Raw genomic sequence first — 144179 nt, forward strand, 5'->3', positions numbered from 1 at the left:
ATACTTTCTATTGTAAAAACACAACATTGTAACTGTTATATAATTATTTTAGTAGAAAATTAGGTAATTAAAATTTTTACATTTTACTGGTGATAGGGCTTTGTGCAAGCTCGTCTGAGTTCCCAAGGTTGGTGGCGCATCAGCGATGTAAGCTATAGTCATTTTTTACAATGTCTATCCTATAAAATATTAAAAACATGACGGTATTTTTACAGGATCGATACCGTTGAAATGTTTTCTCCAGAACCGTAATTTTTTGAACGTATTCAGTGAAAATGCGAATGTTACATCTAATGCTCGCTTTAATACTCTGAAGGAGGACGCAATTACTTTGGACAAGGATGGTTGGTTCTTAGATACAACAAATTTAGAGTATCAAGGACTAGACGACGCAATTTTAGAAGAGTTTGGGTAGGTAAAAACTGTAAATTATTTTTTATTTATGCGTACTAATGATTCATTGTAGTTGACATTTGTTGATATATTAATCTTTAGTAATAGTCTTGTTTTCAAATTTTGAAAGTCCAGTGCGTTTTGTCATATAGTAAATGTGTCTTTAAATTACATTTTACTAGCTGACCGTCCCGACTTCGTACAAGTAAAATATGTATTTTATCCCGTTCATTATTTTATCAACGAGATTCGTCGACATGCGTCAATCGATCTATTACCCATATAGAACACTGCTAAGGGCGTAAAAGAATTTATATTGTATAGTGCATAAAGCATAATAAAACGTGTCCTGCGTATTTTTAATAAGTTTATTTAATTATCTAAAATTGCTGTCCTTGTTTATTCTTTTCTTGTAACGATTAATATTAACAGTAGTCACAGTGAGTTGTTTATAAAAGGTAGGTATATGCCATTTTCGATTTTTGTAGACATTTAAGACAAAGTCTTATAAAGATAGAAAGTTTGTGTATTTTTTATAATTTTGGCGGTCACTCCATAGTAGCCTAGACCAAAAATTTTCTCTCCGACTACGTTAAAATATTGAGCTATATCTAAAAAGATAAGCAAAATATTAATATGATATATAGCATATATGTAATATGACAGTAGCATATAGAATTTATAGTTTCTAAATGGAATCGAAATAAACAAAATAAACATTGACATAAGTAACATATGAAATGACATATATTTAACAATAGAAGCGACTTTTAAATGCAGTCCTTAACCTAACCTAAACATTTTATATTTGATAAAAATTAACGATCCAAAAATTAATACATAATTATGTAGATACTTAAGCAATTATAACAACATTCAAATGTAATCTAAAAAAATAATTTTGTATGAACCTATTCTGATAATTTTAGCTTTCGATTAAATTGAAGCAAAATGAGATGTGTGTGATGAGTTAGGTAGTACGTAAGGAAAATAATTATTTAATAATCGGAGTGACATTCAAATACAGTTTTAACAATCTATATTTATAGACTCAAACTAACAAAGTATGGTCGTATGTTAATATGTATGTATAACAAAAAATATGAACATGGATAACACTAAAATTGAAAATTTAAGATGATTGTCAACTAAACGTAGTTTCTAGTACCCGCCGCTCCCCGTAACTGATACCTTGCGCTGATATCCCCGCCACCACACCGCTGACCACCATAACCAGTATTTTTGTTGCGCGGAACTATTTATTTTGCGAATTAAATACTAAGATATTAATTTTGATTATATAACGTAATGGACAAATATTTGTTAAATTAAATACTTAATAATAATTATATATATTAAAATAGAGTAAATCACTCAATTATCTACAAAAATTGTTCACGTTTGCTATGTGCACATCACACAAAATCAAGCTTGCCTTTACGCAACATAGGATATAATATGGTTCACAAAAAACAACATATAATTTAATATCGAATAAGTTATTGTTGTTTTTTTTCCAAAACTGCTTAAAAACGAAAATTCGATTTGGTTACACTTTTAAGAAGGTAACAATTAATTATGTGATTATATTCCAGATTTAATTTAGTCACTAACGTTGCGCAAGTATCTCTTCGTACAGATATGGTGATCACGCATCCCTACAAGACGAGTGGATCATTATTTTCATTACCAATTGCTGGTGAAGGTTCCTTTCAAGTAAACCTCAGTAAGTTTTAGAAACCAAAAAAGTTTTTTTATATAAATTTTATTTTCTTTTGAAATTGTATTCAATGTGTGCAAGTACCACTTGTATTTTTATATATTTATATACGAAACAGCGTATTGGAGAAGTGTAATAAGCTCCAACCTTTAAGCACCTTTTTTTAAGAAGGCATTTGCCCAGCAATAGAACCATAACATGCTATCACTTTTCAAAACTGTACTTACCATCAAAATTAATAATTTTATTGAAGGGAATATCAGGCGCTATTTTTCTTTTTTATTTATTGACTGTTTTATTTAAATTTCAGAGAATATTCAAATTGGTTTGCTAATTCCGTTTGATATTAAAGAAGCGGATGGAAAAAAAAATATAGAATTGAAGGGATTTGATTACTGGTATGATGTAAGAGAAAAGGCTGAATTTAATTTATCGAATCTTTACTATGGAAATAAGGAATTAAGTAAGTCTTCTTATCGCTATTGTTAATTGATATTTTCTGGTGGTGGGAGATTGAGTTACCTACTTAATGTATGTAGAATATATATAATATATTGTAGAATGGGGTGTGAGCGACAAAGATACCACAGTTATGTAGATTATACATATATATATAATCTACATAACTGTGGTTACTTCTAACTATCAGATAACCTATATGCCAATCTGCCTCTCTATTTTAAATTGAATAATTAAAAAAATACATAGAATTGTGTAAATTTAAATATTATTTTTTTGTTTCAGGTGACTCGATGCATCTTCTTATTAATCAGAATTGGAAATATTTAACGGTGCAATTTGGAAAGATTTTTATAGATCCGATCGCCGATAGTATTTATAAAAAGTTAAGAAACTACATGCAGTCGATGCCTTTGATAGATTACAATACTTGTTAGGTTAAATAAAGTATTCTTAAAAATAAATCATGTTTAAAGCTGTTTAAAAGATTGAAAAAACAATTTTAAATTGTATAAAATTTATATTATCATAAATTTCAAAATGTCTTTTAAATATGAAAGTTTGATACTCTCTATTTTTATTTAATGGAAATTAATAAAAAGGAATATGTTTGAATAATTAATATATTCATCCATATTTGTAAATATTATTCCAGTTTTGTTTTCTATTTCATTTTTAATACCATTTTAGCCATAGCCAGCATAAAATAGCAATATTGAAAATCTAACGATTATGTGTATTCATAAAATATGTTGAAGGCATTTATTCTTTGTTTTAAGAATTAGATCTAAATCACAATAAATTCACTTTTTGTTTGGTATTAAAAATAAGTTAACCAATTTCCAAAATAAATAAAGATACCGTATTTTTATACAATCCAAATGATTATCAACAAAACCTGTTGAAGCTGAGAAGTGAGCTCCTCACATAATCAAATCATAGATTTACACATTCTAAGCTATTTACTAATAGCTCTGCTCTTTAATATTATGGTCTACAAACAGTGAATATTATAATCTTTATTTATAATACAACATTGTTCCATCATCAATGGTCCTCCTGGCTGGCCTAGGCCAGTCTGGGTACGGGCCTCGGGGTTGCCCCCCCTACCCGGGATGGTCCTCCCCGACGGTTCATCCGTCGTGTCATTTCGTTTAGGCCCATAGGGCCAGGGTCGTTGTGACCCAGCGGCTGTCTTTCTTTAAACATACATTACATTAAACATTATTCCAGTGAACTTTATTCACTTTGTTGTTATTCGCCGCTAGATGGCGTGCAGTACAACGTCTTCCACTTTTAGCTAGAGAAGTATATTTCGACCGTTTTTTTTTGTATTTAACTTGAAGGTAATACCCACCCGGAAAGTATACTTAAACCCAATGTACGTAATATATACTATGCATAGTAAATTAAACTAAAGCAGGTACACATATTTGCGTCAGAATATTAAAACATTTTTTGTGGTTAATACTTAGTACCTGATATACTCAAATTTTATGAATTTTAATCATTTTATTTATATCACAGTAATAGTTTTATAAACTACTGTTGTATTTTACGGTAACATATATATATATATATATATATTTATTTATTTAGTGTACAGGAAACAAACAGTGAAATAATTACAATAAAATAAAAAATATAAAACAATTCTTAAACCAAAACAGTTTCCATTTATAAATTAATCATAAGTAATTACAAAACAAGACATTTTTTATATTTAATAGGTGCATGAAAATATATAATTCATTTATATAATTTAATTTAATATAAATTTAATTTTTAAATCAAGAAAACATAATTTAATAATAAATAATCAAATTATAATTAATTAATTAAAAATGCATGAGTAAATTAAGGCTCTTCAGAGTATAATATTTCTTTTACTTGCAGTTTGAATTTTTTAAGGGAGAGATGAAATATATCACATTCAACAAATGTTTTATTGTACTGTTTAGATAATCTATTAATAAATGCATTTGCTGCATATTTAATCTTTGTCAATGGAAAATCAAAAATAGATTTGTTGCGACTACCAGGGCGAGGACACTTGATATTTATTTTAGAAAGGAGATAAGGGGAGTCAAATATGTTGTGGATCAATTTATATAAAAACACCATATCACGTTCAAGTCGTCTCTGTTCAGTTGTCGGTATCTTTTCTATTTGATTCAAATTATTTATAGACGAAAATTTTAAATATTTTAAAAACTTTTCCTGAATATTTTCGATGAATTCTATATATTTACTATACTGTGGATTCCAGACAGTGCAAGCGTATTCTAGAATAGGTCTCACAAATGATTTATATAAAAGAGCAAAAGTTGAAACACGCTTAAACTCTCTGGAAATCCTTAGCATAAATCCTAGCATACGAAACGCTTTAGAAGTTATGGAATTTATGTGTTCATCGAAAAGAAGTTTAGAATCGAGTGTTATTTCAAGATCTTTGACCACTGATACACGTTTTATATCATCTTCCTTAAATCGGTAGTTGTAAATGATCACTTTTCTTTTTCTGGTATATGTTATACAATTACATTTCTTTATATTCAAAAACAGCGAATTGGTAGTACAATAATCGCTAAGTAAGTTCAAATCTTTTTGCAGACTAATACAATCATCAACACTCTTAATAATTTTATAAGTTTTTGTATCATCAGCATATAATAGAAATTTAGAAGATGCAAATACCGAAACAACAATATTAAAAAACAGTGGTTCAAGATGTGAGCCTTGAGGGACTCCAGATGGAACGGGTAGAAAAGATGAGCAACATCCTTTCACAGTCACGGCTTGACTTCTATTCAATAAATATGACTTGATCCATCTAAGGAGGTCACCATGTACACCGATGAACTCCATTTTTGATTAAGATAGAATGAGAGATTTTGTCAAACGCTTTGGAGTAATCGGTGTACACAACGTCTACCTGATATCTTTTGTCCATTGCAGTCAAAACATAGTCAGTGAATTCACACAAATTAGTTTCAGTTGATTTCTTGTTAATAAATCCATGCTGCTGGTCAATAATTATGGGACGTATGCTTGGAAAGATTTTGTCATAAATTATACGTTCAAAAAGTTTTGGGATTGAACTTAATTTCGAAATAGGACGATAATTTTTGATATCATGTCTATCTCCATTTTTAAAAATAGGCACAACATAAGACTGTTTCCAAATTGAAGGCATAGTACATGTATGAAGGGAAATACAAAACAATAAATGTAAAGGAATAGATATAGTCATATAGCATTTACTTAGAAAAAGAGGTGGTATACCGTCGGGTCCGCTACCTTTTTTAATATTTAAGGTTTTCAAATACTTACGAACATCAGCAAGTGAAATATCAACAGATGACAAATTAATTGTATTAGCATATCCACTATTATTTTGATTGTTACAGGAAAAATTGTTAAGATGTGTACTATGTTCAAAGGATGTATAGAAATATTCATTAAATATGTAGATTGCTTATTTGCTGACCGTCACTTGTTGAGATATCGTTATAATATAGCCGCTCAGGTATGTCATTTGTATTCTGTTTGGTCTTGACAAATGTCCAAAAACACTTAGAGTTTCTCAAAATATTATTTTCCGCAAAATCAAGATAGTTATCGTAGCATGTCTTTTCAACCCTTTTTTGTCTATCACGAAGTAATTTAAAAGTACTGTAATCACTGTAATTATCATACATTTTCCATTTTTTGTGATATTTTAGTTTTTCTTTAATAATTTTAATAAGTGCAGGAGAATACCACGCTGGATACTTACTAAGATCAACAACCACTTTTGAAGGAATATTCTTTGTAATTATATCATTGATTATGTAATAGAATTTCTCAACGGATGTGTCAATATCATAGTAATCAGAAATAACCGACCAATCATTGTTAGCCAATAATTCATTAATTATTTTATAGTCAGCTTTATGAAAAAGTTTAATAATACGAGGAGGGCTAAGAAAGCTACTAATGTTAATATCTATTAACATAATATCCAACGTGGGATGGTGTAAATTTTCCTCTACTAAAGGTGTTTCACAGCGCATAACCCTACAATTTGAGTTACTGAAGACAAGGTCTAATTGGCGATTATTGATGTTTGAGACTAAGTTATATTGGGAAAAGTTATTTAAGGACATGAAGGAAGACATTGCATTGACCATTGAGTTTCCAATATTCTCACAGAGCTCAGCGGATGTGGACGAAGGAGACCAAATAGCACTGGGAACATTAAAATCACCAACTATTAAAAATATATCTTTCGGATTCAATATCACTAATTCAGAGATACGTTCATAAAAGTTCAACTGATCTTGAAATTGTGAACCCGACTGAGGAAAATAACAACAAAAAAATCTACAATTAACGGGCTTACCTTTTGACCTTAAAGCTACGCATAATGAAAAAACGTCACAGGAAACAATATCGTTTGACGGCAAAAAGACAGGGTCTTTAACAACGAGTCCGTTACGCACCGCAATCAGGACACCGCCTCCCATTTTATCGTTACGTTCATTGTAGTTACGATCACATCTATAGACCGAGTAGCGACTATCAAAAATTTCTGAATCAAAAATTCCAGGTAATAACCACGTTTCAGTTAGACAAATTATGTCATGTTCACAATTTAATATATTCGAAAAAAACTCAGAAGTTTTTGTTCTAAGACCTCGCACGTTTTGGTACAAAATCGCTATTTTGGATACCATTGCGAAATAAGTAATTTATAAATCATATAAGACTTAAGAATTATACTAAATACATTTAAACTGACCATTTCATCTAAATTAATTATAATAATTCTCCTTTCTAAAATTATACAAATAGAATAAACCTTAAACAGATTTAGCAGTTTCATCTCTCTCTCAAAGCCTAATAAAATTACAATCAAATAGAAAAGCCAACATAATTTTAGTAAATTTATAAAGAAGCCACCAAACGTACTTATATATAATATGTTGGATAAATTAATTGCGCGTATTACAATTTTTTTAAATCACATTCGTTAAGTATATGAATAACAGGGCTAGTGTCAGTTTTTCTAGCCATAATAGAACAGTTTTTTACCCAAATATACGTATATTTTTTATCGCGAGCTATTTCTTTTGTTTTACGAAGAAGCGCCTTATTAGCACTTGTTAGATGATCGTTAAAGTAAACACGATTAGTATTTCCCACGTAGCCAAGGTCGCAAGCCCTGATATTCGTCTTTGCTCGTAATCTAGCAAGGAAATCATCCTTCTTCCATCTAGACAAAAATCGAATAATTACGGGTCTTGGTTTTTTAGAATCATTGTTTTTAGGGGCCACGCGGGTTATAAAATCGATGTCCGAATGACTGTAAGCTGAGTGATCCACCAGTTCCGATAACTTATTCATTGTTGTCATTAAATTTTCGTTTTTGGATTCGGGAAGGCCAATAATCTCAACATTAGAACGCCTGGACCATTGTTCCTTATTATTAATTTTATTTTGGAGGTTTATCATAGATAATTGGCAGTTTTTTACATCGGAATATAATGCATCACACTTTTTTATCCCATTCTCGGCTGTTTCTAGTCTCTTAAGAGTCGCATCATGAGTATCACTTAAAAATTTCACAGAGTTTTGGAGTGACAAAATTTCCTTTTTAACATCCTCAAGGACATTTTGAAATCCAGAAAAAGCCTCTTTAAACTCAGATTTAATAATATTTCGAATTTCATCTCTTGATATTTGTAGCGCAGTGAGATTTACCTTATGTGTATTTTTTTCAGAAGACGTACTCTTATCAGTTTTTTGCTTGGACCGCTTTGTGACATTGCGAATTGGGGTATCAGATTTGTTGTCCCGAGAATTATTTGAGGTACACGATGAACAGCGCCAGGAGAGTCTAAGATCATCGTCCGGTTTTAGTTCTTGATCTTTTAGCTGTAGCATACAAGCTACATGGAATTCCCTATCGCAAGATGTACATACAATAGGATCTTCAGCATCATTTATTGATTTGCTACAGCAGGCGAACTCCATATTATTACTTCGTAACCAAAAAAAAAAGTAACGATGCGCACAAGTGAGATTTGAACCTGTATCGACTGCGTATGCGGTGCGTTCGAAACCTCTGTTCCAACAACTGTTTAAGTTGACCGGGCAAAAATAGTTATCAGTTTTGTACGTTGTTTATGTGTGGTCGATGACTTATCGGTTGCGGTATGTTTTTTCAATATGAAGCTCATTAACGTCTTGACGCACGAAGTAGATCACGATGCACTTGTCCAACGTTAAACATATGTAAATCACTTTTATATTTGCAAAGTTATTGTTGAAAACTATTATATTTTGGCACTGAAATTGTTATAAGTTTACTTATTCTTTTAAACGAAGATATACTACGTATTTAGATCGTAATTTTCGAGAGAACTGTTAGCAAAATCACTGATTTTTACAATAATATTAAAGCACCAATAGTTAATACGTCTTGTCGCTATGTAACAAACAGCGCAACTATATGTATAACTATATATATATATATGAATAATAATAAATATATAAATAACATTGTAGCGTCCGTTTGTTTTAAATAATATACGAAGAAGTAAAGATAAACAAATCTTAGATTTACGTAACCGAAGCGATTCGTTAATAACTCTGCTATATTATGAACTACGAACAGTACATGATTAATATGTATATAATATTTTGATTGATTGAAGTTCGCTGCGACCTTAGTCCAAGGGATTACATCGAGGCTGTTATAAAAACAGCTTCACGGAAACTCGGAGTTCTGAACAAGGTGCGGCGCTTTTTCACGCCACAACAACTGTGCCTGCTGTACAAAACACAGGTACGGTCTTGCGTGGAATATTGCTCGCACCTTTGGGATGGCTCCGCTAAGTACCTACTTGAGGCCTTGGACCGGTTGCAGCGACGTGCCGTACGCATTATTGGCGACGTAAAGGTCACAAACACCCTTGAACCTTTACAATTGCGTCGTGAGATAGCAGCACTGAGCGCTTTCTATCGACTGTATCACGGCGAGTGCTCTGAGGAATTATTCTCTCTAATTCCTGCTTCCCCCTTCCTTCTTAAGTCCACGCGAGCTGGTTCTCGATGTCACCGCCTAACTGTGACATCAATTCCATCGCGAACAAAGAAATTTGGCAACTCCTTTCTTTGTCGCACTTCCAAAAAATGGAATTCCTTACCAGCTCACGTGTTCCCCTCCTCTTACAACTCGGGTTCCTTCAAACGAGGCGTGAAGAGGCATCTTGCGGGCCGGCAAGGCGGCTAGTGCAGAACGTTTTTCCCGTCTGTACTGACCGTCGTCGCGTTTGGACTCTACTACCACTTACCATCAGGTGGAGTAGAGTCATTTGCCCTCCCGGCGAATATAAAAAAAAAATCAGCAGCACGGAATTTGGAAGATTTCGAGGCACGGGAGTGTACCCCACTCCCGTGCCTCGAAATCACGTAAAGTGGTTCCGCGCCTGAACTCTTTCCGATCGTGTCGGATATGCCTTCTTATCGAATTGTGAGATTAAGGTAATAGAGATTGCAACTATGTATGAATAATAATAAATATATAGTCCGTTTGTTTTAAATAATATACGAAGAAGTAAAGATAAACAAATCTAAGATAACCGAAGCGATTCGTTAATAACTCTGCTATATTATGAACTACGAACAGTACATGATTAATATATAATAGTATAGTAACAGCCTGTGAATGTCCCACTGCAGGGCTAAGACCTCCTCTCCTTTTATGAGGAGAAGGTTTGGAGCTGCTCTAATGCGGGTAGGTGGAATACACATATGGCAGAATTTCAGTGAAGTTAGACACATACAGGTTTCCTCCCCTAACCGCATGTCAAGCGTGATCTGAAAATCTCTGTGAACACTTTAATTTTTATACATATTGACTTTGTAAATCGATTATATAAAATAAAGTCAGGTTTTTTTACATTGCTAGCAAGAAATCCTTTTATATTTTATATTATAAATTAAAGAGGAGTCGTGATTGATGTATTTTGACGAGCTACTCATATATGAACTTTATATACTAACTAACTCTAACGTTGCTTAGCGGCTGTTTAGTTAAACACTGATTTCGCTCTTTCTGTCATTATTGATTTGACATTCGAAGTAAAGTGAGAAGAGAGAGGAAAGAGAGAAATATAAATAAGGCCGTAAGTTATACGATACCAAGTTATCATTTCAATATGCCATTTCATTTGTATTTTTTTCTTTTTTGTATCTTTAATCTAATGCAATTTTCTCATGTTTCTTTCTAAATATGGACTTTAAGGAATTGTTGTTATGAAATGTTATATTTTTCGCATCATTATTTATCAATCACATAAAATATAAGTTTTAAGGTAAATTGATACTGATTATATTATCCTGACCAATCTCAAAGGATAAAGTATAGTATGGGGGTGGGGCTGTACCCAGAAACCCCCCTAGAAATCGACATACACGATCGGAAAGAGTTCAGGCGTGGAACCACTTTACGTGATTTCGAGGCACGGGAGTGTACCCAGCTTCCAAATTCCGGGCTGCTGCTTTTTTTTTTTTCTTTTTTTTTTTTTTTTTTATATTCGCCGGGAGGGCAAATGACTCTACTCCACCTGATGGTAAGTGGTAGTAGAGTTCAAACGCGACGACGGCCAGTACAGACGGGAAAAACGTTCTGCACTAGCCGCCTTCGCCTTGCCGGCCCGCAAGATGCCTCTTCACGCCTCGTTTGAAGGAACCCGAGTTGTAAGAGGAGGGGAACACGTGAGCTGGTAAGGAATTCCATTTTTTGGAAGTGCGACAAAGAAAGGAGTTGCCAAATTTCTTTGTTCGCGATGGAATTGATGTCACAGTTAGGCGGTGACATCGAGAACCAGCTCGCGTGGACTTAAGAAGGAAGGGGGAAGCAGGAATTAGAGAGAATAATTCCTCAGAGCACTCGCCGTGATACAGTCGATAGAAAGCGCTCAGTGCTGCTATCTCACGACGCAATTGTAAAGGTTCAAGGGTGTTTGTGACCTTTACGTCGCCAATAATGCGTACGGCACGTCGCTGCAACCGGTCCAAGGCCTCAAGTAGGTACTTAGCGGAGCCATCCCAAAGGTGCGAGCAATATTCCACGCAAGACCGTACCTGTGTTTTGTACAGCAGGCACAGTTGTTGTGGCGTGAAAAAGCGCCGCACCTTGTTCAGAACTCCGAGTTTCCGTGAAGCTGTTTTTATAACAGCCTCGATGTAATCCCTTGGACTAAGGTCGCAGCGAACGTCAATCCCCAGCATGGCGATGGGAAAATGTTGACTTTTTCGCCGTGAGAGCGAATACCTGTGTTTTCTTGGCATTTAACTCAACAAGATTATCAGAGCTCCATTTGGCGATGAGCTCTAACGTCCTATCGAGTTCAATGACAAGATCCTTCCGCCTCTCCTCAATTTCCGCTCGACCAGCCACTGCGCGTCCGTGGTATCCACCATGCACTGTAATAGTACACTGCATGGTGGATACCACGGACGCGAAACATACATTGCTATGCAGACGATAGCGTCTGCATAGCAATGTATGTTCCCAAGAGAGAGCATATCATTTATATGCAAAAGAAAGGGTGTGGGAGATAGCACAGATCCCTGGGGGACCCCTTCACTACATAGAATTGTGAAGCGCAACCATCTACTTAAACACGAAGGCTACGCTTGTGTAGGAAGCTGGCAATCCAGGTGCATAGCTGAGCCGGCAGACCATATGCCGGCAGCTTGGAGAGAAGACTTCTGTGCCAGACCCTGTCGAAAGCCTTGGAGATATCGAGGCTGACAACCAACGATTCTCCATGCTTGTCGATAGCTTCACCACAGAGGTGCGTTACGTACGCTAGAAGATCACCTGTGGACCGTTTTGGTCGAAACCCATATTGACGATCATTAATTAAAGAATGATCTTCTAGGTAATGGATCAGTTGGTTGTTTAAAATCCGTTCCATCACCTTACAAAGTACTGAGGTGATAGCTATTGGCCGATAATTTGCCGGGTCAGACCGATCCCTTTTTTTGGGAACCACTTGCACATTAGCTCTTCTCCAAGCCTCCGGCACACTTCCCGAAGAGAGAGAAAGTAGGAACAGGCGCGTTAACACAGGAGACAGCTCCGCTGCGCACTTCTTCAGCACTATGGCTGGTATTCCATCGGGACCGCTAGCTTTCCGTACATCAAGTGATTGCAGCTCCGCACGCACATCACGTTGCCTGATTTTAATGTCAGGCATCGTATGGCCACATGCAGGTATTGTAGGTGGCAGTGCACTACAATCATCGATGACGGAATTGTCGGCAAAGAGTTTAGCCAGGAGATCAGCTTGCTCTTGCGGACTGTGAGCTAGCGATCCGTCCGGATTTCTGAGCGGTGGCAGCGAAGGTTGGCAGAAATTGTTTTGCACAGACTTGGTCAGACGCCAGAAGCTACGGGAGCCCCTAGGATGCGAAACAAGGTCATGACCAATCTGTACAATGCGCTGGGCATCCGCTCTCGTGTACGCCTTTCTACAGGACTTGGAATTTTTATTATAGTTTGCTTTCAGTGAGTCAATGTTAGATGCCCCGCTAATGCAGCCGTTGATCCACTTGCGATATGCCGCCTGCTTAGATGATACAGCATCGGCACATTCACGAGTGAACCAACGGTTACGCGTACTCCTACTGACGAGATCTGAGCTAGGAATGTAGTATTCCATTCCCAACATGATCTCGCCAGCAACAGCAGCGGCACTAGCTGTCGGGTCATTCCCACTGAAGCAACGTTCCTTCCAAGGGACCGACGCATAGTAATCGCGCATACCGTCCCAATCCGCCGACTTATAGTGCCAAACACGACGTTTGCATACCGCTAGTGGTGGCAGCTTGGCCTGTGGCACTCTGGTAGATATAAGGCTGTGATCCGAAGAGCCAAGAGGAGCCTGAACCACAACCTGATATTCCACCATATGCTGAGAATTTTATGATAGAAAATCCTAATATTTTTTATCGGCCTGACTGAACCCTAGACCTCGGGATTTTACAATTATAACGAAACCCTCGAATAATTTATAACACTGCCTGTTGTATAAAAAAAATATGAATTATTTATAAATGAAGAATAGTAATTTTTATTATATCTGCACGTATAAAAAGCAAGTAAGTTACTATGGATGTTATTATGTACTTTGATACGTAGAGAAGTAAGTCATGTATACTTCACAATTTATTATTTTATTAGTGGCCATTCAGACTTCGTTTACGTTGGCAAATGGTACGTTATTTTTATATTTTTGTTGTTTATTCACGTTTTTATGTATCTATATATATTCCATATTTTATTTGCGTATAATAAAAGTGACAATGAGGGATTAATAGTGTTAAGAAGAGTGCTAATTTTCTATGCTGGTAGGCAAAGACTAAAAAAATATACGTGACTTGTGTAAGACGTATACAAGTAAAAGAACAATATGAAAGCACGATACGTACTTAGATACCATCCGCTCAACAGTTTCTTGTGACGATGTAAGGAATTCTGAATATTTTTTACAGCGCTAATATCTATAAGAGATAGTGACCACTTTACATCTGGTGGTGAATAGAAATAATGCAAGCAAATTATGACGAATAAAGTGTCTGACTGAGCGTATTATAAAAAAGAAATAATTCTCATAATGTCTTTATGAAAAAAACAGCTAGTTCATGTAACTAAAGGTTTACTTGAGGACAAGGTCTTCAAGTTTAACATACGTAAAAACATCAGTACTTGCTATACGGTGTTATATAGAGTTCGTATTTTAGCGTGAAGACTGTAAATTAATTGAAATACAATATAATTTGATTTGTATTTAGTGGTGTATGCCCGGGTGTAGCCTGGGTACAAGTAAACCGTATGCAAATAATATTTGTGATATTACAAATTGTTCCAACTACTCAGCCATCTTGGTTGATTTGAAGAGAAGGCTTGGAATCTATCAATGCGGGTAGGTGGATGCCTTGTGTATTATGTCACGTTATTTTCCTACACCGCTGAGTACGACATGAAATACTATAAATATAATATAAATAACACGATTTTAGTACGTTAAAACTCAGTGTAGCCTGTATTTGAATCTTCGGATAAGATTCACATGTTTTAAACACTTGGCTATTTATGGAGTCGGCTTCTATCATGAAATATTTACAAAGTGATTTGTAATACATCACCCTCCATGGTCAAAATATATTTAATATTTGATATAAATTATAATTAACAATATTCTTAGTAAAATAAACATTAGGCGGTTATTTAAATTTATTCATATATTTATTTTTTCTTTCAAATTAAAATTGTTTTTTGCTTGAAAAATTTAAATAGGAAAAACGAAAAAAATACATATATAAAAAAATTGTTTTTCTTCCTATTATATGTTCACGCATTGAACATTGGGTCGATTTTTTTATAAGTATAGTTTTTGTCAGTCTTACGTTTCTAATTATCAGCGTACAACTGGAGGTGCACAATATAAAATATATATTCTTACAGACCAGAAGCGAAAATATGATTTTAAAAGAGAATACTCAAATAACTATCTGTCTTATTTTTTTTATGTTGTACACAGTGCGGACGAGCAAATGGGCCACCTGATGTTATGTGGGTACCACTGCCCATAGACATTTGCGAGGTAAGAAAAAATAACCATTCCTTAGATCGCCAATGCCCCACCACCAAACTTAGGAACTAAGATGCTATGTCCCTTGTGCCTGTAGTTACGCTGTCTCGCTTACCCTTTAAACCGGAACGCAACAATTCTAAGTATTGCTGCTTAGCGGCAGAATATCTAATCAGATCAGTTGTTTTAGTTGGTATTATTATTATTTTTGTATATTTTTAATTACCTGATGGTAGGGCTTTGTGCAAGCCCGTCTGGGTAGTTCCCACCCACTCATAACATATTTTACGGCCAAGCAGCAATATTTTTGTGTTTCTTAGAATTGTTGCGTTCCGGTTTAAAGGATGAGTGGCCCAGTGCAACGAGAGGCACAACATCTTAGTTACCAAGGTTGGTGGTGAATTGACGATGTAAGGGTTAGTTAATATTTCTTGCAGCGGTGGTGGCCACTTATCGTCAGGTGGCCTATTAGCCTAATCTATTTGAAATTAAAAAGAGTTATAAGGTAGTAAATTCAGACAAAAACACAGCTTCACATAGTATATTTGTATGTAGCGTAAATATAGCATAATTTATGATATACCATATTATAACAAAAAAGTAATTAAACATGATATTATGCTTTGTAATCTTGATTAATTTACATATAAATATAGTTAAAGGCATTATACATATTAAGTAGTAGAGACATTATACATATTAACTAAATTTTAAGTCAGTTTTAATTGTTTTAATATTTAGTTAGCGTCCAAACGTATTATAGTAAAGCTCCTTAGTTTACTCAGACGATCAAACTTCAATCAAACTGTAACTTATATAAATCACGCTTGTCCAAACGTGTAAGATTTTGGCCACGATCATCAACCTAACCCAAAAAAAATACAAACATTTCTATTATGCTTATTTAGTTGTACGTTAATTTTTATCTTGTTACTTGCAAGTTTTCTAAATATATATGATGCTTATATATGATTAAAATAGTATAAGTTAGCCAGTAGTTGAATAATTTAGTTTAAAGGGTACCAAATACCAGAATATGTGATTAATTAACTGGCAGTAAATTTCCTTGACAAATAAAATGAAACTAATATATTGACATATTTTTCTTTTCAGTTCCATTAAAATGTTTCCTTCAAAAGTATCCGTTTCTTAATCTATATACCAAATTTTCTGTTCCTGATTCTATGTATGATTCTTTCAAAATAAGCTCTCTACAACTTGATCCTATCAAGGTGGATTTCTTACAACTAGAACACGAAGGGCTACTACTTGAAACCAAGGACTTGGAATACATAGGACTAAATGATGCAATTGTGGACGAATTTGGGTAAGTTCGCAAATACAATAATTTCCTAATTGTAAGAAGTGTCCCTTTTCAGTTCAGATGTGAAATTTTAAAGCAAAATGTAATTTCACATGCATGCCTTTACTTGTAATTGAAATCGAAGAGTTCAAAATGTTATTATTAATTTTTGAAACATTATTTCGCGGAGGCGTCGAAAGCCACGTTGCCCACCGAGAATTATTTATAATAATAGCAAATATAATTGTTTAGTGGTAACTTCGAAAATTGATGTTAATAAAATAAACTGCTACCTACAATACTTGTACTCTAACTTTTTTTAAATAAAATTAAATATAAATAAATCGTATATACCGATCACAACGAAGCCAAAGAAAGCACTTTTTCTATGACTATTAAATATATATGTAACGGTTCCCGTTTCTTCTTTTTGTGAATTGTAGTCAATGTCGTTATTGTAAACCACAATATGACTGACGATGAGATTAGATCAATACATATATAAATTTGAAAATAAAATAAAATAAGCGACACCTTTTTTACAGCAAGCAACTCATATAAAACTTTTTTTTAACAGTCTTAATTTGAAATCCAATGTAACACGGCTAAAGTTTCACTTCGACCTTTCGGGAACAGGGCAATACAATATTTCAGGAACTTAGTTTTCAATGCCAATCAGTGGAGATGGAAAAATAGGTCTGAATTTTAGTAAGTATACTTAGTTATATCTTATCCGTATCTTATTTGACTGTCCTATGTCTTATCTTAAAAAAAATCTCTTTCTGGTCGTGACGGCTTTGTGTTACAAAGAGCATTTGTGTTTGCGCACACACCTGTGCACTGTACATGATTATTATGTTTTTCACATATATATATATTTAATCTTTCTTCGTTACTTGATATACTCAAGTGATCCATGCTTAAGATGTAATTAAATGATATACAATTTTAATAATATAACTTGTAGATAATGTACTAATATTTTAAATAAGATCATATATATATTTTATTATAATTATAATGAAAGATACTTAAAAAATACAATTCGATTTGAAGTCCATCTATAAAAGAGATTTAGTATAGGCTATAGACCTATTGGTATAAACTAAATATAACCCATGATGTAATTTATTTTTATTTTAGAAAATGTCAAAGTTGATATGAGTATGCCGTTTCATATAATATTAGACAGTAACGGAAACCAGGTGATTGATCTCAAGGAATTTTATTACTGGCATGATATATCAGACGATGCTGAATTCAGCCTTTCTAACCTCTATAATGGAAATAAGGAGAAAAGTAAGTAAAGCACCACGACCACCACCAACTTATAGCACAATTCAGTCCATTTGGGTAGGTTCAATTTAGTTATCAGTTTTTCTATCATTAAACGTCAATTACTTGTTATTACTATGATCTAATTTTAACAGTGAGACAGTGTAATTATACGCAAGAAACTTAGATTCCATTGTTGAAGGCGTATTGACGACGAAAGAATAAATATTTCTTAACTCGTGTCTATGAGCGACGGTGACCATTCACTATTAAGCGACCCAATTGCTCGTCTATCTGTTTTAAATACAGGCACAATATTGAAATTAAGATGTATCAGGGATTTAAGGGGAGCCGATAACAACCTAGGCTCTCTACCGTCAACCTCACCTGCTCGTGGTACATCCTGCTAATCAACGAACGAGGCTCTGGCGACCGAAATCGTGGCGGTATAACCACACAAATGCTGGAATCCGAAAATGCAAATCCTGATAGCGGGCAGCAGCGCTATTAGTGAAAGATTTCCAGCCACTGCGGTCACCAACCCGCCTGCCAAGCGTGGGACTAAGGCAAAAACCCCCCTATGAGCGACGACAAAAATTCACGGCCCCCAATTCCCGGTAATCACACTATTCCTGGCCACGGTACCGGCCATGGTAACGGTGCGATGGGGGGTGCTAAGAATCCCCGGGCTACGGCAGGGTACCACAAACGGCGACTGTTTCTGGCCACGTATGGACGCTCTCTGCGGCTGGACGAACATCTGACAGAATTGGAAGTAGAGTTAAGTCGTATTAACTGGGATATAGTAGGTCTATCAGAAGTCCGAAGACTGGGCGAGGACACGATGACACTAGATGCCGGTCACTTACTTTACTTCCGAGAAGGACAGCAACCATCCCAAGGTGGCGTCGGCTTTTTGATCCACAAGTCACTCAGATGCAATGTCGTGGAGGTTGGCAGTGTGTCGGCGAGGGTGGCATACCTTGTCTTAAAGATAACCGAGAGGTATGCCTTGAAGGTTATACAAGTGTAAGCCCTAACGTCTAAGTACTCTGACGAAGAGGTCGAAGCCATGTACGAAGACATAGTGAAAGCTATGTCTCGTACCAATACCTTCTACACAATTGTTATGGGTGACTTCAATGCCAAAGTGGGAGTACAAGAAGATGGTGAATCGAGGGTAGGAAAATTCGGCTATGGGCGCAGAAATCATCGGGGACAAATGCTGGTAAACTTCCTCGAGGCTCAGCGATTATTTCTGATGAATTCATTTTTCCAGAAAAAAAAAACTACCTTCTCTTCTGAAAAACTACCGCCCCATTTCACTTTTAAGCCATGTTTACAAATTGTTTTCGAGGGTAATCACGAATCGTCTTGCCCGAAAATTCGATGACTTCCAACCCGTGGAACAGGCTGGGTTTCGAAAAGGCTTCAGTACCGTAGACCACATACACACACTAAGGCAAATAATACAGAAGACCGAGGAATATAATCAGCCTCTATGCCTAGCGTTTGTGGACTACGAAAAAGCCTTCGATACCATCGAGACCTGGGCTGTTCTGGAATCCATGCAGAGATGCCTAATTGACTGTCGGTATGTCCAGGTGGTGAAGTGTTTGTACGAAGCCGCAACCATGACCGTCCAAGTACAAGATCAGAGCACAAGACCAATCCAATTGCATCACGGGGTAAGACAGGGAGATGTAATATCACCGAAACTCTTTACCAATGCATTGGAGGACGTCTTCAAGACGCTCGATTGGAACGGACCCGGCATTAATATAAATGGCCAACACATTACACATCTGCGATTTGCCGACGACATTGTCATCATGGCGGAGACTCTGCAGGATTTGAAAGAGATGCTAAACAGCCTGAGCGATTCTTCAAGACAAGTAGGTCTCGGGATGAACATTGAAAAGACCAAAATTAGGCAAACCGTCATGTATCCCCGAGACCAGTGGTCGTAAATGGCTCTCCACTTGAAGTTGTGCAGGAATATATCTACCTGGGCCAAACTATACAACTTGGCCGGCACAACTTTGAGAAGGAGGCTAAAAGAAGAATATGTTTGGGCTGGACGGCATTCGGGAGGTTACGTCATATTTTTGAATCGTCGATCCCACAGTCGCTTAAGAACAGGGTCTTCAATCAGTGCGTCCTACCTGTAATGACTTGCGGTGCCGAAACGTGGATACTTACCGTAAGACTGGTCCACCAATTTAGGGTCGCTCAGCGAGCAATGGAACGCGCGATGCTTGGGGTTTCTCTGGCAGATAGAATCCGAAATGAGGACATTCGCCAGAGAACTAAAGTCACCGACATCGCGCTTAGAATTAGCTCGCTGAAGTGGAAGTGGGCTGGTCATGTCTCCAGGCGCATTGATGGCCGATGGAGCCGACACGTGTTGGAGTGGAGACCACGCTTAGGCAAACGTAGTGTAGGACGCCCTGTGACAAGATGGGCCGACGATTTAAAAAAGGTTGCAGGTTCGGGATGGATGCGGACTGCCCAAGATCGGGATGGTTGGCGTTCTATGGGGGAGGCTTTCGTCCAGCAGTGGACGGCAAAAGGTTGAAAAAAAAAATGTATCAGTGGAAAATTTAATACGCAATAATATTTTCTAGTACATGCTTGCGTCATAAGAAAAAATATAGTCGAATTAAAAAGGTAAAAAGGCCTTTTACAACAAGGGGATTTTTGATAAAGGTTCATTCCTATTAAATGTATAGTGCCCAAATACTATAGTTGATAGCGCTCTTTTTCATTGATAATAAATAACACCTGCGACTTATTTAACAATGGAATAGGGGAAATTTATTCAATCCATTTATAAATTGAATTTATTTGGTAAAAAATAATTTAAGAATATCTTTTATTTGTTCAAAATAACATCTTAATATTTTTTTAATTAATAAAACGTTGAGTCGGAAAAGAAAGTTTTTCAAGAATTACTACGATATTTGTTACTACTCAAATTAAACATTTTTAATATTCAGAAAAAAATGCGTTTAAATATCAAGTAATAAATACAAAGGGGACGGTATACATAGTACTGGGCTATATTAACTATCATTTTAGTATTAAACTTGTTATGCATTGATATTTCTATATATTACTCAATAAAATTACATAATTTTAATAAAAAAAAAATTATTGCAGGTGACGTCATGCATTACCTTATTAATCAGAATTGGAGATCCTTTACGCATCAATTTGGAAAGCCTTACATGGATAAAATTTTTACTCACGCTTATAATGTTATTAGAAACCAACTACTATTGATGCCTTTAAGAAATTTTGGTACATGTTAATAACGATGCTAACACAACACACAAAATAACACAGGGATAAAATCTTTATTATTATATTATAAGAATAATAATAATATTTATATATAATTATCAGTATATAATAAATCATATATTTGTAACCTAAATTAAAATTTAACATAAAAAAATTGTTTTACAAAGGAAAGCTTATTAGACATTTCTTAACCCAATAACAACATTTCTGTCGCAGGTTGAAGTAGTAAAACTTTATTGCGTCAAAAGCGTTTCACTGAAACGTTACAGTTATGCAAATTTGAACTCAATATCTAAATTTATTATTGTTGGGATTTGATACCTAAATTGAAATAAAGAAATACGTACATTTAAAAAAAAAACTAAATTATTTTATATTAATAAATGTAGAATGTATTGTAAAACAAATTACCCTATTATTATGATAATACAAAAAAAAAAATTAAATAGGACTTATTACCATAAAAAATGTTATAGGCGAAAAAAAATCTAAATTTTATTTCATACGAAAACCCAGGTTAATTTAAAATTTGTTTGAATAGAGAAACTACTGAGTTCTTAGAAATTTCTTCACAGTGAAACTTAGATAGCTAATAGCTTTATAATAAAATTATATATTGAATGACGATTTGAAACACTTGTTAAATTCTTTTCGAATAATATATATGATCCCAATTTATATTTATATTTTAAACAGTTTTAGATTTACTTTAAAATATGTAATTATTTAATAAAAAAATTTAAAAAAATATTCCTGTTTTTATTTATATTATTTTTATTACGAATTACTTTAGTAGAGACTATTTCTGGATTGACAGATGAAATTAAAGATACATTATCTTCACACCCTTGAACCTTTACAATTGCGTCGTGAGATAGCAGCACTGAGCGCTTTCTATCGACTGTATCACGGCGAGTGCTCTGAGGAATTATTCTCTCTAATTCCTGCTTCCCCCTTCCTTCTTAAGTCCACGCGAGCTGGTTCTCGATGTCACCGCCTAACTGTGATATCAATTCCATCGCGAACAAAGAAATTTGGCAACTCCTTTCTTTGTCGCACTTCCAAAAAATGGAATTCCTTACCAGCTCACGTGTTCCCCTCCTCTTACAACCCGGGTTCCTTCAAACGAGGCGTGAAGGGGCATCTTGCGGGCCGGCAATGCGAAGGCGGCTAGTGCAGAACGTTTTTCCCGTCTGTACTGGCCGTCGTCGCGTTTGGACTCTACTACCACTTACCATCAGGTGGAGTAGAGTCATTTGCCCTCCCGGCGAATATAAAAAAAAAAAAAAATCCGAGACAATAAAATACGCTAAGCCTAGACTTTAGTTTGATCGAAAAAGTTTAACGTAATTTAAATAATCTTGATTGTTTTGTTATTCGATTTTTTATTTTGTTTACAAAAATAGACTTTTATTTTTTGTTTATGTCAAAGTAACTTTAGAATGATATACTTCTATTATTATAATACAATTGGTTATGCTTATGAAATTATGTACATTAGACATATAACTGCCTTGTTGATTTAGTAGCTAGATATAAGGCCGCAGATCCCGAGGTCGTGGGTACAAGCCTAGGGTCGGGCCATTTAAAAGTTATTGAGTGGGTTAGTCTGGAAGTTGAAAGTCTGTACAATCCCGTGCCTCGGAATGCACGTAAATCCATTGATCCTGCGCCTGAATTATTTCTGATTGTGTCGGTTTGCCGTCCCATCGGAGGGAATGGATTGCACGTGTGTGCGCAACACTATAAAATATCCTGCGTAGTTGGGTTTTTCTTAAGACCGGCTGCCGTGCCCGAAGTTATCAGATTTATGAATAAGATATAAACTGAAATTTGTGATGCTACCTTATAAGTTTGATCGTGCTCACTCAGTAGCAGTCCGGTGTTCGGATATTTTCTATATCTACACTTAAAAGTAAAATTATTGTTTATTGGAAAGGCAATAATGCAATGAATTCTAAATACTAAATCTATTCTCAAAATAGTCTAACAACGTTCCAAAAAACTTCACATGACTATATTTATACTGTTTATATCCAAAGTACTCATGTTTGTTTACTCGTTTCAAAGTATTAACGAAGTATTAAATATATTAGACTAATTTCTGGTATATAATAAGTTATTTTCAATATTACTAAAACTTTTTTCTTCAGGAAGATCACGTTGAAATTAAAAAGTATCTAGATTTACTTTGACAAACTGCTTACATAAAATATTAACTCAAGTAGACATTTAACTTTCCTTTTTCCTGCATAAACTTTAGAGTATTCCATTAACATCCAATTAAAGGAAAAGAAAAATGTTTAAAATAAATGCTTAAGAAGAATTTACATTTATACATCGGACGCCCTTTAATTAAGATATAAGCCAGATTTTTAACTCTTTCTTTTGTTTTATTCCAATTACACTAATTAAGAATTGAACGATGCCTCCTAGTTATTTATTTTAATACATTAAAATAACAATTTTCTCTTCGATTAAAAAAATATGGCTCAGATAAGGCGTTTGAAAAGAGAAAAATTGCAATTTTTTTACACTCGATTGGTGGAAAAGGTGTCGAAATATTCAATTAATTCAACATTGAAAAAAAAAGAAATCCCTTTAGAAGACCTCATTAATAAATTTAACAACTATGGACATACAGACATACATTTTTCATAAAAAAAAACAACGCGGACACGAAGATTACAAATCTAGAAAATCGCATCGTCAGCTTGAAATGTGATTTCGTTGAATTAAAAGAGTCCGTGATATAATTATAGGAAATATGTACTCGAGTAGCTCGTAAGTACATACGTCAAAGATTATAACAACGGTCAACGCGCAACAAAATACAGAGCACATAAATAAAAGCACTGAGTCGTCGTCGTCATTGTCATCTTTGAATGTATATAAAGTGATGTAGGAGGAGTAAAAGGGTGAAACAACACACAGTATAGAATAGAGAGGATGTACATTTGCTAGCAAAGACGGATGGGTAACCAATTTAAACGAGAACGAAATTGTGAAACATGGTCACATTTACCTAATCCATATATAAATTAAATAAAAGTATTTTGAAGTCTCTCAGTTTTATTGAATTGGTCTTCGGTTAACGCTACAAAGCTTGCATCAGCATAATCAAGAATAGAAAGAAGTAGATCTGTGCGAGCATTATTTAAAAGAAAAAGTTGAAGACAACGCAAATACCTCAGAGCTGCAAATACTTTCCTGTTGATGTCATTCATATGGTGAGTCCAGCTAAAAATTTTAAAACAAAAAAAACTATCAAATTTTTAACATGATCACAATAAGGAAAGAAAATATTTTCAAACATTATGGATGGCAAGGAAGACCAGTCGACTTTTGATATTTGTTTCCGGCTGCCAACAATGATGGCTTGAAATTTGCTAGGGTTGACATTAAGACCTAAAGATTCACTCCACTCAAGAAAGATATTGTGGTTGTTATTCATCCTTGCGATAGCTATTTAGATATTCATAAAGTATATTTAAAAAAATCAATATTTTTTAAAATAAAGTATAATTTGACATTATTCTAATTTAATTTAATTTAGTTACTTCCAATTGACTGTATATATATATATATAAACACTTGCGGGATGTGTTTTGGAGTATTTTGACCAGCGTGTCGGTTTTCTCATCAATGCTGCTTACGGTTTCCAACGCGGTGAATTGATTTTGAAGTTCCATTTGGAACTTTTCGGAGCCTTGAGCAGCTTGGAGCATGGTAGGTCGGAGAGTAGACCTCATCATTCTCGATCTTTCGGCTTTGAAGTCGATATTTAGAGTGCCTCGAACCAAGCGGTGATCACTTCCGGTATTAAGCTTGTTGATCACTGAATCAATAAAGGTGTAGTAAGATACTTTGTGTAACCAAATAAAATTAATTAATTAAACAAAAATTTAACAAAAACAAAACATAAATTAAATCACCAATATATAAATACATAATTTATATATAAATATATATCTTTTTTAACCATGTATTAAAAGGAAAGTAAGAATATGACTACAACTGCAAATTTATAACAAACTAAAAAATTGTATATTAAGATAGGTTTGTACAATCATATATAAATTAATACATTATATTTTTACCTTATTTATTTTATATCGAATTACCAACAAAAGCTATAATAATACAACAACCAATATATAATTGAGGCTAAGCAAGATAATTGCACTTTTAATTATAGTTAATTATAACATGCTTTTTATTAATATTGTATTAACTAAGTGACTAACATATTACATTAATTACATTTTTTAATCAGTGGAGACCGCGAATCGGCAAGCGCAGCGTAGGGCGCCCTCCAGCCAGGTGGACCGACGACCTTAAGAAGGTGGCGGGCACCAACTGGATGCGGAAGGCGGAGGACAGGGAGCTTTGGCGCACCTTGGGAGAGGCCTATGTTTAGCAGTGGACACTGATTGGCTGTTGATTTGACATTTTATTTGTCAAAACTGTGTGCTGCTTCTGTTAACTATTATTAGGTTTGCATAATTTGATGGAAAACAGTAATTGGCTCTATTGTCTGTATATTGTATTTTTAATGTCAACATTTTTGTATCATGCTGTTGTTTTCCTTAAATAAATAAATAAACACTAAACCTACCAGAATGGTCAAATGACCGCTTTTTAAACTTTAATCAAAACTAAATAACTGCTTTTTTATATTATATACTTTTCTTTATTATATAAGCCCTTAAGCAGCTTATTAAATTGCATGTCAAGTTCAATAGACAACATTTGTTTTTAATTGCCTTATTTTTTGTTTCATTAAAACAACATAAGTATAATTCTTTTTTATGTAAGTCAATTTTTTTGGATTTGTTTTTTATTTAAATGTTAAATTATTTGTTTGAAAAAGATAGGATAATAAACTGAGTAGCCTTGGCAAATTCTGTGATTTTATTTAGTACTAGTCATTACCCCTGGCTTCGCTCGCGCTTAAATATAAAGAAAGGATAAATAATTGTTAGGAAGTATGTGATTTTAAATGAAGAACCATGGAATGTCATTCTGGTTAGAAAAAAATAAGGTAAAGGGTTTTTTTTATTTTTAGATTGATGATTACTCTCTTAATAATTATCAGTGAACTTACTGTAAATCCCAGAAGTTTCACTTAATATGTTTTATAGTGACTTAAATGGATTAAAAAAAATATTTTATACAAATCTTCCGATCTACGATATTATATGGTTATGTTGCTTAAACATCCCAGCATCTATCCACGCTGTTGGATCTGGCACGCTGAAAACTTTATTTATAGTTAATAATTGAAGCACCTCTTTGTAAATGGTGGTAGGGCTTTGTGCAAGCCCGTCTCGGTATGTACCACCCACTCATCAGATATTCTACAGCTAAACAGCAATGCTTAGGATAACTCCGTTCTGGTTGGAAGGATGAGTAAGCCAGTGTAACTACAGGTACAAAGGACATAACATCTTCGTTCCCAAGAGGAGGAATGGTTAATATTTCTAACATAGCCAATGTATGAAGACAGTGGTGATCATTTAACATCAGGTGGCCCATTTGTCCGTCCGGCTACCTATAACATAAATAATAATAATAATAAATTTTATTTACACTCAAAAACATGAACACAATTGTAGTTGGCAGCTTTATCTAAATCTAGGGTTTTTACATAAGCAACATAGGTGGTGGACTTCTGACTCCGAAACTAATGTAAATTGTAATATTAGTCAGCGATTCTGATATTACAATTTATATGCATATGTACATCTTATTTATATCAAAAAACTACGTTTGCGGTATTTCCTTTTGGGGCTAAAATTAGTTACTCGCAGAGCTCACTCTGGAGTATGCAACATAAAAGCTGTTCATGTGATTATTTCATTCTCATTAAAATTAGTGCCGGCCATGTTCAACGACAGGCAATGGGACTTTTAATTGTCATGGGGAAGCACACCTTAAGAGGGAACTATATACTTTCAAATTCAAATTATATATTCTCATGGATGGTATTCTTGGAACTAAAACTACCTCTCATCGAGCACGTCCTAAAATTAATCTGTAGGAATTACGGCAAAGTAAGGAATAAGTATGTTAGGGGATCGTTCAAGGTAGCACCAGTTGTTGAAAAACTGAAGGAATGTCGACTGCGCTGGTACGACCATATCCTGAGACGTGACGATGACCATCCCATCAAGAAAGCCTTAAATATCCCGGACCGACCGCGGGAAAGAGGGCGATCGCCCGCAACCTAGTGATCAAACATGCAAAAAAGGCCCATAAAGAGAATCTGAGTACACAGACAAGCCAGAACAGAGCTCTCTGGCACAGACGTACAAGGAGACCCGACCCCCGCTGAACTGGGTACAGGACTTGGACAAAGAATAAGGGGAAATGACTCTATTCCACCTGATGGTAAGTGGTAGTAGAGTCCAAACACGACGGCGGCCAGTACAGTCGAAAAGAATGTTCTGCACTCACCGTCCCCGCCTTGCCAGCCTGCAAGATGCCTCTTCACGCCTCGTTTGAAGGAACCCGGGTTGTAAGAGGAGGGGAACACGTGAGCTGGTAAGGAATTCCATTTTTTGGAAGTGCGACAAAAGAAAGGAGTTGCCAAATTTCTTTGTTCGCGATGGAATTGATGTCACAGTTAGGCGGTGATATCGAGAGCCAGCACGCGTAGACTTATGAAGGAAGGGGGAAGAAGGAATTAGAGAAAATAACTCCTCAGAGCACTCGCCGTGATACAGTCGATAGAAAGCGCTCAGCGCTGCTATCTCTTGATGCAATTGTAAATGCTCTAGGGTGTTTGTGACGTTTTCTTTATACAAACATCACTAACATAGTGAAGTTCGTTTAAAAAAAAGGATTAATTGTATATTTTTATTATATATATTATATATTATTTTATTGTGATATAAATACAACAAAAATACGTATGTTTTTATAACTTTTGACAGACTCAACCGATTGCGATGAAATAAAGACTAAACGAAACCTTGAAATACTTCTTATAATTCAGTTGTAATTTTTAGAAGTTTCAAAGATTAGCCAGGACAATCATACAGGTATGGCCCTTGTAACATGTCCGATAGCGGTAGCGAAAAACTGTTCGATGGCGGTCGTCTACTGGTTGTGTGGAGCTCGGCCAGGGTGTACGTGTTGGAGCAGCGTCCTTTGCCCTCTGACCATCTAGGACTGAACGACGGGGAGATTTGTTTCCGGTGCGGCGTCGATGAACAAAAATCGGTGGGCTGCACCGGGAAGCTGCGCTGTGCAGACAGTTCCAGGCCGAGAAAGAAGCTGCAATGTCCACATGAGCGCAGATCTCAGATTCTTTCAGACGAATATAAACCACTGCGTTGGGGCTCGGGATCTACTGCTTTAGTGGGAGATTGACCTGGCTGTGGCCTGCGATCCTTATAACGTATCCTCCCTGTCGTCAAAGTCCCCTACCACACTGGGCAGGGGACTTTGACGACACTGTGGAGGTCCTCATTCGGAATGGAACAGATCCTCCCCTCTCATTGAGGGGTTCGGGCTACGTAGTGGTGGGGTGGGGAGAGTACGTAGTTGTGGGAACGTACTTCTCCCCTAACCGCAGCCTGGCAGAGTTCGAGACATATCTCGGATCGGGCAGAGCTGCGATGGTCAGGCAGTCGGCGAAACCTACTCAGGTTCTCGGTGACTTAAACGCGAAGTCACGCGCCTCGCCATACTGACTAGCAGACAAAAATTAAAAAAAGAGTGTTTTGTAAATCGCAAATAGCCCTATTAACTTTAAAAGAGGTAGTTATTTTGAATCACAGACAGACACTTCAATTATATTTATATGTGTAGATTTGATAATAGAATACCTAAATAACATTCAAACTTTAATAAAATTTAAATAAATTATGGTCGATTTTCGACCACGGGGTGATTACTAGTATATACTTAATAAAACAAGAAATATTCCGAGCAACAAATACTCCCTAGGTGTAAAAACCAATCGAACCAGAACAAAAAGAAGTTTTCTATTTAATATCTAAATACATTAATTTCAGACAAATCGTTAGAGTCGTTTTCGAATAACACAAAATAATAAGTAATAATACAAGAATTATTCATTGAATAATAAAACATATCAATATCTACGCGAGTGCTAAGATGTCTGATGATGACGACAACGATTATTATATTTAAAATATATTATATCAATTGATTGATTGATATATCAGAGATAATAAATTTAAGCGGGTATACGACGTCACTTATTACAATAGCAACACCACACAACGTGATGTATGTCATATAAGTTGGTCGGTTGTCAGACGTCAAGTGTGAAAAATATAAGACGGGTGCCTATATTACTATGTAGCCAACTAATGGAAATATAGAATATAAAGGTGTATCAACCTTTTGGCTTTTGGGCTTTTGGACTCTTGCTCTCAGGACAGCGCCAGCGCCGGACGTGCGCACTGAGTGATTTAATGAAATCAACATATTGGACGACAATGGCGGCCATTAAAATGGCAATCTATTTGAATCCGCGACGAACATAGTGTTTCATCATGTCGGTTTTCACATTTTACGATCGTTAGTTTTAATAAAATTTTCAACATTCGGTCCTATAGAGATATCTGAGCAAATACTACTAAATAATATAGAAAGGATGAAAATTAATATATATTGTTCATAGTTCACATCTCAATAGCAGTTATCAGTCTCGGTGTATAACTTTATTGAAAACATTATTTTGAAATAGATTCTATAAATCAATCGAAATAAAACTTTCAATGCATCATAACAGTTTGGAAACCAGCTCGAACGTTGAGATATGCAAAGCTGTCAGCCAGTATAATATATTATTTTTGAGGAAAAATAAGTTACTTTGTTTCCATTGAACGAATTTTAAAAGATACTTTATTCGAGTATAATATTATTAAATTATTATGATACTTTTTCTAATGAAATATTATCTTTGTTAAATTACAAAAAAAAAACCTTTTGATTTAAAAAACATAGGAAAAATAGAAAGTTTTACGTGTTTGAAAAATTCAAACAACCAACTCTTATTGTTATACCTATAATTATTCAAATATTATTGTATATACGACTGTCTCATTGGTCTAGTGGCTAGATATTAGGCCACAGACGCCGAGGTCCTGGGTTCAAATGAAGTCGGGCCATTAAAAAGTATTGTGTTTTTCTGTCGAAAATTCTCAGTAGCAGCCCGGAGTCTGGAAGTTGGAAGTGTGTAAACTCCCGTCTCCCGGAAAGCACGTAAAGCCGCTGGTCCTTCGCCTGAACTCATTCCGTTCGTCTCGGATTGCCGTGTTATCGGATTATGGATGGAGTGAGGGAATAGAGTGCATCTGTGCTTGCGCACATACTTGTGCACTATAATATGTGCTGCGCAGGTGGCTTATCTCTCTTGAGATTGGCTACCGTGACAAAACTCAGTCGAGTACATTATTTTTTATTATTGTTATTCAAACATTAGTCAATTTTCGACACCTTTTCGCGAGAAAATTGCCCATTTTGCAAATCGTATAGTTCGAAAGGCCCATGTTTCATTCAAATAAAATTATAAACAATTGTCGATATTAATGTGTTGTAGTACTTTTTGTGAAAGAGTATATTATTATACAGTACCAGAATAAAAAATTAAAATGTTTTTCAAAAGAGAATTATAACTATAAAAGGCATGCATTATTAGAATATATAAGAGTTTATAATATATTAACACTATCATAGAAATATTTCTAAAAATGGGAAAATCAATATAAAATTATAATTTACTCACATATTGTGTATTTTGTTAGAGATTGGCTTGTCTCTATATTTAACCGCCACATAATTATACCACATAATTTGCTATTCAATATTTGTGTTTAGTATGTATAAAATAAATAGATTGTTTTAATATAAAATGTATTTAGAAAATGGTATTATGACCAATGAAAATTGAAATGGAAAAAAAAGTAAAAATTATCAAAAGAAATAGAATCTCATCAAGACAAACATATGCTATTTAAACATTTTTTATTAATTTATGCACAAAACAAATACTTCGTAGCTAAGTATTAATTTATTAGCATTTAGTTTTTTTAAATAAAAATCAGGTAAAGTGATTTTGTTGTTTGTTAACGGATGAATACTTAAATAATTATCTCATAAAGGTAAATTGGAAGCTGAAAATAAACTCAGGATTTTTTTATAATGAAAATAAATATCTTTGGCCATGTTTATTAATTATGTTTTAAAAAATAATAAATCTAAGTTATTTTTTAAAATCAATAACATAAATAAGACAAACAATATTGTTATAACAAAAATAATAACAAGAGTGGCTAAGCAGATCTAGTTTTAACCCTACACTAAATATTCACGGTCTCTCATACCGCCATGGTATTATTAATCTCAATATTTAACAATGCACACATTTCTTTTAATTATCAAAAATGTCATTTCTGTGCTGATTGTACAATTGACCCATGGTGAGTGATTTCTTATCACAATAACTTTTATCGTATTGAAGTTAAATTATTGTTTTTTTTTTTCAAGTTTAAAAAGTTAGAAAAAACTAATAATTTTGATGATGAGAAAAAGTACTTCGAATTTTCAAATCGACAGACTAAAAATAGATTTTAAGAAAATAAGCATTTCTTATTTACCCTAGGAATTGGAATATTCTGTTTTTTGACTAATTGTCTTGACTAATTCTAGAGTTAGTTAAATTAATCGAAGACGCTCCAATTATTCAATGTACTATTTTACTCATAATTAAAATAAAGTTTCTTATAAGGATTTAAAAAATTCTCAAAAAATAATGGAAGGATTTAGAACACATACGTACGTTGTAGCTAATCCTTGCCTACCTTAATTATAAAAGGATTAAATATTCATATTTTTATTATTTAAATATTGGCTCGTGATTTCATCTAGTTAGTAAGGATCTTAATAATGTTTTTCGTAATAACCGTGTTCTTTTAGAGCGTCAGAGATCACATGTTCAACAAACTATAGAGGAGTCAAATAAAACTATGTTTATCTTTAATACGTTTTTATCATAATATTTTTTTTTATGTGTTTGGTTAATAAATGCTAAATTAAATTAATTGACTAAAATTGCAAACAGCTTAGTCCGACCTTAGTCCAAGGGATTACATCGAGGCTGTTATAAAAACAGCTTCACGGAAACTCGGAGTTCTGAACAAGGTGCGGCGATTTTTCACGCCACAACAACTGTGCCTGTTATACAAAACACAGGTACGGTCTTGCGTTGAATATTGCTCGCACCTTTGGGATGGCTCCGCTAAGTACCTACTGGAGGCCTTGGACCGGTTGCAACGACGTGCAGTACGCATTATTGGCGACGTAAAGGTCACAAACACCCTTGAACCTTTACAATTGCGTCGCGAGATAGCAGCACTGAGCGCTTTCTATCGACTGTACCACGGCGAGTGCTCTGAGGAATTATTCTCTCTAAGTCCTGCTTCCCCCCTCCTTCTTAAGTCCACGCGAGCTGGTTCTCGATGTCACCGCCTAACTGTGACATCAATTCCATCGCGCACAAAGAAATTTGGCAACTCTTTTCTTTGTCGCACTACCAAAAAATGGAATTTCTTACCAGCTCACGTGTTCCCCTCCTCTTACAACCCGGGTTCTTTCAAACGAGGCGTGAAGAGGCATCTTGCGGGCCGGCAAGGTGGGGACGGCTAGTACAGAACATTCTTCCCGACTGTACTGGCCGTCGTCGAGTTTGGACTCTACTACCACTTACCATCAGGTGGAGTAGAGTCATTTGCTATCCCGGCGCATATAAAAAAAAAAACAATTTCAGTAGTGAGATCCCGGTCCCATTTCCTTCAACACCTCTTACGAGTAGTTGAAGGATGTCGCTCCTTTCCATCTTTATATATTTAACTTATTTAGAAAGATATAAAAGGGGGGGAGGCTGAATTGACCCCACACCCGCCATCAGCTATAGGCTCCGACCGCGCATCGGTGAACCTTCCTCGATCATGGGAAATAATTTTATAGTGCGCCCACAATTAGTTAATAATATATGAAATGGAACTAAAGTTCTTTAGGTATCACAGCAGTAGCTGAGGTGTATAAAAGACTAAAAGTCTTATCAATAAATCAATAAACTAGACAGTAGTCCAGTAGGAAGCACAGTCATAACTGCGGTGTTTATAAAGTAGCCGTAGCCACAACAATAATAAAAATAAGGAACAAAGTCTAAAGTTCGAACAGTCAAAGCTGTAGAAAAGCCGAAGCTAAAGGGACGAGCCCTAGGTTGTAATAATATAGATAAATCACTGGTTCTCATTCCAGCTTAAGTGCACGACCCCCAGGCGGCATAATGCAAGCATAACGCTTTACGTTTATATCCACTGACGTGGAGCGCTATTATAATAATAATATGTTTTAATTCCAACCGTTGTGGAATAATATACAATAATATAAATATTGCATCAATTGCGTAAATCACGTAGATGTGACTCAAGTGGACTTAAATATAATTTGTCATATGCTCTACCTCAATAGGCTCATGTGCTTATTTCCGTATTGTTTATAAAATATAAATATATCTTATTATTTTGTAACCTATAAACGCGGTTCCTTACTTAAAAGTAAGACTTATATCTAAGACTTATAACTAAACTGAACGCATCCCTATCCTATTTATATACCTTTTATAAGCTTTACTTAAATCTATAACTCCATAGTAAATATAAAACTTAACGTCAGTCTACAGCAAGCAACGCACCTATTGGTCGATTACCTAAACCAGAACAAAACCCAGATCATTATTTGCACATTGTAAACTACACAAATGAGATATATGCAGGCTGCACTTTCTATCGCTAGTATGTTGACTCATGTAGAAAAATATAACTAAATGACCCTACTGCCTCCTCAACGTACTGCAACATTCGGTCATGATTCCGGTACTACCGATCAACGAGAGACATCATTAACGACATAATAACGCTAGCCGGCAATAGCGCAATACCACATAGTACATTCACTACTCCACCCGGCAAGATAGACTGGGGGACCTTACCATATCACCGAAGACGTTATATATTAACCTCAAACCCCAAAACCATCTCGCGTAAGCAGCCTCATCGGTAACAGAAGGAGGGAACCTACCGTTTCGCCGAAGACGTTATACGGTAACATCAAACTTCACAACTGCATCTCCTAAGCAAATACAAGAAGACATCGCCATTAACGACACATCGACACTAATGCAGCGACCGAGATCAAGCCACATAGCCCCCCGCCCCATGTCGAATTATCAAATATCCGCTAGAGTATATTCAGTACAGTACTCGCACTACGCAGTAACATTTTTCTGAATAACATTAGTACTCGGTAATGTAAAAGCACTTCTTAAGATCATTTCTTATGTACTTAGTACAATAATTGTTATTTAACAATAATAATAATCTTTAAACATATTAATCGTCACCCGGATTTAGAGTGATCGTACCAACAAAATGGAGGCTCCATTTTATCTGGTTGCTGCTAAAAGTATTTATAAGAGTTTTTAAACGACCGCTTTACGAACTTGCGTCCGTCGATCGACACAGTTTTAGATATTGTTACAGGAACTTGCTTCACTGACGATTCACAAGAATCTGCAACATGTAAGATAAGGTTAATAAGCAATATGCTTATTTATTACGCCCGCCGTTATTATTGAAGGAGCACTTTAATCATTCTATATATGTTTATGTTATTCGTATATATATTTTTTTAATTTATATATTTAATAGTCATCGATATGACTTTTGATCATCAGTATGTATTGCCCACAATACATATGTTTTTATAATTAGTAATTTTTATTTACAAGGCTACCACCCAACCGTAATTATATTGTATTAATTCTTATTATATGGTTATCAAGGAAAACCCTGGCCATAAATTATATTGTTTTTATAAATTATATTTTTATATATAATATATATTATGTCTCATTGAGAACATTCATTCACACGACGGCCCCACATACCGTCTTTTATAATAATCATTTATATAAATTTAGTGCATAACGCACATTTCATGTATATATTCATTTTGACATGCAACATTATTATTTTATTATTCTTATATTATTTTAAGGATTAACAACCAGAGCTAGCAGCCTCGCGGTGTCACACGCCCAGCTGCACCGCCCGGTGTCATTCTTCAATATGTAACTGATAAAGATCTAGCGCGCGGCCGCTAAAAATTACTAATTATAAAAACATATGTATTGTGGGCAATACATACTGATGATCAAAAGTCATATCGATGACTATTAAATATATAAATTAAAAAAAAATATATACGAATAACATAAACATATATAGAATGATTAAAGTGCTCCTTCAATAATAACGGCGGTCGTAATAAATAAGCATATTGCTTATTAACCTTATCTTACATGTTGCAGATTCTTGTGAATCGTCAGTGAAGCAAGTTCCTGTAACAATATCTAAAACTGTGTCGATCGACGGACGCAAGTTCGTAAAGCGGTCGTTTAAAAACTCTTATAAATACTTTTAGCAGCAACCAGATAAAATGGAGCCTCCATTTTGTTGGTACGATCACTCTAAATCCGGGTGACGATTAATATGTTTAAAGATTATTATTATTGTTAAATAACAATTATTGTACTAAGTACATAAGAAATGATCTTAAGAAGTGCTTTTACATTACCGAGTACTAATGTTATTCAGAAAAATGTTACTGCGTAGTGCGAGTACTGTACTGAATATACTCTAGCGGATATTTGATAATTCGACATGGGGCGGGGGGCTATGTGGCTTGATCTCGGTCGCTGCATTAGTGTCGATGTGTCGTTAATGGCGATGTCTTCTTGTATTTGCTTAGGAGATGCAGTTGTGAAGTTTGATGTTACCGTATAACGTCTTCGGCGAAACGGTAGGTTCCCTCCTTCTGTTACCGATGAGGCTGCTTACGCGAGATGGTTTTGGGGTTTGAGGTTAATATATAACGTCTTCGGTGATATGGTAAGGTCCCCCAGTCTATCTTGCCGGGTGGAGTAGTGAATGTACTATGTGGTATTGCGCTATTGCCGGCTAGCGTTATTATGTCGTTAATGATGTCTCTCGTTGATCGGTAGTACCGGAATCATGACTGAATGTTGCAGTACGTTGAGGAGGCAGTAGGGTCATTTAGTTATATTTTTCTACATGAGTCAACATACTAGCGATAGAAAGTGCAGCCTGCATATATCTCATTTGTGTAGTTTACAATGTGCAAATAATGATCTGGGTTTTGTTCTGGTTTAGGTAATCGACCAATAGGTGCGTTGCTTGCTGTAGACTGACGTTAAGTTTTATATTTACTATGGAGTTATAGATTTAAGTAAAGCTTATAAAAGGTATATAAATAGGATAGGGATGCGTTCAGTTTAGTTATAAGTCTTAGATATAAGTCTTACTTTTAAGTAAGGAACCGCGTTTATAGGTTACAAAATTTTACTTCTCCGACAATCTCAGGCCTAGAGGTAACGACCCCACCATTTTCAGTTTTAAGTTTTGTCAGACGCGGCCTCCCAAACTTTTGAGCGAACACTTTCAATCCCCGATTTTGCTCAATCGCAGCCTTGATGGCACGGGTATTGGAGCGTCGGAGATCGCGTCGCGTCAGCGTTTTTATTATTCGATTTAAGGCCTTATCTGACAAAAACGATGGTAGTTCTCGTCGTTTTCTCATGACTTTCACTCTCTGCTCGAGTGTCTCAGCAGAGAGTTTTGGTGCGTTGTCTCTTCTCTGTGGCGGAAAACACTTGCGGGATGTGTTTTGCAGTATTTTGACCAGCGTGTCGGTTCTCTCATCAATGCTGCTTATGGTTTCCAACGCGGTGAATTGATTTCGAAGTTCCATTTGGAACTTTTCGGAGCCTTGAGCAGCTTGGAGCATGGTAGGTCGGAGAGTAGACCTCATCATTTTCGATCTTTCGGCTTTTAAGTTGATATTTAGAGTGCCTCGAACCAAGCGGTGATCACTTCCGGTATTAAACCTGTTGATCACTGAAACATTTCTAAATATGTGCCTTTTATTCGAAATGATAAAGTCTATCTCGTTCCTTGTCACGTTATCGGGGCTTCGCCAGGTCCACCTCCTCTGAGGCTTCTTTTGAAAGAAAGAATTTATCAAAAAAAGCCCCTGCGCTTCGAGAAAGTTTACCAGCATTTGCCCCCTGTGATTTCTGCAGCCCAAGCCGTAAGGTCCGACTTTCGATTCACCGCTATCTTGTACTCCCACTTTAGCATTAAAGTCTCCATAACAACATAACAACATTGTAGTGGGCCTTCGAGGTGTCGTTGAGGGCCTTTGCGATGTCCTCGTACATCGCTTCGACCACATCATCAGAGTATGTCGAAGTTGGCGCATATACCTGTACGACCTTCAGGGAGTACCTGTCGGAAAGTTTTAGGACAAGGTACGCTACCCGGTTCGACACACTACTGATTTCCACAATGCTGCTAATGAGATTCTTTTTGACTAGAAAACCGACACCACCCTGGGAGAGGTTATCACCTTCGCGGAAGTAGAGTAAGTTACCGGACTCTAGAGTTATCGTGTCCTCCCCCTGTCTTCGGACTTCAGATAACCCCAGTATATGCCAGTTTATATGACTTAACTCTACTTCTAATTCGGCGAGGTGATGGTCCAGCCTCATCGAGCGTCCATTATACGTTGCCATGTGCAGTCGTTTTATACGGTAGTCTGCCGTGAACCGGTGATTCTTAGCACCCCCTGCCCTGCCGATACCACAACCGCTACCTTGGTCGGGCCTAGCGGGCTTGCCGGTAACTGGGGGCCTTTTTTTGGGCGCATCTGCCATTAAGGGAGGGGTTTGCCCATACTCGCCGCGCTGGGCAGGCGTGTTGGCGAGCGCAGTAGGGGGGTAAGATGTTTATGGGAAGGGGGACGCTGCTGCCCATCCCCCCTTTTCCCCGTCCCTCAGTCGCCTCTTACGACACCCACGGGATGAGATTGGGGGAGTACTATTCTAAGCCGGTACTCCACGGCATAATATTAATACATACATATACTCGTAACTCAGATTACGTGGCACACGTAAAACTCAGAAAAGTCGGAATAATTTTTTTAGACATCTTTAACAATCATTGTTATAGCCAGCCAATTTACACAAAACGATAATGAATTTTACACCTAAACCATCCTCAAGAATGATTTCGTCCATTTGTGATCTCATTATGAAAACCAGTTTATGAGTTATTTCCAATTCAGATATACAGCGGCGGGGTGACTTTATTTTATAATATTATGTAGTTTAAAAACCAAAAATTTAGTTATAATAATGATTGGTTAATATCAAGCAATAATATGTTATTATCTGACGGTTTGCCTTTTCCATCAATTATTAAGAAGCCCCTTTGATTAACTTCTTACCATTATCGGACACCAGCTGTCGATAATTATCTAAATGAGGTAACATTCATTTATCTCGTATCTCTGTATTTTATATCACCTAATACACGAGGGTATAATAGGATACATATACAATTATATTATGTAATGTTGCACGTTATGTAATAGAGACGGAATATTTGATGGAATCCCCACCAGATTTGGAATGGGCTTGTTATTTTTAAGGTCTACTACTGAACATGGTGGCAGTTACCACCATAAATATTCCTAGAAGAACACATGTTAGTATTCCAGTAAGAGTTTTTGCTGCAAAAGGTAACGTACTCATATTAAAATACATCTTTGAAATATCTTTTTAAAAAACCTTTATTATTAAATAATACTACTAATCGTAGGTAATTAATTCATCAAAAATTGATGTTATTGCCTTCCAATGTCTAATGTAACGTTTTCTTTGTTTTAATTGAAGAAAGTGAAATATAGTATTAGGCCACAAATTTTCTACTTATGAGTGAATGTGTCCTCTCTACATACATAAAAGTGTTGGACCTCATTATACCAAGCTGACCCAGCGCAAGCTCGTTACATGCTGTTACGAGTACATGTGACAGAATCTCATCCATTGCATGTAGGTTTCCTCACGATAATTTACTTTACGAGCACGAGATGATAAACGCAAATTAAGCATATGAAAGCTAATTGGTCCTTATCTAGATTAGAAACCACGAACCTTCGGTCATGATTCTATCTATTGGGCCATCTCTTTTAATAATAATTAATAATGCGAATAGAAAAACGTAATTATTAATTTAAAATTCTGATTAGATTTAGCAATACATTTAAATTGTTGTCAACGAGAGACCGGGAATCAAATATTTAAAAACTGTTCACTTATTTAATTAATATCACAATTTAAATGAAACAAAGTTAGCAATTCGATTATGTTAAATCGGTAAATCGAAAATGCAACAATGAAAATTTATTAACAAACTAACCAAAAGGAAACGATGGTTATAAATTCATAAACCATTAACGACTTTAATCTTCATTGTTGATCTTTTGAATTTAAGCGTTAAAAGCTTTAATGTGGCATTTTCCATTTTATCCCGATTACATTAAAGATTATATTGCTGTGAATTTTTGTATTATTAAGAGTGTTTTATGTTTATTGCTGTTCTGATATATATAATATTATTATAAATTGATTAATGCGATTAATAACAAATATTGCAAATATTTATATTATTGAAGAAAAATGAAATAATAAGAGCAGATTTATGTTGAGCAGTGGATCTTAAAAGATGACAATAGAATAGAAAAGTTTGATATAAAATTTAACTTGTGCTGCAAATATTATAATCATCAGCAAGAAAAGATTATAACCCATTCATTTATAATCTCATTAAGCCCATGCTTGGTTTCCTTTGGGGCTCTTATCTTATACAGGATGATTTGCATAAAATAATTATTAATTACGACTTATGAGGGCGTGACTTGTCTCGTATGGTTAATGAAGGACGCTTTCGGGTAAGGCACAGGAAGTATGTTACAATAAATCGCGTGATTATGGATATAATAATTTGAAATGATTTTTTGGGGTGTGTTACTATCGATATGTATAGGGTAATATATACTCATTTTTGTTCTTTTTGACGGTAAAATAAATCGGAATTTTTAAGCGATAGTTTTTGAGTAAGTAAACAAAAATTTTTATTATTTGAGTAAGTACATAAACATTCCAGTCCTCCCGGGTATGGGGGTGTTGTGTTATGCAGACGACACCCTCATTACCGCGACAGGGTGGGACTTTCGGGAGGTGGTCCGCTTGGCCGAAGTTGGAACAACTTTGACAGTGGGTCGATTGGAAATGCTGGGCCTGAGGGTCTCCACATCCAAAACGGAGGCTCTCCTCTTCCACGGCCCACGGAGAGGCCCCTTTCAAAGGGCGAGTATCACCGTCCGTGGGACGGTGATCAAGGTGCAGTCCCAGATGAAGTATCTGGGTCTGATGCTGCACGAACGATGGAGCTTCAGGCAACACTTCATGCAACTCGGCCCGAAGCTCGTCAACCTACCCAACGTGGGAGGACCGGGATCACTATGTCGGCGCCTCTATGCTGGGGTAGTGAGGTCGATGGCACTGTACGGTGCCCCGATATGGGTTGACGCGCTCACTGCTCATAACCGGGCTATCCTGCGGAGGCCGCAGAGGATCATAGCGGTGAGGGTGATAGGAAGGTATCGTACGGTGTAGCAGGCCTGGCGATAGTGGAGGCAGTACGCCCAACTTGAGTCGCTGGGTAAAAAGAAAAAGAAGGCACGCTCTCGTTTAGGTTGACGCAGGTACTTACCGGACGTCACGGTAGCATGCGAAAGCGATTCGTTGAGACGGAAAGGGTACCGCTGGTTTTTTAATGGGTATTCCGATGTTCGGGACACCGGTGAGTCCCACATACCACCCCCACTGTTCATTTTTGAGGTCCTATTAAAACCGTACAAATTGCTATCACAAAATAATAAGAATATTGTAATCGAGAGGTATTAGGTAGGTATTATAAAGTAAAGTATTATAAACGTGAACAAGAAACGAAAGTATGTTATGTTCAAATTAGGAAACAAATTGAGCCTTATGATGGTAAGTGATATAAAAACAACAAAGTTGTGTTCACCCACTTATCAGATATTTTCCCCAAACAGCAGTACTTTGTATTGTTGTGTTCCAATTTTAGGGATAATTGAGCCAGTGTAACTACAGCCACAAGGGACATAACATCTTAGTTCCAAAGGTTGGTGACGCGTTAGTGGGGATATATTTATGATAGTATAAACAATATATGACCATAGATAATCACTTAACATGAGTTAGCTTAACCGCTGTTATTTTAGTTAATTAAATTAAGCAAAAATATCAGATACAATATTAATTTATCTGGCGTCTCCGTTACGTAATTAATTTCCGACAAAATTTTGGGTAGCTAAATTTCGAACTCTTTCAACTTTGCCCATTATTTATACGAGCAGCACGTATCAAATAATTCCTCTGTGGTCATTAAATTAAATTGTAGGTAAAAATAAATGCTTTATCCTCTGTTATAGTGAATGCTACTAAATGTCTAACGGCTCTTGTGGCAGGTACATTTATGGTTCTGTAAGCGATTTTTGTTTAAAGTTTTTGTAGTAATACATATGAATGCAGTTTTATGATTAAATAATTTTGCTGGACACACAAGGTTGGTGGCGTATTGGCGATGTATACATTGGTTACTTATTTATTTATTATTATTTATTATTATTTGGATAACCAACAAAAGAAAACATTATTACATTCATTTCATTATCAAACTATTAACAATAACTTAAATGTCCTTTTAATTATAGGCTATCATATCATGCAAAATATAATAATTGTAGTATATCAAGATTTAAATTAAAAAACAATAATAATAAATTCAATAAAACATTACATAATAATCAATAGCATTGACATAACTAATAACATTATTACAGAAAATACAATTTAACATTTCAATATAACACAAAGTTTTAAAATATCACAAAATTAAATTTAAAAAAATATTTTATTTTATTATAGTTATTTAAAAAAAAATGCATTATGTGTAATACTAAAATTAATCAAGAAGAAAATATATATTATATGTACATATATGAATATTCATAAATGTCTATAAAAAATATCATTAATTAATTCATGACAAACAGATCCAAGTTTAATTTAAATTATAATTTCAATAGTGCATGCATTATTAATGTGTTATTTTAAAAAGGCCAAAATTTTTTGCCTAAATTGTACCAACTTGTCGTGGCATTTTTTTTTTTTTTTTATAGAATAGGAAGGTGGACGAGCATATGGGCCACCTGATGGTAAGTGGTCACCAAACGCTCTTAGACATTGGCATTGTAAGAAATGTCAACCATCGCTTATAGCCAATGCGCCACCAACCTTGGGAACTAAGATTTTATGTCCCTTGTGCCTGTAATTACACTGGCTCACTCACCCTTCAAACCGGAACACAACAATATCAAGTATTGCTGTTTTGCGGTAGAATATCTGATGAGTGGGTGGTACCTACCCAGACGAGCTTGCACAAAGCCCTACCACCAGTCATATGCATATGTCTAAATCATTTATTTCTTTAGAAGTGTTATTATATAACGTCGCCGTTCTGGGTATTGGTGAGTTTTTACCTAAATGAGTCCTATACGTTGCAACTTGAAATAGTTTAGAAGGATAATGAGGAACTCTTGATGGGATTCGAAATAAAAATCTATTCAAGAGATCTGGACAATCAATTTTGTTGTTTAAAAGTTTGTAAAGAAACATCAATGATAAGATTTTTCTTCTGTTTTCAAGACTGCAAACGCTAAAGTAGTTTAACCTCTCATTATAATCTTTAAGGTTTAGTTTAAATCTAAATGATATTTGCCGCAAGAAACGCTTTTGAATATTTTCAATCCTTGTGATATGAATTTTTTTATAAGGTGACCAGATGTTATTACAGTATTCTAGTTTACTACGCACAAGACTGTTAAAGACCATAAAAACGGTTTCAGTTTTCTTGAAGTGTTTAGTGCAGCGCATAACAAAACCAAGAGATCCGTTTGCTAATTCTAAACTTCGATCGATGTGGGGGATAAAACTAAGACGACTATCCATGATGACACCGAGGTCTCTAATACTATTAGTTTCAAACAATTCACTTCCATCTATATAATATTTGGATGGAAAAATATTATTTTTACGCGTAAATTTTATATGGACACATTTCTCAATGTTAAGATACATTTTGTTCCTACTACACCATTCAGTCAATCTGTTAAGGTCCTCCTGCAGAAGATTCTGATCCCTCACGTCCTTAATAACACGCATCAATTTTAAGTCATCTGCGAATAAACTCATGTTACAATGGTTAACAGTACTAACAATGCCAATATCTATGGGCGTTGGTGATCATTTACCATCCCATGGCCCATATACTCGTCCACTTACCTATTCTATAAAAATATTATAATTCTGCAGGTGATAAATAATAATTATTGAGAAGGTGTTACGTATATGAGTAACTTAAAAGTAACTGAATGTTAAGTCTAAAAGCGTAAAGTATTAATATGTTGATTGATTGATTTAACGAAACTTAATTAACCCAATTTTAAGGAAATGTTGATTACTGAACCATTATAAGTCGAACTTAACAACATAAGTATATAAATTACATCTCGTATGTTATGACTTGGCAAGCTTTCAACTCCGATCGGTCTCCCTTTCGAACAGCCTCAATGTGATTGTTTGATTCCAACTTTATTTTTATGGGACCCATAAAATGAAAGTGCAATAATTTGGGTCATTTATTTTATTTTTTAAAAAACTACTATTTATCTATTTTGTAAAAATACGAGGCGCTGTGATTGTACCTCATTTTTTAATTCCCTGGTTTATATTATAGCCTCTTTGAATTAGCTATTACCCTTTTAAATCTAAAATTTCGTACGTGTAAACAAATATCCGGCGTAAGGTTTATTATTGATACTTTTTAAATCTGTACCAAAAATTGTTGATTCAAACCCGGGCAAGCTAGTTTTATTTTTATTAGTTTTATTTTATTTTTTATTACATTTGGTGCTCGGTGGTGAAGGAAAAATTCTTGAGGAAATCTATCATAGTATATATCGGGTGATTTTTTCTACATGGTGTAATATACTCTAACCTTCTATCCAAGAGAATCAATTTGGCTTAGTGATTAGAAGGTTCGCGGAAAGACCTATGTTCGCGGGTTCGGCTTGAGCACCGATTAATTTTGATGTACTTAATTTGTGTTTATAATTCATCTTGTGCTCGACGGTAAGGGAAAATATCGTGAGGACACTTGTATGTAACCCAACCGCATTGGAGCAGCGAGGTAGAATAAGCTCGAAGCCTTGTACTCAAGAAGAGAGGAGGTCTTAGCCCAGCAGCGCGACATTAACAGGCTGTTTACTTTATTTCACTTCTCCTCAAGAGAAAATGTTTACTTTTTCTTAATACCTGACGTTTAATTCGCATACGCATGTTAAGTTATCCTATAAGTGAGGTATGCAATTTTTATAATTAAGTTATTTAAGATTGTACTCCAGAATAAGAAACAAAATTATATACAGCATTGGCTTCCTATTTAATAAAATAAATAAATAAAGACCAACCAAGTTAGTTAAGTTTCAGAACTAGTTAAATGGCTAATATAGTAGCAATTTTAAAGTATAATTTATCTTTTATAAGTTAAGTTTAAACAAATGATCCTAAACATAGTAGAAAATTATTCCAATTCTCTCCAATTGCGAAATTCATTATTCATATTACTTTAAGAGTATGTCGACGTTATTTGGAATTTGTAATTTTTATACAACTAAATGTAAAGTAAAAAGCAGGTTGAGGTTTTAAACGTGATTTCCAGTTAGTACTTGTTTTATCTTGGCACGAATTAATCCCCTGGAAGCGTAAAATGTTTCACCAACTTGCAACTTCAATTCTATTTCAGTTCTGTTACAGCAGTTGCCGTGAAAGGACGTGCGCGATGAACTAAATTCAATCCCCTTTTCATACTAGTACGCTAAACGCTATAAACATTTTCTTTGATTAAGTTTCGAATTCAATTCATATAGTGTTCTTGGACTGTGCTGTTTCTGTAAAATTTTTTTTGTAAATTTGTTATAATAGTATCATAACTTTTTATCTTTAGGATTTTGAGTGAATTGTGCTAAATTGCGATGACTGTTGACAGAATTGACAGATCAGGGTAAGTGGTAATACTTGTTTTGATTGAATTGATTCATTTCAAAATTTTCAATCTTTTCGATTATACCGTGTTTATTATATTTCAATCCACAATGTTTGTTGATAAATTTGCTTTTAAGAGAATTTAATTTTTTTATTATTTTTTCTTGAAGTCACAAAGTGATTCAATTATAATAATCATCTTTAAGGTAAATTAAATTATACAAGCTGCTCTTCTAATTTAGATAAATTAATATGAAAATTTGACTATCTTGGCTTTACTTGGTTTAAAGCCGTACCCTTTGTCAACGCTCTTCACTTTTGTTTATACTAAAATTACACAAACGATGTATATAGGCGTGAAAAGGGTTACTGCGTTTTGATGACGAATTAATTTTGAAAAAAAATGCTACCTTTGTACTAATACAGCAAAAACTAGATATTTTGAATTTTTCTTTTAAACACATATTTTTTTCAATAATTTAGCCTAAAGCTTTACGTTATGAATTTGATTTATTTTTTAAACCTAAATAGAACAATTGGTTGGATCATTGAGGAAAAATGAAATATGTCTAAGGATGGTATAATTTTTTCGAATTTAGGTGATACGTGACGTTAGTAGATATCGATTTGTGAGGTCTCCCAGATTTAGTGTCTTATTATTTACAGATTAAAAAATACTTACTCCTAAAACCTACTAGTATATAAAGTATCAGTATCGAAGTTAAAGTAGTGTCAAGGGAGTATAGTGTTAAAAGTAATATGTAGTTTTAATTTTTAATCCAACAATTAACGGGTGATTAAAAATAATAGAAAATTAAAAAATAATTTAAACAAATAATTACTGACTGAATTTACTGGTGGTAGAGCTTCGTGCAAGCTCGTCTGGGTAAGTACCATCCACTCGTCAGATATTCTACCGCGAAACAGTAATACTTGGTATTGTTGTGTTCCGGTTTGAAGGGTGAGTGAGCCAGTGTAATTACAGGCACAAGGGACATAACATCTTAGTTCCCAAGGTTGGTGGCGCATTGATGATGTAAGCGATGGTTAACATTTCTTACAATGCCAATGTCTATGGGCGTTGGTATTTACTTACGTACTTACTATCAGGTGGCCCATATGCTCGTTCGCCTTCCTATTCTATAAAAAAGACTCAAATTGTGGCTTATGAAAATATTCAAAAATACGAACGAAACAGAAATTATAGTTATAATTGTTTTAAGTGATATTTTTTTATCTATTACAAAGGGAAATTCATTACTTTTAATAAAATAAAATACTCTAAATATCAGCCAATTTTCAGCTTCGTTACTTCCACAATTCCGTATTATATTTCTCCTGTAGCCGTATAATTGGTTTAACTTTTCTTCAGCTCATGGCACTTTAGTTGAAAGGTTCAGTAAAGTGATTTATTTCCGAAATAATAAAGTAAATAAAGCCTTTGAAGAAATGGCTAGACATCGATACAATAATAAACAAATAACAAGATAAAACAAATTACATTTACACCTTGAGTTATAGAATGTTCACTCAAAGACTTAATTGCCACCAATATTGCTTTCTCAGACAAGTTGCTTTGCCATTTTCTGATACAAAAAGTTTTGAGTTTTTAATGATCGTACACTTTGTTTTGGGATATTTTCTCAATAAGCACTATATGGAAATTCAATTGAGTGGGTGGTATATATCTAGACAGGCTTGTAAAAATCACTAAGATAAAATGACTATTTTTATTATAAATATCAAAGTCAAATTTCTTTTTAATGTGCTATTTATAAATTTAATATTTAACATTATTTTTTATTGTAGATTTCAAACCGAAATGGCGTAATGCACATGATACTATAATCGAAGATCACGGTTTCGAAATCTGAGCAAGTCTGTAATTCCTCACCACCAGACATAAATACCAGTATACTTCTGAAATTCTGAAATATGTATGTCCACCGACCCTCAAAGGAGTAGCGTTGTGAAGTAAGCTCAACGCCTTCTCCATGAGTGGAGAGTTTAAATTGCCCATCGATTATATATTTGATTACTTATTTATAAAATTTTCAATTTTCAAAATATTTTTAAAAAATATTTTGAAAATTGACATTGAAACCCAACATTATAAATAAATGTTTCTATTTACTTTCTGTTCATTATGTTAGCCAATCCATCTTAAAAGAAATAAGTATTTACGAAGCTTTATTTTTACATTTTCTAATCATGCCCAAGCCATTTAACGAAAGAATTATTCTGTTATCGTAAACTGATTACCATATTTAGTACTATTAGTTTTCCGTGACTCCATCCGCTTCAACTTTATTTTTCCTGTAAATCTCGTAATTTATATGCTTTTCCTTATTCAGGTCTGACGCTCTATGTCAAATATCAATGAGATCGGATGGTGGCTTAGTCGTTATAAGGCAACAAAAACAGGGCTACCTCCACATTTAAACTCATAATATTAGTTTGAAGTTTAATTATTTATGGTAGTTTTATGGAATTTATCACATTGTTTTTGTACATGGTACTATAAATTATAAATTAATGTAAGATGAAGGGAAGTTGTCCGAAATACTCACAGCATCCACTTTGTAAGCCTGACATGCGTTAGAGAACATGCCTGCTATATTTTAAGCTACGATAATGTACCGACTCAACATGCTTTGGTATAGAGATACTAACAAATTAAAATTATATCGAAGTATGTACATATGTATATGTTATATAAAATATGCAAGTTGCAAAAAACAGTCGTAAGTATTTTTGAATGAAATAAACAAAGAAATAGATCAAAAAATTGTTGGCTAAAGATTAGTCATAAATTTGATTAAGACTATCGATCGAAATGCTTATCAGGAGAACTTTGAAAATAAACTGGAAATATTTGTAATATGATGATGTAATAATTTTCAAACGAACGCCTTTTTGTATGCAGCTTATAAACTGCAAATATATTTTTAATAAAAACTGGGATAACTTTAGAACCGAGGATATTATTAGGTTAAGGTTATCTTTTTGGGTGCTGACCAAGTCTCGGTTTATTTTGATCGAACCTCCTTAGCGTAAACATTGTGAAGAAATTCACTGGAAACAAGTTATTATTAATAAACTATTTATGTTTTTAGCAGAGCCATAAAATATAAATACGAAAATAAAACTCAATAAGAAAAAATATACAAGTCTGTAAAAGAAAAATGCATGTTTTATTGGTCTTGCGACCGATTGTTTAGTCAAATATACTTGACTTTGTCTGACTAGGAGTCGTGATTGTAATACACAAGTGAATATTGTTATATAGGTAAATTATTACATATTGAAAATATACTATAATATATAAAGTCATGTTTACCCAATTGATTTCGAATAATATGTATTCGTAAAGATGGAAATATGAAAGGAAATAAGACGTTGAATGTAAGTCGAAACAATATTATTCGAGAGAAACGATATTCGATAAACAACACTTTCCACTTTTCATAGTGTGAAGAATTGAGTTTATTTTTATTTGTGAATTAGAATATAAATTGGTATTTAGTGATATTGGAAATTAGATCGCGAAAGCGATATTCAGTATCAACAGTGAAAGCCTTTGTTGAAACAAGGAACGTAGAAGTAGTAGTTTTATTACTTAGTGTATTACATAATTGAGTATTATACAAGCATAAATGACTACCACTTCAGTGTAGTGACTAGCTTTAAAGGCAACTTAATTTGAAGTCCTAGATTTAAAGCCCGGGCTGGCCCGACCCAGTATCCGATGGAAGTGTTTATACTCCCGTGCCCAGGAAAGCCGTTGGTCTTACGCCTGATGTCTTGTAGTGCTATAAAAAATTATTAAAAAAGCGGATCAAATATGATGTTAAAATAAAGAAAACGATGTAAACAAATTTGTTTCATAAATGTATGCAAACAAAAATATTTTATGAATGTTAAACAAAATCGACTATTATACTCCTAGGAACGTTTTAAAGTGAGTACCAGAATAATAAGCAGTGATGTGTTGAGTTATTTCATACAATAATGTCCTCTACATACGACCTCGTCGCAGTTTTATTATACGTATAAAGTATACGTAGGTATATTATTAATGTAATTAAACTTTATAAATATAGATAGGCTTCAGAAATAGACTGTTAGAACTCATATAAATGTTTTAATCTTTATAACTGCCGATAATAGGGGATTGCGCAAGCCTGACTTGATATGTACTATTTAAACATTGACTATATTTATATTAAGTCAACAACATATGATGTTGTTGTGTTTTATTAAAAATGACGTGTCAATGTTTAAATGCATTGTTGCCAAGTTCCTTTCATTTTTAAGAGAATTGATTCGGAGTCAATTCCACCACACAGCTCCTGTCCTGTGGATGCACATATGTACATCTTATTCAGGATTTTTTCCATTTATGCTTATCAGGATATATATTTACGCTGGAAAAACGCATTACGCGTTTCCCCCACGGGAACAGTGGGGGGGTATGTGGGGCTCGCCGATGTTCGAGGCGCCGAGTGCGACCCGAACAACGGAATACCCACTAAAAAACCAGCGGTACCCTTTCCGTCATAACGAGGAGCGCCACGGAATCGCTTACGCATGCAACCGCTACCGCGACGATCACGATATATATAATGATTTTAATATTCGGTTAAAATGCCTTCTATTATTTGAACCATCTGTTCTTTATACTGCTTTAACGGCAGTTTTCGTATCTACACATACTAGAGGTATAATCTCATGGAAGTTACTACTTTGTATGTATATATGAAATAGTATGTAGTTTATAATTATACATAGATAATTTTATACTCTATAAATATTATATATATATATATATATATATATATATATATATATAATATTTGTAGGTGTATTATCGGGATGTAGGTATGTGTAGTTTTTCACCAAAGGTTAACTGTGAGATATCGCTATAAGCGATAAGACCGCCTTCGCGCACCAATTGTTGTTTGATTTGTTGCTCTCTGTTACTCTTATGTTATCTGTTATTTATATGTTGTGCAATCAAGTATTAAATGATAATAATAATATTTTAACAATTGAAGGCCTGTATTAATTTTTATTCATTGTTTGGACATTGTAATCTTAGTCATTTCATGATTGTCTTTTTAATTTGTACAAGTAGCATTATTTATTATACTTATATACTTTTAAGAAATTTTTGTATGAACTGGAATACTATTTATTCTTCATAAATTATAGTACCCATTATTTTTGGAGATATATTATCTTGACAAATAAAATGTTCATCGTAACGCTCTAGATAATCACCAGGGAATTTTATTTGGGATTTGAGCAAGTTTAACGTCCTTAATATCTCTTGAACAAGAACAATAAAAAAGTAATATTTTGGAAGAATTTCTGTACTCAGTGTTTTACTGAACAAAGTGGTTCTCGGGGTTATTTCAGAGAGTAAAATGGAGTTGGATGATTTGATTTTCTTTCCGCTTACGAGTATGGAATTCGGTTAAGGTGCGACATGGAATAATAATGTGATACAGATATAATTTATAATATATAAAAAAAATACGAGAATTCATTTTAAATAATGATAAATTTCTATCTTTCCTTTTTTATTCAAGTTGGCTATTATAATCACTTGTTAAATTTTTCAATTATGTGACAAGATTAAATTGAATTTGAAACTAACAAGAAAATCGTAATTGATATATTTCTCAAATGAAATAAAGGGTCAAACACCTTCTTTGCATTCATTAAAAAATAATGAATAATACTTAAAGAAAAGTCAAAGTTGTATTACTTTAAGAACATAACGATATGAGGAATGGAATATTTAACTAAAAATATATTTTATGCTTGAAAAATGTTCTTCTATATTTCATCTCACCAGTAATAACTCTGATTTTATATTCATACATTCACAAAACAAATAAAATAATATCAACGGTGGCTTGTGATGATTTCAAGTTTGCTAAGAAAATCTCTCTTTGCATAAAAAGCAAGAAAATTGCGACAGAACTGTTATTAGGATTGAAATCATTAAACGTAATACTTTACTAATAACATTGTAGGTATAGTGGTTGTTAAGTTACACAAAGCTTTGTCCCCTTTTCCGAACGTCAAATTACTGATGTGAGAAAGAAACTTATAATTATTCACCCTGCTTTGAAAATCATGAAAAACAGTTCGTGCTTCGCCTGAAATCTTTCCGGTTCTGTCGGATTTGCCGTCCAATCGAATTATGAGAGTGAGAATAGAGATTGCGCTTATGTTTGCGCACACTTTTGTACACAGTAATATATCCTGTGTGACTTTAGAACAGCTGATGGTCGATCAGTAACATCTTCAAACAATTCCGAGCGAATGCGCTATATAGGATAATATTATCATGGACACCGTTGTCAGGATCTAAAGTTTGTTTTGTATGCATATTTGATATTCTTAACGGTGAAACGTTTTATTACTTGTCTAAAGACTAAAAACTTGAGCTCTACGTGTTTGTGGTTTTATCAAGACTAGCTGCTCCGCGCGTTTAAGCGTTACTGCTAGCCCTTCTTTGGTCGTAGCGTTATATAATCTATAAACATTTTTTTCAATATATGGACTATTTAATACAAATAATATTTTTCAATTTGGATTAGATCTTGAGATTATCGTATTCAAACTAATAATAACCATTAGATTAATATATAAGCAAGGCGATTTCAGGTGTAAAAATTTTCGATGTCCACATAAAATAGATGTAATATTTTTGTATATTCCCGTAAAGTAACGCGATGAACTACGAGGGGCTCGTAACCCACGGCGCCGTCCGGCTCTGAAGCCTGGATCATTCCATAAAGAAAATTTATAGCATGCGGCAACTAGACCCATACATTCAAGTGTCTGTCCTCTGGTCTAACACGCGCTATGCTTTTTATTGGAAAATAAATTATGAATGGACGCTTATATACTTTTTTTTTGAATGAATTGAAAACACATAACTATTACTTTGAGCTAAGGAAAACCTTGAATGATATTATTGTACATGAGTATCTGTCAACCCGCATTAAAGTTGCGTGGTGGAATGAGCTCCAAACCTTCTCTTTAAAAGTAGAAGAACCCTTACGTCAGAGTGACGTAACAAGAAGTAATTTTACTTATTTTTATTGTAAACTAACCCCAAATATAATAATGACAAGCGAATAATAAATTAATGTACTACGCTGAAAAAGTAATACTTTTACTTATTACAATATTTTTTATTATCATACAAAAAAGACAATGTGACTTGAAATATCTAAAGCAAACCTTTGACGGTTTATGAAAAAGTATCCAAATATTTCGTATCTCTAAGCTAAATATTTTTCTAGTATATGATTTACGGCCTATTATGTTTCCGTTTTGTGTAAGCTTCTATTTGAACAATATTATGCTGACAAATAAATGCTTGTAATCTATATGAAAAATATTTTTGTTTTCGTTAGAGTTGTGTACTTTTGTACTTAACATATAAAATAATATTGGCATATGTCTAAATATTAGTTCCAATCTCCAAATCCAGGTTGGATTCACCTTTGAAGGTACATTGGTTTATACTAGGTGATTTAGTACAATAATAGTTATAGTACAAGTATAAAGAAACTAAAATACAGACAAGCGTTATGTTATCATAGTTTTCCCTTATCATGTCAAAATATGAAAATAATACTAGCGTTGCCTTTTTGAAAAAGAGAGTTACTCGGTAATATTGTACTCATTTTACAATAAAACCAACGAATATCTATTGCTGGTCAGATAGTTTGATTGTTTTCACATTTTAAATAGACCAAGCCTAATTAAGTCCTTACAAAAATAAATAGTTTAAGCGCGATGTAATGTATTTTACATTCTAGCGCCATCTATTAATAATAATAATAACGTCCTCCAGACCGATTTCGGCCACGGCGGCCAATCTCAAGAGAGTTTAGCCAACTGCGCAGGAGATATTATAGTGCACAAGTGTGTGTGCAAACACAGGTGCACTCGCTCTTCCCTCACTCTCATAATCCGATAGGACGGCAATCAGATACGACCGGAAAGAGTTCAGGCGCAGGACTAACGGCTTTACGTGCTTTCCGAGGCACGGGGTTTATACACTTCCAACTTCCAAACCCCGGGGATGCTATATTGATGGGAATTTTCTGACAGAAAAACCCAGTAACTTTTTATTGGCCCGACCTGGGAGTTGAACCCAGGACCTCCGGATCTGCGGCCTTACATCAAGCCACTAGACCAACGAGGCAGTCAACTAATATTCTATTAATAAAAAGTAAACTTAAAATTATATTTGGCATAACATTCAAAACACTTTTTTTATAGAATAGGAAGGCGGACGAGCATATGGGTCACCTAATGGTAAGTGGTCACCTACGCCCATATACATTGGCATTGTAAGAAATGTTAATCATCGCTTACATCGCCAATGCGCCACCAATCTTGGGAATTAAGATGTTATGTCTCTTGTGCCTGTAATTACACTGGCTCACTCACCCTTCAAACCGGAACACAACAATATAAAGTACTGCTGTTTTGCGGTAGGATATCTGATGAGTGGGTGGTACCTACCCAGATGAGCTTGCACAAAGCTCTACCACCAGTAAGCACTCCGTATAATAATGAACTATTGAGGCATTATTACTGCTTTACTATTTGGTCGACAGCATCATATCATCTGTCATGTTTAACGTTCCCTTGTATATGTAACGAGAACATGAGATTGACTCTTGTCACGTCATTAGTCTTGAAGATGATGCACATCTACTTATATTATATACTAAAACCATATCCAAAACGCCCTGCATATTCTGATATAACTTTTATGTGTATTGGTTTAGTAGTCAGTTAGGCATTATAAAAAACAAAAGTCTCCTCATTTATGTAGTATAGATACTTTATATTATTTTATATTCACTTGCTTCAGAGAAACTAATCGATCAAAATATTATTAACAAAAAGATCTAATAAGTTAAATTTTCATGCATTAAATTCAAATGCCAAACGGCAATATTTCGTATTATTGTGTACTCAAGGATACAATGTAATCTTATTACTGACAGCCCATTTGGCAATATCAGAAATATCCTTCTGTAAGAAAAAAAATTAAATGTCAAGCATCGACCTCATGCTGTTCGTAATATGTTAAAACAATTTTGTTTGTATGCGTTATATAATACGTATAAGTATGGTTGTCAACTGTACTACTTATTACTGACCAAGTTGTAGGTGCAATTTTCAGTTTATACAAAGTATCGATATGGCCCACAAGTTCTTATTGTTAGGTCGTATTTACTTCTCTACCTTTCGACGTTTTTAATAAAAGCTTTATATTGCTTTTTAATCTGTTTTTCGAAAATAAATGACAAGCAAAATTGAGTTTTAAAACAGGAGTGCCTACGCGTCGGTAGTCTTGCAAATTACAGCGATTTAGCCGACAAGGTAAATGCCGACAATTAGGCCGAGCTGCGGCACGTCGGCGGGGTCGACGCGGCCAACGAGGTTAGTTAATATAGCTAGAATATTAAATTTTTATCTTTACGTTTTATAATCTATAATGAATTTGTTTTTTAAGAAAGATGTCGGCAAAACCTGTTTATTTTTATAACGAAACTTCTTTTTTTACTATTATAAATATATTTTTTGTTTTGAAAAATAAAATTGGTCTTTTATTTAAATTAGTACTGTATGGCGTATAAGTGTGGTAACTACATTGATTATTTGGAAAAAATAAATGAATATAATCGAAACATGAATGTAATGCATGTAAACATTGGCATCACCAGCAATTCATTTAATATATTTTAATTCATGATGTTAATAAATAATGTTCCAGTTTATCGTTATAAATTGGCATTACGAATACGTTTGTTCTCGAAATTAAACAGTTAGTATTAGTTCAAATTATATCATTCTAAGATAAGCATAAAGGTTGATCACAATACCCTCGATCGTATCAAGAAAAGTTCACCGCAATTCCACTCACTAGCGCCAATGCTTTCTTTTTTTACTTTTTAGTTGTATTGCTAACTTCGAAATCAAAGCGGCAACAGTATACTCAATATGTATCTCAAAGTGTCAATTACCATTTGATTATTATTAAAAAAAATACTAACTTTGGATATTAATACACCTTTTTTATGTAAAATCCATTGGCGCGCCTTGGAGATAAAACCGATTCTAATTCAGTGTAAACGGCATGACGCTCTCATATGCCGTCACGCCCTTCTCCGCCGCTCTCTTCTCACTTGTGCATACGTGGCATGTTATAACAATATGAAAAATATTTGTTTTTCTATTAATGAAACCGTTTTTATTTGTATATTCTTTTTAATTTACTGATTTCTCTTATTTATACGCTAGAAGTTCTGTGACTTCAACTTTTTTTAAATGTCTGATGCATGAAAAAAGTTGGCTAGAGTTCGCAACCTTTGGATTGATAATTTATTCGAAATGAAAGTTTAATTAATTTTATAATTATAAATACTCCGATACAATGTGTTCAATAGCGATCTATGTCATTTTCAGAAAGGTAGGCATTCTCTGGGGACTTCTTATTTATGTATTGATAATTCTATTGCTACAGAGTTTTGATAGTTTCAAGGGATAATTAACAGAGACAGAAAGTCTTCATGTTTGGGTCAAGTTCTTGTAATGAAATTGTCTGCTATATGTTAAAGGAGTTAAACTTTGCCCTGACTCTAAATGAGATCTGTAACGCTTTGTAGAACTTATGGCTTATGAGAATCCAGATGTCAGATTCCTGGGCTTGAATCCCGGGGGTCGGGTCAATAAAAAAATATTTAGTTTATCAGTCAAGATAGTTTCAATAGGGTTCGCCAATCTCGTGAATTGGAAGGAATTGGACGTGAATTTTGGAAGTTAAGAATGTTTAAATTCCCGTTCCTCCGTAGAGGTACTATAGTTTTCTTCTCTGATAATTTTGTTGTACCTATTAACGAGCTTTAAGTAATCAGTTCTAACCGTTATTTCAAAACATTTTGGAAATAACCTTAAGAAAGTAAAACATGTTTGAAACATTCAAATTAATATTTTTTACATCGCTAATGTCTATATTTGTTATTTATTTATTTACTTGTCCAATACTCTAAACTTAGGATTTACTAGTTCGATTTAAAAAAAACTACGTACAACACATTTATTGAATGAGTTTATAGACTTTATAACATCAATCTACAACCAGTAACATTTACCAGGCTGAGCAGTACCGTTTAATGTGGGTGAAACTATTCGGAACAGCTAGTTCGTTTATATTTGTAAGATAAGATTGTATGTCACATGACTGTAAATTTTATATGATTCTGAATATATTCAGTTGGTTTAATGACGCATTGACCCTGAAAAGGTTGAGTATTAAGACAAAACTTCACGCCTTCCGTCCACTTGTTCTATTTTTAGCGGCTCTTGTTAAGGGAGATCGTCTCGATTGCTTTGTATCTGCAAAGAAAAAAAGCTGTACCTCGGGATTTTCTTTACTTTTCTCTTCAGAACTTTGCTATTTATTTTTAATCTATCTACAGTTTCAATTTCATGAAAAGTTGATTTATTAAAATACCTAGTATATTAAAACACAATAGTTAATATTTCTTTTTAAATTCTAATTGTAAAAGTTTCAGTTATTTTTGAGATACCATCATGTATGTTTGGCTATAAATCTTTTTTATTTCTTTAAAATAACATCGAAAATATAAAAACTAATATTTAGAGATTATTTCCAGGGGACAGTACGATTGCCGTAAAAAAGTTCAGTTCTTAAATCGTGATTTGTTACGTGTTACGCGACAGGGGAAAACCAGTGTACGACAAATTGAATGACTTGCTTATCCCCTTGTCACAGCAACTGGATCGGTTGTTTGTTAAATTTAGCTGAACTAATTACTTGATCTTAATTGTAGAATTAAAAAGATAAATATATATTTTTAAATTATAAGTTAAATTGTAAAATAATGTGTACGTGTTTTAATATTTATTTTATTATATTAATTTACTGTAAATTGCTTTGTTAAGTAATTTTATGTGGTAAGTATATAAGTAGTTGCTTTTTATAAGAAGATATTATGTTTTTCAGGAAGAATTTGTGTTTAATTTATATAAACAATTACTTTATTTCATTAGCTCGGGGCTTAACTTATTTTTTTTAAAGCTATGTATTTAATTTAAATAATATAATATTTTTCCATACTCATACCACTATTATATTTTGTGTATATGCATATACTAATAAAATGTAACTATTCGATATAGAAGTAGTAGTAGTAACAGCCTAAATATCCCTATATATTGCTGGGCTAAAGCCTCCTCCTATTTTTGAGGAGAAGTTTTGGAGATTATTCCACCACACATGTGGCAGAATTTTAGTGAAATTACTGTTTCCTCACGATGTTTATGTTCACCGTCAAGCACGAGATGAATTATAAATACAAATTAAGCACATGAAAATTCCGTGGTGCTCGCCCGGGTTTGAACCCACGATTATTGGTTAAGATTTATGCGTTCTAATCACTTGGCCATCTCGGCCTATTTAATATAGAAACATGGATGAAACCGTTAATTGATATAAAATACCCTGCATAACGCAAACGGCTTTATTTTTTATACTAATCGCTCAATCTTCGTATCGCTTCGTATAGCTAGAGAGAAGGAGATGCAGTAGTAGATAATGGCGTGTCACACAGATTTGCTATTTGTTTTGTGTAATTACTGGGTAATAAGAGTAGTAAAAGTATCGCTGTTGGGTGGTGGAATAATTGATAAGGGGCAGGTACCCACTCAGACAGGCTTGCAGAAGTTACCATTAGTACTAATATATAAGTGTTTGTTCATAATTTTAAGAAGTAATGATCCATATCCCAAATAGAATATTATTTAATGTATTTTACTGTAATAAACAGCCAATTAGCTTACGAAGCCTTAGTTTTAAGAGCTAGTAACAAGATTATCTAAGTCAAGACACCATTACTAATTTATTACACAATTAAGGAATTACCAGAATAACCATAGTGACATTAAAATGAAAAACATATACAGCTATGTATCTATAAATGTTGCTTAGGAAGTGATTAATCAAACACTGCTGTGTTTTCTTCTTTCGAATGTAAAATCAATGAAGACGGGAAGAGATACATCGGTGTTTACCTAAACGCTTATTAACGTAGGGCCACTAATATTTTTATTCTTTTGACTTATATTTTTCTTTAGAGGGATGACGAGGATGAAAATCTCAATTTTACCATATAATTGAAATTACACTTTTTTTTTAAATAGAATTCAAGAACCTTTAGTTGTGCTGTTGTTGAACTTGATGAGGGAATTGTAACCAAACTTCTATTAATTGTCTATTATATTTTATTTACATATCCATAGCAAATGAGATAGAAAATAATATTATATTATAACGACCTTGAGTAGATAAAAGCTAATTACTATGAGAGCCGCTCATAATATAAGATTATAGATAAATCACATTAATGGCACGATGAGTGAGTCTTGATTTACTAAAAAATCGAAGTTGGCAGCTTATGAGTATCTTTATGGTTAAACTATCAAAGCACTATTTTCCAAACACTCAATGTAATGACATCTTTACTCCTCGGCAGGGCTTTGTGCAAGTTCGTCTGGGTAGATACCACCCGATGAGTGGGTGGTATATACCGCTGCAACAATAGGTACTTATTATTGTTGTGAGCCACTGTAACTCAGTAGTGATAGTAGACGGTGGTGATCACTTACCATTGATGATGATTTGCCAGTCTACCTAGCTAATGCAATTAAAAAATAACCTAAACAAACTTGTAGGGAGCTTTATAAAATAACAGAAAGATTTTAATAGCGGAAAAATTTTACTGCGAAGAAATCAACAAACCGTCAATTAATACAAGAATACGTCATAGACGATACGTAAAAACACTACCGTGATAAAAAGAAGACTTACCAAAGATAAATGAAAGAGACAGCATTAAAGAAATAATCGTAACTAAATATACGTCTAGAGAAATATAAAAAACTAAAGACTTTTATAAAGGGAAAGAATATAAAGATTTATGGAAAGATAAAAAAGATATTAATAAGGCAGTCGTATATAACGCATCGGAATATAAAGACGTAAAGGAAACCACGAAGGTGACTAGTGTTATTTAACGTCTCAATTTACTTATATAAGAAGACTCAAGGATCAAGGGTCATAATTATATGATATAATTTTTTTATTAAAAATAAGTATCTTTTTATTAATATCTACATTAATTATCTTTAATTCTTTCGAATGTTGTTTCACTAATTAATTGTAATAGGATGGAAAACCCAAAAATACATCATTATGTATTATTTTATTCATTTCATCCCAAATTAATGAGAGTATCTTTTACTTATAAAAGCCGTGGTCAGAATTTATGATTTAAAAACATTGTTTATCGTATAACGTGAAATGTTATGTTAACGTAAAATTTTATACGTTATGTTGAATATTTATAATATCCAGCGTGGTTTCGAGTCTTCAGGGTGGCTTCCATTAGTACGTCCTTACCTAATGGACCGTGACATTTTCCGTTTATATGTAAGGGTTCTTTCGACCTCAGTGAATTACAAATGGTCATAATATTCATATGTAAAAATCTTAGATTTTAAGCTGTATAAAATCATTATAAGGAGATTTTTTAAATACTTATTATTATTGTATAAGTTCATCATATTTCTCGCGCTTGGTACTGATTCCAAATAGTCTTAAAGTTGTGATTAAACCCTGCCTACCTTAATTATAAAAGAATTAAATATTCATATTTTTATTATTTAAATAGTACATTGGCTCGTGATTTCGCCTAGTTAGTTAGGATCTTAATAATGTTGTTTTCGTAATTACCGTGTTATTTTAGAGATAACATGTTCAACAAACTAAAGAGAAGTCAAATAAAACTATGTTTATCTTTTAATACGTTTTTATTATAATTTTTATTTTTATTTATTAATATAAGCAAAATTTTAATTGATTTAAATTAATTGACTGAAATTGTAAACAATTTTAGTAATGAGATCCCGGTCCCATTTCCTTTAACATCTCTTACGAGTAGTTGAAGGATGTCGCTCCTTCCCATCTTTATATATTTAACTGATTTAGAAAAATATAAAAGGGGTAGGAGGCTGAATTGGCTCCACACCCACCGTCAGCTATAGGCTCCGACCGCGCATCGGTGAACTTTCCTCGATCATGGGACATACAATTTTGTTAGTTAGTGCGCCCACAAGTAGTTAATAATATATGGAATGGAACTTAAGTCCATTAGGTACCACAGCCGTAGCTGAGGTGTTTAAAAGACTGAAAGTCTTATCAATAAATCAATAAACTAGACAGTAGTCAAGTAGGAAGCACAGTCCTAACTGTGGTGTTTATAAAGTAGCCGTAGCCACAACAAAAATAAGGAACAAAGTCCAAAGTTCGAACAGTCAAAGCTGTAGAAAAGTCCAAGCTATAGGGACCAGACCTAGGTTTTAATAATATAAATGAAACACTGGTTCTCATACCAGCTTAAGTGCACAACCGCCAGATGGCCTTATGCAAGAATAACCCTTTAAGTTTATATCCACTGACATTGAGCGCCGTTATAATAATAATATGTTTTAATTCTAACCATTGTGGAATAATATATAATAATATAAATATTGCATCAATTGCGTAAATCACATAGATGCCACTCAAGTGGACTTAAATATAATTTGTCATATGCTCTACCTCAATAGGCTCATGTGCTTATTTCCGTATTGTTTATAAAATATAAATATATCTTATTATTTTGTAACCTATAAACGCGGTTCCTTACTTAAAAGTAAGACTTATATCTAAGACTTATAACTAAACTGAACGCATCCCTATCCTATTTATATACCTTTTATAAGCTTTACTTAAATCTATAACTCCATAGTAAATATAAAACTTAACGTCAGTCTACAGCAAGCAACGCACCTATTGGTCGATTACCTAAACCAGAACAAAACCCAGATCATTATTTGCACATTGTAAACTACACAAATGAGATATATGCAGGCTGCACTTTCTATCGCTAGTATGTTGACGCATGTAGAGAAACATAACTACTACTATGACATGCTACAATATCACTTGTGATATCCCTAAACTAAGCTATGGGGGCGTCCCTAATAAGGACGTGTAGTTTACTACAAACGACACTTCTCGCATAAAACGATTAGTGCGTCATGCCAGTCTGGATGAAATCCATTGATTGATATTGTCCTTCACTGCATGAACGTATCAGTATAGCAGTATTACTGCCTCCTCAACGTACTGCAACATTCGGTCATGATTCCGGTACTACCGATCAACGAGAGACATCATTAAAGACATAATAACGTTAACCAGCAATAGCGCAATACCACATAGTACATTACCCAGCAAACCGGAAAGATAGAGTGGGGGACCTTACCATATCGCCGTAGACGTTATATATAGTATTTAAATCAATTTAAAATTTATTCTATCATTATGGCTGATTTTAAGTGTACTGAAACCCGAGTTCGTAGAATAAAGTTACTCAAAGTCATCCTTCCTGCTAAGCGTATGTACAATGACCCATAGTAATAAAATACCTAAGTCACTGCTACTGATAGAACTAAGCCACTAGCAAAAGCGCTCTCAAGAAGGGAAGAAAAGATATATATGCTTATAACTCGATTTTAATCCATTTTAAGCATAAGCGGGTATAAGGTCCTTCGGAATTGCTCACGCATTCTACCGTGACGGAAATCGGCCAAAAACATTAATGCAATTTGAAATAATTGACACAAATGAAATTTACTTCGTGGCTTTGTGCAAGCACCGATGTATGGGAGGTGCTTGGTATTCACCAGCAGATGGTTCGTAATTCAAATTTTATTAAAACTTATAACTAAAGACTAAATAGCCTTAAAATGAAAACTAAAAAGTAATAATAAATAAAATAAAAAATAAAAATATACTTAAGAAGTCTAATTGCAACCTAAAACCCGTTATATTTAATATTATCAATGTAATAATTTGACGAGCCGGTTGGCGTGGTTGGTAGATACTTGCCTTTTCACGCCGAAGGTTGTGGGTTCGATTCCCACCCAGGACAGACATTTGTGTGCATGAACATGTCTGTTTGTCCTGAGTCTGGGTGTAATTATCTATATATGTATGTATTTACAAAAGAAAAGTAGTATTTGTAGTATATCAGTTGTCTGGTTTCCATAGCACAAGCTTTGTACAAGCTTAATTTGGGGTCAGATGGCCGTGTGTGAAAAATGTCCTAGGATATTATTATTATTATCCTAGGATATTATAATAATGAAACTATATGATAGCTTTGGTTTTGGTAACTCGCAAATAGCCATGTTAACTTTGCAAGCGACAGTTTTTTTTAAATCACAGACATACATTTAAATTATGTTTATTTATATAAACTTATTGTTTGTTTTCGTTCGTTATTGATACAAGTCAGACAGAGAATCAACATTAATTATGACAACAATGTTTAAGTAATTTTATAATTATAATAACATATTCTTAATTTGAATTTATTGACAATTACAGTTTAATTATTTTTTTATTTTTTATATTTAATATTTAACTCCTTATAATTTTTTGTCTTATATCGTTAGAAGCTTGAATGATGATTATTAAGTTACGTAAATGAAGTGCTGGATAAAATAAAAACCAAGAACATACGAAACAGTTTGTCTATTAATTGAAAATGAAAACTATGTATTCTCGATTGCTTAGAAACAAATAAATATATTTTATTTTACATAGTTTTATGTAAAATTCGTCTGACCCTGCCTTAATCCACTGTTCTTTTAACCTCGACACGGCCAAGCTACTCTGGGACAAAAGAAAACACTGTCAGTAGAATCTTTTATAAAGTAATGAGCTTTGTGGTTCAGTGGTCTTTATAATCGACTTCAAAGAGCAAAGAGGCTAATATCTTTTTTATATTTTTGCGTATTTATAAAATGTATTTAGATTAACTTATAGTTTTAAAACAACATTTAATTTATCTATTTTTATAGGATATAAAAGAAAAATAAAAGAAATGCTGCTAGCATTCTTGCCACCATTCCACGCGGTTGATTATTATATAAGGCTTCAATGTGAATAATTCTTTAATTATTTGTTATATATTTTACCTCTATGTTTAAAATAAGACGCCTTCCTCTTTCAAATCTTAAAACAATTTTGCCAGAAAAAGATAAATCTGTGTTTGTGTGTAAGGCAGTCAATGTGTCATGCTTAAATATCGTGGTAATTGATAATATTTTAATTTATTTCTAAGCAGAGTGTAATGTCCTGTTTCATGTTTCACATGACATATTACCAAGATTTTTGTATTATTTGAAAGGAAAAGAATACTAGTCAAGGCTTCTTCTCATTTCGAGGTAAGTAATACGGTTTGAGCGCGTTGCGGGTTTCTTCGCAATATTATGTTTATATCTTTGGTTAATTTAATGACGGTTGTGCAAAAAAATGATAGTATATATGATATCAATCAATTAATAATATCTTTATCCAAAAATAATAAAATATTACGACACAATATACCAAGATACCTTGAGAACTTTTGTACATAAATTTACTATATATATATAAGCAAATACGTAAAAATAAACAAGTTATTTTATAAGTAAACATAGAACATTCACCTATAAAAGTAACTTAATATGCATGCTTTATTCTCTTTAAATTGGTCTCCTCTGTTCTGTTCGAAATTTGCAAACCGAATTGGATTCAGTCGATTCCATACGGCAAACAGTTTCACCTTTTACTGTATTGCTAGTTTTGCCTCTCTAATTCCTTCACTTTGTTAGCATCGTAATCCCTCGAAGAGAAAAGAATTTTATCGACAGAGGTAAAACTTTGGTACATATCTTTTTGAGCCGAGATAAGCCAGTGGTTATAACACGTAAATTTTTACTTAAGATAACATCAGTGTTTGAATAAATAATATAGTAATAATAAATATGAGAGAAAGAATTGATGGTACCACATATAGTTATATTTCTGAACATTGTTGTTTGTTTAATCAAGAAATTGCAAATCATTCGACAATTTATAATGATTTAGAAAATTACAAAGCTTAAAATACTTCACAACAAAGAAAATTAATTTAATCCAAAGATGTCAACTCAACTAAGTGATTAATGATGACGCCACGCCATTATTAACGAAACAATAAAGTGATCTCAATTTTCTTATAAAATTTGACTATTTTGAATACAAAGTTCCAGTTGACTGAAACAAGATAGCTGATTGATCTGCTGTTTTGTAATCTGATGTTGGCATAGCTAGAAGAAAGAGCGAGATAGAAAGAACTAATCGGGATTTATTATACAACATTCAATACAGGCATAAAAAATAAAATTAATTTCCCTTTACGTTATATTTGCACACTTACACTTGAGTATGGGGATATATATTATAAACCTTTTTATGTGGAAATATGAGTACTCTCCTAACTTTCCTCCACCTGGCTACAATTATCTTCTCAATAGAACCATGAAATAATTCTATTTCAATTCGAAACTATTCGCAAAATATTATTATTACATTTCATAATGGGTTATGCAATATTTACTATAATAAATGTTAAGAATACTTAAAGTATACACGCATCAAAATAGTGTATCACCATAAGCGGGTTTTAACCTTACACAGGTGAGGTGCGAAGAGAGTTCTTACGGAGTAGCACAGCAGTAGGGCTATTCTGTAAGACCAAACTCAACCCTCATTGCTTAAATCGGTCGTGAAATGTCAGTAAGTGTTAATGTCGTCCAGACCGATTTCGACCACGGCGGCCAATCTCAGATCTCAGATATTATAGTGCACAAATGTATGCGCAAGCACATGTGCACTCTCTATTTCCTAACTCTTATAATCTGATGTGACGGCAATCTGACACGAGTGGAAAGAGTATAAGCGCAGGACCAACGGCTTTACTCCGAGGCACGGGTGTGTACACACACTTCCAACTTTCAATCTCCGGGATGCTACTGAGAATTTTCGAGAGAAAAACTGAATAACTTTGTATAGGCCCGACCTGGGATTTGAACCCAAGACTTTCGCATTACATGTAGCCACTAGACCAACGAGTCAAGAAGTGATATGTGACATTGACCATAATAATTATAAAATTTCAAGAATACACTCATCAATATATTATATCATACAATAACAGTATATCACCATAAGTTGATTGTCGCCATTTCACGGGTGAGTAATGTAGCGAGTTCTTACAGAATAGCCCTGCTGATCACAACATGATACATCAATTTGTGTAACAGTTACTGTTATATAAATTTAAAATAGCAAATAGCTTTCTTTTTTCTCCCTTAACCTTCAAAAATTAAGGCAAAGGGAGAAAAAAGAAAATCCCTATGGGAATTCAATAAAAATACTCCATTTAATTTGAATTCCGTATGAGCATTCTATTCAACTTCGAAATTCAGCAGAGACAGCTTTAAAATAGGTCAGCCTATTGAATATCTGAAATATCGGTGGGCAAGGGACTGTATCTACGTGCCTTTTTACAGTGGTCGGGATCCTTTTCTATCAAATCCGATTGTCCATTATGTCCTTTATAAGAACACTTTAACAAAATAGTCAAGAAGGTAAAACGTGTTTTGCATTTGTTGAATAAAAGCATGTTTATGATACTATGAATATTATTTAGAAAGTATTCAAATTATCGTATTTTTAATCTGAACCATTGCTATATCCTTCTAATATTATTACGTTTGTGAGGATGGATGGATTTTTGTTACTCTTTCAAGCAAACACTTAACGGAAATTTGGAACAGAGGTAGCTCATACCCTGACTTAACACATCGGCTAACTAATATCTCCCCTCTTATACGCGGGCGTGTCCCGAGTGTCAGTTACTTAAAATATAATTATTTTTAATTGATTTGTATTATACTAAATTAACACAATTCCACTGTTTTTTCAATCATATATCTGAAATGATAAAATGTGTTGCTGATTACAAAGGCAACGCATTAATGCAAAGTTTTCTTTAGAGGTGGAATTGTACCCACTTAGACATATTCGAGTCGAGCCATGGCGACAAAACACAATATTTTGTGAAAGTAAGTAACATCCACTTACAATCTTATTCTACCGCTAAATATCAACCATTTTTCTGGTCTGGTTTATAAAGCGAGTGAGCCAGTATAATTACTTGTAAATTAATATAACTTCTTTAATCCCATGGAATGCTGCGCATTGGCAGAATGAGAATTGATTTTATCTTTGATAGATAAGAATGAAGAAAGTAATGTACTCTATAAAAAAAATAAAAAAAATAAAACAAATAACAATAACTTTAGCTCAATGAACTAGTTGATTTTATAGTAGAAACATTGTATATGTGTCACGCGTAAATGACTCTATCACAGGGATGTACGTATCGGTGGCGATCGTGTTTATATAAAACTATAAATTGTCGGTCGTTTGTAAAAAAACCCGTCATTGCATGCAACGAAAATTTATTGAACAGAAAATCTTTATAGTGGAAATTTATTGAAAAAGTGGAAATCAGAGGGAAGCATTATCGAAATGACGTTTATCCCGGGGTTCTCATTATCATTAATAAATATCAATAAATATATCATAGCCGTTCTATTTAAGAAATTTAAAAAAAGACGAAAATAGCATTTAAAAAGAAATTTAATTTAAGCCATGTACTAAAATGTTAATAAAATTCTATTTTCAACAGTACCAAAGTTTGTATAAAATTTCATCACCCTAAATTTGACCAAATTTCAAATTTCCTTTCGGCTGAGTCGAACTGGTTTAAAATCAATTGCAAGATATAACCTACAAATATAACTGACAGGTTAAGCTATGAAAAATCTTCTAAAAGCAATTAATTTGTGCTTTTGTGCACTGCATAATAAATAATAATACAATATATTTTTATAGAAAAATACATGTATTTAATGGTATTTTTTTTTTAAATTAGGTATATATTTAATAATATAGGGTAAAATGTAACTAGACCTCAAATGGCTAGCGCTACAATATTAATTTTAAGTTTAAGTTAATATGGGTTGTTTTTATAGTACTTCCTAACTAATACTAACCAATATTATATATGATAAAGTGAATTTTTTTTTTTTTTATAGAATAGGAAGGTGGACGAGCATTTGGGCCACCTGATGTTAAGTGGACACCAAACGCCCTTAGACATTGGCATTGTAAGAAATGTCAACCATTGCTTATAGCCGATGCGCCACCAACCTTGGGAACTAAGATTTTATGTCCCTTGTGCCTGTAATTACACTGGCTCACTCACCCTTCAAACCGAAACATAACAATATCAAGTATTGCTGTTTTGCGGTAGAATATCTGATGAGTGGGTGGTACCTACCCAGACGAGCTTGCACAAAGCCCTACCACCAGGTAAAATGTTTATTTGTAGAAAGGTTTTTATGTCTTAACAATATAACTAATCATTGTGTATTTGTTTTCGTGTGCTACATCCTAGACCGTGTGGATAAAAAAAAAGTTGTGTTGTAGGACAAAGGGTACCTAATACCTGCTCTCCCATCCCTCATACGCAGGCGAAGCCGTAGGGTCACACTAATAAATAGTAATATTATAAAGATGAATCTGTGTGAGTGGAAGTGTGAGGAATCCTTAAGTTAATAATAGAATTCAAATCAATCAATCAACAGCCAATCGTTGTCCACTGCTGAACATAGGCCTCTCCCAAGGTGCGCCAAAGCTCCCTGTCCTCCGCCTTCCGCATCTATAATAGTATTATTATTATTGAAATATTAAATAAAACTAATTTTAACTTATCTAGTAAAATATCGAAATTTTAAGCAAGCATATATACAATAAGAGCTTGTTATATTTTGTTATAACTCAATTTATATATATGTCTCATGCTCATGCATACAAATATAGAGGACTTATTTACATTTGGGTCGCATATGTACTTCACCGATTTATTCATAAGCATTAATATTCACTTTGTTGTCCTCTCCGAAGGATAAGTCTGGTATAATATGTATGAAAAACGCAATATTGACACGTGACTATTAATTACGCATTATTGTTTCTATTATCTTTCTGTAAGGAGGTTACATACGAGCACGTTATTCGTGAAATATCAAACTTTTTGTTTTATAAAAATATTATCTATTTTAAATTAAGAACATCATACACAAAAGATTTAAATGTTATTTCTACAAATACATATTTACCTATCAGCGTGGTCTAAATTAAATGTGCATTCGATTTTAGAATGTTTTTAATTATAGATAGTAAATAATTTTAAATTTTAAAAGAAAATTAAAAAAGAGGTCCATTACTATGATTTATTTTTATTAGCTATTGCTATAATTTTTGCTCTGAATTAAAAATAGTTTTAAATTTTTTGAATGTTGAATTAGAGTAATTTCAGCTTTGTGTCGTTTAATTGTTATTAAAATAAAAAAGTCTGTATCCAACCAAAATTAAAAATATGATAAAAACCTTCTTCTACGTGTCATATCGATAAATACTTAAGTAATATGTAATTCGGATGATAATATATTGTGACTAGTTTTATTTGACGAATCTCAAGCATTTCCTAACAACTGATAAAACGATTTTTTTATTAGTACATGTGTCTCGTTTTGTATTGAGCATGTTGTATTAAGCTGTTGATTTAGTTAATGATAAACTTATGATGTCGGTAGTTAGCCTCGGCTGCTCAGTATAGTATATCATGTAAAGTATATAATGTTAATCATGTGCGTGTCTGGTTCAATAAAGAAACATATAAGATTAGGAAATCAACTTCTAAAGAATTCAAAAGAAAACTGTTTCGTTAAATGAAATACAATTAATCGCAGATTTATTTCAAAAACATACGAGTTTTTAGGGTTTCACATATCTAATGAAAAAAGAAAGATCCTCTAAGGGTTCTGACTGTCCCTTAAAAGAATTGAAATTCAGTAATTATACAGATTTACATAATCTTATCTAATCACCGATATAACGCAGGAATTCTATATTTTTTTTAGTTTTTAAGTGCACGAATCTTATGATTGACCAATTTAATTTTATCATATACGTGCTATCTGTGATGCAATCTTTCTCCTCTTAAAACATTTTTGGATTATTATTTCTTCAGACTAAAACTATTTATATTTTTTCCTGAATAAAATTAATGTCGCGTTAATACACAGATAACAAATAAAAACAAGTATTCATTTTTATTTGATTGTGTTATAGCGTTTCTTTATTTTATTTTTATTATAATTGGGAAACATACAGTACACACCACATACATTATACAACAATTAACTCGTTCACACACGAATCAAGTTTCCACTTAAAACTAATTCATGTATGACAGTAAGCAAGCAATTTTTTATCATCAAAATGATAAAAAAAGGATAATTCGTTTTGGTTTTAAAATCAGTTTTTATGTATACACATTTAAGTTATCCTTATAATACTGATTTTCATTTTTTTTTTTTTTATAAAATGAGTAAGTGGGTGGTAAAACGTGTTACGTGATGGTAAGTGATCACTGTGTGATCACTAAAGTGGCACTGTAAGAAATATTCACCGTGCCTTACATAAACAATTCGCTACCAACCTTTTGAATTAAAATTTCATTTTCCTTGTGCCTGTAGTTACACTGGATTACATGCCACCTTCAAACTGGAGACATAATTAAGTATTGTTAATAGGCCGTATTGATGTCTGCCAGACAGGCTTGTACAAAGCTCTTTGAACTCGGAATCATTGGTTAAGATTCTCGTCTTCTAACTGCTGGGCCATCATGGCTTACATACATGCCTCATACGTAAATATAATACTGTATTTATAATTAAATTGTGTATTCAGTGTTTGTATTTGTCATTATTTGCCCTGACCCCTGTTCAGTACACTTAACTGGGCCCTTGAATACGTTTTATTCAAATTATGCAGAGAAATTATACAGCAGAGGTAAGAGCAATTATTTAAATTTTATATTTTTAGGGTCGAAACAAGCGACGTTGTAGCGTTTATTAAGTTTTTCTATTTACAAATGATTTTTTTATAATTTTACGGTATACGAGTATGTGATTTTAAAGTTGAAGAACGTAACGGTTATTTAAACTAACGATAAATAATAATTGAATTGTATTTAATAAGCTCGCCGATATAATTCAATCTAAGGGGATTAATAACTATTAATTTGAATCTACATTTTTAACCGTTGATAATTTTAATATTAATTTTGTAAAATGTTGATTTACATTTTATGACTCAACAAAAAACAAACAATAAAAAAGTAAAAGAATCGAATTTTATTTAAGCATTTCGCACAAATAATTATAGTTATTCTTTATTATAGTAAACATTTACATTACAAACTGAACTCAATCGTATCTGTATCTATACATATATTATAAAGCTGATGAATTTGTTTGCTCGGCTTAATATCAGGATATAACGGTTTAATTTGAAAAAAAAAGTTACTTGCTAGATCATTCATTAAGAAAGATAGATTATATAATAACACGCTAAGAAACGCGGGCTAGTAGCTATGTTTATATAACAAAGCTCGGGAGTCCGTGCGCGATACAGCTTAATACGCTAATCTCGTGAACTATCTGTTTGATTTCAATAGTTCTTTTTGCGTTATTTAGTCCGTTTATAGAGGAACTTTATATGCTTATAACTTCACACTATGACTTTAAGGGATGGACCAATAACTATAAAAGTCAACTAATATCTGTATGAAATAATATGTTTATATTTCAAAAGTAATGTGAATGTTTATAATAATAAGATAGCTGTTCACGTTTGACATGCAATGTGTTTTTAATAAGTCAATAAATAGCTTTGAGTATATAAAAGGTATTCAAATTGCAGCTATTTCATTTGGAACTAATTTCTGAAGTTTACATATGAACGGCAGCTCTTCAAGGCGACTATTGTTCCTGTGACCTGAATCCCGCATTTCGCCTTTAAATTCGATTCTTTCAATCAAATGGTCTACGTCTGCACTTAAAAATAGTTGAGGCTAATTACTAAATCTTTTGATTTAAAAATGCCTCTTTTTTCAGTTCTGCATTCTGTAAAAACTCACTTTACTCGAGAAATATTTAAAAACGACTTACGGTGTTACACTATTTTGACATAATTATTATCCATATATATATAAGCGATTTACCACTCATTACGAGATCTAAACTATTTGCCAGATTGACTTGAAATATCTAACAGATACTCCTTCCCCGATAGAAGCTAACTCCAAAACGGATTTATCACATATTATCACTCTCAGTGTACGAGAACTCATACCAAACATTGTGTTTCGTGTCGTGTCGTCTAGTAACAGTTGTCTTAGTAACCGCTGCCATAGTATTTAATAAGATTTCATGATGTTTATATTGAAAAACTAGCTGTTACCCGCGGGTTCGCTCGCGCTCGCGCGTAATCTGTACCTTTTTCAATATTATAAAGAGGTAAAAAAAATTTTTATGTTTGTTTGTAGTGAATAAATTCAAAAACTGCTATACTGATTTTAAAAATTATATATTTGTATATATAATTAAAAAATAAAAAGCATAGTACAACAGGCCCTGCATATTTTTTGTTTTTAATTTATTGGTATGAAGTTCTTTTATGCGGCTTACAGTAAAGTGAGCTGGCAGAAAAAGTCATGTAACAAAAAAAGCGTTATGCCCTTCAAGCGACTTTTCCTCTCTTTCTTCTTTCTTAAAGAAGAAAGTTTGTGCATATAAACACTGTACTGTATGGGCGAATAGATCGATTTATGAATGTTTATACCTTATTGATTAAAAAATGCAAATATTTTTTTTTATTTTACCCATACGAAATCGGGAAGGGCAGATAGTAGTCAATATCGTAAATTATTTTGTGACATTTCGAATTTGTTCTTAAAATCAATTGTATCAATTAAATTTGGCTTAGGTACGTTTGCAGTTAAATTAGATTATTTCAAAATTATTCTTTTTCAGTTTAGTCTATAGCTGCACTTCACTCGGTTTAGGTCTGGTTACAATCTGGTGATATTCAACAAGCGATTCATGTTGTATACGGAATGTAGAATTGTCTACGAGGCGTAGTTATTCAAAAACGTTTCGTCAGTCTTAAAGTCACATGTATTATGTATGTGAAATATATAACACTCACAACGACTATAAAAAACTAACATTTATATAATATTATTTAATTCTTACTTTGAAGCAATTTTTAATCTGGAGACTACGAAATTGATTGTTAACTGATTAAGCCAAATTTTCGTAATATAACTTTGAATGTTATGTTAACTTTGAATGTATGCCGTGTTTTCTTACTATATTTTTTTACTATATTTGATACATTAATTTATTATTCATTTGATACATTAATTTTATAGATGACTTTGATATGCCTCACAATCGTACATTGAAACTTTAGGTGTTCATAGATGTTAATTTGGCACATTCGACCACATACAATTAGGGACGCTCTTATATAGCCATTTGGGAGGTTTAATGGGACACATTTCATGAGCCGTGTGAAGGACCCTTTTATTAATTACTTCACACATCTATGTAATTGAAGGTATTTTAATGAATTTTATTATACTCATGAGTACACTGCTTGGGTAAATAAACTGATCAGTAAATCATTTACATAAAGGGCTCACGGCTGGGCGAAGACCTACTCTTGTTTTGACGGGATGGTTGCTGATATTTTTATAGATAGTTTGAAAAATAAATAAATCTCTTATAGTTTATAGTTTTTAATCTTTTATAGTTTTAAAAGCCTTCGCTTGGCAAACGCCTATACTAACAATGTACTCTCCACTTGGTGGTAGGACTTAATGCAACCCGTCTGGGTAGGGACCTCTCATCACATACCGCCAAACAGCAATACTTAGTATCGTTGTATTCCTTTTGGAAAGGTGGCTGAAGCTGTATAACTGTAGGCATGAAGAACATGTCATCGTAGTTCTCAAGGTCGGGGGCGCATTGACGATGTAATAAGGCATGGTTAATGTTTCTTATAGTGCCATTGTCATTGGGCGGTGGTGACCAAATACCATCAGGTAGCCCATTTGATAGCCTTGCAAACAATTTTTAATAAAAAAAGTTCACATATTAGCCATGTCTCAAAATATATGCAAAATATTAACATACTGTGCAGTATGTGTGCATTCTGTGCGCAATGGCTGCATTGTAATACTAAAAAACTAAAATAATATATAATTTCGATATCAATCAAATTATAAATAATTAAAAAGCAAACATTGATTCAAACAAATAAAAAATACTTCTTTATAATATTATGTATTAGTATGAAACGTCGAACCATTCGCACCAGGTATCGACGTATGCATCAAAGAATCCAGTATTGCGTAGGGAATGTGTAACATGCACTAAAGCTTATTACGTTCTTATATACTAAGACGGCTTTGTTCACGAAGTATATCCTAGCAACATGCCTTGTCCTTCCGATGTTATTTGCCACCATTCCATTGTTATAGAATGATATAATTAATCAGATGAGCTAAGTGCCTTTATCTGTTATCTTCAAAGATATCTATTTTAAAAATATACATGATAAATGAATGTTATTTGTAATATATACATTTTTTTGTTAAGCCGTTTAGACAATAAATGATTTAGATGTAGAAGATATAAGACTTGCAAACAAAGATGCACTCATTTCTCTTTTACTCTTGTAATCTGATGAGATAGTAACCAAACATTATACAAAAATAGGGGACAAAAAAAGAAAAAAATGGTGTGATCCCGAATATATAAAATTTTTAAAGCAAAAGTTTAAAGCATACAAATCTATGAATAATAGTAAATACGGAATAACAAATTTTCTACATCAGTAATGTTTTAGAAAAATAAATTCCTAAACGAAAAACATGTCACTGAATATTGAAATCGGAAGCTAATAAAAACACTGAAACCGCTAAATTTGCCATTACATCTTTTCGTACTTAAACTCGTGTCCATTTCCGTGACATAATCGCATCGTTTGTCACGATGCTTCACAAAGGAAGCGTAGTCGCAGACTAATGGCATGTTCTGTGCTTAAATCGATGTCACTTGCTTTTAGACGAGTGGAAATATCACCGAATCATATCACTATGTGAAAACATGAACATGACGTTTCCAAGTAATGTATACGTCATGCGATAAGTCGCTAAAGTATGCCGATTCTGACTGGCTAGATGTGTAAGCCCGCAGATCCCTGAGGTCCTGATTTCAACCCCAGGTTGGGCCGGTAAAAAGTTATAGGATTTTTCTATCAAAAAAAAAAAAATAGTAGTAGCCCGGAGTCTTGAAGTTTGAATTGTGTTCGGCTTCAGAAAGATATAAAGCCGTTGGTCCTGCGCCTGAACTCTTTCCAGTAGTGTCGGATTGCCGTCCCATCGGATTATGAGAGTTAGGGAATAGAGTACATCTGTGTTTGCGCATACTTGAGCACAATATGTTTAATCTATCTGGCTAATATCTTTCGACCATTGTGGCCAAAATCAATCAGGAGGACATCATTATCACGGTAAGTCGCTAGTACTATGATATTTAAACACTTACGAAACAGCTCCGTTGAAGTGAACTGAACTATAACTGTATAACTGAAGTTATAAAATATTTTATATAAGCGATCGTTGTTACGATCATATAAAATGTAAAAGTTGGATCATTTAAAATGTGAAGCGCAAATAAAATTACGTAAACGCTTAACACTTTAAAAAGCTTGGCTAAGGCCTCTTATCCTTTCAAGGACAAGGTTAAGGCTTAACATTTCGAGGTTATTTCATCAAACCCATCTAGTGCAGTTTATGGAAGATTGCCATATGACATACAAAGATCTACTTTTTGAGTACGAGATGTATTATAAACACTAATCAAACCACAAGAAAACTCAGTGGTCCTTCAAACAAATGACTTTCGGTTTAGATTTTATTTTCTTGTGTTCTATTTTTTATACCTGTTAAAATATCAAAACTGATAGACTCAAAAAGTAACATTATAAATGTCTAGTTCCCGCGGCTTCGCACTCGTGAGGGAGAGAGGGGGAGGTTTGAGGTATTCTACGTCCGTTTCTGTACCCCTGACAAAGTGTATGCAAAATTTCATGATATTCGGTTGAGTAGTTAAAACATGAAAGCGTAGCAAACAAACTCACTTTCGAATTTATAATATTTGTAAAAGTAATATGAGATACTATTAAAACTATAAAGATCGATAGATAGACACACAGTTACAAATAGTTTTAGTTTATAATAAAGGGACGGAGTAGATAAAAAATATTATGCTTATTTTGTATCAAATTGTAGATAAAAACATTATTTTCATAGCAAATGACAAATTACATTCAACTAATTGCAATTAATAATAATAAAAACGATTATAATCGATTTGATACACGAAATTTTAAAGAAATAATTTATTGTCCGGTTTTTAAATCTTACCTTTAAATCAGGAAGCTTGGCGTTGCCGACAACACTATTTGAAATTAAAGTGAATCATCTGAACGATGTGATAATTACTTCTGGGTGTACGCCAACCTTGAGCTGGTAAATAACAATGACTCTAACACCCTCGCCGAGCTATATAAGCCGGAGCTACTGCCAAAAGACATTGCAATACACTTGCAACATGGTTGCGACGTGAGTATTAGCCAATTTGAATGGAAATGGAGCATGAAATAAAGCAAATGACTTTCTCACAACTGAAACTATGATTTTTTCTATAATTTGTTTAGATTTACAGCCATTTAACAAGCAAAAACTTTTGTAGGCGTGATGACTTCCAATGAGCTGTATAAGCTTAAACTTTTAAAAACAGTACTTATAAAAAGCTGTCGTTTATATTCAAAGTTATAAAATTAAAATAGCTTACATTATAATTGTTCTGTTAAATATTTATGTTATTTTTTATGGTACTATAAAATATTGCAATACAATAAGATTATTTTAAATAAATAATTAATAAGAGACTTGTTTACTTACGTAAACTGAAATTCAAAACTTAACAATGTGTATGGTAAATCAAATTGCTAGTGTGTACTATACTTTGTGTCTTTTATAAATTTAATATATAATTCATTTAAATGTATACATTATTATAGTTATTTTATTCTCATATAGTTAATATGTATCGCCGAGGAGATTGTTCTTCTCGTACAAATCAAACTAGTGGTAGCTTTACATTTATTTTATAAATTTATTATTAAGACATGGATTAAACGTGAAATAGATTTAAATAGAAAGTCAAATTTTTCTTTAAAAAATACATGAAAAAATATACATAACGTTGACAGTGCAATAAAATTTTTCCCAGATATCTAGTGCCATATATCGTATAACTTGTAACGAGCTTGTCAATCTGTCAACACAGCTCGTAACGGATAAGTCTCGACTGATAATTCAATTTGAAAATGGAACCGTTTGACAAGATGATGTTGCAATAACTAGATAACAGTTTTGTTTATTGTGATTTTAAATAAAATATTTTATTTAGTAATTCAAAATTCTGTATCAGCATCGTTATATAAGATCAAAATGCTTCTATATATAAGTTTATCTGTCTATCTTCTAAGGTAAACTCTAAAGATTATTTTTATCTGTTACAAATAAGGTGAAGCCACACTCTTTAATTAATTGCTAATTCTTATTCGAATAATTATGTTAGTTAGAGTACTTAATATTATCTTCTACCCACCCATTCTAAATAATGAGCAACCAAAAATTCTTTCGCTGCGAAATGGACAAATTTTTGATATTGGCATTTAATATTAGTGAATATAAGCCGTGGACAAATTTTGATCTATATTATATATATATATATATATATATATATATATATATATAATTATTATTCAAACCAATTTTAATGTTATTTACATTTCTCAATAATGGCATACTTATTAGTGTATACTAATAAAATATATACACCTAGTTCATATTTCCTCTCCAATGTAAGGTGCACTAATATTTTATAATTTAGAATTGAATAATATTATTTATTTATATAACATATAGTTACTATTGTTTATACATATTGATTATACTGTACTTGAAAATGCTGTATTTTTCTTTTCATATCACCACAGAAGTAATATTTTTATGAATTGTTGATAAACTGTTAGATGTGAAACAAAATAAAATAAAATAAATCTGTACTTTCGACTGGCTAGATATGTTACGACTCAAAACATAGAGACAGACAAAACAGATAGATGGCGTAAGACAGTTACGAATCCTAAACAATATTTAGGTGATAGTATTGCGCAATTGATAGGTAGCTTATTAAATTGCATTTCCATATTCATTCATTCATTCAACTTATAAACTAATTCGCAACCATAAGATACTCTTTAATAATGCTTTACGGTGAAGAAAATGTAACCGACAACAATACAACCGAGATGGCCCAGTGGTAAGAACATGTGAATCTTAACCGATGATCGTGGGTTCAAACCCGGGCAAGCACCACTGAATTTTCATGTGCTTAATTTGTGTTTATAATTCATCTCGTGCTTTACGGTGAAGGAAAACATCGTGAGGAAACCTGCATGTGTCAATTTCACTGAAATTCTGCCACATGTGTATTCCACCAACCCGCATTGGAGCAGCGTGGTGGAATAAGCTCCAAACCTTCTCTTCAAAAAGAGGAGAGGAGGCCTTTAGCCCAGCAGTGGGACATTCACAGGCTGTTACGTACGAAGAAAAACATCGTGAGGAAACCTGCATGTGTCTAATTTCACTGAAACTCTGCCACATGTGTATTCCACCAACCCGCACTGGAGCAACGTGGTAGAATAAGCTCCAAACCTTCTCAAAAAAAGGGAGAGGAGGCTTTTAGCCCAGCAGTAGGACATTCACAGGATGTTACGGAAGATACTCTGCCATTTTTCCTATGACAATAGCCACTCGAACACTTTCTATTCATTAGCTTCTCTATCGACAAAAATATTTCCCACATTTTATTATGGCAAAAAATATCTTTGAAAATGTTGACAGGAATTGAGAATAACCCCATAACTTACTGTGATTGTATAGTAAAAAGGAATATTGAATTTGTTGTATCACACATATTTTCTTACGATAACGGAATACAAAATCTGCTATCGAAAAAAGTTTTCTTGACAAACATGGCACGCACGTACTGGTAATACCAGTATTCAACATGAGTTACAACGAAATTTATTCCGTGAATTATCATACAATTCAAAATTAAAATCTACAATGAATAAATATTAAATAACTTAAATTTTGAAATTATTATAAATGTTTTATTTTTTACTCTCAAACTTTGTTGATTTATTTCATTGTGCTTGTTATAGCAAAAATAACTTCTTTCAAATCGGGCGTCTCATTGCACGTGTAGTTTTTTCTTTTCTTAATTAAGCCAAGTTATAAGGGCAATAAACAAAATATCAGCACTTAGAATAAAACAGTTATCTTGATTCAATAGACGGAAAACAAAATCTCACCGCTTTGTCACGTAATGTCCATTTTCTACGACCTACCATAAAATCCCAAGAGAGGCAGTGATTTAGAGTCGTGTTGGGGATATGCTGAAGTTACACTTCAGGTTAGTCCTGTAGAAAATATATATCCTTGGTAAATTTTGGACGCAGATGTGTATTCTTATTGTTATAATGTAAGTAATTAAACTTCATTTCTATTATTGAGTTTTCAGTTACGTTCTTATATAAATATATATTTCTATATATATAATATCTTTTATATATATTCTAAGGTAAAGATGCTGGATGGATTTCATTAAATTTTAAATTCAATACGGATTTTAAAAAATTTAGCTTCTTAGCAACATCGTTATCGCTCATAGTGTTAATTAATAATAAGATGAATACATTTGAAATAATTTTTTAGCAATATAATGTTGGTATATTCAACTCTGACTTTGCTTAAGTAAGCTTAAAACCTTTGAGTTTGATTTCAAACTCGAAGGCTTGTAAAAGCTCGCCTTGCGATTATGAGGATTTTTCAACTTAACCATCGTCCAAACTGTTATCTTTATTGAAGTACTTTTCCAGGTTGTGTTTTATTGATATGATAGCGATAATATCATATTATCTTATTAATATTCATAGTCCGGTGAAATGCTTAAATATGGTTTCAAATTATATTTAAGAATATTTTATGCTCAATCGAGATGGCGTAGCTCTAAGCTTTCCCTAAATAGATTAAAGTAGTAATAAGACATTTATAATAATATAATAATAATAATAATTTATTTATTCAAGTAACAAGACTCATATACAAAATTACAAAAAAATAAAATAAACACTACTATCTACTACTTATACAATTTACTGGTCCAGCTGAAACTTTACAACAGCGGTTTATAAATATACAGTCTAGTCTGTCAGCTACCCTGATTAGAATTTTGTTTGAGCTGGCCCGCACCCTGTGAATCAAGGATGCACACTTTTTTCGCATTAATGCGTAAAAACAGTCTATATTCAATTCAGGGTATATCCCTGAAGTACTACAGAAGTGAGGCAAGCCCTTCAGCAATCTAAAGGTGTTATTGTACTGGACACGAAGAGCAATGTATGATTTTAATGTATAATTAGCCCACAAACTACATGTAATACCAGCCATAGTGCTGAAGAAGTGCGCAGCGGAGCTGTCTCCTGTGTTAACGCGCCTGTTCCAACTTTCTCTCTCTTCGGGAAGTGTGCCGGAGGCTTGGAGAAGAGCTAATGTGCAAGCGGTTCCCAAAAAAGGGGATCGGTCTGACCCGGCAAATTATCGGCCAATAGCTATCACCTCAGTACTTTGTAAGGTGATGGAACTGATTTTAAACAACCAACTGATCCATTACCTAGAAGATCACTGTCTAATTAATGATCGTCAGTACGGGTTTCGACCAAAACGGTCCACAGGTGATCTTCTAGCGTACGTAACACACCTCTGGGGTGAAGCTATCGACAAGCATGGAGAATCGTTGGCTGTCAGCCTCGATATCTCCAAGGCTTTCGACAGGGTCTGGCACAGAAGTCTTCTCTCCAAGCTGCCGGCATATGGTCTGCCTGCTCAGCTATGCACCTGGATTGCCAGCTTCCTACACAAGCGTAGCCTTCGTGTTTTAGTAGATGGTTGCGCTTCACAATTCTATGTAGTGAATGCTGGGGTCCCCCAGGGATCTGTGCTATCTCCCACACTCTTTCTTTTGCATATCAATGATATGCTCTCCCTTGGGAACATACATTGCTATGCAGATGATAGTACAGTGCATGGTGGATACCACGGACGCGCAGTGGCTGGGCGGGCGGAAACTGAGGAGAGGCGGGAGAATCTTGTCATTGAACTCGATAGGACGTTAGATCTCATCGCCAAATGGGGCTCTGATAATCTTGTTGAGTTTAATGCCAAGAAAACACAGGTATGCGCTCTCACGGCGAAAAAGTCAACATTTTCCCCTCTTCCCTCCCTCTGTGGTACTCCGCTGGTGATGCAAAGCAAAATCGCCATGCTGGGGATTGACGTTCGCTGCGACCTTAGTCCAAGGGATTACATCGAGGCTGTTATAAAAACAGCTTCACGGAAACTCGGAGTTCTGAACAAGGTGCGGCGCTTTTTCACGCCACAACAACTGTGCCTGCTGTACAAAACACAGGTACGGTCTTGCGTGGAATATTGCTCGCACCTTTGGGATGGCTCCGCTAAATACCTACTTAAGGCCTTGGACCGGTTGCAGCGACGTGCCGTACGCATTATTGGCGACGTAAAGGTCACAAACACCCTTGAACCTTTACAATTGCGTCGTGAGATAGCAGCACTGAGCGCTTTCTATCGACTGTATCACGGCGAGTGCTCTGAGGAATTATTCTCTCTAATTCCTGCTTCCCCCTTCCTTCTTAAGTCCACGCGAGCTGGTTCTCGATGTCACCGCCTAACTGTGATATCAATTCCATCGCGAACAAAGAAATTTGGCAACTCCTTTCTTTGTCACACTTCCAAAAAATGGAATTCCTTACCAGCTCACGTATTCCCCTCCTCTTACAACCCGGGTTCCTTCAAACGAGGCGTGAAGAGGCATCTTGCGGGCCGGCAAGGCGAAGGCGGCTAGTGCAGAACGTTTTTCCCGTCTGTACTGGCCGTCGTCGCGTTTGGACTCTACTACCACTTACCATCAGGTGGAGTAGAGACATTTGCCCTCCCGGCGATATAAAAAAAAAAAAATGTATAAAAAGAGGTACAGTAAGCACGGAATAATGTTTTTTTTTTTACAGCCCTTGAAGCACGCGCAAATCTTCTGACAATCATGTTAGCTTTTATTGACAATGCTCTCCTTGAGACTGGTGGTTGGTATATATCCAACATATTTAAATTGGAAAATTTATAGATATGATAATAAGTAGTAGGTTAGATGGTTTTTTACAATGACAGTCAATAATTATTTTCTAAATAAGCTATCTGGACTATCGAATGTAGTTTTTTTACGCAGCAACATATTTTTATTTTATTAAGTAATATGTGTGTAGATAATATTTTAAATAAATCTAGAGCAAAATAATCATAGTTGAGTTTCTTTAATAAAGTAAATATATAAAGACAAAGTATAATATACTTGCCAAGCATGTACAAGGAAATAGAAAGCGGCAACGGAGAAGTGGCATGACGCCATAAGAGAGCATCATGCTGTTTGCCGTAACAGCACACGAGTCCAAGGCTATACATGTTTCACATAAAAAAATATGAGAATTATGTAACTTTTCGCCAGCAAGCGTGCCTGATACACCTTTCAAGTTATATTTCAAAATTAGAAGCTTATTGCACATGCGTCGCCATTTTATCAAACAAAACAAATAATTATGTTGGTTGAGGAAAATGATTGATTGACATTGGACATTTTTATTTCCTCAAAAAGAAGTTCATAAAAAAATCTCCACCCCTAACAACTCAACCAGACCATGCGAAATTATGTTTTCGTTCTGGCGCCGGACTGTATACTAAGAATTCGCGATATCTTCATCCATAGCTCTGGGAATGTTTGAAATACGCTATCAATGCATCGCAGTAAGTTTCCAAGTTTATTTTTATTGCCTTGGATAAGTAAATGTGCTCTGGATACGATCTAACAATATTGTAGTGTTAAAAGAAATAACCATTTAGTGTTACCAGTTAAATTATTGCCTTGCTCAAATAAAACTTTTTAAAGTAATAAATTCAAATTTAGAATAGAATAAACTTGGTGCAATAATTGCTTAAGCTCGATCAATCAATCAACAGCCAATCGTTGTCCACTGCTGAACATAGGCCTCTCCCAAGGTGCGCCAAAGCTCTCTGTCCTCCGCCTTCCGCATCCAGTTGGTGCCCGCCACCTTCTTAAGGTCGTCGGTAAACCTGGTTGGAGGTTTAAGCTCGATATTAATATGCAATTATAAATTCTCTTTTTTAATTTAATTTAGCAATAACATAATTAGTAATAGTAAAAGGGAATAACAATATTTTTGCTTTATTACAAGATAACCAATACTATTTATTTTAAGTAGATATAAGTTGTTAAAATTAACATTTGGCATGTATCCCTATACTGTTTATTCAAGTATATTATGATAATAATTGTAGAAGACATTATATGACAAGAACAGAACCGGGACGTTGAAAGTTACTTAACAACATTCTGCGATGTAATGTAATTTATATCATTGTCCTGTTATCTCTTTTATACGAGTTCAGTTTTATCCTCAAAGTAATGTGTTTAATAAAACGTTAAGTAAATACGATTTCATAGCCGGAAGAAAATTCTGTGATGTTTATTTTATTACTGTTTTGTATCCACAATTTATATTGAATGAGACAAATATTTCATAATTTATTAATATCATAAATATTAATTTTAGAAACACGTTGTCGTAGGTGTATTGTATCATTCATCTTTCATATTATATTCCGATTATACAAAAATATAGACTCCAATAATTATATCAGTTGGTGATGAGAATGTGATGTAAGAGCACGTGAATGTTAACCAAAGATTGCGAGGTCAAATCCGGGCAAGCACTGATTTTTCTTATGCTTATAATTAATCTTATGTTCGATGGAGAAGGAAATTATCATGCAAAAACGAAATGTGTTGGATGAAAGCCCACCGCATCTATTTTCATCATAATTTGTGCTTAGATATCATCTCGTGCTTGTCGGTAAAGGAAAGCATCGTGAGGATGCATGTGTCTAATTTAGTTGAAATTCTGCCTCAAACCAACCCGCGTTGGAGCAGCGTGGCGGAATAAGATCTAAACCTTCTTCTCAAAAAAAAAGAAGATTAGGACATAGAGGCATAAAGTAAAATATTACAATGTATATGCAAATTCATCCCCACCTTCTTGAGAACACAGTTTGCAGTTTATTTCACCACGATACTTACAGGTAATTAAGGTTTTTAATTAGTAATAATTATTCTGCAATACTATTATTCTTTTAATTTTGTCATTACTTTGCTGTTGGGTAAATTGTATGTGATTTGAACTTTAGTATGAATCAAAGATATTATGACTTACAATAGTAATTATGTTTTACAATCGGTAAATAGTTCTTTTTATTTTACAGTAGAAACTAATCTTACGTTTATTATATACATTTTAAACAAAAAAACTTTTATTTTTTGCTAGTTCCAATGAATTTATGAAATGAACACACACACACATATACACATTTATACACACGTGCCCGCAAACGTTCTCACGCTCACATAAGCATGGCCATCATATTTTTTCCATTTTATATTTTTACTACTTCTCACTTTATACATTTATTTTTCTTTTTTTGTTCATATAAATGGGAGTGGAGGCCTGGTGTCTTGTAGAACAGTTTATCTATTGTAAGCACCAGTTTTCATATTATTTAGTTGCCATTTAAATGATATATGTCAATTTGTAAACTTTTTGTGAAGAAATAAATAAAATATTATTATTATTAATTAAATTATTCAGAAAAAACTTTTTAATGAAGTTATATTTAAATATGTTGTTATAATAAAGTATAATTTTAGCGTTTATTATTAGAAATCGGTTTTCACAATCTTTTGATTTTGTTGCTTAATGACCTTTTGAAGTAAATTGACGATTTATAGTGCGGGAAGACCAAATATTTCCCAGACCAAATTAATTTCTATGCTGGCCTTATAGGACTTACGAGCACGTTGCAACTATATATAGGTTAATGTCCTCCTGACCCTATTTTGTACCACGATGGTAACTCTAAGTCTAGTCAATTGCGCGGACGATTATATAGTGCAGATGTGTGCAAAACACAGGTGCACGTTATGCCACGGGACGGCAATGTACTACCGAAAACAAACCAAGCACAGTATCAGTTTCTTATGAATGGGACACTAAAACTGGCTGGTCTTCTAAGTTCGAGTAACTACTGAAAATTTTTCGACAGGAAAATGCAACTTTTTACTACCCGACCAGGGATTTCAACTCAAAGCCTCGGGATCTGCAGCATTATAAGGTGACAACTAAATCACTGAGGTAGTTGAATAGGTTGAACTATGTTGCTATACGAAGTAATTCATTATCTATGATTGACTGGCTGTTACATCAACGCACAGTCCAAATTACTGTGTACCATGAAAATGTACATACAGGTTCCTTTTACACAGCCTTAGATTACGTTAGCACCAAGGAAAGATTTTTGAAAATTAACCCCTGAGTAATTATAGAGAGGATGAAATATTCTAAGAAAAATCCTTCATGTTTAAAGAAAGAACTATGAAATTGGTATTTAATGATTCAGAATTATGATGCGAGTGAAGCCGATAAATTTCTAGTTTTATATAAAAATTTTTTAAATAATTCGTCATATGAAAGAGATATAAAACCAGAGCATGAGATCTTTTAATCCTTTTACCTCTTTGAAATTGTCACACATGTAGCAATGAGATGAAAGTTTGTCTTATACTCTCATTTCGCTTAAGCAGGTCAGATCTAGTTTTTTTTTTTTTTTTATAAAATTGCATGCTTGAAATGACGAATGTTTGTATTTCAACGTAATCTTTTAATGTAATACCATAATTTCTGTATTTGTTTTCAATGATTATGAGCTAACATTAACGGCCACATTAACAGAAGCTTAACAGCTTGTGGATAAATCATTTTGACTTTTAATTTAAATATAATAATTATATCACTTCAATTTTATATCAACAATTGTAATAACGTTTAACTTGTTTTATAAGAGTAATTTGTTTGCTTTAAATTTTATTCACGAATACATCGGGGACTGAGAGTATCATTTTATCATTAATTAATTTAAAAAGGTATATATTAAGCACTTATAATTTCAAATCAATTGTGTAACATCCATCTGATATATGTACCAATTACAAAAATGTACCACTTTTGTTTTTTATTATAATTTTTAAGTGTTTTTTTTTATATTCCGCCATATATCAATAAAACGAAAGTAGCATTCAAGGAACTAATACCAAATTCATTAGAATTTCACAAACTATTGCATTATTTATTATTAATGGCAAAGTTTATTTAGTGATGTTTAATTATATACATTAAAACGCGAACTACCATCAGATTACTTCCGGAATACTGCACAATATTCTCAAGTGATACAAAAATTTCAACATACAGAACATTTAATTTATCATCATTTAATACAAGCTAAGATACTACAAGTTAATGAGTAAAACTTCTTATTCTTAATATAAATGGATATTTAAAGTGTGATAAAGGAATATCTCAAAGCGCGAACTAAATGGTTATTTAAATTTCGACTATATAAAAGTGAAGTAAAATAATTGTCTTTGTGCCGTATGCAGTTGAAACACCTGGTCCTTCTAGTAATAAGGCAAATAAATAACTAAAAGATATCACCCCGTTTTAATTGCCTTCTCTGGTAGCAGTGGGGTTCATTTTTCATCCTGATAACCGTAATAGCGATATAACGGGGAAGTGTTGCTTGCATTTTTGCCACCATTCCACGCGGCCATGATTTGTTCAGTAGGTATTTTCAACTGTTATTTGTATATATTTTTGTTCGATTCTCAATGTCAATACTTCTCATATTAAAAGTAAAAAGTAACAGGTGTAAAGGTCCCATTGCTGGGCTAAGGCCTCCTCTAGTTTTTAGGCGAAGGTTTGGAGCTTACTCCAAGATGCTGCTCCATGAGGTTTGGTGGATAAAATTGGCACATTTTCACTTACCATATGCAGGTCACAATGTTTTACTCCACCACCGAGATCTAGACAATCTATAAACACAAATTAAGCACATGAAAATTCAGTAGTATTTGCCGGGTTTGAATTTAGAATCATCGATTAAGTTTCACGTCTTTTAACCACTGAGTCAACACGGATCCGGCTTCGATCTACCATGATTTCATTCAAAACGACTATTCAATATTCATAACAGTCATTGAAACTGATACAGACATCGACAAACGACAAAATCTGCATATTTAGTTCTCTAACATGGGGGATTATTGTGTAGTTTTTCTTATGTTATGAATACAAAACGTGTCTTTTTATTTGTATTTAAATGCAATTTATTTAACCTTCTCATTTTCCAAAATAAATTTATTTTTATAAATTAAATTATATTGATTGAATTTTAAAACAGATATTTGTACAAAAATGATCAAATGAAAAGTAACAGAATAAGATTTTAGAACCTAATTGATATCGCTGAAATATGCGGGTTGGTGAAAAGATATAAGAGATATGTGAATTTCTTCACGATGTTTCCTTCACTGCTAAGTACAAGATGAATTATATACACAATCAGTGCTCGCTTAGGCTTAACCTGCAATCTTCGGTTAAGATTTATGTTCTTATTACGGGGCCATCTCAGAAATTTAATATAATTATTGTCTTGATAAATGTGATAATGAATTCATTAAAACAAACGACTTGTCATAATGACAATTTTTATGTTATTGTATAAAATTATTCCTATAGCTCAATTATGACGATAATTGTTTAAAAACAATGTCAATTGAATTTCGTATAAAATTTTAATTTTATAGGACTATCAGAACTATTCTGTAAATGCTTATACATACACAATTAAAAACGGTCTCAAGTTGAAATATTTATTATTTATTATAATATTATTATAATATTAAAATAAATAATAAATATTTCAGCTATTTTAATGCGTGTATCCTTATAACAGTCAATGTCGTATACCACTTTCTAATTTCACGATCATTTACTGTAGTAAGTTTCGACGTTTCGAGTTTATGTTTTTATTTTATTAATTTTTTCCAGTTACTTTTAACTTTGTCTGTTAATAAATTTAAATCTTATGTTAAAACACGACAGTATAATGTCCTCCGAACCGATTGTTAACGCAAGTAAATTTAAGTTTAAGGCAAAACATAGGAATATAGTCTAGAGGTAACATCTAAATAACACGAATGACGGCATAGTGACTGTAGTGTATAGAATCATTTTTCAAGCAGTGACTATAGAATCATCAGAAGAAACACTGGTAAACTTTAAATGGACTTCTTGTCATAACTAATATATATACGTATACAAAATTTATTTTAATAAGTTGTAAGTAGCAAAGCCGAAAAAAAAGCCGAGTTGGCCCTGTGGTAAGAACGCGTGAATCTTAACCGATGATCGTGGGTTCAAACCCGGGCAAGCACCACTGAATTTTCATGTGCTTAATTTGTGATTATAATTCATCTCGTGCTTTACGGTGAAGGAAAACATCGTGAGGAAACCTGCATGTGTCTAATTTCACTGAAATTCTGCCACATGTGAATTCTACCAACCCGCATTGGAGCAGCGTGGTGGAATAAGCTCCAAACCTTCTCCTCAAAAAGAGGAGAGGAGGCCTTTAGCCCAGCAGTGGGACATTCACAGGCTGTTACGGAAGTAGCAAAACCTTTATCCACTGTGTTCAACTTCGCATATCGTTTATAATATAAAATTACTTCTATTTTCAAAGTTCAGACAAGTAAGTTCGTTGTGTATATGTGTGCATTAACGGTGTATTGCATACGGTCGCACGCCTCGGGTTTAGTTCACTTTACGAGGTCTAACGTTATAGCCAAGTTTACGTCGTAGCCAAATAGGACAAAATATATATTTGACCTAAATTCCATGTCATATTTCTATATGACTAAACAGTGTATGCAGAAGGAATATTAATTTGGTAATATTTTAAATCAAATGATACATGAATGCATTACACTTCGAACTTGATCATCTTAAACGTAACATACTTTATGTAATCATTCAATATGCGAAATAAATCGTCCTTCTTGATAATTGAGGTTCATTGACCTGTATAAATTACATTGTGATAGAATTATTCTTCCTGTTAACTGGCGTAATTGGAATTTTCCTCTCTTAATTATTAGTACCTGGGCGACAGACCAGAACGGCGCTAATAATAAGTTATAAAAAATGGTCTATTTTTCGTGGAAAATTCCGTTTTTTTTTTCCAGGAAAGAAATACATAAATAAATTCTTAAAAACCTATTTAAAAACCAAATTTAAGCAAAATCATTAGAGCTCAAATTTTCCGAGATAAACGAAAAAATATACTTATATCCATATTCAAGAATTGCTCATTTAATATAAATATAAGGTGAATTATATCTTATAATATTTTATACCAGTGTTATTTTAAATTATAATTAAATATTAGAAATTAAAAACAGCCAATTTTCAATTTTAGAAAGCATTTGCAGCGTAGTATATTTTTTCTGATAATATTCTTACGCAAGATTAATTCGCGATGGCCACATAAACACAGAAAAAAAAATTACCTAATGAATTGAAGCGGCTGGACCATAATTCACAGACGACTTGCGGAAGGCCAAAAGTCTGAAAATCAAAAACCATCTTCCGGGCGCCTGATAGTCGCTGAGGAAGGTTATAATTATCTTGACCCGCATCATCTGTTACAATGGCGACCGCCCGCGGCGCCTCGAGTACAATAAGAGTGTTCTTCTAAAAATGTTATTTCTCTGGCTACTAACCATTTATTTTTTCCCATCATTTTTATTTATGACTAGCGACTCGAATTGGCTTTTCACTTGTATTTAGAATTAAAAAATGCTGTGATTCACTGTGTTCACAATGTTTTATTTAAAAAGTTGCCCACTGTTGGGCAAAGGCATTCTCTGTTAAGAAGAATTTGAGTTTTGTCCACCATGTTGCTTCAATGCGGGTTAGGACACATTGGGTTATATACAATAGTCAGAATTTATTACAGCTAATATATTCTCGCTTTTTTTCTTGCTTCGTTGAGCACGAGATCTCGAACATCAATTTTAATACACTATTTTAGTCTTCGAGTTCATTTTGCACCAAACTTTTAGTTATAGAATATATGAATTTATTCCATTGTAAATTATTATTATAAAAAATTATGAAATATATAAAACCAAACGTAAATTTTGAATAATATTTAACGTTTTTTTTTTATCTCATTTGGGAGGTCTCTCATGTGCGGGAATTAGGGCGACCCTTAAAATTATGTCTATGGTATCATTAATGAAGGTCTGTTTCGAAACTTTGCCTCAGTTAGCCAACAGTGTTAATCGACATGGTACAACAAATTTACCGATTCTGCGATGTCACAGTCACATTGGCATCTATTTTAAAAACCAGACGTGTTTAAGTGCTGACAATATTTTTTATATTAAAAAGGCCTTAGAACTTAAGATGCTATCCGTAGCAGTCAGATACAAAAAAAATCAACAGTCGCTATAAAGAGGTCATCAAGTTATTCCCCGTGGACTACGTAATAGAGATGCTTAAATTTAATATAAAAAAGGACAAATATTGGTATGAATGAGGATATAGTAGGATTGGTATTGGGTAAAAGTTTACATACGAATTGAATGAGAAAAATTAAGATAATTAATACGTTACTTGGAAGATATTTAGTAAGGTTTCTTTTTCTTTTGCCTTTGGTGCTATTATTAAAAACTATTTAAAATAAATGTTGATAAAAAAAAAATTAAAAGTTTTTGTTATGTATAAAAATAGCGTAAGTAAAGATCTGTCAAAGCTTTCTATAAATAGAAAACATTATTTGATAATAGTAAAATGACTTGTTTCGATTTCAAAGTAATATATGTGTATGCTTGAATAAAATATCTTAAAGATTATTTGGAAGAAGTCTTTCAAGTTCCAAAGTTGCTTCCTTATTCATTCAGACTGGCAGGTAAAAGCCAATTTTCTGCCGACGAAAGTGGAATAGAAATGTCCAAATTAAAGTGCAGTGTACATTTTGGGGAATCGATTACTTTGATGTCTTGTAGTAAATGTAATTACAACTCTATTGCTATTATTATTTAAATTTGTCGTAAATATTTCCTGTAAATAGAAGTCAAGTCAACATATAAATAAAAAATGATTTAATAGATTTTTTTTTTACAATAATAACATTTTGTATTATATATGTTATATCTGGATCACGTGCCTTTGTGAAATCCCAAAGGTACGTGATAGAAGATTAACGATAAACCATCTCGTGAGAAATTACGATAAATAGTATCGGCGTTTAGTGTTTCATTATTACATTTACGATTGAACATCCATTCATAATATATTTATTTAATGTATTGTATCTAGACTGAATAAAGTAAATTATTGTTAAGATCAATTAAAAGATTGTATATTATTGCAATAAATATAAATACGAAATATATGCGCTCATCTACGTTTATTTTTAAAAGTGACGGTTCAAAACAACATATATTATATTATTAGAGGTATCTTGGAGATAAAAACGAATCCCTGGATTTGGTTGAAAACACTGATTCTTCAGACAAATTATTATTTATTTTGACTTTTTTGTAACACCTGTGTGGTGGCATAAAACTCATCAATGTAATATTTATATAGTAAAATATTTTATTAACAAATATTTACTAATTTTATTGATGTGAGCGATATGACAATAAGCAATATTTAAATAACGATATATCGTTAGATACTGTACATTATATAAGCCCCTATATACCTATATATAATCCTATGTTATATGTTGTTAATGCAGTATTTGTAAATCCAATGTCTTATATGACTTACATTTGTTAGCGAGTGAAGAAGTTCGCTTCAGTCGAAGAGTTGTTTCTATTCAACGCGTCAATAACTTATGACGCTTCCGTTCCGATTGTTTTCAAATTCAATTAAACAGAACTAGTTTAATACTAGTTCATATCGTTGGCCATATTAAATTAGGTTAATGATTTTATGAATTAATTTATATTCTTATAAGGTTATGGTAAACTGGTGGATGCGGTTAGTGAAAGATTGCCTACATATGTCCAGTAGTGAACGTTTTTAGGTGGATATTATGATATTTACCTTTTTAAATAAAGGCAAGACGACTGGCAACTTGCTCGCCTTTAGTCATTGGCAATTTAAGAAATATTAATCATCTCTTATATTTCCAATGCGCCAGATTCACCGGTTCCACTGGGTGACGACGATTATATATTAATAAAATAGGTTACAATAAGATGCATTACAGCCAATATGATAAGCAGTCATTCCACCAAGCTGCTTACAAATTTAAAACGAAGAAGCCTTAGATTTACATACTCCATACTACAATACTATACTGAATTATGCACTACCAATAGTTCTTGATTAATTTATTTTTTTTATATGACAACACTATTACAACTAAATATTTATACCTACATTAATTATACTTCCAAAGTTCCGATTAAAACTTCGTGAACATTTAAAACGCCTCGCGAATTCAGAGTGAATATCATAGATAATTTAAGATCTCGACCAATGAAATCGCGTCATTCGATGTCAAAGTTGCTTATTTGTCTTTACTTGTTACCTTGTGGTTGGTATAGGCTATCGGTTTCCATACGATGTTTTATTTAACCACCACAAAATGAGTTAAATTTTATTAAATACAAATGAAGTACATTAAAATTCAGCGGTGTTCGATCAAATTCGAACCCCCTTTAAATAATACATTATTTTGTTAATATTATCTTGATATATTCTATATAAGAATAGATTATAAAAATAATTAAGCAAACGTATCATTCTCCCCAAGAGAACCAGCATAAGCCTAATTACTTCGAATAGGATTTAAAAAAAAACTCTTAATAATGAATCATAAATATGGGTCTTTTAATTTTCACAGCGTAAAAACTTAAAAAAATTGACACGATCTCTATGGCATGTTGACATGTGATATTCTATAATTTATAAAATGTGATTAATTTCGAAATATGCTGCCTGTCACTGTGTAAATAATTTAAAGTTTTAATAATAATAAAATTATAATGTTACGCTTGAAAATGCGATAATAATAATATAAATAAGCCAAGATGGCCCAGTGGCTAGAACACGTGAACATTTATTGAGGATTGTGAGGTCTAACCCGAGCACTTGGGGCATAATGAAAATGAAATAAAATGCATTTTTATATAAAATTACGTATTAGTAATCCGTAAAAAGAGAAATTAAAGTTCCATATATTTACTGAATTGAGCCGGTTGGCGTGGTTGGTAGAACACTTGCCTTTCACGCCGAAGGTTGTGGGTTCGATTCCCACCCACGCAGACATTTGTGTGCATGAACATGTCTGTTTGTCCTGAGTCTGGGTGTAATTATCTATATAAGTATGTATTTACAAAAAGAAAAGTAGTATATGTAGTGTATCAGTTGTCTGGTTTCCATAGCACAAGCTTTATACAAGCTTAATTTGGGATCAGATGGCCATGTGTGAAAAATGTCCCAGGATATTATTGAATTAACTTTATGCTATAAGTAGTTAAAAATTAATCGTAAAGTTACACAAGTTACATAAGCTAGGCTTGCTCTCAATATTACAAAATTCATGAAGTTACTTTCAAAGTGATGACTGAAACCATAATGTAGCTTATAAATAAGCGCATTACCTATTTTTACGATAATAGCCCGTCCATACTACATAAGCTACCCCTATTCCTATCAACATTTCATACTAATTAAGTGCCTTTATAATCCGCTAGCATTCGTCCGCGGTTTCTCCCACATTATTGATAAAATATAAGTTATGATATAAGTGATATGTTTTAGCTTTTCGCTGTTTTTGATTCGTAATATAATAATGTACTATAAATTCGTAATACGTATTAGGTACAATTAGTTTTCAATTGCGGCTTCGCCTGCGTGTTAGGTGAGGAAGGCAGATGTGAGGTATAAAAAATCATATGTGCTGCCTTAAGGTTTAAGTTTGCTTCATACTAAATTTTATCAAAATTGCTTGTGTGACTAAGCCGTGAAAGCGTTACAGACAGTATGAGCACTGCCCTGAGTCTGTAAAGGAAGAAAAAAATAAAAATTAAGATTTTTTAATTACAATCAACACATACTAACCGGTAACATTAAACAAGAAACATGTTAAGAATTAATATATCGGTTTCGAAACAAACAATATCGGTTACAAAGTTTCAAATATTGTAGCTATTATAAACTAAATTTCTAATAAAATTAGACCTTTCCGATACTTAACAAAAGCCGATCATACATACTATAACAAAGAGGTATATAACTCAAAACTGGTAGTTGGCAGACACATAACATTCTACTACAGTCAAGTAGATTATATTTAATATTAAGGATATGTCCAAACTTTGTACTAGACCTTTGTTCAAATAACGTTTGGGACATTCTCGGAGTCTGAGATTCAAGCCTTTATGAAGTGCCCTTATATGTGCCTTTAAATATAAGTTGTGAAAGAAGTGATATGTAGCTTTAACTACAGAAATACGAAGGCAAAAAAAATATTACGAAGGAATGAAACTATATAACAAATTACCTAACGATATTAAAGAAATCCAGTCCTTTACTTTATATAAAAAAACAATAAAACACTTCATATCAAAAAAATCTCTTAAGTTTTTAATAAATTAATTAAATAATTATTTAGGAATAAAATGTGTATTTATGTATATGTGTTTGTGTGTGTATATTATATTTATAAACACATATGTATGAAAAAAATATCAGATAAAAACTATTTTGTAGTATTTAAAATAGAAATAAACACAAATAAATATGTAATAGCCGTAGACTTGCCATGTCAACGATACGTAATAGTAGTCTTACTTTTCCTTTTACCCACCTACAACAATGTTAAAATATAACAAACTAGTTTAAGAATTTACTAATACCCACATGTTCCATAATTTTTGTATTTACTTATATGATTAACGTGTGTTTCTCATATTAAGTGAATTGTATTCTTTTTTGAGAAATAAATGTCTTAAACCATGAAAGCATTTAACGTCGTTTTATATTTATAGTACAAGGAATAATATACCAGTTTTCCTTGCGGTTCAAGCTTGCTTCACACTGAATTTCATCAAAATCGGTTAAGTGATTTAACCGTGAAAGCCTAACAGAGAGACAGAGTTACTCGAACTTATAATATTAGTATATAGATAGTTATAAAATTAATAGTAATGAATAGTTTTATTATTAATTAAATTGTTTACAATGACAACAGAAAATATTCGTGGTCTATCTCATCTCGAGACATGATAAATACTTTTTTTTAAATTAGTTGTATGTTGCTGGATTCACTTTTATAATTGTATTGTGCATATTGGTAAGCGTAAGCGTAATTATTTCTAAGCTTGGAACAAATGCAGAAATAATTTCTATAGCATGTAGCGTACTCCTTAGGGATTGCCAAAAAAGCCAAGGTCGTATGAAGTCAGACTCTCGCTTTAAGTTGGGCTCTTTGCAGCGAGTATCAAATATTCCATTTCTTAAATTAAGCACTCTGTTGTAATTCACTCGTACCGTTCCCAAAGACTTGAGAAGTTCCTGTTTCGAGTTCAAGCTAAATCGCCTATAACTGCGCCTATAACTCCTTTACATCCCCCATCAGAACAGTACTCGACGCGAGCTTTAGTATCCCTGGCTTTGTAAACTTTGGTCTTGTTACAATTTATATTATTGATGTGCATTCTGACTCACATTGCGAGTTACGCAAAATATTATATAGCTTTGTTTAGCATTAACTTGAATTCAGTAATTATTGTTTTTTTTGTTGCCTTTCTCTTATAGAATGTTTATAGCACATTCAAATAAAATGTTATATGTACTTACTGTAATGTATGTGACAATTATTATAAAATATTTTAAATAAATTTCGTTATATTATTTGTGTACAATTTATAATTATATTATGATTATATAATATAAGCCACTTAGCGAATGTGCTAGTACGTTTTATTTATATAAATACAACTCTTTAGTTTACTAGATTACTGTTTATATTGGATCGTATGCTGTTTTGAAAGAACTATTAAAAGGAATTTTGAAAGGGTGCATTTAATTTAAATTAAGAAACGTTATATAGTGTAATGTATAATATACATCTGGCCTTGTATTAAAAAATATATAAGCATATATTTTTTAAATGCGATCGTAAAAGATGAAAAATTAGTAATCATGCTTTTTTTACACAATATGTTTATATGGTAATAATTTAGTAAAAATCTCTCAATTAGGTCAAATATTTAAATATGATCCCAACATCGGGTGCTAATTTAAAAATCCTTTGCAATATAATTCTGTTCGAATTCTGGAAGATCCCAATTTCCTATAGGAAATTGACAGAGCATCTTGTCGTAATCTTAAGCATCGTTGAAGTGAAATTATATTTATGTGCTATTAAAAGGCCTATTACGCTAAATCGTGTATATGTCACATATTTGAGAATATACATATGTAAAATAGGTAATATCTAGTCTAGTCGACTATTAGATGTCTAGCTTATGTACAGTACAGCCTGTGAATGTCCCACTGCTGGGCGAAGGCCTCCTCTCCCTTTTTGAGGAGAAGGTGTTGGAGCTTATTCCACTACGCTGCTCAAATACGGGTTGGTGGAACACACATTGTGAAATTAGTCATGCAGATTTCCTTACGATGTTTTCTTTACCGTTAAGCACGAGATGAATTATAAGCACAAATTAAGCAAAAATTCAATAATGCTTGCCCGGGTTTGAACCCACGATCATCAGTTAAGATTCACGCGCTCTTACCACTCGGCTATCTCGGCTTTCGCTAGCATATAAGTATGATTATTATTTTTGTATATTATAGGATGATTATGTTGATGACTGATGTTAAATAGCCACCACCGCCCATAGACATGAGTGATGTCAGAAATATTAACCATTCCTTACATCGACAATGTGCTATCATAGATATACTGACTCCCTCACCCTTCAAACCGGAAGGCAACAATACTGTGTTGTTATTTAACGATAGAATATCTGATGAATTGGTGGTGCTTACCCAGACGGGTTTGCACAAAGAAACTCGACTTGACGTGAGTAATATACACATTGAGTGTATTTCTTTTTAGCACACAAATCAGCACACAAAAAATTAATTATATTTTTGAGATTAGATACAATTCAGATAAGCGCATGTTTCTTTCGAGAAAATCTAAGATTAATGAAACAGAAAAAAATGTTTGACTACAAAGGTTTTATAGGTTTATATTACAGTATTCTACTGAAATTTCAACAACGTTATAATTACAATTCATATAAATCCAATTGAAATAGTGATAAATGACAAGGATAATTGCAGAGCATTTTTCAAATGTCCAAAGACATATTTAATGGAACAACCGTAAAATTCGATCATTTTTCACTCTAATCCTACCAACGACAAATATAGAATAATCTAGAATTGATTTTATATCCTCGGCTTAATATACCATTTTGTCATATTATGTACATGGTTGGGTAATAAGAATATTAACAACTTTTTTTAGATATATATTTTTGTTTATATAATATTTTGCGATGAATATTATGTGCCAATTTCAAGAACATCAATTAGTTATTCCTTAATTGCTATTTATAAAAAAAATTTGAAATAATTCGGTAAAAATATAGTGCGGGAAAAATTTGCTAAGCTTATTTATTTACTTATTAAGTCTTTATTGCACACAATTTACGAACATTATATAAAGCACAGGTAGAACATAAAGTATACAAAGCTTGTACTTTAATTTACAATAATTTTCTTTTATCGATTATTTGATCTTTAAGCATTTTTAAAAGGAAGCGAATCACTCATATTTCCGGATTGGCATTTTTCTGTTCAATTAAAAAAAAACTCTTAAATTTAATTACACCAGGGCTTATTCCAAATTACTCAATCTCGGGTCACTTTGTTCATTCACCCACAACTTACAGCTATCATTATATGAACTATTGAACCAAGTCAATACCCTACGGTCTTTGGATACTGTATATCAATTATTCATAGGTAGATTTCACGACAGGTGGAGGTTACAATTCTACTCTTTAATATACTAAATTATTTGTTTTCAATTTTTGTAATTTATTTAATAGTAAGACGGACGAGCAAAGGGTATGGCCACCTGAGTGGTCGTAAGAAATATACAATAAAATAAGCATTCCTTACACTGACAATATGTCACCAACCTTGCGTACTAAAATGTTATCTCCCTTCTACCTTCTACATTTACTCACTCCTTCAACCTATTCAGATAGGAAGCCTTATTATTTAATATTTCTTCTACTATTGAGAAGCGATGTGTATTAAGGTCATAGCATTTTTTTAAGCAGGAGAACCTTTAAAGTAATTGTTTAAGAACTAACTGCGGTTTTAATTTTTTGTAGTAAAATATAGTTGATATTTAAATCAACAATTATTGTTCTTTGTTTCAGATGACTGGAGCTGATCATCCGCATTACATGATTAATATATTAAAAATGACGACAAAGCCTTGCTTCATATAAAATAATACGGATTAATTATAATGAGGAATAGCTTCACGCCACCAAAGATAGTGCACATAATATGATCTAAATGCCTTATTCAAAAAAACAGTGCGCTGCCGGTCGCAGGCGCCGACTATGTTCGACTCGACTAAAGGCGCATTGCTAGTAGCGCCATCTCTGTCTAACAGCTCGTGTTGGCCCAATGGAAAAGGTTGGCCGTCTACATTTCCAGCGACGGAAGACATACTAAAAGCCTTTTTCATTTTTGCCCTATCTATGGCAATTGTTTTCTGTAATTTGGTACTTATTTGCGTGTTGAACAATCGTAGGTATATAAAGTACATTGACAATCAGGTGAGGGTATGAAAATTTGTTTTAATTTTATGAATTATTTATTTATATTTTTCTCATGCATAATATACTTTATAATTTTCATTAATTAACGGTTTTTGGTTCTTTTTTGTAATGAACTTCATTAAAGGATTAAAGGCTGATGGTGTACGAACATCATTAAAACATCATTAATATTTTGGAAATTCATCAAGTTGACAATTGACCGGCTAGCTCGAAATGAACCATATTACCACTTATGATCTTAGCAAGGCAGCCATAGTTTTGTTAGCCGATGGTATTATTTTACATATTACGGTTTTCAGAATCTGCAATATAATAGGTTTTGCAACATTACTGGTGTTCCAAAACATGTAAACATTTGATATTATTGATTTGATATTAATTATTATCAATAGCAGAACATTTGTTCTAGGTTCAAATACGAATTATACGATGAAAGTTTGTAAACGTATTGTCATATTAGCATGTTTGGAAATTTATCTGCTATTATACTTCATCATTATTTTAAGAAGAGTCTATAAACACGGTTTATTTTTTACAGCCAAGGTATTTACTGACGTCTCTGGCACTGAACGACTTATTTACTGGGATTCTTATTGCCCCCGTGGCTCTCTTGCCTGCCTTGTATAAGTGTTGGCCTTACGGCGAAATATTTTGTCAGATACAGGTATAATAATGCTTATAATTATATATTTTAAAAACAATTTGGCATATAATAGCATTTTTGCAACATTACGTTTACGAAATAGAACCATTAAATCCAGTTGAAAGTAGGAGAAACGACAACGTCTTCCTTAAACTTTAGTTAAACGAGAGACGAGGAGAAAATGAGTAAAGTTAATAATTCTTGTAAAAAGTTCGCAATTGAGGAAGCGAGTTTGAAGGTAATCGGATACTCATTTTTGATATAATTCTGTTTTGATATTTCAAATATAAACAAAATATTCAAATCTATAATTTGAGTAATCATAATATTTGTAAATATTTTAAGAATGATTTCAATATTTTTACATGCCGTTAAAGAATCAATAAGGTGAAGTTTCTGTAATAACGTTACAACTGTTACCGAGTGACCGAGTGTAAGAGACCATAAATAATTTACTCTTTGAAAGTAAGCCTTTTATTTACCTCGTTAACCCGTTTTATAAGGCCGCTCGACCTCTAATATCATTGTTGTTTTTGACATAAGGCTGTACAGTAAAATGCTGTTGAAGAGTTTTGTATTTCAGGCGCTTTTAAGGGGAGCTGTGAGTCAACAAAGTGCTGTTATTCTAGTTTGTATGGCGATAGATAGATACTTGTATCTACTTCATCCAAATACTTATCATAAACACTCCAGTAAAAAGGTAAAAACAAAATAAACACTTTTTGAAAATAAAACTGTGATAAATTCATCTTGGATTTTCGGCATTTGGAAATCCAAGGTTGTATTCAAAGACGGCTTTCCTTAATAATACCTTTCAACGGTGGAATCTTTTCTTTAAGTAGCTTAAGAAGTTTTGGGTGTTAGAATTTAAATATGATTTAGATACAAATATAAAGGCAGATCTATTCTTGCACATTGCTTTGACCTAATAATCCAATTCATCACCACGAAATTTGTTTAAAGATGTTGAAAGTTGTTTGAGTTTTGTGAAGGGAATTTAATTGAATTTATTGAAGTTTTTTTTTAATAAATGTTAGAAATAATTCAATATGATTGAATAACTTCAAATAGGTAAATTTAAATAAAATATGAAGAACATATTTATATTCATATAATAATAATGAATGTACCCAAAATGATAATTAATAATTTATTTTTATTACAGGGTTGCGTTTTAATAATAAGCATAACTTGGATTCTGTCAGTATCTTTATTTGCAATTATGGTTCTACCACGTACCGGGTATTATTTCAATTCGACGGGTTTGATGGCATGTGACGTATTTCACAGTAGAATTGCATTCAGGTAATATTTAGTATTTTTAATTGCATTTTCAAAATAATATTATAATTTACCTAATTAACAAATGAAAGAAATTTCTTTCTTTTTGCTTTATTTACAATTTTGACATTTTTCGATGTCAAATTATATTATTGATATAATATAAAATATATTTTATAATAGATAAAATAATAAATTTAGTTTATGTTGTTTATTTCTTTTAGAATTCTAGCTTGTTGTGCATATTACTTTCCAACAACAATGGCGCTGATGTATTGTTATGGATCAGGTTTTCATGTTAGCAAAACAAGAAGTAAATGTAATCAAGATCCAAGACCTAATGGTGTACCAGTACCTTGTAATAAAAATCACAGTAATCTTGAAACTATTGTAAGTTTTTATATTGTAAATGTACGAAAAGATTTTAACTCGTCGACTTTTAAATTTACTTTCTGTGTTAAAGCAAATTCAGACTCCAGTCAGGCCGCATAGCGTGAGCACATCTCGTACAATGGCTGCAATGTCTCTAGGATTTATAGTAATGGTAACTCCAGCCACTATCCAAGAAGTAGTAGCAGCGTGCACGGGTTGTAAGGTATACATTTTCTACAAAATGGTTGTTATATTATTTTTATAAAAAATATTAATATCATATTTTCTTTTAATTATAGGTACCGCCATCATTAGACTTTATCGTCACATGGTTAGCTCTTAGTGACAGTTTTTGGAATCCGTTCTTATATTGGCTACTAAATAGTCATTTTAGGAGAATAAGCAATGAGCTTATTCAGTATTATGTAAGTCTTAATCAATCCATTATTTTTATTTATACATTTTTAATGTATTTGAATTGTCAGAATACCTTATCGGTTAAATTAATACTGTTTCATGTATTAATATACATTTTCATATTAATAATGGTACTTTTTTCTAATAGCTATGCTGTCGAAGAACTAAATCATTTCAAAGTTTTGAAAAGCCCACTGGCTGTTGTGGGTCCTCAATTACCTCAGATGGACTACATTCAAAAGGAGAGTTTGAGGGACTTGGTGAAAAATATTGGGGAGAAATTTTAGAAAGGACAGTATCCTCTAATTCCCTTCACGCAATTCAAAAAGCATGTCACAGAGATGCTATGCGATGCACTGGATCGTTTAAAGGTTACCCAAGCGGAACTTGTAAGCATGGATCAAGATTTTTTGATGGTTATGGACTCACAGATTATAGACAATTAGATAGATCTGCATTTCAAATCGAACCTTGCTCAAGACAATGTAGATTAAAGACATCAGATTTTTGTTTATTTAGATCTGGTCCCGGCCTTGAGTGTGGGCGTTCCCGTTCCAATCTTAGTTTGGATGAGGGTAACTTCAACAAAATTTGTAATGGTAGGCATCCAGAATTGTGAGAGTTCCGAAATTGTCCGGTTTTCGGGCATAGAAGTAATAGCATAGGTATGTATCCTGGAATAGAACATTTTAATTCAAACATAAAGTGGAAATTCGATGAATCGCCTTGTACGGAAGATGATGACATGCCAAATTTAGAGCATAATTTGGATAGAATACGTAGTTTGAGTGAAGAGAAGAGTTTCAATGCTTACGGTATTAAAGAGCACGATAATTTATTGGAAGTGGAAGTGAATGATGTAATCGAAGACGATTCGGATGATTTTAATGACTTTAACGGTCGTGAATGTTTCGAGGAAAAAAGTGATTATGGCATTACTCATAAATTTTCCCGAAATTCTTCACTTTCTAATAGAGAACTTGATGTTATAAAAGAAAGTTCCAGAAGTTCTAGTGATACTGAAGTAACATTGACACGATGATTACCAAAAGTGACTTTTCATAAAGCAGTGAATATTGTGCACTTAGAGACTGTTCCGCAGCGAAAATGTAAAACTAAAGCAAATGTGTATTTTGTAAAGTAGTATGTTCTTTAAGTAGAAATGTCATAGTTTTTTTAAAGATGTAAGTATTTTATAAGTATGTGGACCAGTAGAATCAGGTCTATATTTTGTAAAATATTCCAGTAATGTTAATAAATAATATTGTATTTACTTTATCAATAAACATTACAATTGTATGAATTTCACATTCGGAGATGTGTTTTATGAATAAAATATATTGTTGATTAATTATTATTACAAATTGTATTTTGTGTGTTAAACTATTGAAAATAAACTAAAATATTGTAGCAGCAACAATGTGGATGTAATTGATAGTAAGTTTTGTATTTTTTGTAATAGATAATTATAAATATTAGCCAATGAGAAGTAGTAAATAATAATATAATTATTTCTCCTTTAAGTTAATTATAAAAGTTCCTCCGAAGTATGTAGTAATAATAATAAACCTCGAAAACAAAAATAAAAATTTAAAGAAATAACTTAATTAATTGGTTGCTGCTATTTTGTATAAACCAAAAAAAAAAAAGATCTCTTGTCTCTATGAATATGGAGGTGTTTTTTTTAATTGTGTAAGAGTATTTTAACAAAGACTGTTTGTTCGCAAATGACACGATATTCTAAGTCGCACATGTTTCTCTTAATGTGACGAAAAATAAGTATTGATGTGTAATTTAATGTTAATTTTACAAAGAAAAAGAAATAAAAATCGATAAGCAACTTTTATAGTTTTATTTTGGTATGAAGTAGAAAATAAATTAAAATTAATTATTGGAAAATAATTCAAACAGTCAAACCCTTTCACGAACATAAAATATAAATAATGCTGAAAATAATCATAATAGAAATATTCACGATGTAACTGACTGTAATTGAAATTATATTTGTTCCATTACCTTAAGTATATTTATGTTAAGCTGACATGTTATTTTGTTGGTGGTCCAAAAATAAATAAATAAATATTAATCAAACAATTGGCTCACAAAATACCGAAAAGCCATTTACTAAATTAGGCAGGTTTTGTTATAATTTGTAGATATATAAAATGAAATAATTTCAATTTAATGTTCATCCTCTCTTCCGCTTCCAAAATATTTAGCAAACAGACTACAAAAAAAGTTTAAAATCAATTGTAATTAATTTTATTAATAAGAGGAGGCCTTAGCCCAGTAGTGGGACATTAACAGGCTGTTACTGTACTGTAAGTTTATCAAAGTTTGTGACAGCGCAAGAAATAGTATTTACTTCCAAAAATAGTTAAACTTATAGTATAGAATTAAACGTCATAGTCAAGTAGTAAGATTGTTTAAAAAAGCCCTAGAAAATAGAGCTTTATATGTTCTGGCCTATTCAGTTTTCATCCGCAATGCAGTACACTGGAAACTTATATTTTCTTTTTTTTAGTGCTTTTATAATGGCTTTCATTTAAGATCTTAGACTTTTTGCAATGTAAAAATTTGTTAAGTTATAGTCTATATATTATGGTTATTTTTATTTTTTTATATATCTATAACAGACTATAATGTCTTTATCTTGTTTACTGATGACCAACGGCCTCTACTTGCAAAAAGATGTTTGAGTGTCACAATTTCATCCGAAACAGGTATTGGTTGAACAGGTATATACTTTAATAAAAATATAAGTAATAAAACATGTATTATATAATTAAAAACAGAAAAAACATTACATGGCGTACATTCTGAAATTGTCTACTACAACTGCGTTAGGACAAAATCTTTTTCTAGTAATTCTTGATTATACTGATACTCGCTAGCTTGATCTTAACGAGCAATTGAACATGTTTGAGCACCTTCGTAATATTTGCATACCGCTTATATTTGATCTTCGCAAATATGATGCTTAACTTCGCAAAAAGCTCAAGTGGTTCCGAATATGACTTCGATGGAATCTCATACACACTCATACACACTCATACACACTTTTTGCTTACTTAACCAAGATAACGTAGTACAAACACTTATTAACCGAATCTTCTAACATACCGTGGCTATAAACCTACACGAACACTATTGACTCTGCTTAATTTTTGTTTATTTATTTCGTGGTCGGAAGTGAGGAAATCTGAATTTGCCAGATGAAATTATGGATCTTGAATAAACAAGTGCCATAATTTCATCAAATTTCAAAAAATTCAGCAACTCACATTGGTTTGGTGGAGGCTTAACCAGTACTGAAATATTTATTACATGTTAGATTAGTACTAAAATATAAGAAAAATCTTTCAAACACGTTCACCATCATCATTCGCTTGGACGTCTCCTATTTATACGCACGCATTTGTTTGAACGCGACTTGTTTTTCTCTATTCCATTAATCTTTATCTTAAACCATCACAAGAGTGACGCTATTCTTGCCAAACAAGTCAAACGCAATCTATCCGTTTCTTCTAACACATTTACGACAGAACTGAACTAAATTGTAGTGTTATTTTGTAAAAATTGATTAACGTATCTCATTCGACAAATCGATTTACGATACGCTATTTTAGTGCGTGTATCCTTATTACAAACAAGAAAGTAAACAAGAAAGTCAATGGTTTGATTCCAAATGACAACCCCGTGACAACATGATGGATTAATGTCGAACTGACTCTTTACTATTGCTTTTAATTGGAGGGTAATATAAAAACATAATATTACTTTAAAAAAACTCGGGTTTTTTTTTTATAAAAATATAACAGCAAATCATACAAATTGTTATAAATAACCCACTCAATTATGTACTCTTAAAAAATCTAAATAAAATAACGTTTTGAAATTAGCGCGCGTCTTTTTTTTACAACGTTGTTGTAGCGATAAAGTATACAATCCTAACTATACAATCATGTTTTTAAAAAAATGTCACAGATGAAAGTACATTATTTTTTTCATAAGTAATATTTTTTATATGTATTATAATAGACAGAAAATAATCACTTAGTAAAATTATGCACGCTGAACCTTTTCTTTATCAAACTATAATATTATATCCAATACAAAACTTTATTACGAGAATGGAGGGTTGAAAAATCTTATAATTTCTTTAATATATATTTATCTATACGAATATTATAAAGAGTGAGGTTTTCATTTTTTTGTATGTTTTTTTCTAATATATAAACCCAAAAACTAATAAACCGATTCTAAAAATTCTTCCACATACAGAAAGCTTTTTTATCAGCGAGTAGCATAGACTGCATTTTATTGTCAAAAAAAAATAGAGATCTCTCCGAAAATTGCAATAATGTAACGGTAAAATAAAATATCTAAGATAGATAATTATTCAAACCGGAAAAAGTGGGGGCAGGCAGTTAGCTAATCATAAAATTATATATTCTTTTACAGAAATCCTTTCATATATTTTCTTAAAAAAGCGCCGAATAACATACAATATGATAAAAGTTGATTTTAGTACATTAAGGAAAATCAAAATGTAGCTTTATGTGGCGGAATAGAAATATATATCTTTTTTTATTAAGGGCACATTTCTGTTTTCATAAGTTATGAGTATTTACAGGAGAACAATACTTCATCCACCCATTGTGGGATCCTAAAATTCCTTTTATGTCATATTTACTGATGTTCATACTTACGACTCATCGTTACCTTTAATCATAACCGTGTTCATTTTAACGAATTTATATTATTTAAAATAATTATATCAAATATTATTGTAGTAATGAAATGTTAATTATATATAAATATGTTTAATTGCTTAGTATATTTGAAATACTTATGATTTATTTGCATTTATTTTGAATTTTGAATTTTTCAGACTTCAAATATTACGCTACAATAAAAAAATTAAAGAATAATATGTTCAAAATTATAAACCTTTACATAATAAAATAATATAAACAATTACGTTCTATTAATTAATAATAATATAATGTACCAAGTTATCACTACAATAATAGCTTAATAAATTCAATCCAATAAAAAAAAATGAAAGTTCATAATATCGATAATAATATTGGGTCGAGTGTCGGTCATTCTAGAAAAGCCTAGGGTCTGGTCGTTTGGATTCAGTTGGGGTCGCTGGTTACGTGATAAGTTCCTTTGTACTGTCGTAGGCTCGAGATTTTATGAAAGGTATCTTAAGTTTCGCTTAGTATCAAAGTCATTTGGTTCCGAGTGAAAAGTGCTTTTGGTTTTTCTTTGTGAATTTTCGTGCTTACTGTTAGGTATAAAGCTGATGCAGTGTACAGAAATTAAATTCTAAGGAAGTACCTACATATAATGTAAAGACATCTTATTTTGTTCCTATTTTTTTGATTTCCAGGTTTTGCTTAACTTTACTCATTTAACAATAAGTAAAATTGATCTAAAATCTTATTACTAATTATATAATTTACATAAACTTGGTTAAATACAAATACACAAAGTGAAGGATAAGCAATATCATTAAACAAACCCGTAAACATTAATAAAATATTAATTATATTAGCTTTTTTTGTAATTAAAAATTTGCTTTCATACTTTGTACTTAGTTTTAGAGATATTAAAAGATATTTCAGTAGTTTCTTTTATTAGCACAATACAGGTGGATCAATTGTTGGACATGTAACTGATAATAATATAAATTTAAATCTCACTGTCTTAAATAATGCAGCTAGTGAACTCCTTATCTAACAAGCTTGATGCAAGCGAAATAAAGCTTTACATTAACTTAAACTTAAGAAATATTACAGAAAACAAAACTGTTTCTTTATATCAAATACACAAGAAGTTGCGTAAATTTATTTTTCATTAAGTAATCAATTGTCGCTGTTTTTTCAAGTCATAATAATTTGTAACAATTTTCCCTCAATTTTTCTATTTTACGTCGCTGAATAGTCAGGAAATCAGAAGTAATGGTGTTTTGTGAAGTCTGTTTACGAGGTTTTTGTGGTTGCTTCGTTTAATGAACTTCTAAGTTGCCATATTTATATCAACTTTTATAGGCATTCTTTTCAAAATAGTATTCTTCTCGAATGATTTCATTACATAAAGAAAATCTTAAAACTTTGTAAGGTAGGATACAACACTGCTTATTTAATTCTTATTAATGAAACAAAAATCTGGACCATATATATATTAAATACACGGCTTGATTTTTGGTTACATCTACTCTATCTATCATACAAATCTAATTATGCTAGAATATGCCATATTTTATAAAAATCAACGTCGATTTTCTCAATGTAACGGATTTTGGCATCCACTTGAAAAAGTAAAAATAAAATAATAATATAGTTTAAATTTATTTACATTAACATAATTATTTATTCTACTATTTTTTTTATTACATATTAAATTTGGTAAGCAATTTCAAAGAGAAGATCAGCGGAATGATGTCTTTTCAACATTTCCACATGCACGTTACTCTCAAGCTGACACACTAAGTCGCCTATTACTTAGTTGATACATTTTGTCGTGTTGCTCAAAGTCTCGAAATACATATGTTGAATTGTCCAACGGGATATTACTAACCAGCGTGTTTATAATATTCACATAGCAATCAACGAATTTGATAGCCGAATAGAACAAAATGTTGTCAATAATAATTCGAATATCACAGCCATGATCAAAAAATCTGCAGATAATTGTTTGACTGGCATCGACAAAAAAATTTGAACAATTGTTCAATAAATTTTTCTTGTTTCAATCTGATTAAAAGTCTATTTAGACGTTTAAAAATATAATAATGTTAAAAGGCGTTGCTTGTTTTTGTTAAAACTCTTTGTTTGAAAAAAGAAAAATCAAATTAAAATATTATAAACATATATATATATATATATATATGTTAAGAATAATGAACAAAGTCTTATATCGTATACTAAAAAGCTCGTTATTTTCAATATCTTAGGCGTAATAATATTATGTTATTATAGGAGAGATGAAGCGCTTGGTCACAGTGAATGTATCAGACGTGCTTAGAGTCTTTATGAGACGTAATCCGGTAAGGCTGGAGGAGTGTCCAGTACACATTTCAGTCATAAACTTCTAATAAAAACTAAATGACTTCTGTTGTTATGGAATAAATCTACAGATTAGTTTTCAGAGTTGTGAGTTATATTTTAAATTCGAACTATTTCAATATAGTGATATAAATTTGTCTAGGACATCAATGAACCGAATGCAAATGAAATATATTGTACTATTCGCTTTTGTATTTCCGCTCTTTGAATTGTTGCCAAACTTATTCTTAGTAAATTGTACATGTTTTCGCAAACAGTTTCCCTCACATACATTATTATAACAAAACTTCAAACAAATCTTTCACAAGTAGGTATCTGATAGTAAACTACATTCAGAAAGTTTTCCATTATATACAAGTTTTGTTTTGTTCGCATTGTGAAATGTGAATAGTGTTTAGTATTCGGACCCAAACTGTAAAATTCTTACGCATTAAATTGCTCTTGTTATTAACATTGAATTTAAATGCGTTTTAGTTTTAAATAAGCATATATTTATAAAATATTATTAATCTTTTTTATTTATTTTCTCTATCGGTTATAACTATCTGACATCAAAAGTAATAACATTATATTATTAAAAATATATTTACTGTAATTTTTTATATTTAGGGAGCAATAATTTATTTCAAAAATTCAAAATAATATCATTATCGCCAGTTAAACACTCGAATCATATGTATGTTGAATGTATGTAATGTGTAAATTGTATTCATTTATATAATTTATTAACTTATTTTAAATTTTCATTATTTACACTTGATGAAGACACGATATAAGTCGCGTGTAAATTAAAGCGATAACAAAAAGGTAATATTATGAATACTGGCAGTAGGCGTTTAACCGAAGTTAACCTATTTTTTTTCATAAAATTGGTTTATTTTGTGTACACTTTCAAATTACTTACATATATTATGATATAACCGACAGTTACGTTTTAAAATGTCTGAAAAATTTTCGGGTATGTCGTAATATTATATGGATTCTCTTATTAAAAATTTTAATTTCTCGTCATCTTTAGCATCTTGCTTTTATCTGAATGAGAAGTCTCTAAAATCTTGCTAATTAAATTATAAGAGCTATAAACGAAGCTTTCAATCAATTATCAATACCTTAGTAACATTTCATACAAGTAATTGCTTTTCATTCTTACTTTATCTAAATTTACCTATTTATACTATTCAATGAATTATATCATGCAATTTATAATCAATGCAAAAACTTATTTGTTTAGAACAATAATATAATTATTTTATTAATTATATACATTAAAGCCTTAAATAAATACAATTAAAAATTAATAATAGTTACTGTACAAATCGTGACCGCGTCGAATGGTGGCAAGAATGTGCTACCAGCCATACCATTTTCCCTTTGAATCACAATTCCGATTCTCTGGGCGAAAAATGAACCAGCTTCTACTGGTAACAGGAATCACCAGTAGAGGCAATAAGAAGGGGTGTAATATTTTTGATGAAATTATTTTATTATTATTAATTTGTTTTTTTTTTTTAAGAACATATAAAATATTCAGGTTAACTCACAGAATTAAGTTATTCTGTATTCTGAGAGATAAACCTTGCTCATATAATTTTGTGTTTTTTTTTATTATTTTTACATTTATATACATATATTGCATATGTTTACACATCGTTCATCCGATTGAGTGTTTTTTATTATAATTGTTTTCTGTTAATTAAGATATCATTTTCAATAAATAGAAATAGGATAACAAAGTGAGTGAAAGTCAGAAAATAATTGTTCAGATTACGATGAATAAAATTTAAAAAAATATTTTGCCCATATCTATGAAAAGCAACGACAATTTACAAAACACGATTCAATTTTTTTGAATAGCGCTATCTTACTTGAATAAAAATATATATAACAGGGTACATTTTTATGTCGCTGGAAACACGCATTTGCGCGTTTCCCCCACATAGAGTGGGTATTCATAACCCACCTATAAGACCATAAAAACTAGCGATACCTACTCCGTCTCTCTCGAGGCGTCACGGAATCGCTTACGCATGCTACTGTAATGCCTCGGGTACTTACCTCAACAGATTAAAAAATTTTAAGTATCCAAATTCGTCTAACCATTCAAGTAATCGGTGAAGTTAATGAAACGCACGAAAAACAATATAACCTGTTTTTGATAGCGGTTAAAAGTTGGAACTAGTGTCAGTATTTTAATAAAATCCAACTTTAAGAGTATGTCCTGTATGGTGATCGTTTCAATAAAATAGTTATAATAAAACTTTCTACGAAGATCGTTAAATCCCAATATTAAAACCTAATACGTTCACGAAATTGAGTATATTTATAATGTTAATATGTGAAGATGTAAGGCAATTTATTTTTATAAACTATATTTTTCTTTTTATTATTTTTTGTTTTTTTTTTTTATTTCATAAGAGACACGTGGTATAAAATGCGGAGGTAATAGTCTTTGTGACACTAGCTAATCGTCTCGAGTTCACACGGGTAGATAAGAAGAATAAATTATTTTGGATATGATTTGCGTAAAATTCGTTCTTAGTATATCTTAGTGATGTGAATAGGATACGTTGATTTTAGCCGAAAGTCGCAAGTTCGAAACTTTATGCATTTGCTTAATCAGTGTTTCAGAACGAATGGATTCCCATAAGCACTTTTAAATTGTCATGTTATAGCATTAGAGGAACCAGTAAGAAAATTACTTACTTATTTTCTCAAACGAAATACACACAACATATTATATATTATGTACAATATTATTATTATGTACAATTAAATTGATATATTCTGTACGAAAGTTAACAAATACTAATTTCACGTTGTATCATCATTTCTTCAACAAAGTATTTCACTAATATATAGGCAAAGATACCTATTGAGTTGTATTTGACGAAAGGAAACGAATAGCTTACCCCAGGATGGATTATTTGACTTTGCGGAGTCAGGAACTCAGTTTTGTAAGTTTACCTTTATCTCTTATGTTTATACAATTATTTTCGCTGATTTTATCAAAATGATCTTTATTATTGTGTTCATAACTCACTTCTTGGAGGAGTGTCGTTGAATAAACTCCAAACCTTTTCCTTATAAATAGAGGTCTTGGCCCAGCGGGAGACTTTAATGGTCTGTTACTTTTCTTTTTTATTATACGTTTGTAAATATATGCTATCGTGTTTGGAACTAGTTTTATTAAATTGCTTTAATTTCTTTTTATAGTATTTATTAACCTGCAGTATAGACGCGTGGTGGAATAAGCTTCAAAATACCTCGTTACAACGAGAGAAAGCCTTAGCCCAGCGGTGGCTCATTTACAGGCTGATAATTTACTTTACTTTTAAATGTTCTTGTGTGTCACAAACACATAGAGAGATATATAATAAATATATACGTATCTCATGAACAACCAAGTCCGTTATTGTATTTGGAGTCTATAGTGCTTCCATACTATATAAAATAACTGACTGCTTTGTTATAAATTGTTAACTAATTAGTTACTTATCCACATTTATAGAGATAGTACCAATATTAGACATATTTATTTTTATAAGAAATTTAATAACGGACATCGGTCACGGTCATTCATATCGTTACATAATCACATTTGAATAATGGGGCGCTATTGTACCGACTAGATTTATTTGAAGCTTGTTATTTATTAAGAAATATATATTTTATTTAAAGTTTACAACGATTTTCAAATCTTTTAATTATTGTGAAATGCTTAATTATTATATCTGTGTGAATATAATTTCTATATACAATAAGTATTTGAAAAAGAGTATATAATAAACTTGTCTTGTTTCAAGTTCAATCTTTATTATATATATAAGCGAAATACCATACATCACGAGATCTCCTATACTATCCACCCGGTTGACTAGAAGTTTGTCACGGTTACTCCTTCTCCAACGTAGACGCTCATTAATATACCACAAAAGTTCTTAATCAGGCGCACATACTTCTTTTTATTTAATAAAAAAGAAATAACTACTATTCTTTTTATAAATAAAATACACAGCATCGTATAATATAATAAAAATATAGCATTTAAATATAAGCAAGGAGGATCATTTGAATTATTTATACTGGCACACACTCCATCCATAAATCCGTCAGAATACACGTTTGTATATAATATAACGGTGTAACGTCATACTAGTCATTGATTTATACAGATATTTTTTATGCGCAATACCAAATAATTATTATTATAATTTTAATTTCTTTCACACAAAAGGGTATGAAACGTTATTTTTTTTTATTTGTAAACGCGTTACATTTTCTTACAAATAAGTTACTAGTCCCTTTATTATGGGGTAGCAGAGGGAAGTTTATGTGTTTCAAGGCAGTAGTAAAAGTATTTGCTGGAACACTGAAATGCTTAACGCCTTTTACTTTTTTGATCTAACCTACTATCCATGACTGTATTGCTGCAAGATAAGCGTGATAGCAAATTGATACAGGATCAGGTTATACTATATCGCAATATATTAAATATTATAAAACAACAAAATAACCCAGGCGATAGTGACAAAAAATTCCAAGCCACTTGTTACAAGTATATGACCCTTTAGTGACCGAATTACATAATTAATGTAATGAAAATAATAGTCACAGAGCTGGTCGTCGGAGCGTAATCGCTGAACGATTAATCGAACTTGTCGGATAAATTACGGTTTCTATACGATTTGTTACATAAAGTATTTCCAGGGAGTTGATAAAAATAAGCTCAGCGATAACGAAATATCATACTTACCTGGTTCATAGCTGGCCTATTAGAATACGTTTATTTTTTTAATTTATTTAAAATATGTGTTACTCTCATGACATTGTTTCAACGATACCAAAATGGACGTCGTCCCGCTGTAAAAAAAGGTCTATCGGTCTATAAATATGTTATGTTATAATTATTCTATGAATAACATTATAACTAAAACTGTACTATAATGATGTATCTAGTTTTTAAAAGTACGTTCCTAAGCGTTTATCAAGAACATTATAGATAAGGTAGTGTATGAGTTTTAAGTAAAAACTTAGATCGTTAAAGCACTTATTAATTTTGTTAAGATAGTGTGATAACAAAATATTATATGAGGTGCACTCTCTATTCCCTCACCCTCATAACTATAGGGATGACAAACCGACACTACCGAAGAGAACTTTAGCGAAAAACGTCTATAGTTTTCTGAAATACGGAACTCTCAACTTCGAGCTGGTATTGAAAATTGTTAAACAGAAAAAATAATAAATTTTAATTGACTTGACAAGGTGCTTGGACTTCAGTGTTTGCATCCTTATAAAAACTAGTCACTGGACCAACGAGCCGTGAACTCGTGATATCGATGATTGTAGTATTACATTTGGCTTATATATAACTGGCTAACGGTTCCGTTTGTTAACGGGTATAATTAAGATTTTACATACATAATCATTTCAAATTTTAATTTTATCATTATATAATTCTGATATAATGGCTCCCAAAAGAATATAAATCATATACGTTATTAGTATATTATTAGTAGCATTATCACAAACATTCGGAGTGCTACAAAAGAAACATTTGGACAATAGCCGCATATGCAACTTTTTTTATAACCGAATTAAATTAAAATGTAGTGATAAAATCAAATTTTAGTTACTTTATCGTAAAATAATAATAAATTTAAAAAAGAGTTATAATCCTAAAATGTACATACAATGGAAAGTAGTAGGTTTGGAGCTTTTTGGGTTGGTAGGTACACACGAATTTCATTAGACACGTACATGTAGATATTCTATTTCACATATTAACAACATGTAAATGTTCTCTTCTAAGCAAAGACTTCTTTTTCTTTTAAGTTATGCATAAATCTTAGCTTAGAGCTTGTTTTAAGCTACTCCAATATGAATTGATAATATGACAACATTAGGAACGTTTTCCCTCGATATTTTTCTGCACCATGGAATACGAGATGAAATATAAACACAAATAAAGCACACTCAAATTAAAGCACATAAAAACTTTATAGTGCTTGCCTAGATTTGAGCCCGCAATTTTAGGCTCCGTAACCGTAACCGTAACAGCCTGTGAATGTCCCACTGCTGGGCTAAAGGCCTCCTCTCCTCTTTTTGATGAGAAGGTTTGGAGCTTATTCCACCACGCTGCTCCAATGCGGGTTGGTAGAATTCACATGTGGCAGAATTTCAGTGAAATTAGACACATGCAGGTTTCCTCACGATGTTTTCCTTCACCGTAAAGCACGAGATGAATTATAATCACAAATTAAGCACATGGAAATTCAGTGGTGCTTGCCCGGGTTTGAACCCACGATCATCGGTTAAGATTCACGCGTTCTTACCACTGGGCCATCTCGGCTCGGCATTTTAGGCTCACATAGGCTAGAATACTTGATATTCTAGCCGCTGAGCCACCTCAATTTGCGTGCGCCTTGGAGACCGAAAAAAACCTTTTTTTTAAGGTCGCACCTAAAGCCAGCAAAGTTTCGGGTTTAACCGCGTGAGAGACAACAATATTTTTCATTATTTCAATCATATGTAGAAAGAAGATTTGAATACAGTCCGAATCGTATTAAGATTGGGGCGTATGAAGCAAAATTTATATGTATTCCAGGTGTTTTAATAAAATAGCCTATCAATTATTGGCTCGGTTAATATGGCTGATTGCCAAAACGTTTATACCCAATTTCATACGTTTCATCGTACGTTTCACAATATTGTCAATATCAACACAGTGAAACAAAGAAATGTCTTTTACGAACATAATTATAATAATATGTAATGAACTTAATAGTATTCATTTTATTATTATAATATTATTTATATACCAATACATGTTTTTTCTTTTATCTTAATGCATGTATTTTGTTATATTCATAAAGATTTTTCTTATTTTATGGCTATATATTTGTGTATCTGGATACGATTAAGATGAAGTTTCTCTAATGTCTAACTCGGGAATCTTAATCGAAAATTGCGGGCTCATACTCGGCGGTGAGGTAAAACATCGTGATAAAATTATAGGTGAGTAGGTTAAAATCTGATTAATGTTTATCCCAATCCGCATTGGAGCAGCGTGGTGGAATAAGCTCCAAATGATTTGGCTACCAGTGTAGTATTTACAGGTTATTACTTTAAATGATAATAAAATATTTTACAAATATATTTTTTTATTATTTATACATACTCGTACAACATAACAAGGATAAGTTTTGTTAGAATGTTACTAAAATTATGACAAGAATAAGCATATATTATATATATAAACAAGTACACAAGCATACACTCTTACTCACTAAGTAAAATTAACTTTTATGTTAAATGTGAATATACGGAAGTAATGCAAAATAAAAGAAATATAAATTAAATAAAAATATGTTCGTGTGGAAATGAATCTGGAGAGCTCGGCGCTTAAGTGTCCAAACAATAAATGTTTTCAAAGTGTGGATTATGTAGATTATACTTCTGACGTGAAAGAATTAAAACGAGGCTGAATTGGATGTTTTCTCGGTACACTTATTTAATAAGGTATTACATTTCATAAAGCGTTTTGCATTAAAGCATAATTTAAAATTTCTGTAATAGTAAACAAAAATACAAAAAAAAAAATTAACTTAATAAATTATTCCTATTAGAAGTACATATTATATTTTTTTGTTAATTTGTCCTAGAGAACTTGACTTTTCTTAATAATCTTATAAGGCAATTTGGTAATAAGCAATAAGTAATAATAAGTATATAGCGAATAATGTACAAGCTTATATTAATAAACTTATTGTATGTTAAAATATAAATATATATATATAAACAAAACAAATATATATATATATTTGTTTTGTATTAAACAATTGCAGATGTATTTTTATTTCGAAAACTAAATGATAAATTATTATTTTGAAATTTCAACATTTAAAATCTAAATTTATTTATTTACGTTAAACATTCATGATTTGGTAATACTGTATGAGAATCAAATTTATTCATACAAGGGTTTAGTTTTTTTCAGATATTATTTTTAAAACATAATAACAGAGAGATGCAATTAGTATTGCATACTTCGAACACGAAGTGGCGTGCTTGTGTTCTATTCTAATATATAGTATTTTATAGAATATTTTTTAAATACAATTAAAAATGTATTGTGAGGACTGCACTGTATAATTTTATTACAAAATACAAATCAACTCTACGTTTTTGGCTGCGCTTCGACTCCTACCTAGGTTAAGTATTCTCAGCTATTCTTATAACTCTGGCTTAAATTATTTTATATTTTTAAAATAATCAAGAGATTATTATGCTTCAGCGTTTTGTTATTCTGTAGTAGTACGACGTCGAGTACTCAATCTAGAGCTAAGTATTTTGACGTTTGCTTCATTGGAAACAAAATCACAGTTGCTAAATTGCAAATTTTGTTTTACCATATTTTTTTTATTTATTTATTCCTAATGCAAATTTTACTCAGGAACAAGTTCGAGTGTTTTTATTACCGTAATAGTGAATTTGTTTTGCAAAATTAAAGTTGCTTTTCGTTTTGATAGATTAATATGGTGGCGTATAAAGATATAAAATCAAGTAAATATTTTGAAATCAATTTATTTTGTGAGATTGTTTTAAGTGTAATAGCACTTCCATGCAAAGCCTTTTTATATCTTATTTTACTTCGTTTGGGTGTTGAAGATTTATGCTTCATGTTTCCAAAAAAAAAGCAGGCCAGCAGCATCCCAGCTTACTGTACTATTATATTATAGTATTTCCCCTTTGAATCGCAATTACAATCCTTTGGGAGAAAAACTAACCAGCCATCTCGTCACCAGTGATGCAATAAGACGAGATGTTATATTTTTAATAAAAAAAACACTATTGTGCCATGGTACAAAATCAAACTGAACCAAGACAATTAGGAATAAGAGAGTAACAAAAAAGAATGAAAAACTATTTTTAAAAACAAATTATATAATTTACTAATATTAATATAAACTATACGCGACGTAAAAATATGAAGTACTAATCAATAGTTCGTTTTTTATTGATTGAGTGATTCATTATAATAAACATTGGACACGAAGCGCTTAATTAAAACTTTTTGGCACACTAGGCGCTTATAGACGTTACTTAGCTATTGTGTCTAGTGTATTGTAACTGAAAATATTATAATGATAATTAAATTTTATGTATATTTAAATACATCACTGTAAGCTTTGAAGGGAAAATATACCTATTAACATAAAATAAAACCCAATAAAAATAATATTTATTTTAAAAAAAACGAGTAATTTTATCCAACGTTTTTTAAAATGTAGTATTATATAAATTATATTAAATTAATCTCAAAATAAAAGACGAAACATCTTAACTTACACGGACTGTAATATACGTTAAAATAAAATAAACTTTCTAGAGTTATACAGTGTAAGCTTATATATGTGCTTAAAGTGTTATCAGGTTTCGAGCTCATAGTTTCCAGATACGGACGAGCTGCTATTAAACTTCAACTGAAGATCATAAACGGGACTCAATAATACTCACACAAAACTAACGTTTATCGTGACTTTGTTTGTGTTGTAGCTGAATTCCTATAATTTAACTCTTCGTACAGTATACTTTAAGACTTTAGCGTAAATACTGTGTATAGATACAGTATAGCATATTTTTTATAATACAATATATTGCATGATTCGGTTAAAGCTTACGTTTGTTTTTTTTATAGTAGCAGCATATGGGTCACCTGATGGTAAGTGGTCACCAACGCCCATAGACATTAGCATAGTAAGAAATGTTAACCATCCCTTACATCGCCAATGCGCCACCAACCTTGGGCTGCTAACTGTTGTAACTGGACTGTTTGGGCCAACATACTTACACCCAAACTCAGGACAAACAGACATGTTCATGCACACAAATATCTGTCCTGGGTGAGAATCGAACCCACAACCTTCGGCCTGAAAGGCAAGCATCCACCAACCACGCCAACCGGCTCGTCAAGTTTAATTTATGTTTTTTGAAAAATGAATTGAATTCAGGAAAATTCTAAGATTTTTTATATGACAGACAAAGTATTATTTGTATATGTATATACACCGTACTCTTTACGATGTTTCTTTTATGGCAACATCCAAGGAGTATAAAATCTGTTTAGTATTATTAGTTTCACAAATAAAAGTATCGAGTTATCAACGTTTACAATAATTTAATGTTAAACTTAAGTATCGAAATACAATTCATAATCAGCGAAGCAGGAGACTCTGAAGCCTTTTCTATTTCCGAAGGATATAGGCAAGAAGGAAATTAACTTTCAACATTGCAATAACTAGGTCTGCTTCGTTCAGTCGAACGATTAAACTAAATATCTTCAGAAAATTAATATTCCTTTGTATAACTATATCGAGACAATTATCTTCGTAAATAAAATTTTTCTATTATTTTTTTAATTTTGGTGAACTGATTTTTTTGGATGTGTGAATCTTAGATGTAAACAAATTGAACCTAGGCTCGACGGCATTAACACAATTGAAGAGTTCCGCAATCTATCTTCTGGCTCCATCCATCTTCAGATCGATTCGTTAATATACCATATTATTGTATTGTCATCCGAATTACATATATATATATAAGTTTACAATTTCATATTCTAAATAATATTAGAAGTAGATAAAATATGGTAATATTAGAGGTATGACTTAAGGGTCATCTTAGCACTTTGGTCCATCTTGCTTAAAACATATTATGTACACTCTATTTCTACCCTTGCGAAGACGGAACTGTTAGCTTGTATTGCACGGTCGTTTAAAAATACAGTATTTATTTAGTATTCACATACACTTGTATCTATATTTTTCCATTCAATAATGATATTCATGTGAATAAATGTGTGCAAGTTAAACGGCACTTACCCTTTATCGCACGGGTTCCTTTTCCGTTACAGCATCCGAAGTCTGAATAGCTTCGTTTAGTCTGCGTGAATAAATTTTGTCATGCGTTCATAATGAATCTTTAGAAAACTAAATGTATTACTAATCACAATATGTGATGTTATTTATATGTTTAACGAAACTACATGAGTTGAAAAATTTGTATCTAAGTAAAAACATAAGATAAAAGTAACGATAATATTATCCCGATCTTAAATGTCAAAAAACAAAACATATACTTATTATTATTATATTGTCTGTTGTTTCAGTGTTAAATAAATCATGTTATGAGAAAATATCAGTCAATAATATTAATAAATAAAATAAATTTTATCTGGGAAAAAGTTATGATTACAACACATATAATATTAATTATATATTTATAATCCGCAATAAAATTATTAAAAAGAAATATATAAGCACTGATTTCTGTTAATATGAAACTTTCATAAGATTTTAAATAGCGATGCTGTTTTCGATATCTCGAATCGTTGAAGTCAAACTCATTCTCATCGCGTCAACAATATGGCTGACTGCCAAAACAATATCGTATCAGCTTATATATTTGGCACCAATGACTATTTAGCTATGCGTTCCACATGAAATTGATAATGATTAACGATATGTAATATGCTACTAAACAAAAATAAAAGTAAAAGTCTGTAAATGTTTTTAGGTATCAGAGATCACATAATTTGAACGTTGTAGGTATTAGCTTAGCTTGTACAATATGTATGCTTTTTTTAATATAAAACATTAAACGAATACCTTTATACATCATAAATACCTATACATGATATAAAATTGTATTATCTTTAGAAATATTATAAGTGATACCATCATTTCATGATCGTTAGATAAAATAATTAAATCATAGCTGTTGTTAGGTGAATTGCTTATTCGAAATCAGTTCTTTAAGCAGCGACCATTGTGCGTATTCTCCAAGCATCTTGGAACGTAATTGGATAAGCCGAGAGTCGAGAGTAACACATCTTTGGTGCTTAGCAAGATGTATATGTGTACTGTGAAGTGAAGTATTAAGCGATAGAAATTACTTAAAGTGTTATAGACTGAAGGAAATTAATGTACTTAGATAAAATTAAAAGAGCTTGGAATTAACAATTTGGTACACAATCTTTTTATAATCTTTGAGGCAAATTTAATTTAATCAAAAGAAAATATTTGAATATACTAAAAAGAGTTACTATTTGTTGGTAATTTCATTTGTACTAATACAAACATTAAATCTATTCAAATACATTTGTAGATTCTAAAGATATGACCTTAAAAATGATATGACTAAAAATAGAATCTACTTTACTATAAACTTCGGACAAATTCTGAAAAATTATGGGTAAGTTTTCTTTTCAAGTTTGCCGTTCTTGTAAACAGTTAAAGTTTGACAATCTCCAAACTCAGATCACGGGTAAGATAGCCATTAGCTTCAGATGTTTTCATTTCGGTTAAGATTAGTATTTTATTAACTTTTCCTCATTCAAGAAAGTATATATTTTTAAATATGACATCAAACAAATTGGACGAGAATTCATGTAATAAATAAACACACAGTACAGTACAGTAACAGCCTGTTAATGTCCCACTGCTGGGCTAAGGCTTCCTCTCCCTTTTGAGGCGAAGGTTTGGAGCTTATTCTACCACGCTGCTCCAATGCGGGTTGGTAGAATACACATGTGACAGAAATTCAATGAAATTAGACACATGCAGGTTTCATTACGATGTTTTTCTTCACCGTCAAGCACGAGATGAATTATAAACACAAATTAAGCACATGAAAATTCAGTGGTGCTTGCCCGGGTTTGAACCCACGATCATCGGTTAAGATTCACGCGTTCTAACCACTAGGCCATCTCGACTTTTTTAAAAAAATAAATAAACACAATATGTGATAAATAAATAATCTATACTATTAAATGAGGACACAATATTGAAAAGCCTAACTTAAAAAAATACTGAGCCAATAAACATAAAACTTAAATGAGAGATGCAGCGCTTTTCAGAGAATGTTATTATTATATAAATAGATACGGTTTGCAGTTTCATCCGTTTTAAATTTAGACTATTGGCGGGACAATCGTAAATTTCATGGTCTTCTATTATTATTATTATATGTTGTTATACAACATGTAATAATAAGAGTATTTAAAAATTTATTTTGTTTCCTATTTTGAAATAATATCAGAGATATTAAAGCATGTTTCAACGAACATATGAGAAGATATTTATGGCTATAGGATGGAAATATTACTATAATGTAATTAAATTAAATTGAATGAACATGTGAATCTTAACTGAAGATCGTGGATTCAAAACCGGGCAAACAGCTCGTGTTCGGTGGTGAGAGAAACATCGTGAGGAAATCTGATATTTTTTTTGCACATACTCGTATATGTTGATGTAGGTGGAATAAATTCCAAACCTTCCCCTTAAAAGTGGAACATTCCTCTGCCCGCCTACTGGTTTACTAGCTGTCAATAAAAAATAGCACGGCTGAACTTGCTACTAATATTTTCAAGTTGTTTATTTTGAATTTATAACAGCAACTTTTAAAGACAAATATTGTTAATATAAGGTAATACAAGTTCCTTATCGCTTAAGTTACCACGCTTAAATTTAATAGTTTAAAGGAAACGGAGCCAGCGTGCGGTTACGTCTTGTCGAACTTAATTTGGATTATATGAAATAACAGATGTTCGTTCTATAAATGTAATTAATTAAAATTTTATATGTTATAACTTAATAACATTGCTGTTAATATTTGAAGAGTATGAAAAAAAGTAAATAATATAATTATTTATTGATGCAATATAAGACTAAATTTTATGTAGTGTCGATTTTATAATTTAATGTCACTATGTTATTGATAGATGATAATAAGTAAATATATATTCTTTTGTGTTTATAATTCATCTCGTGCTTGACGGTGAAGGAAAACATCGTGAGGAAACCTGCATGTGTCTTATTTCACTGAAATTCTGCCACATGTGTATTCTATCAACCCGCACTGGGGCAGCGTGGTGGAATAAGCTCCAAACCCTCTCTTCTAAAAAAGAGAGAGGAGGCCTTTAGCCCAGCAGAGGGACATTCACAGGCTGTTACGGATTAAAGATATATTTTTTTATGAATATGTTAAAACTTTTGAATCTTTAATTTGAGTGCTTATACAATAAATACAAATGCTTATAAAGAGATCACGTGACTTGAGAGTAGAAACATTACCTATTCCTTAACAATATGCCACCGATCATCTTAACTGAGTTGTTATATTGGCTAGATACCCTTGACAATGGCTAACGTATTGGCCACCATAATGGATATTACACTGACTCATACTTCAACCTAATCAAAACACAGCGAAAAGAAAGAACGAAAGATTACGAATTTGACGAACAATTTTGTCTAAATTGAGTGATAAATCGAATACATACATATGTCATTTCCGTAATTTTTTGCCTTTTCTACAAAAGAAATCGATTACTATGCATGTATGTCTGTGTCTAGGCTCATACATGAGTTTAATACAAAGCGTATCGTATCATATGATGCAATGTTTATAAGACACAGTAGTGTAAATATGTGTTTTCTTTAAACTTGTAAGCGCTCATAAGAGCGCGGTATAACAAAAGTTGAGATTTTTCTTTCTAAGTATGAAATAGACGTTGAGCTTCAAGGCGATAATCGCAAAGTGAAACTCAAGATGTCTTAGTCAAAGAAAATGTTACCGTTTGTTTCCTACGCTTTAAGTCTACGTTTTATTTAACCCAAATATAATGAAAAATGTTTTTATTAAATTTAAAAGTTATTGTGACTGTATTGTGATATATAAATATTATATAAGATTAGTCCTTAAGGTTGCCATCATATATTATATCATATACTTTCTTTTCGTATATTCTCTGTTTAGGTTCTTTGAAAATAAAAAAGAGTATCGATTAAGGGTAACCAACACTTTACTTGTTACACGTTTCTTCCACTGGTTCTTCCCAGTTCCGAGGTATTTTATTCTGATTTGGCGATATCAATGATATGAGATAGTTCAGTAGTTCAGTAGTTAGAATCGAAGATTGTGGGTTTTCAAACCGGCCACGAATTAGAGAATTTTCTTTGCTTAATTTGTTTTTATAATTATCATTAATGCTCGGCGGTGAACTAAAACATGGTGAGGAAATCTGTATATATGGTCACATATGACTTGAGTACCTTGACCAAAAGGCATCTTGTAGCCAAACGCGGTCTAACCTAGACCTCATCATTGTCTTTTAGCATGTCGTCAGGTGCGGTTTTCGCCGCTATTGGTCAATTATGCAATAAATATATTATATATACATATATATCTAAAACTGTCATTAATTTCAGTGTTTCCAATAGATTTTTATTAAAATCTTAAAGATTTTATAGGTTTACATGACAGAAAAAAAGAATTAAGAATCCTCATCGACAAGAGTCAGATAAGGAAAACGGTAGCCGGAACATTGCGAGAAGTACCAGTAACGTTAAAGACACAAGTTTTTATTATATTCTACGTATTTATACGAGGTGGGTAAAAATTAAGGAAATCTGTAGTATTTTTTTTTATTGTTTTTTATTTACAAAATATAAAAACAAAAGTTTTTTGCGTAAACTGAATAAATACTTTAAAAAAATTATATATCACTGCTATAGAAAGGTGATTTTTTTTAAATTAAAATCTTTGTATATTAAGAAAATCATGCCTAGAGTATGTTTCTATAAAGTAACACGATTCGAAATCTATTCAAATTATATACAGTGCAGAGTCTGAAACTCGACTCCGCAAGATCTTATCAACTTGACTTCAACGCCGGGAACGGTATGAAATTTAAAAGCTTCTTTTCGACGTCGTTTGTACTTTGCTTACTGATATCAATGTTTATTTTATAATATAACAAAACTCAAATACGATTATAAGGGTTTGAGTCGAGTCCATTTCTTTTGACGCAATTATCTTTTGAATATATGCTTGTGTATTTATTGTTTTTTTTTAGTTTATTTTATCCTCACCAATTCACATTGGACAAGCTCTCCAACTCAACCCCTTGAGAGGAGACTTGTCCAGCATTTACAGGCATACTTTCTGTTATTTTACATGCCATATTTGGTAGAGTGATTTAATTTTAAAATAAATAATCATGAAATATCAATATAATATTGAAAATTTAAGATTAATAAAATTTAAGTGTATGATTTTAAATTAAATTACTTTTTAAGTTAATATGACGATTATTTGCAAATTTTTATACTTATTTTTTCTGTCTGTTAGTTCTAGGATAATCTTCAAAACGGGTAAAAATTACAAGAGTAAATAATTTGATTATTTTATGGAACATTCAAAATACCGTTTAGTCTTTATTTTGTTAAAATAGAGTCATTCTATAAATATTTATAACATTATACATATTGCGCATAGAAATACATACTTTATTATATTAATTAAAACTATTTTCGCGTTTTTTTTAAATCTCTGAAATAACATAAGAAGTGTTGTTTTGCTTCCAATAATAATATTATGTTTTACAATTTCTTATTCTTTTATAGTACTTTATTACTAACGAAACCGCGGAACATAACTAGTAAAAAATAAAACTAATTGGTGCTATTGGTCGCTTCAATTGGTTTGGCCTAAGGTTGCGGGATCGAAGGGTAAGGGTAAGTGGCTTACCGGACCACAACCCTTGGAAATAGTAAATTAATACTACCTCCATTTGTATGGTGAGCTAGTTGTAATATAACTCTTTCTTTTCTTCACTGACATTGACATTACAATTGTTATACATAATTAAAGTATCAATTTTAGTAAAGTGTATTTATTCATTTTGGATGGGACCCACTTATTACTTATTCTACAGTTAAAGAGCATTACTTCGTATTGTTGTAATTTAGTTCAAGGGTGAGTGGCCGGTGTAATTACAGGCAACTTTAGTCCCCAGGATTGGTGGCGCATTGGTGATGTAAAAATGATTAATATTACACTAACCATCAGGTGGCCGTTTTTCCAGTCCGTCAGTTTATTTATTTATTTATTTAGAGCAACCAACAGTAGATACATTAATAGACGGTTAAACAGAGGTTGATAAGTTGTTCAATAAATTTTCTACTAATTATTTATAGGTTATCATATCATTCATAAAAAGCATCAAATTAAATAGTCAATAAATTAATTTAACATTCTCTACCAGTCTACGCTTAAGAAGGCACTACATATATTCAGTTAAAAAATTAACTCAACTTTTAACAAAATTTGTTTCACTCGTCTGAAAATAATATTATATAGCAACAATTTATTTTTCCTAGCACGTACTTGCTCAGATATGAATCTTTCATACATTCACATTGTACATGTATTTTCATTGCTTCCATTACATTGATTCTGTTTTCCCGTAGACTAAATCATAACTATATGAACATTTTATATTTAAATAAAAATAAAACAGATCATAGAAGAAAATTGAAGTAAATTCAATAAACAATATTTCAACAGACCATAATTAAAACGGTTTTGATAGAAGTCTAGACCGAAGGAGAAATAACGTGTAACATTTTCCAAGTAATAATGTCAAAAGCGTTAAAGTTTTAAAGTTTAAATCTGAAACAGTTTTCAAGAAACAGAGCCTGAAGCAGAGCAATATTTTATATTTGAAAGGAATTTAAAAAAACACCTTATGTCATCATACCAATATTATATCCAAATTCATACATTTTTGATATAGTGATAGCTTACCTTTTTTTTTTTGTTTCGCTGGAAAAACGCGTTTACGCGTTTCCCCCGCTTGAAGTGGGGGTATGTGGGACTCGCCGGCGCCGAGCATGCGCCGGAATACCCACTAAAAAACCAGCGGTACCCACACCGCCTTTTCGAAGGGCGTCACGGGATCGCTTGCGCATACTACCGTAACGCCCCGACGGTTGGCCCGCCTCTGCAGGCCTCCAAATCCTAGGGGGTTCTCAGGGTACAAAGACCCCCTAACCCCGGCAACACTTACGGCGGGAGGAGAAGATGCGCATAGCGCCGACGCCTTCTCCCCGGTCTTATTCAGCGAAGCGAGTCAGCGGAGGCCCTCTCCTCACGCTCCCGCTCCGCTACCTCCTTCAGCGACATGACATTTTCGCAGAAGGAGACCGTCTCCGAGCATGGCGTTTATCACACTCGGCAGCAAGAGGTCTTCACCGACTAAGGCCGCCAGGGACAGGCGCTGAGGTCCCCAAGTGGCACACTCCATCAGATTATGGCACGCTGTGTCCGAAGGCGTACCACACTCATGGCAGGAGGGTGTCACCTCCCGCCTCGCTATCCGGTGCAGGTACTTGCTGAAACAACCGTGTCCGGTAAGTACCTGCGTCAGCCTGAATGTGAGTGTGCCGTGACTCCGTTCCACCCAGCGACTCAAGTGGGGGCGGACCGCCTCCACTGTCACTAGGCCTGCCGAGGGGGACCTCAGATCTTCCTCCTACCTGCGAATCAATGCTCGCTGGGCTAGGGCCCTGACTCACTCAACCTCCACCGACCTCGGACGGACGCAGCTTGACCTCGTTTCCACCCAGAATCGGTGCACTTCCGCAAGCACCTCCGCCTGGAATTCCCAGGGCGGATCGCTCGCGAGAAGTGTCGCTGCCGTCCATGACACCGTACGGTACCCACGTATCGCTCTCACCGCTATGACTCTTTGCGGCCTCCGCAGAAGAGCTCTGTTACGAGCGATGAGAGCATCCACCCAAATGGGTGCACCGTACAACGCCATGGAGCGTACCACGCCAGCGTATAAACGCCGACATGGTGTTTCCGGCCCTCCTACATTCGGTAGGAGGCGGGTGATAGCTTACCTTAATAAAAGGCACAATAATAGACAAATATTATAATTATTATCAAAACTAAACACTGATTATTATTTAAAGTAAGGCAGGCTGGCGAATGAATCATCTGATGGTATGTAACCCGTGGCCACCGCCAATCATAGGCATTAACACTGTAAAAATATTAAGCATCCCTTTATGAGAGAATGAAAGTTCATATTTTAATATAGACATTTAAAAATACATTACGATCATATATTTCAAACACTCGTAAATTATTAAACTTAAGCTGACGATGAGACTAAAAAATTAAATACTGCAGTCAAACACTTAAATAATAATAAAAATGATAGCGAATCAAAAATAATGTTAAATGCTGTAAATGTTATTTTCTAGATCCGCAAACAAACAAATCGAGTCAAAATCGTTATCGCTAACGAGTTGGCCCGCAAACTGAGTTATCGGGGCTTTCGTTTTGTAGGACGGTACGATGTTTTTACTTTTATACGTTGGCTTAGTTTGAAAAAAAAAGCAAATAATGGTATCCATTTATTGTATTCATATATTTATATAAATAAATTATAAATGTTGTTTTATACCCATATATAGTATATTAATATTATAAATACGAAAGTAACCCTGTCTGACTATTAGGCTTTCACGGCTAAATCACTGAATCGATATTGATAAATTTTGGTATAGAACTTGAACCCAAAGGAACCCCTAATACCTGTCAATCCCCTCCCCCCATCCCCATGTTAAATGTAACAACTGTTCAAATGACTAATTAAAACTAAATAATTACAAGCGATAATTGTCACTTTTAAGTTTATGCATTCTTTGCTTCGATCAGTGTACATTATTGATCCAAGATTTTATGCATCGTTAAAACAAATAAAGATTTAGTTTCTTAAATTAATTTTGATATTCGTCAAAGGTATAGTTCAGTTAGCAATTTTAACTCAGCCGTTTTCCAACATTATTATATTTTTTTATTTTACATTTTATAATGTTATTAACAAAAATAATAAAATATTACCAGATCACCCTGAAAAGTCTTTGTTTTCAGAATATTATTACTGAGGAATCTTATAGAAATAAACGTATTAAACGTGAAGTACCTTATATTTACATGACCAGCTCTCTATCAAATCCTTTTGCTTAGTAATGTGTACTGCGAACAGTGCAAATAGACCGAGCCGTTGACGAGTGAAAATTTGTTTGAACGAACTCGTGAGAAATTCCAAATCCCGTATAGAAATATAAACAAGCATATAAATATAAATTTGTATTTATTTTATTACAAAAATTGCTTTATCGACACTTAACTGTTCGTCTATTGACACAAACTGAATAATCCAAAATCCTTGAGTGATACGAAGGTCTGGACAAAATTCTATATCAAATTGAATAAATACGAACTATTCTGTAGAAACAGTAGCACGTATTCATTCAAGCGATAGTCAAAACAAAATAATACATTGTAAAAATACAGTAACAGCCTGTAAATATCCCACTTCTGGGCTACGACTCGTCTTCGTTTGATAAGAATGTTGGCTAACATTGCTTCAGTATGAGTTGGTGGTTACATGATATAGTGATAGATTTTCTTCCGGCACATACAGGTTTCCTCAAGATATTCCACTTGTCACCCAAACTTGAAATGAATTAAAAACAAAATCTATACACAAGAAAATTTCTGGTTTTAACTAGCAATATTCCGATTAACATTTGCGAGTTCTAACCACTGGGCTATTTCGCTTTATTCATTAAGATTATAATTATGAAAATTGTTATTAGAATATAAAAAAATATATCTAATATGCCACAGATGCAAGACCAATTTTATACGTAGCTGTAAAACTATGTTATGCCTTACAAGGTGAAGTACTGAAATCGTTATAAAAACTTTTCAGCGCACAAGAACTTGCTACAAGAAAAGTTACCATTTTACTTCCCAAGTATAAACTAGATGTCGAGCATCGCAAAGCAAAACGGGATAATCGCAACTTTGAATTCAGTATACACATAGTACATACCGTTCCTGTAATATTATATTTCACAAAACCAAAAATGAGTACAAAAATTAACAATCTGTTAATGTCGCACTGCTAGGTTTTATGTTAGTAGCTCGTTTCACCACGTTGCTGCAATGCGGGCTGGTGGTGGATATCGCCGGTGGTGGCAGAAGTTTAGTGAAATTGACCAATTTCATTCACAATATTTTACTTCACCGCCGAGGACGACATGAATTATAAAAACAAATTAAGAAATAAATTACATATGGCAACTTTTATAGCCAAGCGGCGTCGAAGTTTATTAATCTTAAATAGATGTTCAATTAATATTAATTAGTTAATAATTTTCGTTTAATAATTTATTATGTTTCAAATTTTATACGTTAACTAAAAATGAATTTAAAAAAATACAATAGTAATAGTTAGCTTATCAAGGTTAATCTTTTACATCGTTTGTCAGTTCACTTGGATAACAACCGCGTAGAATTCCTCAATTCCTCTCTTTTGTCTGAAAGTCTCTTTTAGTAAGTTGTCGTAGGGGATTTTAAAAGATCTTTAACGTAGATGGAGCAAAGGTTCGAACGGCTTTCTTTGCGTTCTACATTAAACCAAGAAACTTTTATAAAGGTAGATACTCTCAATAACTGGCAAAAAATCAGTAGCAAGTGATCTTTTCCACCAATTAAATTAATATTAAAATCTATATTTTGACTGCCTCGTTAGTCTAGAGATTGTACATAAGGCCATGGGTCCCGAAGTCCTGGGATCGAAACCCGGGGGCCAATAAAAAGTTGTCGGGTTTTTCTGTCGAAGAATCTCAGTATCAGCCTGGAGTATGGAGTAAGTATGTTCCCAAGCCTCGGAAAAGAAATAAAGCCGTTGGGCCTAAATATTTTTCGGTCGTGTCGGAGTGTATATATATATTTATATATATATATATATATTTTTTTTTATAGAATAGGAAGGTGGACGAGCATATGGGCCACCTGATGATAAGTGGTCACCAAACGCCCTTAGACATTGGCATTGCAAGAAATGTCAACCATCGCTTATAGCCAATGCGCCACCAACCTTGGGAACTAAGATTTTATGTCCCTTGTGCCTGTAATTACACTGGCTCACTCACCCTTCAAACCGGAACACAACAATATCAAGTATTGCTGTTTTGCGGTAGAATATCTGATGAGTGGGTGGTACCTACCCAGACGGGCTTGCACAAAGCCCTACCACCAGCCTACCATATAAGCCTCATATTTTATATTTAGATAAGGTTTCGCTTTTTAAGTGTATCGAATAATGTTTTTAAAATTCACGAAATATCCTTTATGTATCATGAAAAAATGTGTTTATTTATAAAATAAATTAAACTAATTATATTAAAGTCGTCCAGGTACTTCTTATAATTCATGTCAACAAGTTTAAGTCACTTCTTATGACATCAATGCAAACTGCTTATAGCCACAAGATTTTAGATATTATGTTCAAGAAACTAATATAATTAAGCTGAAGTTTGTTTCTTTTTTGTTCGAACACGGAATCTCTGGGAATAATAATCGGATTTGTAAAAAAAAAATTTGAATGTGATAGCTCAATTCTTGAAATGAATTTGAAAGATTATGAATTACTACATTCCACCCACAGCTAGGCGGCCTATCTTTTTCTGTACTCTAACGTGTGAGCAAAAATAAAAAAAATTCATGATGATCAGCTAAGTTGTTCAGACGTGAAAGCGTAGTACAACAAACAAATATATATAAAAAAAATAAACAAACTTACTTTCGCATAAGTAATATTAATATGGAAGTGAGGAATAATCATAGAGCCCACAAAGGTTGAGCGTGAACGTTTAACGCTGGCAAAACCGTGACCGTGATAAATAAAATATAAAAGAATTAATTTATAAGAAAGTAATTATATTATAAAAGATAAAAAAGCTGACAAAAAACAGACAGAGTTTTACATGTATGATCTTGTATATTATATGAAAATTTAATAATACCAACGTCTTGTCAAACGTATTGATCGGTCGCTTGTGACAACGGATAGTTGGTATGTTTGATCAGGATACGAGACAAGACGAAGTTGTGGATAATGTACTAGTTTGTAATACACCTACAGTTTCAAATTTAGATTATACGTACTTACATATTGTATATATGTGTGCACTACTTTAATAATGGCTGCAGGATCCAGACCTTTGAAGATAAAATTACTTCTCTAATGCAATTTAAGACAATCTTTCTACTTTCTTTCAATTCGGCGACTAAAACTTTTTTATGTCTATGATATGGAATAGATTTAAAACGAAGTGACTTAATCGTATTTTAAATTTTATTTGAATTAATGGTTTTTCTTTCTGTGACTACATCTGTATACATTTTTTTATATTAATCCACATTTAAAAATATTAAGTGCACTATTTAAGGAAATGAAAATATTTCTATATCCACTAACTATATTAGTATATAGCCCGAAAGATAGCTCAGTGGCTAGAACATTTAAATATTGACCAAAGATCGTGTGTTGAAAACTAGGCGTTATAAAAAACATCATCAAAAAATCTGCCTGTGTCTGATGAAAATCTGCCTCGTGTGTGTTAAATTTTTTATATATATTTGTACTGAGAGTTGAGATAACCTAGCGAATGAAACATCTAAATTGGAACCGAAGATGGTTTCAACCTGGACAAGCAATACTGAATTTTATTGTTTCATATATATATGTAAATATATTTATGAGTATATAAAAAAAATTTTTTTTGCACATAAACATGGCATTGTTGTTTGAAAAATCTAAATTTATGTGAGGTAAATTTCCAAACGAATGAGGAGTGAAACACGTCGTATTTAAAATAATATTGTCGACCGCATTGTAAAGCAAAGTGTAATTTCAGAATAGATTTCATGGAAGGCAGCCAGAGGCATTGCGGTTGCGTCACGTCACACTCAATGCCGCTAAATAATAAACAGACGAGCGTTTATGCCACGTTCTAGATATAATTTTTTTTTACCGTAGCTTTCATGAAATACGACGTTTGTACAAAACGGTTTAAAAAAATAATAAACCGTGAAGTGTATAACTTTTTTGTAAATAAATCGTAAGCCGAGTAATCGTATTTATTATTTAAAAAGTTTAAGAAAATTTAGTTTAAGTATATAAACAAGTTATCTTGATAAATATTCATCTTTGAATATATATTCACGTATAATATTATATATATAATATATTATATAACAGACTACAAAAAAGTTTAAAATCGATTGTAATTAATTTTAATTAAGCTTATCAAGCCAAGATGGCCTAGTGGTAAGAACGCGTGAATCTTAAACGATGATCGTGGGTTCAAACCCGGGCAAGCACCACTGAATTTTCATGTGCTTAATTTGTGTTTATAATTCATCTCGTGCTTAACGGTGAAGGAAAACATCGTGAGGAAACCTGCATGTGTCTAATTTCATTGAAATTCTGCCACATGTGTATTCTACCAACCCGCATTGGAGCAGCGTGGTGGAATAAGCTCCAAACCTTCTCCTCAAAAGGGAGAGGAGGCCTTAGCCCAGCAGTGGGACATTAACAGGCTGTTACTGTAATATATTCAAAGATAAATATTTATATATAGGTATGTTAAACTAGTTCTGCCAATGTAGCCAAACAAAATTTCGTACAATTCGGTTCCTTGGTTTGGCTGTGAAGCATAACAGACAGGATTACTTTCAAATTTTGTAATATTAGATTTAAATTATTTTTATAAAAATGCACCAATTTGTATATTGTTAATACATAGGTATTCAAGCTGATACGGAAAAAATAAAGTTTATGTTTGTGATTATAAAAATATGTGAAACATTTCAGCTCAATCAGTAAAGCGGATCTAGTTTATTTGTTCGAATGATAAGCACATGGCTTATGAAATGTATAAGAAAGGGTATAACAGTTTCTCTAATATTCTTTTAAACACTTCGAATTATCTTATAATAATAAGACGATAAAACAAAAACAAGCTACCCATGAGACAAACTACTAAGGCTTGGGATAAAGTCTTAGAAAACTTTGTAAATAAATAACCTTCTGTTTACATGCTAAGTTCTTCGTATCTACAAACACTATCCGTCAATGTCAACCAACTCGTGTTTCACTCGCGAGTAAATAGACCCTTTGAGAGCCACTGGTATACGACGTCAGGATTTCTTTGAACAAATCTTCTTCATAAGCCCGAGACGGAAATATCATAAAATGTTTTAAGCGACTGAATAAATAAGCTTTCTATCTCACTCTTATCAATATAATAAATGCGAAATTTTGTGTTTGAATGTTTGGCACAATCTCGATTGAGTTTCTAGACGGAGATTTCATTTAAATCGCAGACATGAGTACTGTTTTTAAATAACGGTTCTAACTGAAATTTCTAAGAGAGGGATCTTAATATAAAATTAAATCAAGCTATTATTATATTATACTCATTTTTTAAAGTATCTGAGCGACTGAGCTTTGCTCAGTTCTAAATAATATTTCGTCTTTTGTGAAAAATTGCGTTTATTCAGAAAATACACTTTCTCCTCCTCTCTGGCCTCTCGGGATTTCTTATAAAACCATTTCTTTTTATTTAAAACAATAAAAAACTTTTTACATTTGTAACTTATCTTTAAACGAAAAACAACATCTCCTGTATGTAAGAACGCGTGTCGAGAAGAACGTGGAAGGAACACGCGGGTGAATGTTTCTAGCTTAAGCGCGCTCTTAAAGAGAAGGTTTCACAAGACTTCAATGGTCGTTTTCAGGTTGCACTTATACTAGAATTTTACCTGTCACATGCACGTCAATCACAAAACGAATTATAAACAAATTGAGCGCATGAAAACTCAATGGTACTTACCCGGGCTTGTACACACAATTTTCAATTGAGTCATTCATTTCATTCAACCATTAAACATCTCACTCTAAGACTCATTAAAATTTAAATGTATAACTAAAATAGGTAATATTATAGTCAACTGTTTTGTATTGTAAGAGGGAATACAATAAATACATATTAATGAAGCAATCAATATCGAATATCAATTTCAAAGCACGTGGCAAATGTTGTCATAAATATAACTTAGTAAGTAAGTTTGCGTTTGAAAGCCATAAATAAGGGTTAGCGAAGATTCACGCTCACGATGTAGTTGCGTTAAAGATCAATAAAATATAAGTAACAAAGTAAACTATATGTTTGTGGGAAGACAATTTATTTATTGAACAAAGATAACTTGGTTCGCAGTCATGTCGACTTGTTTAAAAATAAATTGCAACACATAATTCAGTTCCCGTTGAAATAATTCAACATCTTCTCATAAAATACACTTCAAAAACATTTTCTTTTTCTTAATTTATCGTAAAGGTGTTCGAAGGTTTAAAAATTCGCACATTTGTGTTGTTACATTTGAAATTTATTTTAATAAATTAGGTATTGAAGAGATTTTTTGGATGTTTGGAAAAAAAAGTGTAGAATAAAAATGTTTCACACATGTACATTCGTACATACTTATATTTCATTTTCAGTAATGGTTATTTGGACCACAAGGACCCTAGTAGATAAACAGTCTAGTAGGTATATATATAAATACAATATTGTTCCTACGTATACATATATACTATAATTAGTATATATAATAGATAAGATAGTAAATATGTAAAAATATAATATATTATTTTATGAGTATATGATGACGTTGTCCTAGCTAATGCGGCCTCAGCGGCTAATCTTGATGGAGATTCGCCAACTGTGCAGGATATTATGGTACAAAAGTGTTTATGCAAACACAGATGCACTTTCTATTCCGTTACTCCCATAATTGAATGGAACGGAAAATCCATCACGATCAGAAAGAGTTCAGATGCAGGATGAACGGTTTTATGTGCTTTTCGAAGCACGGGTTACAACTGAGAATTTTCAGACAGAATAACCAAGTAACTGGGTTTGAGCTAGGGTTTGAACTTCGGACCACCGGATCTGCGGCCTTATAGCTAGCTAGCCAATAGACAAACGAGACTTATATGAGTATATATGCCAGAATCAACACCCAGATGGGTCTTACTAAAACTATAGCATCAATAGTGTCATCAGGCCTTTGTCCTATTGTCTAACCTAACTGGTGGTAGGGCTTTGTGCAAGCTCGTCTGGGTAGATACCACCCATTCATCAGATATTCTACTGCAAAACAGCAGTACTCGGTATTGTTGTTTTCCGGTTATTAGGGTGAGTGAGCCAGTGTAACAGGGCACAAGGGACATAACATCTTAGTTCCCAATATTGGTGGCACATTGACGACGTAAGCGATGGTTAACATTTCTTACAATGCCTGTCTATGGGCGTTGGTGACCACTTACCATCAGGTGGCCCATATGCTCGTCCGCCTACCTACACTATAAAAAAAATCAAGTGAAAACGTAATAATATAGCTGTTTTTACTTTTTATTGTTTGTTGTTTAGGTAAATAAAAAGTAGGTTACATGGTCGGCAGTTTTTGGCACATATAGCGTGGTCAATGTCACTGATATTGGCAATGTCTATTAAAAGAAGTAACCATCAAGTGTCCCATGCTCGTCCTCTGCCAAATTGCAAAATCCATACAAAAGTAACAAAATTTCGTCATGTAGTCACATTTCAAGAGAATAAAAAAATTATTTCAGATTGTCTTAATCTATATGCATTAAATTGTTTATCCTTACTGACTATTAAGGCACAGCCAAAACTACTAGATCTACAAAGCTGAAATTTATAATACACACTCACATACAGTTTTATTTTGTAACGTACGCTTCAGCTTCCACAAATATAGCTTCGAATTATATCCAAAAAAAGTCGGAAAGGAAACGGTAGTTCAGTAATATTTTGTACAATAGTTATTTACAAGTTTCCGCACGCGGCTTCGTTTTCTATTACCGCTTTAAAAGTGTGTGCAAAACTTCATGATGAGCGGATAAGTAGTTAAGACGTGAAAGCGTAAGAAACAAACAAACTCACTTTCGAATTTATTATAATAGTTAGTAAATAGTATAAGTATGCTTCATTGCAATTTTTAATTAAAATATTTTCTCTACCAAAAATAACCACAATGCTTTTGAAAGCGGTATATTGGTTTAACGATAATGAATTAAAACTGGCTTAAATTGTCGGCTTTAAATTGAAAACTTGTATAGAGTTATCTTCACAAGTTAAACATGTCCGTCGTGTTGATGCTACGAGATTATATAATGTCGAAATGTAAGGATGCATAAATAATATAACATATATATGTACATATCCATAGTATTAAGCCTATAATAATATTATTTAACAGAATATCAAAAGAAAATGTTCATTGAAACATTAATGCATATGTACTAATATTTTACTTGGTAGTAGGACCTTGTGCAAGCCTCTCTTGGTACCACTCACTCATCACGTACTCTATCGCCAAATAGCAATACTTAGTATTGATGTGTTCCGGTTGGAAATGTACGCAAGTCAACAATTACATGCACACTTAAAATGTTATATTACAAATATCTATAGGCGGTAGTGGCCACTAACCACCAGGTAGCTCAACAGTCTGCTTACCTATTTCAAAATTTAAAAAAATGCGGAGCTCTTTCTGTCTGTTTCCAAATAACGACTATACTGAACGTATTATAAATATGACATATGACACTGAGTCATATCAAATCTATGGAGAAAAATACGCGACAGAAGTCGCAGGAGCAGCTAGCTAATTAATGAATTTGAATTTAATTTTTAGTACAAGACGTTTTATGGTAACTACGTTACTTTAAAAAGGCGTGTATATTCAGTATATCCTTATATTTTTTTATTACTACCTACGATTTTTGTATTTTTTCCATTTCAATTTAAAGAAACAAATAAACTAATTGATGCAATACATTTACAAATAAAAAAAAAAACGGGTTATGTACGATTTTTTTTAAATTTTAAATTGTAACTTCATTTTCACATACGACCATTTCCATTAACAGTGAGGAGATATTTCATTTCATTTGACACACGTTTGCTAGAAAAGCTCTAAATTTCGTTGGAAATCAGGGTTATCTAGTAAAATTTTCACCGCAAAGTAAATGTATAAAGTGCACAAAAAGGCGGGCAGATGTGACATTGACCGATGGTGTGGACATTACCGGGCGGCCATTAGACTGGCATTGTTTTGTTTTACTTGTACTAGTAATATTAATGGTTTTGCACGAAACAAATTTGTTATAATAATATGGTGATGATTGTAAGTAAAATTAAATAATACTTGGAACCGTGTAGCAAAAGCTACGGGCCCCACGCAAAAGGGGGGCCAGCATATTTAAACTCACTTATGTATGCCTGATCGTAGTTTTTTGAGTGAAAGTTATTACGACGTCGTATACTAAATTTACTTGATGTCTTAAAAATATGAAACCGAAACGTTACAACTTTTCTTACTAAAACAATCCACGTAAAATAATCATTTTCGAAATTGAAGCGTATCGAATCGAATTAAGCGTAAAAAACACAGGTACGGTCTTGCGTTGAATATTGCTCGCACCTTTGGGATGGCTCCGCTAAGTACCTACTGGAGGCCTTGGACCGGTTGCAGCGACGTGCAGTACGCATTATTGGCGACGTAAAGGTCACAAACACCCTTGAACCTTTACAATTGCGTCGCAAGATAGCAGCACTGAGCGCTTTCTATCGACTGTATCACGGCGAGTGCTCTGAGGAATTATTCTCTCTAATTCCTGCTTCCCCCTTCCTTCTTAAGTCCACGCGAGCTGGTTCTCGATATCACCGCCTAACTGTGACATCATTCCATCGCGAACAAAGAAATTTGGCAATTCCTTTCTTTGTCGCACTTCCAAAAAATGGAATTCCTTACCAGCTCACGTGTTCCCCTCCTCTTACAACCCGGGTTCCTTCAAACGAGGCGTGAAGAGGCGTCTTGCGGGCCGGCAAGGCGAAGGCGGCTAGTGCAGAACATTTTTCCCGTCTGTACTGGCCGTCGTCGCGTTTGGACTCTACTACCACTTACCATCAGGTGGAGTAGAGTCATTTGCCATCCCGGACATATAAAAAAAAAAAGTATAAAAAATGAGTCAAGAAATACTATGAGTCAAGAACGTCCGAATTATCTCGCTTTGATGAATATATAATATGTTTTGCTCAGAGAAATTAAAGCGAATAGCATCATTTCTAAATATTGACAGACAGGTCGTCAGGACGTCAAAATATTGAAAGCTGACATTTGCACTGTAATATTGACAAACAGGTCGCCAGGACGTCAAAATATTGAAGGCTGACATTTGCATTGTAATATTGACAGACTGGTCGTCAGGATATCATTATATTCACGGCTATCATTTGCACTGTAATATTGACAGATAAGTCGTCAGGATGTCAAAATATTGAAAGCTGACATTTGCACTGTAATATTGACAAACAGGTCGTCAGGGCGTCAAAATATTGAAAACTTACATTTGCACTGTAATACAGGCAGACTGGTCGTCAGGAGATTCGACGTTCGGATGTCGTTAAGTGAGGTTGTGTTTACTGCGAAGATTGTTCGATTTGATGAATTCAAACGACATCTGTACGTTTTTGGTTTCAAATTTTCGTTCTGGAAATTTCGACCTTCAGAACCAACCCCGTGGACGGCCGGAGACCAAAGTGGAAAATGAAGAATTAAAGGCTATTGTGGAAGCGGATCCATTACAAAGCACTGTTACTTTTACTTTGCTCAACCGACACAATAATGAAGGGATTTTAAATCGAATCATTACTTGTGGTGAAAACTGGATACTGTACGATAATCGGGAGCGCTCGTCGCAATGACTGAAACCTGCAGACCCAGCCAAATCCTGCCCTAAACGAAAATTGACTCAGAAAAAGTTACTTGTGAGTGTTTAGTGGACTAGCACCGGTGTTGTTCACTACAGCTTTATAAAATCTGGCCAAACGATTACGGGAGATATCTATTGTCAGCAACTGCAAATCATGAAGAAAGAACTAGCTGCTAAACAACCGAGATTGGTCAATCGCTCTATGCCACTGCTGCTTCACGACAACGCAAGACCACACACTGCACAACAAACAACCACTAAATTAGATGAGCTACAATTGAAATATCTGCGACATCCACAGTACTCCCCGGACCTTGCCCCAACAGATTACCATTTTTTCCGAAATTTGAACAACTACTGACAAGGAAAAAATTCAACTCTGATGCGGCACTCCAAACCGCCTTCAAAGAGTTTATCGATTCTCGCCCCCATGGTTTTTTTAGTAAAGGGATCAATGAACTACCTATGAGATGGCAAAAGTGCATAGATAACAACGGTGCATACTTTGATTAATTAAATATATTTTACAAAAAAAAATTGACTTTATATTCCTTCCGTACAAAATGCCAATTTCATATGTAAGGACCTATTATAAATTAAGATTTCAATGCATTCATTTAATTTTTTGTCACGGTGCTTTGGTGGTGAGGACTATCTAATGACGTATTCTGTCTATTAAAAATTATATGGCTTGATCTTTTAAGTTTTGTAATTCTATTGACTTATTAAAAACCCATAGCAGATCAAGGGCCCTTCGAAAAAAATTTTCTATGGGCCCCGCACGTGCTTAATCCGGCACTGATTGCAGCTAACCGAAATTCTTATTCACGAATTTAAATTAAATCTTTATTTTATTTTAAAAGGAAAAAGAAGGACAATTGGTTCACTTAAGTAAGTCGACACCACTAAATACATATTACACTAGCTCATTCACTCTTCCACGAGGTATAATATATATAGAAATTTATAATTTTAGATTCCTAAATGTTGAAGTGGAAGATCTTGACAGAAAGTGCGTCGTTCTTCTTTTCATAATAAACATATAGAAAAAAATAATTAATTAACACATATATATGTGGGATATTTTTTCTGTTCGAATGCAACACTCATATATTGTTTATGTGGATACGATTTTCAAGCGCCGATGCTTTCCTTCGCCTCACGAGATAAATTTTAAACACAAATAAAACACATGAAAATTTAATGGTGCGTGTCCGGGTTTTAATTAAGAATCATCGCTTAAGATTCTCATTTTCGAACCACTGGGTTATGTGTTTGATATCTACAAGGTTATAAACTATATGTCAACAATTATTTCCAAAATATATTTTGTGTACAGACATTGATTACATAGCTGTTACAGTTTTGTTATTATTATTGGTTAAGCTAACAAAAGATTGCAATTTACAAAACTTATATAATAAACTGATTTTAATTTATATTTTTTACCGACAAGTACTTTACCAACGACAGTGAATTGCTATCAGCATTGACAAACAATAGTATTGAGTACACAATGTCGTATTATTCTCCATTAAATCTCATAATAATGGCCAAATTGCCGCTTGCACGATCAATGAAAGGATTTAAACGATTGCGCCAAGCAGATATACATATATAAAATATTATTGTAGTTTTGCGTACTTTGTATCGATAAATATTTAAGAGGTCGTTTTGAAAGGAAGTGGAAGTACTAACAATGTATTTTACAACAATAGCTTAGGGATAATACTAGAGATAAGAATGAAACCTACTTACTTAAACAATTGTCCTAATTAAAGCTTAGATTGATTTGACACTATTGTCTTTGGTATTTGTAGAGGAAAGTCTAAAAGAGATATTATCTTTTTTAATTTTATACATAAGAAATATATAGCAAAATATTTATTTCTTTTAAAAGTCGAGATGGCCTAGTTTTTAGAACGCGTGAAACTTAACCGACGATCGTGGGTTCAAGCCCGGGTAAGCACCACTGAATTTTCATGTGTGTGCTTGATTTGTGATTATAATTCATCTCGTTCTTGACGGTGAAGGAAAACATCGTAAGGAAACCTCCTCCTCTAACTCTAACGTCCTCGATAGGACGTTAGAGCTCATCGCCAAATGGGGCTCTGATAATCTTGTTGAGTTTAATGCCAAGAAAACACAGGTATGCGCTCTCACAGCGAAAAAGTCAACATTTTCCCCTCTTCCCTCCCTCTGTGGTACTCCGCTGGTGATGCAAAGCAAAATCGCCATGCTGGGGATTGACGTTCGCTGCGACCTTAGTCCAAGGGATTACATCGAGGCTGTAATAAAAACAGCTTCACGGAAACTCGGAGTTCTGAACAAGGTGCGGCGTTTTTACACGCCACAACAACTGTGCCTGCTGTACAAAACACAGGTACGGTCTTGCGTGGAATATTGCTCGCACCTTTGGGATGGCTCCGCTAAGTACCTACTGGAGAGGCCTTGGATCGGTTGCAGCGGCGTGCCGTACGCATTATTGGCGACGTAAAGGTCACAAACACCCTTGAACCTTTACAATTGCGTCGCAAGATAGCAGCACTGAGCGCTTTCTATCGACTGTATCACGGCGAGTGCTCTGAGGAATTATTCTCTCTAATTCCTGCTTCCCCCTTCCTTCTTAAGTCCACGCGAGCTGGTTCTCGATATCACCGCCTAACTGTGACATCATTCCATCGCGAACAAAGAAATTTGGCAATTCCTTTCTTTGTCGCACTTCCAAAAAATGGAATTCCTTACCAGCTCACGTGTTCCCCTCCTCTTACAACCCGGGTTCCTTCAAACGAGGCGTGAAGAGGCGTCTTGCGGGCCGGCAAGGCGAAGGCGGCTAGTGCAGAACATTTTTCCCGTCTGTACTGGCCGTTGTCGCGTTTGGACTCTACTACCACTTACCATCAGGTGGAGTAGTCATTTGGCCTTCTGGCGAAAAAAAAAAAATTCATTGAAATTATGCCACATGTGTATTCTATCAACCCGCATTGAAGGAGCGTGGTGGACTAAGCCCCAAACCTTCTCCTCAAAAGGGAGAGGAGGCCTTAGCAGTGGGACATTAACAGGCTGTTACTGTACTTATCGTATTCAGATTTTAGTGACGACTTCAACTTTTTTATTTTGCTCGTCGTTTCTACAGTTGCATTTGTCGTGTTCACGAACTGACCACTAAAACCCTATTATAATATTGGTGAACAATTTTTAGTTTAGTCTAAATAATTTAATTTGGAGATTATGCACAAGATATTAATAAGCAGAATATGGTGGAATATAGATATGGTATTTTCCGCATTACTTATTAGCAAACAGTCACAGAGAACACCAATCATATTGTAAAGGAATTATTGTCAATTCTTTCATTGTTTAATAATCACACAATGATGGAAACAAAATTTAACTTCGACTGCTTGTTAGTATGCTCAGATCAAATCTTGCAAGTTGTATTAAAACTCCTTCTTATTCCTTGAAGATGAAATTTTACATGTTGTTAAGTCCCGATGACAATTTATCTTTATGATAATGACTTGATTCTACAATCTAGACTCAGAATTGGCTCTAGACGAAATAACTCCTCAACAGTCTACGGCATGTACACGAAAATTTATGTATAAAAACTTTGTATTTATATATTTTTTGTTAAAATTTATATTGCGTTATTCTTTTAACAATATAATAATGTTATGAGATAGGACTTCAATATATACTTTTATTTTAAAGTTATTATAAACTAAAATTATTTTCTTTTTCAGTAACCGCTGCTTATAAACTTATATAAAATTGAAATACACTGTTAAAAATTTTTGTTTTCAAGCAATAATATTTCAAGAACATACAAATACGTGTTTTTGCTCAAAGAGCGTAAAATTTTCACACATTACCACTTCAAGCGTTCAACTCAAAGCCAAAGTACATTTCAGATTTAATTAACTTTATTTTTTGCCAGGTCTTTGCTTTTAACATATTGTTAGGTGGTCTAATTGTAAAATGTACATAATATATGTTTAAATTTTTGTTTTTTTTTTATAACTTTCAATATGATAATGATGTATTTTTGTTGATGGTTCTGTCTGCCCAACATTCTGGAGGCAGAATTAAACTGTATTTTTTGAGAAAACGCAAGAAGCTGTATCTCCTATACAGTAATTTTAATTATCGGTTAGATTTTAAAACTTAATGTTTTCTGATTTTCATACTAACTTTTTTATCATCAATATAACCAGCATCGTAATCTCCTACTAGACATCAGTCTCAGTTATGGTTCGTCAAAGCTCTGGCTTCTTCCCCTTCAGCAAATAATCTTGTCATTACCTTCATCGGTCATCGGTCCACGTGGCTGAAGCCCTACGCTACTGATGCTGATCTGTGGTTTCCGCTCTAGAACTCTTCTACATCAAACGTTGGAATATATAGATTCTTCGATATTGCACCTTACCAGTCCACTGCTACATAAGTCTACCAATTATTATGGAAGCTATATCGGTAACCGGAGTTATACATCCATAGCTTGCTTAGCTGATCTTAGCTTATAGACATCTTCTACAGATAGTATAAAAATGTACTTATCTTATAAGTTTTAACGACAGGTAACACCATTGAGACTAAAAATTTATATGTTACAAACCTAAATTTGTAAGTGGTAACCCTAGTATGAAAATACAAAGAAAACATTGAAATTACAGGCAGTACCTTAGTTATAGTAATTCCAAGTAAGGTATGTTACTCAAATGCAGACACAGTTACCTGATTTTTTTTTATAATTTTTTAGGAATCAAAACTATACCTACCATATACCTACATACATACTCTTATAGGTTTATAAATTGGGTGTTTGACGGTAAAGGAAAACATCGTGAGGAAACCTGAATGTGTCTAATTTGATTGAAATTCTGCCACATGTGTATTTTACTAACCCGCATTGGAGCAGCGTGGTGGAATAAGCTCCAAACCTTCTCCTTAAAAGGGAGAGGAGGCCTTAACCCAGCAGTGGGACATTAACAGGCTGTTACTTTATTGTGTGCACTATAAACACACATAAAAATGATCACCGTGATCAATCGGTTAGGCTCATTAAAAATTACAAGGTAAAATTAACATACAAGGTTATAGATTTACATTAACCAGAACTATATACTAAAAACACATCATATCAGATCGTTAGATATACTTTTAACATAAGCTGGTATATTTTATTTTATATGCAATTAAATCGAGGAAGAGTATCATAAAATAAAGTCAGATTTAACGAATTTCGTAGTTAAGCTCAAACGCCGACTAAAGTGACTACTAAGCCAACCCATTCGAATATGTATTTCCACTGCAGAGTGAACAGATATGAAACCTTAAACAATGCCATACCGTTTGGAATATACTACATCGGATTCCGCGGCTGCACTATAGATTCGATTGAATGCAACTTTGATTAAATA

General features: G+C 32.8%; 2 protein-coding genes across 3 annotated transcripts in view; both read left to right on the forward strand.

The window, feature by feature from the left end:
- Nucleotides 1–3026, forward strand: part of LOC126772255 (circadian clock-controlled protein daywake-like) — a 3308-nt gene extending 282 nt beyond the window's left edge. The window contains exons 2-5 of the mRNA XM_050492542.1: nt 216–411; nt 1989–2119; nt 2424–2576; nt 2858–3026. Of these exons, the coding sequence (XP_050348499.1) occupies nt 216–411; nt 1989–2119; nt 2424–2576; nt 2858–3009 (632 nt within the window). The 3' untranslated portion in view covers nt 3010–3026. The remainder of the gene's footprint in view (nt 1–215; nt 412–1988; nt 2120–2423; nt 2577–2857) is intronic.
- A 42023-nt stretch (nt 3027–45049) lies between these two features.
- Nucleotides 45050–101852, forward strand: LOC126772204 (trace amine-associated receptor 8c). 2 transcript variants are annotated; one of them, XM_050492460.1, is made up of 9 exons: nt 45050–45288; nt 97974–98381; nt 98923–99048; nt 99611–99727; nt 100193–100332; nt 100533–100698; nt 100772–100903; nt 100980–101105; nt 101246–101852. In XM_050492460.1, exons 2-9 carry the CDS (start codon nt 98163–98165, stop codon nt 101714–101716), a joined length of 1497 nt encoding a protein of 498 aa, XP_050348417.1. In that variant the 5' UTR covers nt 45050–45288; nt 97974–98162; the 3' UTR covers nt 101717–101852. The 2 variants fall into 2 exon arrangements, with proteins under 2 accessions (XP_050348417.1, XP_050348418.1); XM_050492461.1 differs by lacking the exons at nt 45050–45288; nt 97974–98381; nt 98923–99048 and adding an exon at nt 99056–99265.
- Nucleotides 101853–144179: the final 42327 nt, after the last annotated feature.

The sequence above is a fragment of the Nymphalis io genome, chromosome 12, assembly GCF_905147045.1.
Source record: "Nymphalis io chromosome 12, ilAglIoxx1.1, whole genome shotgun sequence".
Classification (NCBI taxonomy): domain Eukaryota; kingdom Metazoa; phylum Arthropoda; class Insecta; order Lepidoptera; family Nymphalidae; genus Nymphalis; species Nymphalis io.

What these genes read in the sequence shown, in the direction of transcription:
- LOC126772204 (XM_050492460.1), top strand. Translation starts at nt 98,163, where the DNA reads ATGTTCGACTCGACTAAAGGCGCATTGCTAGTAGCGCCATCTCTGTCT. An exon ending in TAAAGTACATTGACAATCAG is followed by an intron (nt 98,382 to 98,922) that starts GTGAGGGTATGA and finishes TATTTTTTACAG; the next exon opens with CCAAGGTATTTACTGACGTC. An exon ending in ATGAGCTTATTCAGTATTAT is followed by an intron (nt 101,106 to 101,245) that starts GTAAGTCTTAAT and finishes TTTTTCTAATAG; the next exon opens with CTATGCTGTCGAAGAACTAA.